General features: G+C 35.6%; 15 protein-coding genes and 1 pseudogene across 22 annotated transcripts in view; 7 read left to right on the top strand and 9 right to left on the bottom strand.

Moving 5' to 3' along the window:
• Positions 1 to 130, top strand: part of LOC108988280 (mini zinc finger protein 2-like) — a 659-nt gene extending 529 nt beyond the window's left edge. Inside the window, exon 1 of the mRNA XM_018961501.2 lies at positions 1 to 130. This exon is cut by the window's left edge and continues 529 nt beyond it. The gene's annotated coding sequence lies outside the window, so the exon portion shown is untranslated.
• Positions 131 to 10,535: 10,405 nt separating this feature from the next.
• LOC108985975 (zinc-finger homeodomain protein 9-like) lies at positions 10,536 to 11,997 on the bottom strand. Its single transcript, XM_018958469.2, has one exon. It carries the CDS (start codon positions 11,723 to 11,725, stop codon positions 10,730 to 10,732), a length of 996 nt encoding a protein of 331 aa, XP_018814014.1. The 5' UTR covers positions 11,726 to 11,997; the 3' UTR covers positions 10,536 to 10,729.
• A 9,520-nt stretch (positions 11,998 to 21,517) lies between these two features.
• Positions 21,518 to 23,168, bottom strand: LOC118344046. Its single transcript, XM_035683798.1, has 2 exons — positions 23,065 to 23,168; positions 21,518 to 21,944 (listed from the first exon to the last, which is right to left on the bottom strand). The coding sequence occupies exons 1-2, from the start codon at positions 23,166 to 23,168 to the stop codon at positions 21,518 to 21,520; spliced, it is 531 nt and encodes a 176-aa protein (XP_035539691.1).
• Positions 23,169 to 29,861: 6,693 nt separating this feature from the next.
• LOC108985962 (gibberellin-regulated protein 6-like) lies at positions 29,862 to 31,480 on the top strand. Its single transcript, XM_018958448.2, has 4 exons — positions 29,862 to 30,040; positions 30,160 to 30,204; positions 30,297 to 30,330; positions 31,000 to 31,480. Exons 1-4 carry the CDS (start codon positions 29,972 to 29,974, stop codon positions 31,179 to 31,181), a joined length of 330 nt encoding a protein of 109 aa, XP_018813993.1. The 5' UTR covers positions 29,862 to 29,971; the 3' UTR covers positions 31,182 to 31,480.
• A 7,239-nt stretch (positions 31,481 to 38,719) lies between these two features.
• Positions 38,720 to 41,758, bottom strand: LOC108985963 (annotated as a pseudogene).
• Positions 41,759 to 42,896: 1,138 nt separating this feature from the next.
• LOC108985977 (structural maintenance of chromosomes protein 4) lies at positions 42,897 to 54,790 on the top strand. The gene is made up of 28 exons (XM_035694326.1): positions 42,897 to 43,148; positions 43,469 to 43,558; positions 43,775 to 43,876; positions 44,153 to 44,329; positions 44,416 to 44,546; positions 45,124 to 45,202; positions 45,312 to 45,469; positions 45,556 to 45,631; positions 45,871 to 45,999; positions 46,067 to 46,211; positions 47,272 to 47,402; positions 47,894 to 48,046; positions 48,134 to 48,323; positions 48,710 to 48,843; positions 49,426 to 49,584; positions 51,124 to 51,432; positions 51,522 to 51,698; positions 51,896 to 51,979; positions 52,055 to 52,264; positions 52,359 to 52,448; positions 52,536 to 52,657; positions 52,738 to 52,893; positions 52,981 to 53,088; positions 53,187 to 53,247; positions 53,735 to 53,869; positions 53,975 to 54,062; positions 54,161 to 54,233; positions 54,322 to 54,790. The coding sequence occupies exons 1-28, from the start codon at positions 42,999 to 43,001 to the stop codon at positions 54,440 to 54,442; spliced, it is 3,738 nt and encodes a 1,245-aa protein (XP_035550219.1). The 5' UTR covers positions 42,897 to 42,998; the 3' UTR covers positions 54,443 to 54,790.
• A 1,276-nt stretch (positions 54,791 to 56,066) lies between these two features.
• Positions 56,067 to 62,618, top strand: LOC108985961 (amino acid transporter AVT1I-like). 2 transcript variants are annotated; one of them, XM_018958447.2, is made up of 3 exons: positions 56,067 to 56,381; positions 60,980 to 61,587; positions 61,765 to 62,618. In XM_018958447.2, the coding sequence occupies exons 1-3, from the start codon at positions 56,216 to 56,218 to the stop codon at positions 62,329 to 62,331; spliced, it is 1,341 nt and encodes a 446-aa protein (XP_018813992.1). In that variant the 5' UTR covers positions 56,067 to 56,215; the 3' UTR covers positions 62,332 to 62,618. The 2 variants fall into 2 exon arrangements, with proteins under 2 accessions (XP_018813992.1, XP_018813991.2); XM_018958446.2 differs by lacking the exon at positions 56,067 to 56,381 and adding an exon at positions 60,076 to 60,504.
• Positions 62,619 to 63,423: 805 nt separating this feature from the next.
• On the bottom strand, positions 63,424 to 65,173 carry LOC108985968 (pentatricopeptide repeat-containing protein At2g36730). The gene has a single exon (XM_018958455.2). It carries the CDS (start codon positions 65,044 to 65,046, stop codon positions 63,502 to 63,504), a length of 1,545 nt encoding a protein of 514 aa, XP_018814000.1. The 5' UTR covers positions 65,047 to 65,173; the 3' UTR covers positions 63,424 to 63,501.
• Positions 65,174 to 65,617: 444 nt separating this feature from the next.
• LOC108985967 (ATP-dependent zinc metalloprotease FTSH 6, chloroplastic) lies at positions 65,618 to 68,540 on the top strand. The gene is made up of 5 exons (XM_018958454.2): positions 65,618 to 66,541; positions 66,651 to 67,191; positions 67,312 to 67,625; positions 67,720 to 67,960; positions 68,042 to 68,540. The coding sequence occupies exons 1-5, from the start codon at positions 65,949 to 65,951 to the stop codon at positions 68,372 to 68,374; spliced, it is 2,022 nt and encodes a 673-aa protein (XP_018813999.2). The 5' UTR covers positions 65,618 to 65,948; the 3' UTR covers positions 68,375 to 68,540.
• Positions 68,541 to 68,640: 100 nt separating this feature from the next.
• Positions 68,641 to 70,934, top strand: LOC108985972 (extracellular ribonuclease LE-like). Of its 7 annotated transcripts, none has more exons than XM_018958460.2 (7): positions 68,641 to 69,122; positions 69,230 to 69,417; positions 69,503 to 69,640; positions 69,746 to 69,805; positions 69,912 to 70,055; positions 70,224 to 70,416; positions 70,542 to 70,934. In XM_018958460.2, the coding sequence occupies exons 2-7, from the start codon at positions 69,307 to 69,309 to the stop codon at positions 70,778 to 70,780; spliced, it is 885 nt and encodes a 294-aa protein (XP_018814005.1). In that variant the 5' UTR covers positions 68,641 to 69,122; positions 69,230 to 69,306; the 3' UTR covers positions 70,781 to 70,934. The 7 variants fall into 7 exon arrangements, with proteins under 7 accessions (XP_018814005.1, XP_018814004.1, XP_018814003.1 ...); XM_018958459.2 differs by having other exon boundaries at positions 69,479 to 69,640; positions 69,752 to 69,805; XM_018958458.2 differs by having other exon boundaries at positions 69,479 to 69,640.
• Positions 70,935 to 77,429: 6,495 nt separating this feature from the next.
• LOC108985969 (F-box/kelch-repeat protein At3g06240-like) lies at positions 77,430 to 78,927 on the bottom strand. Its single transcript, XM_035684726.1, has one exon. It carries the CDS (start codon positions 78,736 to 78,738, stop codon positions 77,596 to 77,598), a length of 1,143 nt encoding a protein of 380 aa, XP_035540619.1. The 5' UTR covers positions 78,739 to 78,927; the 3' UTR covers positions 77,430 to 77,595.
• A 188-nt stretch (positions 78,928 to 79,115) lies between these two features.
• Positions 79,116 to 87,596, bottom strand: LOC108985965 (granule-bound starch synthase 2, chloroplastic/amyloplastic-like). The gene is made up of 8 exons (XM_018958452.2): positions 86,843 to 87,596; positions 85,701 to 86,229; positions 83,272 to 83,336; positions 82,994 to 83,071; positions 82,777 to 82,887; positions 82,631 to 82,675; positions 81,846 to 82,019; positions 79,116 to 80,391 (listed from the first exon to the last, which is right to left on the bottom strand). The coding sequence occupies exons 1-8, from the start codon at positions 87,224 to 87,226 to the stop codon at positions 79,435 to 79,437; spliced, it is 2,343 nt and encodes a 780-aa protein (XP_018813997.2). The 5' UTR covers positions 87,227 to 87,596; the 3' UTR covers positions 79,116 to 79,434.
• A 2,028-nt stretch (positions 87,597 to 89,624) lies between these two features.
• Positions 89,625 to 99,627, bottom strand: LOC108985971 (DCN1-like protein 3). The gene is made up of 9 exons (XM_018958457.2): positions 99,360 to 99,627; positions 98,057 to 98,189; positions 97,798 to 97,849; positions 97,542 to 97,617; positions 97,324 to 97,406; positions 97,050 to 97,146; positions 91,174 to 91,219; positions 90,179 to 90,267; positions 89,625 to 90,057 (listed from the first exon to the last, which is right to left on the bottom strand). The coding sequence occupies exons 1-9, from the start codon at positions 99,415 to 99,417 to the stop codon at positions 89,729 to 89,731; spliced, it is 963 nt and encodes a 320-aa protein (XP_018814002.1). The 5' UTR covers positions 99,418 to 99,627; the 3' UTR covers positions 89,625 to 89,728.
• A 665-nt stretch (positions 99,628 to 100,292) lies between these two features.
• On the bottom strand, positions 100,293 to 102,893 carry LOC108985966 (pentatricopeptide repeat-containing protein At5g50390, chloroplastic). The gene has a single exon (XM_018958453.2). It carries the CDS (start codon positions 102,672 to 102,674, stop codon positions 100,554 to 100,556), a length of 2,121 nt encoding a protein of 706 aa, XP_018813998.2. The 5' UTR covers positions 102,675 to 102,893; the 3' UTR covers positions 100,293 to 100,553.
• Positions 102,894 to 106,245: 3,352 nt separating this feature from the next.
• LOC108985973 (uncharacterized protein At5g19025-like) lies at positions 106,246 to 107,509 on the bottom strand. The gene has a single exon (XM_018958467.2). It carries the CDS (start codon positions 107,096 to 107,098, stop codon positions 106,424 to 106,426), a length of 675 nt encoding a protein of 224 aa, XP_018814012.1. The 5' UTR covers positions 107,099 to 107,509; the 3' UTR covers positions 106,246 to 106,423.
• Positions 107,510 to 117,083: 9,574 nt separating this feature from the next.
• On the top strand, positions 117,084 to 120,483 carry LOC108985974 (cyclic dof factor 2-like). Its single transcript, XM_018958468.2, has 2 exons — positions 117,084 to 117,450; positions 118,796 to 120,483. Exons 1-2 carry the CDS (start codon positions 117,235 to 117,237, stop codon positions 120,092 to 120,094), a joined length of 1,515 nt encoding a protein of 504 aa, XP_018814013.1. The 5' UTR covers positions 117,084 to 117,234; the 3' UTR covers positions 120,095 to 120,483.
• Positions 120,484 to 128,630: the final 8,147 nt, after the last annotated feature.

Genomic DNA, 128,630 nt, shown 5'->3' with positions numbered 1-128,630 from the left:
TGAGATATATAATAAATATATGAATGGATTATCATGATGTATATACTGAATTGCAGCGTATTTCATTTGTGGATTTGGATTGAGTATCGTTTTTTTATCAAGTTTTTATAACTTGTGTAGAAAACGTACTCTCTATTTTCATAATATTGTATTGAGTAAAAGAATGAAACAATTATATTTTGTTTATTAAACTTATAACGATCGAGCCATTCTCCCTCATTTTCATTTTTGCACATGTATAGCAGATCTGGGAATTCATCAAAACAGGTATATTATCTCAGTCTGATAAAGGAGAAATTTCTGCTTTGGTATGTTATATAGTTATATATAATATGCCTGGAGTAGCTAGGACGAAGTGTGATCTATCCATGGCCAGGGAGCTGCGGATGTAGATCGATGAAAATGTAAAACTATTATCATGAAATCGTTATATATATAATTAGTACTTGTATATTCTGAGCATATGATTGTAAGTGCAAACATAAAAACTCCATAAAAGTATAGTACTATATTCATGAAGAGCGCGCGCCATATTCCAGTTGACAAATTGGGAAGGGAAAGAACATCGATCCAGTACACTGTACTACTACTCCATCTTCCAAAAGTTCTGTAAATGCACAGCATGTGCCAGATTGTTAGCCTAATTCTTTGGGATCCATCTAAACCAAACACCCTCATTAAATCATCCTCAATCTTCCATACGAATCCCTGGAAAGAAAATCATCAACCTGCAACGTCTTTATGCCATACGTTATATGATGGGATAAAACTTATATATGCATGTTTATCCCTTGATGGAGTGTATAGTTTTTCATATAACTTTCCCAGAAAAAGGGTTTCAATTATCTTCACTTCTATGATACCATCTAGCTAGGGATACAGATCAATCACTTGATGAAAGTACTCGTCCTGCGCCATGTCGAGTACACGGATCGGTACCCTATTCAAGCAAATTTTTCACAACGTACAGTACTTAAAATTGAGAGTTTCAATTTTTCCTGATGAATTAATTATCAATAGTTACTTGCATATATATATATATATATATATTCATTGTTTCTTTCTCTATATAAGTTAATTTATAGCTCTGTTAATTTGGACGTAGTCAGTATTGGTAATACTTGAACCTACATATATATAATATACGTCTTGATCTCTTATTTTTGTTTTTTTCCTTCTTTTTTCCAGATCAGGAAGCCTCTGATCATAATATATAAATGTAATCGATTGGAATAGAGTATCATTTAATGAATTACACTCACGGATTCTTTTTTTGATTAACAGCTAGAATTTCATTCAAACCCAAAGCAAATTACATGGTAACTTGATCAAACCAAAGAGCATGATCAACAAAATCAGGGACATTCCTCCACCACATTTGAACATGCATCAAAAGCATTCCATGCATATCTAGCTAATGTGTGTGCAACTCCATTACCCATTCGGTTAACATGCTCAATGCTGGCTTCCTGGAAATAATTCATTAAGCTCTTTACCTCCATAACTAAATTCCCATTAGCTGATCGAGAAAGCTGTATCATGGACAGCTTGTAATTCCTGTACCATAAGCAAACAATCAGACTTAATGATCATCAGTTTAGGAATACCAAGAGGAATGCAAAGCTGCAACCCTCTTAGCGCTAAGAGCACTGCAAGTAACTCGACTGTTGCAGGTTTTTGAAATAGTTGTTGCCATTACCACCTAATTTCCATAGCTATCTTTTAAAATCAGCCTAATTCCAGTCTTCCTCATATCCGAGAAAACAGCTCCATCAACATAATTAAGCTTCAAATAACCCCTTAATGGAGGCTGCCATCCACAAATCTTCCTCACCAGATCAGCAGTAATTGATAAGCTTAAATCTGAAGAAGACTTACATAAAGACATTGCCAAGTCAGCAGTAATGGAGGCTGCCATCTACACTCACTGATTCTGATTAGTAAGTTCTGCACTATTAATGATGCATCTTTAACGTCTAGGGCAAAAATGCATGGAATATATATTTTTATATATACAATTGCAGCTAGCATATTAATTACATTCAAAGTAAAAGCATGCAGCAGTCTGATTACAGTATTAAAGGCCCCCACAAATCTAATCATGGATCTGGTTGTTATAATGGAGAGTTTCTTTAATTAGCAACTTCAAAGGTAATTAAAAAAGCTTAGTATCACACTAGGTGATATTTATGGTCACCTGTTTTTGGAAAGGCACTGCGAATGATCAGTCAAGAACTATCTCGAGAGATCAGAGAGACAGAATAATAATTAATCCCCACAAGATCATGATCATCAAACTAAGAATTTAATTAGTACTCACTAGCATGCTTTACGTACGTAGAACATGATCTGATCGATGCTTTCATTTGCGAGGATATATACCAATTAAATTCGTCAGTACTGTTATATATATAATGCACTGTTTTCAACGCCCTAAAAGTCGGTGATCGATATTTATTCGTTATATATATGAGACGTACAATCAACTCCATGTACCGATTTAGGATAACAGAAGCACATGAATATGCATGGTTGATATACCAAAATTGATCTAATAAGAAAATTAATCACATTGCTTAGTACCAGAAAAAGGTTGAAAATTAAGGAGTTTGCATGTTCTAATAAGGTACGTACGTGGATCCCCACCGATATATCATTTAGCTAGCTAGATTGCATAACTGATCAAGGCGCGCGCGCGGAGGATGATCATGAAGCCATTGATGAAAATTTGTAGATCATGAATATGACAATTTTATTAATGAGTTGAGAGTTTTTTTAATAAAAAACTTTCTGCAAAAATATATAATATTGGTTTTTTTTTTTACATATTTATTTTAAATTAATTGGAGTATCTACGCATCCAATCTAATATTGTAATAACTCTAATACACTACAAAATATATAAGAATTTATTGATCAAGTTAAAAAAATGCGATTCGCATTTTTATTATGTGGTTGGGAAAACTTGGCCTACATTAATGCATGGTAATTGGGAAATCTTCCATTTTACTTGCATCATAAAAGTGTATAAATTAAATCAAGTCATGACTAGGATTTATACAATTAATTGTAGGATTGATTTATACAATTAATTGTACATCGAAACCGGCCGATATGTGTTTGTGCCAGCATTTTTTTTTTTTTTTTTTTCTGCACAAAATATTCATAAGTAACTTATAACTAGCTAGCTAGTAGCACTCAATTAAGCTACAAATATCTAAATTTCTGGTCTTCAAAGAAAGAAAACATGGAAGCTGCAAAACTGATGTTATAAGTTTGATCTGTTCTATTTTTTGTCTGAACAACCAACAGATCGATGATCGATGATGATGCGATCGAGTCTCCGCTGCATGGTCGACATGCGGTTAGATAGAGTCTAGTTTGCATGTGAACAGGTGTACGTAGTAAGCAGAAGTGGCCGACCGAGTTAGGCCTTTGAGCATGGAGCTGAGAAATGAACGAACCTCCGGGCCGTATACGTACGCTGTCCCGAATTGGGTAGATGTCATTTCTGAAAGTTTCAGCAAAATTCAGATCAATGCCTGGAATAATCCTAGGGTATGAATTATGCTTTTATATATTCATATATATATATATATATATAGCAAATTAAAACTTTAAAATTCCCCTTAATTTTTTTATGCAGCTGGAATTCGATCCACCAAAAAACTATGATATTACATGACCAAAAGACCGATGGATGCCCTAGTTGGCTGTCGATTTCCACTCATCACATGATAGGCCATGGTTGTCATGCATGTTGTCAGGAAAGATAAGCTTTTCTTATGCTTGGTCTTTAGGCATTATAGCCATCATTGATTTCAACCGTTTATTTACACCAAGTGCCTTTAATTAGTGGTATCTTAAGTGGGCTTTAAATTCAAACTTTAATGTGGGTACCCAAAAACAGAAAACCGATGCTTCTTGATCATCTTTTTTCATAAGCTGGAAATCAATGCTTTTATTTTGCCCCTTTTAACCTGGCCACTACTGATCAGAAGCATTAATTGTCGGGAATTAAGATTCTCTCAACTCGATCGTTATCTGAATTTAATTACAACCTCAATTAATGTGATAGATCATCATGTTAACCCACGAAATAGGTTTTACAATATTTATTAATATCATGTGAATTATTCTAGCAATATTAAATGCTCAATAAAATTAAATTTGTAGGACATATTTTATATATTTATCTACTTGTTACTTAAAACTCTAAATTTGAATAAAAATTTGAGAGCATTTTGATCTAAATATCGGAGTTACATCAGTACTAAGAATATTGTTGGGTAAGTGACAGAGTCTTTGTAGGTTAAATCCAGAGATAAGAGAGGATTGCAGGGTCGTCTCATGAAAGAAGCGGAGATTATTTTCTATATGCAATCCAATGGCCCAAATGAGCTGAAACGAGGAGGGCGAGAGGCGACATCGAGACTACTGCTGATATCTTCATGATGGCAATGTTTAAAAAAAAAGAACTGGCTGGCTGGCTTTTACCTCCACTCTTTATTCTTCTTTCTGTTTGTTTCTTCTGATGAGCAGAACCAGCCCAACTCTTTGGGTTAAGTTTTTCTGAGGGACTGCACAAGTGGACCATTTTCCCCCATGAGTGGGCCGGTTTCATTTTAAGTGATTTCTTGCTCTGGATAATAAGTTGTTTATTCTAAATGATTCAAAGGACTACTCATAAATGGGCTCTTTCCATAGTCCATGCATAGAGAGCCCTACCTGGGACTCCTTGAAGGGTTACCCTCAATAGTTCCCAAAGTAGGCAGCTGTTTGAACGGATCAAACGAAAGCCTTCATTATTCCTAATTTGGGGTAGACAAATTAATCACAAAAAGGCTCTTTCCTCTTTGTCTTAATATGCAAATCCATGGATTGATTGGACAAGACCCAGCAAAGCAAGTGAAGTACTTGATCAGCTTTCAGTTCAGGCTTCCATCAATTTTCACTCGTGATTTCTTTTTCTCTCTTCAAACCACTACCTACGTACTACGAAAGAATGCAACTGTGGTGGTAATAATGATGGCGCTCGATCGCACCAGTTCCATAGTTTTGTTTAATGTTCTGGTTAGCCATTACTTAGCAGCTAGCTAGCTAGCTCGCAAGTTGGGCTTAATCTCAGAAGAAAATACAAGTAAAAGAATTAATAAACTCGAACCAAGGAATTTCTTCGACGACGTAGATTGCTGTCTATATAGGCATAGGATCTGAAAATGGTTGGACCACCAGAGCACCAAGTCATGCATTAAATCTTTATTCCTCAAATAATTGCGTACGTGGTCCTTCCTTTGCTTGTATTATGTGTTTTTTTCGTTATGCTTTGCATGCTTCTTTTATTTTGCTTACTCAAGTGTTCAACCTGACCTAGTGGTACTAATATTGTTAAAAGTCATTGCTAACTCAATTCTTCATCGTGGTTATAATATCATGTGAAAATTGCTACTTGTCTGAAAAGTTTAAACTGATAGAAAGAGTTAGATTTTATTATTTATATTTTTTAACAGTCATTAACATCAAATTAATTAAAAATACTTTAAATGACAAACAATCACTCGTTTGCCATTTAAATCTTGATCAGTGAATGTGAGGTTCTTACACTAATATTGGTAAAGCTAAATAAAAAATAAAAAAAGACAAGGGCCAGTTGAGAATTGGGATAGGGAATTGAAATCGATCTTGAAAGAGAGAGGTAGGCCTTTTTCTTAGTTGTTGAACCTTTTTCGAAAGTGGCTTTGTGTGTTAATTTGCCCAACTTTTGGATTACGTCCAAAGACACAGTAGTCCACTGCTGGTCCATATATATATAGTCGGTGTATGGACAAAAGCCCCGTGTATAAAAAGGACACAAAAGACCCGACCAATTGGCGAAGGATGCCTCTCTCTCTCAGAATCCAATCTACAATTGACTAGCAATACCGTTTGCATCCCCCAATTTATCCCTGCTCCTATGAAAGTTGACACTAACTTTACACTCATGTAACGTGCAATTATATTGTTTATATATTCATGAGTTTAACTCATCTCATAAAATTAATTTTAAAAAAAAATTATTTATTTTTTATAAACATGCTTAAGATCTTGTATACAGGTACTATGGAATAATTCTTCAACAGCCTCCCTCATATGCAGCCCATTATTTTTTTCTGATCCTTATCACGAGGTAAGTAGTATGGATCTCCATTCGTCATGTGGCAGGTTCTGATATCATGAAAGTTATTCATAGGCGTAACTCATGTCATAAAATCAGTTCTACAATAGATGATTGTTTATTCCTTATAAACATGTGGAAGACCTTGTCCCCAGATAATGTGGGATTATTCCTCAACACCTACCTCACGTGCAGGCCAATATTTATTTTTTATCCTTGTCAAGTGATAAGTAGTGTGAACCCACATTCATCCTATGGCAGGCTCTAATACAATAAAAGTTATTTCTGGGCCTAATTCATCTCATAAAATCACAGGATAAGTAGTATGGACTCTCATTCATCCTATGGTAGGCTCTGATACCATGAAAGTTATTAATGGGCCTAACTCATCTTATAAAACCGGTTCTACAATAGATGATTATTCATTCTTTATAAACATGTCAAAGACCTTGTCCATAGGTAATGCGAGATTATTCCTTAACACCCTCCCTCACGTGCAGGTTAGTATTTTTTTTTTTGTCATTGTCACGGGGTAAGTAGTGTGGGCCTCCATTTATCATGTAGCGGGCTCTGATACCATGAAAGTTATTCATTGGCCCAATTCATCTCATAAAACTGGCTCTATAATATAGGATTAATGATAATTCCTTATAAACATGGTTAAGACCTTATTCACAAGCAATGTGAGATTATTACTCAACAAATCATTTACGAAAACTTTCATGGTATCAGAGTCTGCCACGAGACGAATGTGGACCCACACTACTTATCTTGTGACAGACCTTATTCACAGACAATAAGAGATTATTTCTCAACAAGTCATTTACGAGAACTTTCATGGTATCAGAGTCTGTTACAAGACGAATGAAGCCCACACTACTTATCCCGTGACAAGAACCAAGAAATACTGGCCTGCATGTGAGAAAGGGTGTTGAGGAATAATCACACATTGCCTGTGGACAAGGTTTTGGACATGTTTATAAGGAATGAACAATCATTTCTTATAGAACCGGTTTTATGAAATGAGTTAGGCTCATGAATTTCTTCATCTATTACTCCATGATCTTGAAATCCAAACATGATTTTTATTAGAAAATATTTTTGAATAGTAGTAAAATAATTTGTAAATATTAGTGAAATAATTGAAGTTGAGATGTTTTATTAGAATTTAGAAAATGTGAGAAAAGGTTGACTAAAAATATTATAAATCTAAAATTGTTTGAATAAATTTTTTAAGGGAAAACACTAAACCCACCGAGACATTCTCCCCATAATTTCTACTAATTCTGACTTTTTATTTATTTTTACTTAATGGTTAAGGATTTTTTTAATAAAATTGTGAATTTGTTTTTAAATATTTAAAGAGATTAAAAAATATATAAAAATAATAATAATTACAATCGTAAGTGCACAAGCACCATACAATTATTTTAAAAAAATGAATATAATATACGGGACTCACATGAAAAAAAAAATTAATTTTTTAATTGTTGGAAAGTTTGAAAAAGTTATAATGAATAAATGAAAAAATTTAAAATTTAAAATTGAAAAGTATTTTGTATTTGAATGATGTTTAAAAATAAAATATTTAAAAATATCTAAGAATACCTAATATCAATTATATTAGCCTAGCCTCCTCCAATATTCACAAAAATATATTTAAACTGGGGTACAAGATTCATGATTTTTTTCCGTTGTAAGTGAAGGCTATGAATCAATTGGAATTTGTCTTCTTCTCAAAAAAAAAAAAAAAAAAATACAAAAATACAAAAATATATGAGACAACTAGCCATGTAATAGTCTAGAGTCTAGAATTTTGGTCGGGGCCGCACTTGGGGAAAGTAGAGTGGGAGACATCGCACGATGGCTAGCGTCCTTAGGAAGTACATGTGTATCTTGCTTTGCATATTCAGGCCCCCACCACATTGGCCATTTGCCATGGAAATTAAAAAGCACATGCACATTGTAAAATTAAATTATAAACTAGACATTGATAATGCAAACCGTGTGAGTAATGGACTCGGGTGCTTAAATATTTGGCTTAATAATTAATTAATTAATTTGTTGCTGCAATTAAGCACTATATAATATGTTAAAATTATTTCATCCACACACCATACAATATGCCAATGGATTTTAATTTTGGGTATTTGCAATCGAATTAGTGGGTTGCATGAAAGCATAATCACGTACGAGTGTTTAGTAGCCCAGTGATGAGTTTCTGATACTACATCCACATGAATTTGGTTGTTTTCTTTCATACCAAGTTACAATGATCGTCTTTACAATTTAATTTATTCATAAAAGCAGCTTCCACCCTTCAGGTTCTGTTGATTTGGATAAACGAGCACGGGATAAACGTGTACTGAAAGATCAGGATAGAGACAGCATGAAACAAAAAAGACTTGGTTTTGGAAAAATAAAAAAAAGTGAGAAAAAATTGTAAAAAAAAAAATTTATAAAATTAAAATATTGCTAGAATATTATTTTTATTTAAAAATTTTAAAAAGTTAAATTATTTTTTATTTTTTACTTAAAAGTTTAGGAAAATTGTAATGATTAGTTTGAAAATATTTGTATTTAAATTATGTTTAAAAATGAGATGAGATGACAATTTTAAGATGAAATCTATTTTTAGACAAGCCTAAAACTACATCTCCCATTTGGAAAAAAAAAAAATTATAGAGTTATCATTGTATATATGGTAGAACTATATATATAATAATTATTTTGGTAGATTTCAAAAAAAAAAAAAGAACGAGATATTGGTCGCACCAAATAAATTGGTAAGCCACTGTCAATAAGAGTTAAAACAAAGACAAATCAACGATCAAAGCTAAATGGGTGGCATAGTAAAATTAATCTGGGAAATAATTAGGGTGATGGCAACCATAAACTAATTGGTTTTAAGTTCAAATATCAAATCGTGCCATATTTGGGTCGCAGTCATGCAATAGTGAACTTAGGCGTAGGGACAACCCAGCTGGCTTTGCCAGATTTCAACAAAAACAGCACGAATTAAGCATATATATATATATATATATAAACTCCATGCATTAATTCCATCAAAACTTAACTCTCTTATTAAGCAATTTCTCATAATAATTATTTCAACTAGTACTGGTGCATTGAATCTGTATATATATTAAGCATGTAAGCAAAGAGATCAAATCAAGAACAAAAAAAAAAAAAATCTAATAGTTTATATATGCATGGATGCATGCATTTATATATGTTTTCATCATTTATTAATATTTAATATTATTAATGCGTGTGTTCTTTGTAAACCATGTACTTCAAAAATTTCGGCAGCGTCTCACCTCACTGAATAGGAGGAAAATTGAATGAGGCACGACCCATCTATGAAGAAGTCGATCACGAGACACCCCCAGCTCCCTACCCAAACAAGATCACCTGACTTCATCAATGACCCAAGACAAAACAACCCAAGAAGTGGTTGACAAGACATGAATCCATATTTAAGTTATATACTAATAGCAATTATATATAATCTTTGTTTCCCTTAAAAGGGAAGGGAACATTGTTAAAAAAAAATTAGAAATACTTTGCTTAATTTATCCTCTATATCATGAATATATCAGGTTTGGTAATTAATCCGGGTTTTCCCTAAGTAGAAAGCTCTAACAAGCCTCAAGTACGGATCCCATTGTCTAAATTAAAGAGCAAAAGGCGCTAATGCACATGGCAGTAGTGGAACAATGCTTTTCTAAGCTCGAGAGAATAAATAAAGCAATAAAAGATCAGATTAGCCTTATCACAAGTACGTACTAAAATTCTATTGTAATATCCACACGACCATTTGCTACGGATCGAATTATAAGATGTATCATATGATCGATCTGTTATTTATTTATTCTGATCTCTGAATAAATTAATTAAACAGTAAAGAATTACATAAAGCTAAAGGTCCGGATGATAGATCAGTACTAGATAATAATATAATCGATCGGGCGCCCATGTCAGTTGATCATGTTGCAACACTTTCTGCTTCTTTCTCTCAGACACAAGATAAAGAAAAAATCTCCCACTGACCATCGATCCACCTCTGATGAGACAATAGATTCAGAAGCTTTAACTATAATCTTGCTGTCCGGGAAACAGTCGAAAAAGCTGCATAAACTTCTTCTCATTCTAACTTATAATAGAGAAGAATAAAGCTGAAATTAACATTAATCTAAGTTAATGATCCCCACAAACCCTTCAACATGACCATGCACACTCCCAAGTCCCAATATATATTATATAGGCACCAAAAGATCAAGGATATGATCATGCGAAATAAAAAAGCGTAAATTAATGAGGTTTGAAAAAGAATTAATAAATATAGTCGCTAAAGTACTTGAAACAGCAAAAAGAAAGCTAAAATAAACCAAATCGAATTTCCTTTTGGATCAATCTAGCTCTTCCATGATATCCTCAACAAGGTCATGATCATCATCTCATTAAGATCATTAACTGAAAAAACAATTTAAAACTGAGCAAGAACCAACTACAAGTAATTAATATTCTAGTCTTACTGATCTATCTAACACCTCCTTATTATTTCATTAAAGATCAAGAAGATGAGGAAGACCCATTAGCACCATGAGCCCCGCTGTCACTCTGGTAGTGATTCGGGTTCTCGCCGAGGTTGTTGGTTTCGTTGTTGTTGTTGTCGTCCTCGTTTCCGTTTCCGTTTCCGTTGTCGTTGCCGTTGTTGTGGGTTTGCTCAAGAATGTTGTTGGTGTTCGGCCTATTCCCAGTATCATCCGCATCCGCATCTCTCCTCCCAAAGGTGTTCTTATTGTTATGCATCCACACCTTTAGAACACCCCTTTCCACCCCAATTTCATTGCAGAACTCTTGCACCAATTCCTGGTCTCTCTTTTGCATCTTCCATCCAACTCTCTCCGCAAACAGGTGCATCTTTTCTTTCTGTTCCTGGCTGAACTTGGTCCTGAACCGCTTTCTTGCATTTGGGCTCGGCGAGACCATAGGGTTAGTAGGCCCAGCTGCACTTTCCGGTTGAACTGAAAGGCCACCAGACAGAGCCAAAAGCATGTGGGGCGCGGAGGGGTAGTAGGACGAGGAGATCGGCGGTGGGGAGGCTGAATTGGGGCTTCGATTTGAGACAGGCGGTGGTGGAGGAGGGTGATGGCGGTGGTGGGGCTGGTACTCGATGACATGGGTGGTGGCGGAGGTGGGGATAGGGTCCTCGGGCTCGCGACGGTGGAAATTGCGGTGGCAGCCACAGGCAGCGCATTTGAGTGATGTTGGGTCAACGGGAGTGGCAGAAGGGGAGGGCATGAACTCGCCGCAACCGTCTAAAGCGTGTCCTCCTAAGGATGCTGCATGGTTTTTGAGGCATTCTTTGTAGGTGACAACCAGCTGTGGAGTGGTGAGGTGATGGTGGTGGTGGTGAGGATTGTGGCGTTTGAGTACTCCGTTGGAGAAAGATAAGGGCTTGGAGGAGGGTTGGATCCGAGTTGGTGTCTCACTGTCAGCTTCTGGGGATTTGGTAGCACTAATGGTGTTGGTATTGGTGGTGGTGATGGTGGGGGTTATGTCCATCGCTCTAACATCTAGGGTCCCCGAAAGAAATATAAAAATGAATAAAAGAAAAGATCAGCTTTTTAAAAGAGTTGTTAGGGTTAGGTTTTTGTGCAGATTAGAAATATCCGTCCATGGAAGGTGTAGGAGGGTGGAGAAAAATGGAAGAAATAGGTGGAATACAGCAGAGCGAGACAGACGGTATTAATTTTTAGAGTGATGAAGGAGAAGGAGAAGGAGAAGGGGAGGAGGAGAAGAGATGATGACGATGATGGTGGGAAGTGATGCTGTCGATAATAAAAATCTGAGTTTTGTGGATGTCCTTCTTAACCACTTGTTTTTTTAACCCTGGTTCTAAATCCATGGTTAAGTTCCTGACCCCACCTTGGGGTTAGATGTTGTGTGTAATAAATATACCTGAGCTAGTGAACCTTCCCTACAGTTTCTACAGTCCAAATTTCTCATCCTGATCTGAGCTTTTGACCGGGTTTGCTCTCAATAATGGTCCGAGTTATCGGTCCTTGTTAATTATTGTGGGGGGAGTAAAACCCAGCAAAGAGAGAGAGAGAGACTGCCACTCTGAGAGTCTCAGACATTGACTGTAACCCCATCTTAATTTTGTCAATTTTGCTTTTAAGGTATGGACCCCTTCAAAACTGTAAAATCCCTTTTTATTAGTTTTATAATTTTCTCTTTACCCTTTTCCCGACTGCCCAAATTCACCCTCTTTTATGAAAGGATTTACCCTTTCAGTAGCACTGATTTAAGAGTGTGGAGGTCGCCCTAAAAACCTGCTACTAGCTAATGGCAAAGCCGTATTTTCCTGAATGTGTCTGTTGGTTGTGTTACGACTTACGACTACTTGGTCTCAGGAAGGATGGTAAAGATCGTTGTCGGTATGTGAGAGAATTCCCGGACGTAGAACGGAGTTGTCGGAGAACACCGTCTTTTGATAGGCAAAACGACATCGCTTCGAGTATTTTGCACGGTTGCCAAACTTTGTCCGGACAAAAAACACGTCCCGAAACCGTACTGTGAACCTGGTTCGTACTTTTCTCCAATTACCAAACTGCACCTCGAATATCGAACTATTAACAACCCAATCCCGCCCGCAATTTGGAGCTTTCGAGTGCACGAAACCATCGATTTCTAGAGGTTGCTAACTATTAATCATGATTAGGACGTAATTAAAATGAGAGTAAAGATGACACGTGTAAAGACATGTTGCACCTGGCGACACGCGCGTCGCACTCTTTTCATTTCTTTGCTGCCAGGTGTGTTGATTGACCCCTGCCCACAAAATTAAAGTCAAATTACTATTTTCGAGTCAGCCTTGCCTTGGAGACCGATTAAGCGGAAAGAGAAACAATAAGCTGCGGGAAGACCACTTTCTTAGAGTGCACTGACTTTTGCGTTAAATATTTTACTAAAGAAAAATCAAGCGGTGATTAACATGGGGGAGTGGAACATAATAAGATAAGATTAAGGAAAAGAGAGCGTGTTGGATGACGTAAGCGGACCAATGATAGATCAGCTAAGGTTTAATCGTCGAACGGCGTGCAAAGGTTGGTTGCATTGAAACTCACAACCCGTGAATTTATTAGGAATGAATAGGGTGTGAGAGTTCGCTAGCTGTACGATATGGTCTGTATTTCAGAGTTTTCAAATTTGATCGAATAATATAATTGAAAACCATTTAATCAATCGAACGTATTCTAAAAGTATTAGTATTGGATTCATCATTTTTATTTTTAAAATTTGATAGAAAGTACATATTTTTCATAAATTCAAAACTTCTCTATCCATAACCCCACATTAGATTAACTATTAGATTCATCAAAATAATAATATAATATTATTTCGTTAATAATAATATTTTTAATTTATTTTTTTCATATTTGACAATTACACTAACTATATGTTAATTAATAATTTAATTTAATATTTAAATTATTATTTCCTAACTTAAATATATTGTGGCTCAAAATTGGAAAACAATAATTTAAATAAATAAAATAATGGTTATAGAGTGTGAATAGTGAGTTTTCAAATTTGAAGATGAAGATGAATGTACTGTAACTAAAAGCTTGACATTTGAACATATGGTGAATCCAATGCCAAGATTTTAAAACCAAAATCATCAAATTTTAAAGATTTGACTCATTTGATGAGTCCAATGCTAGTGCTCTAAAGCAAGTTTGATGGTTTCATGTAAATGAAACGTGACTGCCAAAACACAAAAAGCAATCGAAATGAGAACCCAAAAGCGTGTGTTTTTTAACACGAAATGTTTGATATATGTTGGCAGTGCATCGCATGCCTATAAGCAATAATAAAGTGTTTCTTTTTCTTTTTATATAATATAATTGGTAATCCGTCGGAAAAAGTAGCAAGGGGAGATGTTTCTTTAGTGGGTGGAGGCGATATATAATGTTTGCAAGGAGTGGAGACCATTACTCATTTGCGTCCCCAAACACAACAAATTAGAAGTTGAGTCCCTTTTACATGAGCAGACCGTGCCTTTTATAAGGACGCAACCCCTCAAACAGTCACGCCAACAATATTACATATAGTTAAAATCTATAATTTGATTGGCATAACTCTCAATTTGTAAAAGAGAAGTCTGAAGTTTGAAATTCATCTCACATATGATCGATGACTGTTAATATAATCTGCACTCTCTTGTCATTTTATTTTTTTTGAGTATTAACAGTCGTTATATCTTACTGTAGCACTAAAAGAGGAGACAACCACATCCATTATGCAGCTAGCTAGGCGTTTTAGCATGGATCGAGTTGATTCTAGTTTGGGGTATAAAATCACGAGGCCATACCCCAATGCTGATCATTATCGGCAAATATTCGTCGCTAGCTCATGCAAATTGTTTTCTCCCATGGAATTACCACCCAACAGAAATATTTGTTTGTTGTGCCATCTTTTTTATACTCACTATATTACTCAAGACAATAATATATTTTGAAGAATGTTGGACTTCAAAACGACACGACCCAATAAATCAGTCCAAGGTTGAAAGTACAAGGTGGTGATCTAAATGTCCTTCATCAATGCAACTCTCTCTCTCTCTCTCTCTCTATATATATATATAACCCCAAACGAAAAAAATGCTAGCTGCTACGTTAATTTGAAAGCTCATGCGATCTAGCTACCAAGATAATTTAAAACTTGCAATAGAGCTCAATCATTTAAAAAATAGGTAAACCCTTTAAATGATAGTGGAACATGAGCAATTTGATCTTACCAAAAAAACATCATACAGCAAGACCAGAAGCGCGAGCTATCCCCACCGTCCAATAATGGTACGTTCTAGCTAGATACAATATTCATTCAAATATATAAATGTGATGCCGATGTTATATCGGCTTTCATATTGGATATCCGTTTTTCTCATCATTTCTAGTTCTATTATTTAAGAACAATGCAATACTTGCGCCAACGCAAAGTCTAATATATATGGGAAAATATACTATGCCGCCCTAGCTAGTTTGACCACTCTAGTTGACTGCCGGTCATATATATATATATATATATATATCTATTTTTTTTTATTTAATGATTAAAGAAGTAATTTTAAATATATTGATGTATTTTTTTATTTTATAAAAATATAAAAAAAAAAAAAAAACAACTTGGACGACATGTCTAACGATAAACGTTGGATAGCATAGTAATTTTATCCTTTATGTATATAGACGTATAGGAATGTCGCGTCACTTCCGTAATTCATTTCAAATTGACATGTTTGTCAATCTATTTAAATCTACGATAGTGAATTGAAATGAAATTATAAGTTAAGATAAAAGTTAAAATTAATTTAATAAATTATTTATTTTTAATAAAATTATTATTTTATAATTTAATAAAATTATAATAATGAAATGAATTAAAATAATTTTATAACATATGGAGCCTAATCTTCTCTGGACGCTAATGGAGTGCGTACTACTTTGATCTACGTGAAGGTGTTTAATGTTCTAATAAATTGTCACGTTGATACCCCCTGAAAGCTGGCCCCACTTCGTAATTTTACGAGAATCAACGTCCCTCCTAAATCTGGGACTAATTTTCAAAGTCCATCCACGGAACTTCTTTTGTTTTCTTTCGGTAAAAAATATATGAATGATTCTATATATATATATATATATATTTAATTGTAAAATATATAAATATCATGTAATTATTTAAAAAAATTAATTTTATTATGTGAATTTTATATATATATTTTTATTTTTATTAAAATAATTATGCGACGGTTACATAATTCATAATTATAAATATATTTTCTTAAAATATATATACGGTTTTGTTCGTTGAATTAATTTCGTAATTTTTTTTATTAATATCTCCCATCATTTGAAAATCGATGAACTCGTCCTCCTTTTAATAAATTATTAACATCGGTGTCCATTTTAAATCATGTACTGTCATTGATCTATATATACGTGAATCATGCCTAGCCTGTGTCGAATTTGCTCGTACGTTTTTCTTAATATTAATGTACGAGTAGCTAGTACAAAAGAAGCGAGTCGTGACTAAATTAAAGTGCTTCAACTAATTTAATTAGTCTTCTCACTTATGTATTCTAAATCTAAATTCTTTTTCCAGGTAGAGCGCCCGTATAAATATACTAGAACGTACACTAGCTAGCTAGGCAACAGCTTGCTGGCTCAACTATTAATTAATGGATTAATGATAAACATATAGATATATCGATCAGATTACTAGAAGTTGATCACGGGCATGTAATCAGTGCCAATTATTTTGCACATGATAAAGATAGCTAGCTAGGTCACCAATATTTATATATATATATATATATATATATTATAATAATGTTCCACGCATAGTAAAGTTATACAGTATATAGTAACGACCAACCTAGCTCGATCTTGACCATACTCGATCTACATATATATAATATACTGATCATTGTATATATATATGAATCGATTATATATATATATATATAACCATGCATGCCCATTAATCCAACGAACAAAATGCTAAGAGTTCCTTATTTTGGGGGGGTCAAAGATTTATAATTAAGTTGCACAGAAAATACCTAACGTATAGATCTTCACCTAACTTTCAACAGCTCACGATAGCAATACCATAACGAACTCTTATAATGGCCCAAAATCAGCAAGAAGATGGCCATATTAATATTGGTGTAATATATACATATATTTATATTTAGATTAGAAACACTCCCCCACATGCGTGCACGAATTACTGTGACATTAGGGCATAATTCTTGGTCTCCCCCAAATGAAATAATGTGAGGGATGGTCAAGGCAACAACCGGCACTGCTTTTTGTACAATAAATAATAATGGCGAGATTTATCTTCGAGGCGGTATGACCTACGTACGTACACGTCTAATTGATCAGGAGGACGAGGACGAGGACGAGGATGAGGACGACTCATAGCTAGGCCACAGAGGTGGATGGATGGGTTTTGAAGGTCGGTCGTCTTTGTTGCTCGATGAATATCAGTGCATGCTAATTTAATCCTGTGCAGCAGTACTAGTGGCTGGTCCACAGCTAGAGACAGGCTCTTTGAGTGGCGTTTGATTATTAGCTAGCTAGCTTCCTTAATAATCCATTGGTCAATCATCCATCCTGGACGTACATGCAGTCTTCTTCTACATATATGTTTAATTCCCCTGCGAAAAAATTAAATATTGTTCATTATCTGCATGCCTTTCTCAGATTAATTAGGTAAGATGTAGGTTGAATTCAATTTAATTGATGAATTAGTGCATATGCTTTATAAGTTTCTAATCTTCTGCAATTTTAACAAGTATCCAACTATTTAAAATACTTCACTTTCTAATCAAGTACTGTGCAGCCTCCAATCTTCACGAGCTTCTTTACATATTGCTCTGTAGGATTAATGCACTTTCCAGACATGGGGAATTTCATGGATCGATGCTTGAACTTTGGAAACAACATGATGGGCACAGCCTTCTTAATTAGATAGGTCCTGTGAAGTCATGGTATCATTTAAAGCATGAATTCAAACTTCAAAAAGTACTCTATGGATATGAGTAGAGCCTAGATCAGGGGCCAATTTTTGCATGCATCAATACCGCAAGAAACAGGTTAAGACCCACTACAAAGAATTTCAAACATAAATTAGGACAGGATATATCGTTGTACTTAGACAACTATAGCCAGCCTGAAAAGAGAAATCAAGCAAACTTGTTGGGCATGTTTGAGAACCATCACCGTGCTGCTTGTGCTTGCTTGCAATACTGGAACTTATTCTGGGTTCGAGTTTAATAATATTTGCATAGAATCATATTATAAGATATATGACATTAAGGAAGTTTCCAATGGGTAGTGAGTGTTATTAATGTTGACGTTCAGTGTAGGGCCTCCATGTATCCTACTAAGCCAGTCTGGGCCCCTATAATATTTCTTTGATTCTCTCTTTTATTTACCTTTTTAGCATTGGCCCATTTTAGGGTAAAAATTTGAAATTTGAAATGTTACCGAGCCCATAATACCACATGACTCCGGATGTATAGCTCAACTTGTAATGCTTCTCTAGGCCCGATGACTTGTAAACAGCACGGCTTAATCAGTAAGCAGTTTCATGACGTCAAGGCCTTAGGAATGATACATGTATAACTCAACTTGTAATGATAAATATTGACGTGACATGTTTTCAATCATTGAGTTTGGAAAATTATGAAAATTTATAAATTCCCTAAACACGTTAAAGATTATATATAAGGGATGTAAATCTTGGAGAAGATTCTAGATTATAAATATATATATATATATATATAAATATCAGGTGGTACTAGACCTAGAACTAATAGTCGAATTAGATCTAAACATATTCATTATGAAACCAACCAAGACAAAACTCAACACTTACTAAACCTATCTTTACTCATGGGTTTGATGCATTTCGTAATACTTACTTTTGGTCCAACCTTGTACCCTCTTCTGCCCGACTCTCAGCAAAAACAAAACATCAAACCATGCATACAGACAGTAAGACGAGAGATATATACAACATTTATAGAAGCAACCACTACCCTAATTATGTCGTCAGAAGAGTATACCTAACAGGTCCTGCAAATTAAGACAGGCTACTTTAAATATGCTGAAGCAAAAGCAAGCAAGCAAGCAAGCTAGGTAGCATGGTGTGGTAATGAGTCAATGAGGGTGTAGAGGGAGAAGAGTTATCATAGATATCTATCTAAAAACTGGTGGCGGACCTACTTGCTCCTCCTGCATACTGCACCCACCAATTAGTGTGTTTACCCCAAAACCAAAGTCAATTCAATTTTTGGTGCCAGAAAATGAGATGTCATTAGCACACAGCTGGCCTTTTTGGCACCCTTTGCTTTCTGTCAGGGGAGTGCACAGCTTGTTTGCATTACCCACATCACTATATCTGATTGCTTTGCTGTACCCTAACCACCCATATCATTCTTACTCTTATTATTATGCCCTTTCCCCTTGCCAAATTATAACATTTCCAAGTTTCATAATCGGGATTGAATTTCATGGACGTTTAATGATTAAGAAACTAGAAAGATTTTGTACATCAGCTGGATCACAGCCGTATTGATGTGACACTCGCACGCATATAATGTTTATTGATTTTATCTCCATGAGTCAAGATCAGTCAAGACGAGTGATAATTTGCAATCCATGGCTTAACCTCAACTTTTTCAAGATTTACTATTTTTTTGCCTCATCGCATGCATTGCGTATATAATTTTAGAGATTTGAACCGATAAATGTCGGAACCGTGAACGTACAAAAACTTGCCACGAGGCCCACTCGTCCACAAAATCCAGCAAAAACCCAAACCAATCACAAAGAGAGAGAGCGAGACACATGCCTAATTCGAGAGAAGCCCAAATCACTACCACCACTTGTGCCAGACAGACAACTTCCGTCCAATACCCATATAAGTTCTTGAACTTTATAAGTAGTAGCCCAAACACAAGAAACCCAAAGCCCAGTAACGAGCATGGTTTTTTTTTTTTTTTTGGGGGGAGGGGGGGTTTGGTGTACTGTTTCTCTAAATCTCTGCCTGTCCTATAATAAGAATATTAATTTTGATACTGTGTATAGTTGGAAAGAGATGGAACCGAGGTTATGGAAACGAACCCATGATGGACCCAAGATAATGCTACCAACTGGAGTGTATTATTATGTCTATTGACAATGATGAAAAGATGATAATGTGTCCGACTTTATGTACATAGTTTCCTTTGAATAGAATCAATAGACGTCCCTTCCAACTCAAAAGCGCACGAGATAGGATAAATGCGGCAAGGAGATGCTGATTTTCTGGGCTCCCTGCAGGATTAATGTGATCTTCTTTTTCAAGCATAAAAATATAATAATAATAATAATAATTTGGAACAAGTGGGTCTATGTAATATATTCTGATCAGTGACGGTGATCTATTTTTTGCATGCCATGAGTCTAGACCACTGAAATAAATCTGGCTCCCCATGTGGAAGGTAGAACAAACCCACATGCAAGAACATGATCATTGTATGATGAATTAGGGTTGTCTACTTTGGTCCTTTTTCCCGTGCTTGAATCGTGCCATGCACGACCCCTTTTTTCTGCCTTTATCTTTTGTTCACTTGACACACTTATATATATATATACGTTCAAAAAGCAAATTAATTATGATTTTGATGCAACTTGTATTCTTTTTTGAGGCAAGTACATTAATTCATGGAAGTAGTAGTTATGATTGGTGGATATATATATATATATATGCGATCAATTAACAAGGTAATTTTTACTCCAAATTACTTTCTTTAAGACCCATATATGCACATAGAATACCAGCAATGTTTTTGCTGATTCCATGCAGCATGTGAACTGGTTAATGGCTCGCACATGTTTCACAGGAGTACTACTGATCTCTCTTTCTTCCTCTCTCATCCATGGAAAACTGCATTCTCTTTGCATATGCTAGCTATTAGGCGTACTGCAATGCTACTTGGGTTTTCTCTTTTTTAATGACTGAGAGTAAGAGAAGTTAGAAAATGAGACATACTGTTGAATCATGTTGTTGAGGCATTCAATATTGGAGGTAGCCATCCTTCCCCCACCAGATCTATCATTTAATTTATTATAAATATCTAACAATATTATATCTTTTTTTTTTTTTTTTTTGCATAGATTGAACAGGACGATGTTACGCAATATTGTTGCATACGTTCGGGATTATCTTATGTGTTGTTGCATATAAAATATATTTTTTTTTCGTGCGATTTTGCATCGATTTACGTTGGCCTGTGTACATTTCGTTCAGGGTTTTCTTTCTTTTCTTTTTTCTTTTTTTTTTTTTTCTTTTTCCAAAGATGACGGCATTTTCAAACTTTATTAAGAAAACTTTTATTTACGCCAGAAGAATACCGAAACAAACAAAGCAACCAACTTACAAAATAAACACCAAACCCAACAAGAAAAATTATATGCGTGCATAGAATTCCTCGACCCAACAAATAAAGCATAAACCTCCACTAAAAAGTACCAACGAATATAAGGCATATGATCCAGCTTCTCCAAATGCAACATACCCTTCAATTCTATAGGAAGCAAATTATAATCATTAAAAAACCTACTCAACCCCTCCCTCCTCTCCACGCCTAGCCAGATAATCGGCCACCATATTTCCTTTCCTAAATTGATGAAAAATAGAGAAAGCGATTCCTGTAGAAGCCTCAAGGAACTCATCCTAGAAATCCCACAAATACCATATTGTGCACCTTCGCGCTACAACCTAGTCCACAATAATTTTTTAATCACATTCAATCTCAACATGAAGAAATCCCAAGTTCTTGCACAATTGTACACCTACTGCCAAAGCCCTCAACTCAGCTTCATTGTTCGTCCCATGACCAAAAAAATTGGAAAAACCAACAATAAGTCGACCTGCCCCATCTCGGATGATGCCCTCTCCTTCGCAACTACTCGGATTTCCCCTACAGTTGCCATCCATGTTCAACTTCACCCTACCCTCCTTTGGTTTCTTCCAGTAAATGAGACGTGGTTTGCTTGCAAGAGCAGCTAGAATGCACACACCCAAAGCCTCTAATAAAGCGAGGTCCAAACGTGAAGCTACACCCTCCTTATTCATTTTGTCTAAAATGTTCCTGAGCCAGAACATCACCGCCAACCAAGCACCTTCCACAGATTCACGCTGACCCTCCATTCGAGCCTTACACCTGCGAGTCCACAACCTCTATGTGATCACACATAGCAGAATACCCATGAGCCTTCCTTTTCTGCGTTGATTTCTTAGCAACCTAGAACCAATTTGTGACTCTCGACCAACACAAATGATGCTAAGCCGTAGGTAGCCCCACCGCAGTCTCTGCTCGACCCCAAAGTTGTACCACAAACTCACCTAAGCTCAAGACATGATCCAAAGTTTCATTGCATCCCAAAGAACAGCAGTCACATTTTGAAGCTAACTGAATTCCCATCGTCTGAATGTTACCATCCATGGGCAAGCAATTGTACCTAGCCTTCCAAGCACAAACAAACATCTTCTTTGACAGTAAACCATGCCAAATCTAGTCCATGCCCTGGGCTAGAGGAGCTTTAACTCTAATAAACTCTCATGCACTTGCTGAAGAAAATTTCCCATCCTCATTCGGCATCCACACAAGCACGTATTTTCCAATTCTTCCCACAAAAATACTATGTTGAATCTCCTCAACCTTATCTTCACTCTCCAATTGCACCAACTGGTCTCTATCCCAATTATTATCAACCCATAACTCTCTAATAGTCAATTTAGGATTAATAACAGTTTGAGCATATTGACTCAACTAACCACAAGAGAGCCAACGATCATACCAAAAGGATCCACTACCCTCCTTTACTTTTAGCCTAACATTGTCCAGAACCTCAGGCAAAACTCGCATAACAGACTACTTCAAGAATCAGGTCCCTGCAGCATTGTTAGTAGCCAAAGCAACATGTCCCTTCTTCAAATATTTAGCTCGAAAAAACTTAGTCCATAAATTGTCGATGGACAAAACTTGAACCTCCAATGAGTTCCTCAAACTCAATCCACCTTCCCTAGTCGGTTTACACAAATGAGCCCAAGATCTCCATTTGCTCTCTTGTTTGCCATTAGAGCCTCCCCGAAAGAATGAGAACATGATAGAATTAATCCTTTGATAGATGACTTTAGGAATGTTTAACATTGCAAGTAAATGGATAGCCATGCTGAAAAGCACACATCTAAGAAGAATAATCCAACCACCATTCAAAAGCAAATTCAACTTCCACCAAGCCATTTTATTTCTGATTTTTGTCATAAAAGGTTCCAAATACCTAGCCGTTAGCTGGCCCACAACAATGGGCTCCCCAAGATAAGTCATCGGAAAACTCCCCTCCACAAAACCGGACATCCTCTTCAAGCTAATTCTCTTACCCATGTTGATATGTTTAGAAAAGAAAAGTGCAAATTTTCTTTGCTTATCAATTGGCTCGACCACCTCTCATAAACACTCAAAACCTGAATAAGACGTCTCAAGGAGCTCCTCTCCCCATTAATGAACACCAGAAGATCATCCACATAAAGAAAATGAGAGACTAAAGGGGCTCTCGTAGGATGAGATAAATGCTTAATCCTCCCTTCATCAAAACTATTTCTCAGTAGCCGAGACATCATTTCCTCAATAATGATAAACAAATAAGGGGACAATGGATCCCGCTGCCAAAACCCTCGGTTTGATTTGAAAAAACCTTTATAAGAACCATTCTTCATAATCGAAAACCATTAAGAACCCACACAATTTTCCGCCAAGGACCGAAACTGACTAGAGAATCCAAAACATTCTAGAACCTTAAAAATGAACTCTTAGTCTACTCTATCATATGTATTGGATATGGCAATCTTCACCACAAGGTTGCCACCATTTGTTTTTTTATTCAAAGAGTAAACAATTTCCTGAGCCAACGTAATTTTTCAAATATACTACGCCTAGGAATGAAAGCTTCTTGTTCCTATGAAATCATCAAAGGAAGAAACCGTGTCAACCTCTGGACTAAAATCTTAGAGAAAATTTTATAAGCCACCTAGCATAAGCTTATAGAACGAAACTTATCAAAACTCTTTGGCTCTTGCACCTTCGAAATAAGAACAGTATAAGAAGACATATAAAAATGAGGAAGAGGATTTCTTGAGAAAAAAATCCTTTACCGCTTCAACCAACTCATCATTCACCACCTCCCAACAACTAGTATAAAAGCTCGAACCAAAACCATCCAACCCGAGACTACTATGCGTTGGAATAAACAACAAAGCCTCATTGACCTCCAATTCCAATGGCACCTCACAAAGAAAAGAATTGTCATCATCCATAATAACCTTATTAATTAGCAAGTAAAGGTCGGCCTCCTCAAGACTTCTCTCCTCCTATAGGAATTCTTGAAAATAATCAACTGCACCTGGATGCACCTGTTCCCGTGAGCTTAAAACAATTCCATCCAAAAGAGACAAAGAAGAAATAAAAGTATTCTTCCTTATTTGAGTAACAATAGCATTGAATTTTAGTCACCATTATCAAGCCAAGCCTTCTTAGCTTTTTGAGACAGACGCATTTCCTCCCTACCTTCCCAAGTTTCCAACTCAATCTTGGTAAACAAATAATCGGCTTCCAATGTATCCAAAAAACCACACTGTTGCTGCCTCTCTAGATCTTCCAACTTAACCTTAAGCACTTTAATATGAAGATCCACTCTGCCAAAAACTGTTTTGTTCCAATTCTGCAGGGCCAGCTTCAATTTCTCTAGTTTTGCCGCTAACTTCAACAAGCCATGGTCACAGATAGGTTCGCGCCAAATTGCTTCAACAATCCATGCCCTAAAAGAATCATGAGAGCACCACATATTTTGAAATCTAAAAGGGGAAGGTCCATACTGAGGCAACTCTTTGTGACATCTGAGAACCATCGGGCAATGATCTGAAGACTTCCTTGGTAAGTATTTGTGTTTGCGGGAAAATAATAGAAAACCAAGAGTTAATCACATCTCTATCCAACCGTGCCCAGCTACGAGATGACCCCGAATGGCCATTGCACCAAGACACTCAACCCCCAAAGTAAGGGAGTTCCAAAAGACCACCACTATCCAAGCACACATTGAATTCCTCCATCGCCGAGAGAGCTCTCGGATTGCCACCAATCCTTTCACCGTCCCCCTGATAATATTAAAATTTCCCATAACAAGCCACTGACAATTCTTTACGTTAATATCCTCCAAAGAGCTCCACAACACCCGACGCTCCATTTGACTGCACTTCCCATACACGAAAGTGACCATGATCTTTGACTCCAAAGATGAGAACCAAGCTATGATCATTTGAGCCGACATACCCACAACCTCAAAACCAACATTCTCCCTCCAAAAAAGTCAAGTTTACTCCCCATAGCCTCGTTAGAACGAAAAGATGGAAGATTTAAAAAACTAGCTAATCTCGGCATACCATCTTCAAGAGCAAATGGTTCCGATATCACAACCAAAGTTGCATTTTTCCTTCTAACCAAACCTCTCAACGTTTTCCTAGAACGACCCAACCCACGCACATTCCACACTAGAATGGTGTCCGTCATAAATTAAGTTTAGAAGGGCGGGAAGACACCCATTGTGATTGTTGAGACCTCTGCATCAACTTTTCTTTCACCTAGTTTGTGCCTTGAACCTCTGAATCCAAATCATACAATTTATTGAGAGCAAACGGTTTTTTAGGCCCATCATTCTCTTGTTTAGAAAAATACTCAACATATTTTCCAAGAGACATCACAACCAACTTCAAGGCTACCACACACTCCATTTTCAACGTTGGATTCACCACCTCCAAATGATCATGCAAATCACCACCCTGCAAACTCTCCCCTACCAAGACGAACTTGGTCTCCCTTTGAACACAAAGACTCCCTTGATCCTTATCCTGACTTTTGTCGATCTCAAAAGGAGAAACCGAATTCAACCCTGTAGAGCAAGACAGGCTTTCACTCCAGCGTTTCTAAATTTCCATGCATCAGAGTCACCCTGTGCATGCTCTCAATATCCTCTAGGCTTTGAACCTCTTTACCACTCGATTCCCCTTTCTCAACTACATCCTCCCTATAAGGCTAAACAGTAACCCCAACCAGCAAGCTGTCATCCTCCCATTCCTTCCCAGAGTTATTTGCATTAGAGTCATGCACAACCTTAATTTCCGGTGGTGCAATCCTCCCCCAAGTTCTATCAATATCTTTTTCTTTCGATTCCAAACTCTTCTCCTTCCTGACTTTTTTTAACACCATGCACCTTTTGTTTCGCACCACACGTCACCAACCTTGCCCCTGCCCTACAAACAACTTTTGTGTGACCCTTTCGAAAACACTTCTTGCAATAATATATGTGTTTCTCATATCTGGCCTCTTGCCATATCGTCACATTATTTGAGATAATAATTGGAAAGCCTTGTACCGACTTTTCCTTCAAATCGATCTCAACTGCAAATACAGGCACCCGAAGCCCTCATGCGATTCAAGGTAGCATTATTGGTGCCTAGAAAACGACCAAAACGTGTTGCTAAAATTTGCAAGCAATCCGTACGGTACATGTGAAGCGGTAACCCAGGGAGGAAAATCCATTTAGGAGCCAGAGAAGATTCCTTTCTCACATCAAAATCATTAGTCCATCAAAAAATTCTAAACACACATCCATCTATCAACCTTCCTTCACGAGCCCATCCTTGCACAAAATTCCTTTTCGTCTTCATATGAACAAGAACGTAATGATCATCCATGAAACTGATCGTCGAAATTTCTAGCAACCCACATGTTTTAATCACACCAAGCTGAATAACATCCATAGAAGGCCGCGAGAGAGTAAACTTCAGCACCAATGCAAAACGAAAGTCCCCCGCCACCTTAGACAATTCATTCTCAGTGAAGACAGAACCTTGTTCCCCATTGATCTCAACTGGATATCTCATCTGCAATTTGAAAGATGGTGCAACCACACGAGACACTGCTTGGATGTAAGTCTTCTTAGAGCATTGGTATTGGATTCATAATAAATCTAGCCAAATGTAAAATATGATGAATTTGATCAAAATATAGCTGCATTGGATTAGTCAAAGAGATAAGTAGAAAGCTTTGACCTATAGTAGATAGATATGTTTCTTCAAATTTGAAGGGTTACTGTTCACCCATCAAATCTATTTTTTATTCACTTTTAATTTCCAATCGTCTTTTTTATTTATGTTTAATCTCCAACCGTCTTATAATAATTATGTAAGAATCAAATTAAATTATTAATTAACATATGATTAGTATAATTATAAAATATGAAAAAAATAAAAATATTATTATTACAAAAATAAAATTATATTATTATTTTAATAAATTCAATAACTAATCTAATATAAAATTATGGATAATGAAGTTTTAGATATTGGAAAAAACTTCCCACATGCATGCCCCTTTTTCTCCAAATAATAGACTCCAATTATAACATACCACATAGATCTCACACCTAAACTATTGTGTAATATAGTTCAGAGGATGTGGGGGAAGAAGAAAGAGAATGGGGGGATTTCTGTAATTTGGTATTTTGCCTTTGTTATGGTGCGGCCAGATTTAGATTTAGATGATGTGTTTAGTTGAAAGTGTCATTTTTTTTTATGGGTCTCCGATAAACTCCTTCTATAGGATATATCTGTCCAAAAAAGATCTGTTATATATATAAAATATATACTTTTCACTAAAATTTAAAAATAAATTTAATGAGTTGAATACTAGCGTTCTTAGAGCATTAGAATTGAATTAATCATCCTATTTTTTAAATTTTAATTAATATGTAATTTTTCATCTTTAACTAATCATTAAAAACTTAAAGTTTATATTAGATTAGTCATCACATTCTTTATAATAATGAAATATTATTATTTTTTATTATTTATATTTTTTAATTAATTTTTATTTTATTTTCATAATTTTCAATAACTTCTAAAAAATTATATTCATTTTTATTTTTACAATCTAACAATCTATAATATAGTAATCTCATATGTATATAGATGATAAAATCTTATATGAATAAAAATCTCATATCTATAATATAATAATAAAAAAATATTTTTTAACTTATTATAGTTCTTTTTATATTTAAAAAGAATAATAAATTTATTATAATTTATAATTTGAATGAAAATAATTTAATTAATTTAATATAAAATAAATATAGATGATATTTATTAAATTTAAACATAAAAATATATTTAACTAATCAATACGAGTGATCTCACCTGTTTCATCCTGATCCGCCGTCCCCACTGGTGGGCCAAGCACAAAAGAGGCAACCGTTGCCGCCAAAGGCGAACCCTAGGTCCTCAAAAATCCAAAAAAGCTATTAAAAAAAAAACTGCTAAAATTACGGAGCTGAAAAAGAAGAGTGGCTTCTGACTTTAATGTACAGGGTTAACTATTTGTACTTATTAGTTTATTATGAATTATAATATTTTTAAGTTTCTCACATTGCTGCTGCTGGTTGGCTGGCTTGTCCTTCAACCTATATGGAAAAGGGTAGTGATAGGCTTACTACCTATCTAATATCCATCTATTATTTATAGTGTTTTTATTTTTTTATTATTTTATTTTAAATATTTTTTTAACATCCTTAATCATTAAGAAAAAATTAAAAAAATATATAAATTTACTAATTATCACTTCCTTAACTATTAAGTAAAATAAAAAATTATAAAAAAAATCAAATATAAAAAAAATAGTAAATGAGTAGTAAGAGGATAGTAACCCTATCATTTTCCTATGAATATAATTTCATTTGTAAACTGGTGATCCTCTTTTCCTAAAATTGCGTTCTAATTATTGATATGCTTACAATCGATTGTCTACACGACGACTTGCTCCCTTGCGCTTGAACTCGATCAATGTTACAGGCCCACCACATAGCTACGTTTCAGTACATAGCAATTGAAAACCTTGCAAGGTATATATATTTGACAGGCATATGTCATTTTTCCCCATTCTTTTTATTTCTGAAAAGTAGAAGAACTAGAATATAAAAAAAAGATAAAATAAAGATAAAGAAAAAGAAAACGACAGCCACATTATCCTCGTAAAAGTATATATTCACAACAAAACCATATAATAACCACGCATTTTGAGATCAGAGAGATGATGTTAGAAAAAAAAAATGATATTGGAATGTGTAATATTTTTTTAATTTATATTAAATTTTTATAAAAAAATGTAATTAATTTTTTAATAACAAACTAATACTCATTTACTACCGGTCAGTGAGGGCACATTTGTCAAACTGGTGCAGCTTTGGGTAACGCGCTATGGTCAGAGATAGGAGCACAATAGCACATGCAATAGGACAAAGAGTTTTCAGCTTTTACAGTTAAATAATTAAATTAATTGATTATATACTGCCCTTCCCTTCCCTGCCGTGCCCTCTCTCATATATTATCTTTCTTTTGACTTCTCTCTCCTTGGGACCCTTATCCACAACTACTTCAACTACCTTTTACCGTTCTTGCTTGGATGCACCGACGCCCTCCCTTGTCCATGAAATGTCGGAGCCTATCTCATTCAATTACTTTTCTTTTTTGAGGTGATCACAAGCAAAATAGTGCAAACAAAAAAATTCTACTTATTATTTTTGTAACTCACATGATTTCCTTATTTTTTTAATTAAATATATAGTGTATGATAATGAATTGAAAAATTCGAATAGTTTAGGAATAATGAGTAATATAACTCATAAAACTAACAACATAAAACAGTAAAGCCCCACTTATTTTATAAGGAAAAAAAATTAAAATTAAAATTAAAAATTAAATGCGATGTCTGATGACTAGAATTCAAAACAGTAATGTCGGTGGCCGAATACACCCAATTTCATTTGTGATGCGATTTTGCAATTTCACTGGGAGCAAGAGGCAAATCACATTAATGGTATCTTGCACCGGATTTGAATGGTATAGCTACCCTGATAAATGTAATCTCACAGGTGTCATTTCCTGTAAGAGAAGACCCACAGTATACTCCATACAAACGAGCGCACCTAACAATGACTTGAATAATGTTCTATTTATACTCCCATCGCCACTCCACTATACCACTTACAACCCAACCCCTCGCCTCCTTCTCCTTGGTCCTGTTGTACTCTCTGCTTTTTTGAGGTGGGTAGGTCTACCGAGAGGGGTTAGTCTCTAACAATGGCCATGGCTAAGTTTGTTGCTGTTTTGATCTTGGCCCTCATTACGATCTCCTTTCTTCAAACAATGGTGGGTTTTTTCTTTCGGAACTTTTAATTCTGAAGTGAAGCCCAAATTGAAAAGGAAGAAAAACATTTACTGATGCGGAGCTTTGTTGACATTTTCTTTTTCTCTTGTTTTGTTTACAGGCCATGGCATCTCATGGGCATGGTGGTCATCACTATAACAACGGAGTGAGCTCTCTCTCTCACTCTCACTCTCTGACATTACCACATTGTTTCTTTTTCTTTTTGTATTTGGGTCTAACTTGTTTTGTAATTTCCAGGGCAAGTATGGACCAGGCAGTCTCAAGAGCTACCGTAAGTGGTTAAATCTTCCCCTCTCAACTCGATTTCTTTCTTCACCTACAAACTATTCCGGAAAATAAGAGTGGAAAATTAATAGCGGCATCAGCCACAAATCCCTTTTTTTTTTTTGGTACATAACTTCTCAGATCTTGGCCCAATCAAATAGACTAGCACAACTTGCCAACTCAATTTACCTTATGAAATGCTATTTCTGCACCAATTATTGTTGGTTTCACAGCACCCTGACTCACATTGACGAGATCTATTTTGCAAATGGCTTGGTGGGTTAATCACATTGAGGATATCCAGAATGAGAGTGGGGTGGTATGGAAGCACTCATCACTTTGGGAGCCTCTTGTTCTGTCACACATTTGGGCCATTTTTAGTTTGGGGAAGAAATGATCTAGAAAGAACAGAGCATGAAAAGAAATCCATTGTTTGGGTTGGAGGGAAATTGGGTTCAGAGGAGGGACACTCATTCTGCATTGGAATTCACCACTTCCTTCCCCGTTTTATGAGTAGTAGTAAATGCATCGGGACCTACATTTGTGTTTCTTTGGTCAAACTTGTTTTGAATGGGGCTTAAACTCGTTTCACGCTCTCTCTTTCACTTTTGCATTTTAAGGGTCTTCAAGTGATGGAAATGATTTTGTTTGTTATGCTTTCTGTTTTGATGACTAGAATGCCCGTCGCAATGCTCGAGGAGGTGCGGAAGGACCCAATACCACAAGCCCTGCATGTTCTTCTGTCAGAAGTGCTGCGCAAAGTGTCTTTGCGTGCCCCCGGGTTATTATGGGAATAAAGCAGTGTGCCCTTGCTACAACAACTGGAAGACCAAGGAAGGAGGTCCCAAGTGCCCTTGAACCGAGACCGACCGACCTTGGCTCAACTTCCCTCTTTTGTGATTTGTCCCTTTTCAATATATCCTGTTCCCGGCATTACTGCTAACTATTACTTATTATCTGCATTTCTTTTCTTTTGAGATGGTGAGTTGTTTTGTTTGGTCTAAAGACTTTGAAAAACTGGTCTATCGGACAGTCACTCCTTGGGGGTTTTCACCTAAATGTGAGCGGCTAATCTATATAATGATATTATCTTTATTATTATGTGAAATCTTTGGTTTCGCTAGTTTCATTAATATATATAATATATTTGCTCTGCATTTTCGTATGCGAACCATTTAATTTATTAGTCCTTTCTTATTTTGTAAATGTGAACCATTTAAAGCTTCTTGACGTATAATTATTATTACAAAAGAGCATTTTTTTTTTATCAAAAGCATTCAGAGACTATATTACTGTTAACTAACCTGCTGATCCAAAATGATAGTGGGCTTGGGTTTTGTTTTTGGTGCGACTCGGCATTGTATAAAAGTTAGTCGGGAATACATCGGTCTAACCAGGGCCGATCCATATATTCAATGGGCCCTTTGGGTAAGCTTATGGGATATCGTCAAATCAATTTAAAACCAACTTCAGTTCTGTGCTTATCATATCTTATATTTGGGCTGGGAAAAGAGTCACGTGATCGACTGAATTATCGAAAGCGCAAAGAAATTTCAGTATTTGATTCCTTCACAAAGAGTGAAACAAATTAGACAGGGGGGTGGCAAACCGAGATTTGAACTGAAAATACGTCAATCGTAGATGGTTGTTATACATGTAATGTTAAATGGTATTGGATTTTATAATCCAATGAATTATCTATATAGATAGCTGTTAATTATCTTGCATCCTTGAATGAATTACAAATTGAAGTTGCTCTTCGTAAACGATGCAGTTTGAGATGGTAATTTGTTTACGCGAGTGGTATTCGTATTGTGTCAAATCATAGATATTCAATTATATAAGTTAACTTAAACTCGACGATAAATGAGTTAGACATTCAAACCCTAACATAGGGGTGGGCAGCGGGGCGGGGTCCCCTCATAGAGAGGGCATAGCGGGGCGGGGGGCGGGTCATCCCGCCCCACCCCCGCCTCCCGCTCCACATTAAAAAAAAAAAAATTATTTATATATATTAAATAAATATATTGTATATAGATATACACAATTTATAAAAGACTTAAAATTATATTCAAGTCATTGGATTGCTTTGGCCTCCTAGGCTAATCTTTATATAGGAGGCCAAGGCAATACAATAGTCATCCTTAAGCAATGTGGGACTTAGTAGTAAGTCCCACATTGCTTAAGGATGACTATTGTTTTGTCTTGGCCTCCTATATAAAGGTTGGTCTAGGAGGCCAAATCAATCCAAAATCTAACTCTAATGAGTTTAAATTTTTTTTATATTTATAAATTTTAATTTCTTATTTAAATTATATTATAATTTGGGTCTAAAAAAATATTTTTAGATCAAATTTTTTTTTTTAAATATAATATGTGTCTGGTCCCCCGCCCCGGTGCTGGGGGGCGGGGGAAAAACCCCCAACACCCGCATGGTGCGGGGCGGGGGGCGGGGAGGGGGTGCCCCCGCCCCGCACCATGCGGGTAGCACCCCTACCCTAACATGATCTGTTTAAATAATGAATCGTATTGTATCATCCGTTTTGATATATTTAATAATTAATTATAAATTGATCAACACGACACAACTCATTTTAACTCATTTCATATAAATGAATTGAATTAACTCGCATAAACCATATAACATGATTACATAATTTCATATAAAATTTAAAATTTATATTTATTATTAGCCACTATACCTACAAAAAAAATAATAAGACTACTTAGTAATAAAAAATATTAATATTTTTCATATGTTAACATATAAGAAAATCAATATTACAAACTTAACAATAACAAATATGAGCATGGGTCCAATATTACAAACTCGACAATAACAATATATGAGGATAGGCCCAGAATTACGGTCTCAACATAATCAGATAAACAAATTAAAAATAACAATATTACAATCCAACAATAATAAAATTGTAATTTAAAAAAAAAATTTAAATGGAGTATTGTGAGCTGATTTTAGGTTAAACAGTTGACCCGTTTATTAATCATGTCTTGACAGGTCAATCCGTTTTGATACGAACTCATTTATATCAAACTCAAACATGCTAATTTCATGTTGAGTTTATGTTGAGTTCACGAGCCGTAGACTCGTGTCATGTATGGTCATCCCTATATGCCGTATAATTGATACCCTGTGTTTGTATATAAGTGTCAAGTTGAATATGACATTTTTTATCAGTGAAAAACTGAACTTATACTCATTTTAATTATCATCTTTTTATCATTTTTTAATGGCATAAAATACTTAAAAGATAAGTAAATATGAATAATTAATAAAATAATGATGAATTACATCGATCATTAATTAAACGATGAATATTGTTTATCTTTATTATTAAAATATAGTCTAATTTGGAATTTGGGATTATAAAAAGTTGACGTGAAACGTTATCCTCAGATATGATATGTCCACAAAATATGTATTGAGCAGTACTACACATCCCGAAAAAATATCTCAAAGAATTGTTTCGAAAATCATATTTTACTTTTTTATTTTTCTTTTCATATATTTTATATATTTTTTTAATCATCATAAATATTTAAAAAAAATAAAATAATTTATAATATTATTAAAAAAATATTTTTTTAATTATTAAAAAAAATTCATTCGAGACACTTCTTAAATTTTAAATTCTAAGTATTTGTATGAATGAGCCATTCTCTTCCAAATAGTAATAACAACAATAATGAAAAGCATTTTGATAGGGCCACCGCTATGACCCAAAGTGACTACAAACATCGAGAAAGTTAACATCAACTTTATAAAAAATCAGGCTTTTGCTTTTACTAAAGTCATATGATCGATTTTCCAAAAGTTGATGTTTTGATAGAATCCCCTGTATATATGACTTATGAGGCTTATCTTAAGAGTGTTTTAGATTTAAAAATGAGTTGAAATGATTTGTAAATAATAAAATAAAAATTAAATTATTTATTATATTTTATATAAAAATTTTAAAAAGTTAAATTATTTATATTTTGAGTAAAAATTTAAAAAAATTATAATGATAAAATGAGATAAATTGAGGTGGATTGAGATAGATTATGAATACAAACGAGGACTTAAACTACAGCGATATAAACGCAACTAAACTTTGCACATCTTCAAACTATTAAACTAAACTTTGTGTTTCTTAAAATGATTTATTTTTGTTGGCCGAATACTTGAGAAAACAAATTCCGACTAAATTGATAATTGAAATGGTTAGGACATGATTAGACATTTTAGACTAAAAAAAAACTATCAATTTTAATCAAAATTGAGAATACAGTATTCGTTGATCTAAAAGTAGATACTAAAGTTGGATCTATATCAATTTTGCCTTTTCCAACAATGTTAACGTGGCAAATGAACTTTAGTCTGTTCGTGTGACCAGACCAGCAAATGAAAGCTACGTATGAAACGAATATCTTTTAGCTGGATATGTTCTTTTTCCATTTTTTTATGTTTGTTTTTATTTGTGGAAATCATTTAAATGATCAGTTTTGATTCAATTGCCTATCACTCCCAATTGTAAATATAGAATTTAATTTAGAGTTATACTATTCAATTGTTTCCGCTTAAGAGCATTGGCAATGATCTAGCCATTGCCAAAAAAACTTGAGCGTGGACCTACCATCAACAACCTAAGGGCGGGGACATCGACTTACCACTTGAAAATGAAGTTTCCGACCCTGCTTGATGAGTGGAAAAAATTCAAAGAAAACAGGTCCTAGCACGACAGTGTTACATGCAAGAATTGAAGCCCAGTGGTGGCGGAGTGCATATGGTCCACACCCCCGGCTGATGACCACGGACTCCTGCCCCCGCCTGAGCACACCCCAACAGATGGAGAGATACGAGATGAGCAGGTGCTTAGGAAGGTGGAGCCGAATGAATCTTTGGAGTTGATCTCTATGAACTCGAGCCGTATGGAAGCCACCGCCAAGATTGGTAGCGAGATGACACTCAAAATGAAGAGCGTCATGCAACAGCTCCTCACATAACACTTTGATGTCTTCACCTGAAGTCACAAGGACATGTCCATAATCGATCTAGAGATCATACAACACCACCTGAGTGTGGACCCAAAAGCTAAGGGAGTATGGTAGAAGCGCTCAAACTTTAGCACATAAAAGAATGTCACCATTGCTGCAGAAGTCGATCAGTTACTTATGGCGGGCTTCATACGGGAGGCCCATTAGATTGATTGTCCAATGTGTTGTTAGTGAAGAAGCAAAATGGCAAGTGAAGAATGTGCGTTGACTTCACCGATTTAAATGATGTTTGCCCGAAAGAAAGCTTCTCACTACCTCAGATCGACCTGATCGTCGACTCCACAACGGGTCATTGCATGTTCAACTTTATGAATGTCTACTTCAGGTACAACCAAATTTGCATGAACCCGGATGATGAGGAGAAGACTTCATTCATCACCGATTGGAGATACTCGGCCCACAAGCAAAACCCACCCACGAAACAACCTATGCCTAGGAAAACGGATGGTAGGGGCAGATGAGACTCATCGCCTTGACACTACCCTGATAACATCCTACACTTGGGAACCTGCATAGGCAGGTGGATGGAAAATATGAAGAACCCTTGATCTCCTGACAACATGCACGAAAGAGCTTAACAGGGAACGCCCGCAAGATAAAGTGAGTCAGGGAGTCACGTCGCATTAATGGAGCCACTATCCAAACTCCACGCTGCATTAATGACGCTATCCCAAAAGCCACTCCGCATTAAAATATTCTAACTAAACGAACAGTTGAAGGGACATGAGTTCCTCAAAGTTAGGTATGAGATGTCCCCACCCGAAAATCTAGTACCGACCCTAAGTACGAAGAAGTATCTTTGATTATTCTAAACTCACACAAAAACTATTAAGGAGATATACTGACTTTAGCATTGGAGACTCACCGGCCTCCACCAAGACCTCTCAATCTCCTTGTTTTCATAAGTGTGCAGGTGAAAGACTCAAGATCCGAGTTGTTGGAACCCGGCCTAAAGGTGTACAAAATATGACGTTAACAATAATATTATGTATTTTAATAATAATCTTTTTTAATAATATTTTTATATATTTTGCAAATACACTCTATATATTAATTAATAATTTAATTTTTACTTAAAATTATTGTTTCAAAACTATTTTTTATATCATCTTAATTATCCAACATAATATAACCTTGTTTACAAAATATATTTCCTGAAAAATCTGAACATAATATAATTTTGTTGATTATTTATGAATAAAATATGAGTTTGATGGGTGAATAGTGACTCTCAAATTTTGAAAATTCCTTTAGAGTTACTGTAGCTCAAAGTTTAAACTAAATAATTTTAGCTAGTTCAATGCTGGTCATTTATATAAAACTTAACTATATTTTAGATTTCTCTTGTATTTGACTAGTCCAATGCTAATACTCTAATAATAACTACCATACTATTTTTGTAATAAGTATGGATCATTTGATTCATTTTTCTATTATTAAGTTAATACTTCTTCAGAGTCATTTTAGATTTTTATAATATAATGGTAGCCGTATGGGTAAATAATTGACATGTTCATGAATATTTTGGCATAATTGTCAATACTTTTATGACTTGTAGTGGAGGAAAGATAGATATACAAAATATGCCTCATAATATTTATTAAGTGTTTAATTACATATTATTTTATGTATCTCTAAGAATTTAGGCATTAGAATTTAGACAAAAATCCGAACGAATAAAAATCAAAATAATTAAAATGCTTCATTTTTTTCCTAGGCAAATTTTGAGGATGACATTTTAGCCCAATCTAGGAAGATCCTAACCCCCAGCTAAAGGTTCCATGAGATCAAGATAGTTAGCAGTGTTCACCTGAACCGAACTGGTCCAAATGTTGACATTCCAACCCGAACTTGTTCACTTCTACAAGATGCTTCCGTTCTGCACTTCTGAAACCGTTTTTTCAAAGGAAATGGAATCCGAATGGAATCGGGTATTTTGACCATTTTTTTTTAATACTACCGTGGGTGGATTCGAATTTTGTTTCTTTTGCCCAGTAATTGAAGTTTGGTATGTATGGCTTCACCTTCGTCCTTCGCTTTCAGGATCTTCTTCCTCACCAACGTAACAAAGAATGTGAATTGCTGGGAAAATGGTAGAACCAAAGAACCTATGGTTGTGGCTCATGGTTTTTGTTTTCAATGCTTCTCTGGCCACCGCCATTAATTCTCGAGCGAGGGAAAACAAGAGCTAACAAGGAATTGAAAATCAGTTGTACCCAAAAAAATAAAAGTAATCAGAAATTTAGGGTCGGGTTGACTAGCTAAATGTACAGTCTTAAAGATAGTTGTGAATTGACTCGTCAGTGGATTGTAAGTAAATAAGACTACTCAACAAACTGCTTGGAATTGGTTTAGTTAAACTCGAGTTTGACTTGGTTCTTTTATTAAATAAGCTGTTATGAATACAAAATTATGATTGATTATTAAACGATACTATTTATATAAAACTCGACTATATTCTTATAACCTTAAATAATTCCATATATTTTCTATATTATTATCTATATATTTATAATGAAATTATTTTAGTATTTAAAAATTAGAGCAAATCATGTTCCTAATACTAAACATGTGATTTGAATCTTTATAAATTATTAGATGAAGGGGCGCCCACGTGGGGCTGACCCCTCCTGCAGTTGCTTGTAACACATGGCTTGTTACTGCCGTTTCATAATACAATTGAAGGCTGGCCTTTAAGGCTAGCCGTGCAGAGGAGGACTATATATAGTCCTCCTCAATTGTGTTTTTAGCATCATCTGAAATACAGAAAAGGCTATATCTTTTTGTTCTCTCTTGATAAAATACTTAGGCTGTGGATTTGTTAAGTGTTACTCTAGTTCCATACTACGTAGTACATTTTCGCCACTAAGAGGAAATGCTTAGAGTTTATCAATCTGAAAAAACTTGTGAAACAATTCTCTAAGTTGAGCTTGAGGTACTTTTCCGCTTTGTATTCTAACAAAAATATAATCACTTATCTACGTATATAAAAACTTTAGAAAGGTATTGGCAAAATAAAGTAATGTGTGATCAAACTTGAACTTGCTAGAATATTTAATGAGTTGTTCCTAAACATAAAATCAAACTCAATAAAACGTTTTAACTTAACTCATGTTTAAATAAAAATTAAACATGACCTATTAATATTTATTTGAATTTGACTCATTTGTGGCCCTACAGTCACAACTCACGAGACATTGGCAATTAGGAAGATTATGTTTGGATGTTGAGATAATTTTAAATAATTTATAAATAATAGTAATAAAATAATTAATTATATGAAAATAATAGGAAAATAGTCTTAGATGATACAGTGATACTTTACTTATCAACAACAACCTTAGTTACAAAAGCTTGGACAATCGTGACAATCCAACGGGCAAATTGCCCTTAAGGCTTAAACATTAACTACTTTTTATGAGCAAACTATTTTTTATTCATGACCTAATAATTACATGAACTCACACTCACATAGTAGCAGACTAGCAGTCCGTAAACTCAGTGAGTAGTACTATCTTCGATCTCTATGGGGCCATCCCTCGTGCCTTCTTCGCTGCTTTGAATAGTGCCAGAGTCCCGTGTCAGGCGAGTCAATTCACTAATTGTAGTCGTGGTTAACCCACTATTACTTCCCATTTCCGACGTGTGCTCATTATATACAACATAGTGATATGATAACAAGTTCGGATAGGTTAACCCATCGGCTGAATTGAGTTTGTCTATAGCGGCATCTTCATTCTCTTGTAGCTCCAATGCAAATCGGAGCTTTTCCATGACATCATCCATGGTGGGCCGTTGAATCCCCTGCTCACGCACACAACCTTCCGCAACCTCGACGTACACCTTGAAACTCTTTGGAGCTATCTTCCCCTTCAGATATGGATCGATGATCTGACCAATGCTCCCTCTCTCTATGCATTTTGTCACCCAATTAGCCAAATTCCATTGCTCCTCTTCCAATTTTTTATCCAATGCTTTTCGAGCACATAATACTTCCCAAAGCACCACCCCAAACGAATACACATCTGATTTTTCTGACAATTTCTGACGCCTTGCATAGTCCGGATCCAAATAGCCCCACGTACCTTTTACCATGGTACTAACCTCAGTGTTATCAACACTCATTTTGGACAAGCCAAAATCTGAAACCTTGGCCACCCAATCCTGGTCCAGTAGGATGTTGGTCGTCTTCACATCACGGTGGATAATTGGATGGTTTGCGCCTGTATGTAGGTAGTGCAAACCACGTGCCGCTCCTATGCAAATCTTCAACCTCTCTTTCCATGGGAGGTGATTGCTTTTGAGGTCGTAGAGGTGGTGGCGGAGGGTCCCGTTGGCCATGTAGTCATAGACGAGGATCATCTCGCCCTCTTCTTCACAGTATCCGATGAGGGAGACAAGGTGTACATGGCGAAGTCTGGAGAGCATTTCGATCTCTGTCCTGAACTCCCAGACGCCTTGTCGTGACTCTCGATTCAAGCGCTTGATGGCGACGGTCACGGTACCTTTGTCGATTAGACCCTTATATACATTGCCAAAGCCTCCGACTCCGACAATTAATTCTTCATGGAAGTTGCGGGTGGCTATTTTTATTTCGCCCAGTGAGAAGTGGCGGCAAAAATCATCGGAGGCTTACGAGGCTTTTGTCCCTGTTGACTTTCTTTTGCTAGGGTCGGGCCAGCACCTGCAGTACTTCGATAGTGGATAGCTGTATGAACCATAACTGTTGGTCTTCCTCGTTTTTGAGAGAACCATAAACCACATCAGAGTGAGCAGTATCAAGAAGCCCCCACAACTTCCAGTCACAATGATAATTGTGTTCTTTAACTTGGACTCATGGCGCGTACCTGTCGACAAGGGTTTGGCAAGGGTTGTTCTTATGTTGCTCAATTTTAACCCTTCCACACCATTTAAGATGACATCGTTGATTGAATTGGTAGCTTTTCCAAGGTGTAGAGCAATGAACATGGTACTTTTGGCCTCAAATCCCTTATTTTCAATCTTTACTACATAGTCTTGAAACACCGGCGTAGCCCTACCTTTGCTCCACATAATTACGTCAGCTGCTACCTCAGCTGTCTGATTATCTATATAGATAGTGAATGACCTTTCTCCGGGCTTCGTTATTAGGGACTCTAATTCACAGAAATGGAGCCTCACCAGATAATTGAATCCCGACGCAATAGGTAATCCCCAGGTCAAGTTAGAAAGCAAGTTTATGGCTTTGTTTGGACCCATTGATATCGCACTTCAATAGAGGTCATCAGGTGCAGTGTAATTTGGTATTGCTGAGTAATTGAGTTTCAAGAATGGTTCACGACTGATTACGGCTTCACCCAACCGATAATACACGTCAATATTGGACCATTCTCGAAACATGCCAGTGTCAGACGATGGTGGTATGGAGTTGCCACCTACATTCAATCTATAAACTGTCTCGAGTGGCATGTCGGTTGAAATGTATGCTCGTTCTCCGGTTTGGCCGATGTAAGGGATGCCAATTCCATATTCTTCTTGTCTAGAGTAGTAGAGGTAGTATGGCATGGAGACAATCTCAATTCCATTAATGAAAGCATAGAACTGCTCCTTAGCTGTACTTGGACATGGGATGAACGTTAAATTCAATTGTTTTTCATTTTCAAGTACCATGACGCAAAACTCTTTGCTAAGAGTCTTATGTTGGATAGTATCAAATGCATTAACAGTATCAGAAGCACGAAAGTCGGCAAATAAGGTGTATGAACCTGCTTTGATGGTGAAACAGTCATTATGCCCATCCAAACTCGAGTAGTCACGCGGGTAGAAGTACAACCGAACGAATTTTGGGCCTGGCGTGACTGGTAACACGTACGTGAATTGGAGATACGATTGACGGGCAGTCATGTAGGGGACAGAATCGACCGCGGGGTCATTTGATTTTGATTTATAGTTCGTAGAATTTTTACCATTTTCTTCTACGGGACTGAATTTGGAACCCACATCTCCAATCCACATTCGCCCATCCATATTCGTTGAGTTGCCAGAAGTGCCACAGTCTATGGCAATATTGTCAACGGCAATGTAACGAGGTGTAGGATTAGCGATCGAGATATGGCAAAGATTGAAGACTAAGAAGAAGACGCAGAAGGTAGGTGGGAGCACAGAGAGGACGTTCCTCATGGGTGCAAGAGATCACCGATTGTAACAACTAACAGGTTAATTGAGAGAGAGATCAGTGAGCTGGAAGCTGATCAGTACGTTTTTGTCCTGGGTTTAACGCAATGAATGACAAACCGGCAGGAATTTGAGCTGTGGGTTATGCGGATGGTTGTGAGCGCAGGCACAAGTGTGTGAAGAATTGAGAAGTCGGTTGTGGATACGTTGAAAAATAATGTATTTCCAAGAAAAATCCTAAGCTTAGTGGTAGACCGTCTCTGCAAACTCGCTTTTCCTATATTTATCATTTTCCTTTTTTTATTTTTATTTTTCTAAAAGAACAATATAAGCTTTAAAGTTTTACTATCTTCCTTTAATTCCTATAATTTAGCTTTCACAGCGGCCAATTATTCGGTCCAGTCCAATCCAGGGGACCACAATTTCCATAGGACCATAACATTCAAATTTTCAATCCAGGGATGGCAATCTGGACTGCCTGATTCATGCGCTGGATAAGTTTACATATAAATTTATAATATTTTTCCATAAAAAAAAAAAAAAACTTCCTAAAATCTCTTATCATTGTATATCAAATTTTTAAATTTGAGCATTATTCAATTTCTCAAAAATTAGCCTTTTTAAAAATAAATACTTGTTTGTAAGAATTCCTGAAAAAAAAGAGAAAGAAAATAGTATTTCAAATCTCGACAGACATGCCTGTTACTCAGTTTCTTTTCTTTAAAGTTTCTAATTTTAATTCAGTTTAATTTAATTTTAAGTTAAGTTTAACATTTAAATATTTAATTTTTAAATTATTAAATTCATTCAAATTTAAAATCTCTTTATAGATAAAATTTATAATTTTTTTAATCTCCTATAATTACATTTAAATTTATATAAATAAAGGGTCTGGATATTTTACAGGTTTGCAGTACAAGTTGCTTTTCTTTAAAAAGAAAAAAAAAAAAAAATCTGAAACCACCATGTACCTAATCAATATTGAAGATGGAGCCCCACGTGACCTCAAGGTCCAAAGTTACTTTTAAATAAGTTCGTACAATTTTATGAGAAGAATCTTATCTTTGAACGAACAACCACTGAAAAGACTAGTAATGGTAAACTTCATAAAACAAACTCTATCATTTGAATTTACTATTAGAACTTAACTCAACTGGTAAGTAGCCTAAATATATCGGCCCGGCTGGTTCGATTGCTGAAAGTTTCAAACCACTGAATGGGCTTGGGCTTATCCAGCAGTAAGGCCGTCTTGAATATCGGCGCCTGAAACTGGGCCCACTACTGCTTTGAAAATCCACAATACTTTCAACTTCCCGCCAAACCACCATCCCCCATATTTTTCCAATATACATCTAATTTTTTTTTTTTTTTTGGGATTAATTTGTAGCGTCTGAATTCCATTTCTCGTGGAACAGGAAACCAAAACTTGAGGAGGCAGAGCCAGCAGTAAGCTGACTCGGAAAAATGGGGATGGAAGCGCACGACGAGTTGATGACCGACGGATCGGACTCTGCCGAGAGAAGATCCCGAGCCCCGAGGCTGTTCATCAAAGAGATGGTCATGAGGAACTTTAAATCATACGCCGGCGAACAACGCGTGGGCCCTTTCCACAAGGTGAGTGTCCGTCTTACCTCTTCTTCTTCTTCTTCTGTTCTGAGGAAGTCTGATTTAAGTAGCATATTTTAGAATATTAGGGTTCAGTTTGGATGTTGAGAAAACAGTTGGGAATTTGAGGAAAGTTCGATATTGATATAATGCATTTTTTGATCTAGCTCCTATAAGTGGAGAGGAGTTATAGTAAATTCAACTGGTAAAATAATCGCGCATGAATCTGTTGTTTAATATACGTATGCGTGGTGACCCAGAGAAAAATGCACACTCTCTCGCTCTCTCTATAGGATTTCTAATTTTCGTTTCTTTGTTTGTGGAACCAGAGCTTTTCAGCAGTGGTTGGACCGAATGGAAGTGGTAAAAGCAACGTGATAGATGCAATGTTGTTTGTGTTCGGGAAGCGAGCTAAGCAGGTTTAATGGATTTACTTTCTTCACCTTCTTAATTTATGTATGAATAGTTTATAATTACTCGGGATAATTATTTGCTATTTATATAATGAGAAATTATGCGTCCTTTTGTTGCGTATGCAACGAAATACTTCTAGAGCTACGATAATACTTCATTCCAGTATTATTTTGTGGTTGGGTTTGCACTTTGTGTCAACATTTATTGGCTTAAATGCGCAGATGCGACTTAACAAAGTTTCAGAGCTCATTCACAATTCAACTAATCACCAAAATTTGGAGAATGCTGGTGTTTCTGTACATTTCCAGGAAATCGTTGATCTGGTACCTGAATTCAACTTTTTTTACATGGGTTATGTTGATATAAGTAATCTTTTTTTTTTTTTTTTTCCTTTTGTTTCGTTGCTGGAAAAAAAGGTAAGAAGAAAGGAAGTAAATTTGACTTAAACCATTTGGTTTTCTGTGTCTTGCGTGTGATCTTTGTTTTCTGTAGTTATTATAATAAATCCTTTTTTTTTTTTTTAATATTTTGGTACACAGATAATCAAGTGGAGAATTTTAGAGATTTCAGTTCCATAAACCTATTTTCAATTATTACAGGATGATGGATCATATGAAGCTGTTTCAGGGAGTGATTTTGTGATTAGCCGGGTTGCCTTTCGTGATAACTCCTCTAAGTATTATATCAATGACCGTCCAAGTAATTTTACTGAAGTTACCAAGAAACTGAAAGGGAAAGGAGTTGACCTTGACAACAACCGTTTTTTGATTCTCCAGGTTTGGTAGTTCTTATGCAGTGTGTTAAGTTTGAATAAGAAGCTCGTTTCTATGTGCTCTGGAATTTTCTTGTTGGGTGTTGCCAGGGTGAAGTTGAGCAGATTTCACTTATGAAGCCAAAATCTCAAGGACCTCATGATGAGGGTTTTCTTGAATATCTTGAGGACATAATTGGGACTAACAAGTATGTTGAAAAAATTGACGAATCATACAAGCAGTGAGTACATTGTCTACTTCTCAACTCAGTTGAACTTTTGCTTTCTTATTCCTGCTCTATACATTGGCTTCCTATTTTCCTAAATGTGATAACAAATTACTTGTATTAGTGCTAACTACAAGTACAAACTCTTGTTATTTATTTAAAAATTGTAAGTTACTTGAAAAAAAAGCCTTGAAATTGAAAGCCAGTAACGGAAGTACCATTTGCAACTGTATGGCTTATAGGGTACCCTTTCTGTTGGTCTCTAAAACATATTAATTCAAAGAGCCAACTCTGTGATCTCATGATACCCAGCGTTCTTCATGAGTTTGAGGTGTATCCTCTCAGATGGTGCTGTACTGCTGTCCTTATCAAACTGGATTTATTGTTTTTTCTTATTTATTTATTATGTTGAGATAAATTTTCCTTTCCCATCACTTACCAAATATTTCCTATCCTATACAGCTTTTATACATTCTGAGCAGTGTCAAATATGTCTCACCTTTTCTGCTTCATTTTGGTTCAAATGAGTTTAACATTCCTGGTTGTACTTTGTATATTTCTGATACTTGTTAATGCTCCATTGGTCTCATAGGCTAGAATCACTAGATGAGAGCAGGTCTGGGGTGGTGCAAATGGTTAAGTTGGCAGAGAAAGAAAGAGATGGCTTAGAGGTAAGTAGACAGTATTGAACATCAATCATCTTATGTTTGACTCATCAATTAAATTTTTGTTTACCAATAAAAAAATTTGATTAATCTGTTCTCATATTTTATGTGACAGGACGTGAAGAATGAAGCAGAAGCATACATGCTGAAAGAGTTGTCACTTTTGAAATGGCAAGAGAAAGCCACTAAATTGGCCCATGAAGATACTGATATAAATATGGTTGAATTACAAGAAAATGTTTCCAGTTTAGAAGAAAATCTGAAGACTGAAAGGTATATGCTTCTACATCTAGGGATTTTACTATATTTGGTTGAAACAAAAAAATGGACCTGATGAAAACTTTGACATCTCAAATTAGGGAGAAGATACGAGAAAGTAACAAAATGTTGAAGGAGCTTGAAACTGTGCACAACAAGTACATGAAGAGACAAGAGGTCAGCAGAGTATTTATATATATATATATATTTTATTTTCATAAACTAATGCCTTGCAGAACCTATTCAAATTATCGTTATATGATTGCCTTAATGTGAGGAAAATATAGTAGTATATATTTTCAGGTAATGTGCCTGCCGCTCTTTGAAATGACATGTCTACATTGAGTGTAATCGCATGAATTCAATTTGTTTTTACTTGAATAACTTCAAATGTAGCTTATGTTTTGAATTATTAGGAACTTGATAATCAACTCAGAAGTTGTAAGGAAGAGTTTAAGGAGTTTGAACGCCAGGATGTCAAATATCGGGAAGATTTGAAGCACATGAAGCAAAAGATCAAGAAACTTGAGGATAAACTGGAAAAGGTGAGGAAAAAATTGTTTAGGTGAACTGAGCACACACATGTTGTTACCTTTTGACTTCCCATTTCAGGATTCATCAAAGGCTGTTGACTTAGAAAAGGAGTGTGAAGACTCGACAAATCTGATCCCTATATTTGAGGAAAATATTCCAAAACTGCAAAAGCTCTTGCTGGATGAGGAGAAAGTCTTAGAGGAAATTAAAGAGAATTCTAAAGGTAATTTTCTCTTTTTCAATCATGTAAGATTCATTACACTTTTTGCAATTTATTGGAATTTTCACACAGGTTTTTCAAGTCAAAGTTTTTTTCCCTCTCTAAATGCCATCCCTTATAGGTCAAATAAAACTTTGGCTATTTGATTATTAACTATGAGTTCATCTGTCAAATTGTCTACATTAAAAAGCAAGACGAAATTACATAACATTTAGTTATGATATTTCGAGTTTGCATGGTGACATATATGATTCATATGGCTTAAATTACTATGCAAGGTACACCTGTTTTTTAAAATTTCTTTATTGATACTCTACTTGCATTTGGAAATTAGATTTGCTTTACAATTTTATAGGGATCTCAGTATCATTTTTAGGTGGTAGTAGGAATTGGATTTTTGGATTTATCTTTTTCTCATGCCTCACTGTATGAAATGGTTTTTCCCTCGAAATCATCGACACTTTTCAAGTTAGTGTTAGTTTGTATTGGCTTTTTTCTCCTAAAATTAGTTGATGATCTGTGCTAAATTCGTCCTGGGTGTACACAATTATTAGGCCTTTGGTTTTGTTTAATGCATAGCTTCTTTAAGAAATGAAGAACCTCAAAGCAAAATATTCCTCCTCCCTTAATGTTTTCTTCTGGGGGAGAGGGGGGGTGGGGGTAAGTAGCTTTTGAGCCCCAATTGCTCACTGTTCTGATTCTGCTAATACATTTCTTGTACATAATAATGCCTCCCTTCAGTTCCCCATCCATTCTTCTTAAGATTTATGTAGGAAGTGATCCTACTTTGACAACTATCTATTCTAACAACACAATTTGACAATCAAAAGAAGAAAGAAAAACCATTTTCTCAAACAGCATATACAGGAACTATTTCCATTTCCTCCCCAACGAGATAGGAGCATAGAACCAGGTAAAGAACCAAGAAATTTCTTGTGTAATTCCTTTTTTCTTTTATTTCAGTATACTAGGTATTTGGGGAATGGGGTGCTATTTGTTGAAGAGTTAATCCCCTTTTCGTGTTATATGGAATGTTACTTACCTGTCATTGGTTGGTAAGCAGTTGAAACCGAGAGATATCGTGCTAAGCTCGCAAAAGTTCGTGCTGAATTAGATCCTTGGGAAAAGCAACTGATTGAACATAAAGGAAAACTTGAAGTTGCATGTACAGAAAGCAAGCTGTTGAGTGATAAGGTGAAGTTGGTGCTTTGATATTGTCTTGCCAATTAGCTTTCACATAAGCACTAGCTATTTCCAAGTGTCCCTTATTTTCCTTTTCTCAAAATAGTGGAAAAAATTGCACTAAGCATCTTCATTTTTGTGATATTTGAAAGATGAGTTTCTTTGAATGTCTTAAGTTTAACGTGATGGTTATTATGGCTTGACTCCTAGAAGACTTGCATCGTTTTCAATTGACTGTTGGAGGCCATCCGGTCTATAAACATAGATATATCAAACAAAAATCCAGAGTTCTGCCAAGGGCCTACCATAGATTATCTTTTATTTTTGGAAGCAAAGTTCCTTGTCTTCTTTAGTTTATCTGTTATTATGAGCAAGTTGTTGCAAATAACAAACTGTGGACTCCCCCCAGTCCCCCCAAAACAAAAAAGGACCACTGATGTTTGATATTTGTACTGTTGAGATTGTCATTTAGTTGGCTGAAAAGCGATGGTTGAATGTTTCAGCATGAAGCTGGTCGTTTAGCATTTGAAGATGCTCAAAAGCAGATGGACAATATAGTGGGGAAAAAAGAAGCAAAAACTGCAAGCATTGCAAATATTCAATCAGATATAGGAAAGAACCAGCTTGAGGCATTGGAAGCTCGTAAACTGGAACAAGTTTGTGTTTTCATGATGACCGTGTAAATTCAAGTTCTCTTGTTTTACATGTAGGGGAAATTATGAGAGCACTTGAACCTCTTGCAGGAATGCATCAAAGAACAAGATGCACTGATTCCTATTGAACAAACTGCAAGACAGAAGGTTGCAGAACTAAAGTCTATCCTTGACTCTGAGAAGAGTCAGGGATCAGTTCTGAAAGCAATCCTGCAGGCTAAGGAGTCCAATCAAATTGGGGGAATATATGGTCGAATGGGTGATCTTGGTGCTATTGATGGTATGTCTTTTGCTTGTGATTAAATATATTATCTCTATTTCTTCTTTCCATCTTTTCTAGCTTCAGTCAATAACCTTCTTAAGTCTTTGAACTTGAGTGAAAATTGCAATCAATCAATACCTAGTGAAAATTATTTTTGGGTTTGCGTTACCTAACATTTCTTTTTCTACATGTACAAACAAGTATGATTTGCATTTGTTGTTTTGTGAACGCTTTATTTGGTCTTATTACTTCACAGCCCTTTTCTTTACAATTCTTGGTGTAGAATGTTTAATGCATCACAAGCTCAACATTTTCTTCAGCCAATATTGCAGTGATGTCATACTCCATATGTATTTATCAGTTTATTTCCCGGTGTTCACTTCCTTGTGATTGTTTAATTGCAGCAAAATATGATGTTGCCATATCAACAGCATGTTCAGGACTTGACTATATTGTAGTGGAAACAACCAGTGCTGCACAAGCTTGTGTTGAGCTACTTCGGAGGGAGAATCTTGGCATTGCAACTTTCATGATATTGGTATCACTTAAATATTATATGATTTGCAAGAACTTATACTGCCCAAACACCTACTTTAATGTTTCAAGTACTCGATATGCCTTGTTTACTGTGAGGTTGAGTTCTAGACTGGTTCAGTTGGGTCCTTGAAAACTTCAAAAATTGTCAGACTGTGATGATAGAAATCTTTGAATCTTTTGGACTGAAACGCAGATGAATCTGTATGCATTAGTTTGATATCTCCAGTTTTTATACCACTTTAGTTTGAAATTATTGTAACAATAGAAAATATGGGGACGTCAAAGCTAATACTTACCTATTGTTGCAAGAGTTTATTCTTAACATTCTGGAGATGTGTAGCTAAAAGTTCACAGCGGTCAAAGTGGTTTTGAAATTTTAACAATAAAACCTTCTAGGAATTTAAAGCCGATCAATTTATTAAAGGATGGTTCAGGTTTGGTGGCCACTTGGTTGTTAATTGTAGGCAGTATATTCTTTTATCTTTTCCTTCATATACAATATACCCATATATTTGAATAATACCATTTGAAGACTCATAAAACTACGACTATTTATTTAATTTTTTAAAACTTCATCTTCCAGGAGAAGCAAGTTGCTCTTTCACCCAAGTTGAAGGAGAAAATAAGCACTCCGGAGGGAGTTCCACGCCTTTTCGATTTAATTAAAGTTCAGGATGAAAGAATGAAGCTTGCCTTCTTTGCGGCATTGGGAAACACTGTCATAGCTAAGGATCTTGACCAGGTAGTTCTCATTTTCATTTAAATCTGAGGATTATTCTCCTGATTTTTAACTGTAAAAGAATACATTGTTATACGTGCACAACTTCTATCCAAAAGCTTCTTGGTGTTTCAATGTTTTAGCATTTGTGGTGATTTGGTGGCTTGCTCAAATCTTGGTTTATCTGTTTTAGTTGCCATGAAGTGGCTACAGTTGTCAGCTTGTAACATTTCACTATCTTTTTGCCAGTGTATGGTATGAATAAAATACATTGCACAATCTGCCGTGAAGTTGCTACAGTTGTGGGGTTTAATTATTACAGATTGGTGTTGTATGTGTCGAAATAGTGGTGAATCAGTGGACCATCTACTCTTACATTGTGAGTTTGCAAGAGAAGTTTGGAATTATTTCTTTTGTAGAATGGGTATTGCATGGGTAATGCCGGGAAGAGTGGTGGAACTACTAGCAAGTTGGAGAGGGATTACTGGGACACCACAGATAGCAGCAATGTGGAAGATGGCTCCTTTATGTATTCTTTGGTGCATTTGGTGTGAAAGAAATGATAGACTTTTTGAGGATCATGAACGTTCCTCAGAAGAATTTAGGATTTTTATGTGGAAGACTCTTTTTATGTGGGCCATTGCTTTAGACTTGCATGGTCTCAGCTTCCATGATTTTCTTGTAACTGTTTTAGTTCCTAACTAGGTGTATTCACATGTATACCTCCAGTGTACCGGGGATATGCCTACTATTTGATAAATAAAATACCTTATTACTTATCAAAAAAAAAAGTTGTGGCTTGCTCAAATTTTAGTCTGTTTGGATTAGTTTCCATGAAGTAGCTACAGTTGTCAGCTTGTAACTTTCAATATCTTTTTGCCAGTGTATTGGTATAGAATATTTTGCACAATCTACCTGTGGTAGATTTACAGGTAGATTCAATAACTGGAATCCAATATAAAACAGCAGAGATTTCTGGCTGTTTTAGTGCTGATATACTCTTAAATGAAATATGATACCAAAAATGCAAACGTACTCTGAGAGATGAGGAATGAATTTTTAGGGCAGTAAAGCATCTAGGGCATCTAGGGAGGTTTGGATTGTTAATTTAGATGACTTGAAATAAGATGAAATTTGAAAGTTGAATAAAATATTGTTAGAATATTATTTTTGTTTTGGGATTTGAAAAAGTTGAATTGCTTACTGTATTTGGAAATTTGGGAAAATTGTAATGATTAGATGAGATGAGATGAGGAGCTTTTTTGTATCCAAACCTCCCCTTTTGTCATATCTTCAGGAACTTAAATCTAATTATGAAAAAAATACCTTCAGGAACTTAAATCTGTTTGAAGCATTAGGGGTTAACATAAATTCCTCATTTTGGGGGGTTGTTCCTATATCAGAGAGTATAATAGCCAATTTTAGACACTGAGTGGACCCTAGGATTTTGTATGGTAGATTGGAGAATTCCCATTATGGTTCAATTCATTTCAGCATTTATTTAGACAGCTTTACCAATGAAAAAGGCATTTATTTAGATAGCTTCTGTTTTCCAATTTTCAGGCAACACGTATTGCATACAATGGAAACAAAGAATTTCGACGCGTGGTAACACTTGATGGTGCACTTTTTGAAAAATCTGGTACAATGAGTGGTGGGGGAAGTAAGCCTCGTGGTGGTAAAATGGGGACATCTATTCGAGCTGCAAGTGTGTCGGGAGAAGCTGTTGCAAATGCTGAGAAGGAACTGTCTACAATGGTTGAAAAGTTAAATAGCATCCGGAAAAGAATTGCCGAGGCTGTGCGATGTTACCAGACATCAGAAAAAGAAGTTGCATTCTTGGAGATGGAATTAGCTAAAACCCAGAAAGAGGTATTGCTCAGACAGGGACTTTGCAAGGGACCTTTTAATAGATATATTTGGGGGAATATGATGCATTTTGAAGTTTTGTTTGTCAACAGATTGACAGTTTGAATTCACAACATCGTTATCTTGAAAAACAACTTTGTTCCCTGGAGGCTGCATCACAACCTGGGAAGGATGAGCTTGATAGGTTGAAGGAGCTCAAGGAATTAATTTCTAATGAAGAAAAGGAGATCGATAAACTCATCAAAGGGTCTAAAGAGCTGAAGGAGAAGGCCCGTAATGAACTTTATTTTGTTTTGTTGTTCTTCAGCATAATTATTACTAAAATTTAGGCCGGTTGCATTCCCTGTTCGTGGTTGATGTTCTGGCTTCCCTGCTATGTTGCCTTTTTGCTTATTATTTATTTGTGAAGGACATTACATTATGATATCTCAGTTGGTTGACTTGTGCTTAATTTTCTCGGCTATAGGCTTTGGAGCTTCAGAATTCTATCGAAAATGCTGGTGGTGAAAGGTTGAAAGCACAGAAGTTAAAGGTCAATAGGATTCAAGCTGTAAGTATGTGAAACACTATGAAACATCCGTTACTACAATTGAGTGAGTGCTAATTGATGCTACCAAACTGTTAGGATATTGACAAAAATAGCACAGAGATCAACCGCCACAGAGTTCAGATAGAAACTGGTCAAAAATTGATGAAAAAATTAACAAAAGGTATTGAGGACTCAAAGAAGGAGAAAGAGAGACTTGTTGAGGAGAAGGAGAAATTGAGAAGTGTCTTCAAAGAAATAGAGCAGAAAGCATTCACTGTTCAAGAGAATTATAAAAAAACACAGGAGGTTTTTTATTTTCATTTTTTATTTTTATTAGAAATTATTGTAAAACAAAATTTTCTCTTACTGTTAAGTGACTTTTTATTGTCCTCTGGTACAGCTGATTGATCAACATAAAGATGCGTTAGATAAAGCAAAATGTGATTACGACAAAGTGAAAAAGACCGTCGATGAATTACGTGCATCTGAGGTACTGTGCTAATTCATGCATCTTTATGTTTCCTCTTGTTTGTGTCATGTTCTGTAACATTTGTATGATTACTCCGTGATGGCACAGGTTGATGCCGACTACAAGTTACAAGACTTGAAGAAAGCATACAAGGAGTTGGAATTGAAGGGGAAGAGTTACATGAAAAGGCTTGATGATTTGCGAACTACCCTTGCAAAGCATCTGGAACAGTAGGTCTTTTCTGGATAACTTTTTGGAAATGGGGTTTCTATGATTTTGAAGGATGCTTAACATCAGACACTTGTTGCAGAATTCGGAAAGATTTAGTGGACCCTGAAAAGCTTCAGGTGACTTTGACAGATGTAAGTCTCAGTGAGGCTTGTGACCTAAAGAGTGCCCTTGAAATGGTAGCATTGCTGGAAGCCCAACTGAAGGAGATGAATCCAAATCTTGATTCAATCTCAGAGTATGACTTTTCTGTTATTCTTTATATCCATTTTAAAGTTGAGTTTACCTCTTCAGCACAACACTGATAACATCATATAACTGTTAGATTTCGGAGAAAGGTTTCGTTATATAATGACCGAGTTGAGGAACTAAACAAGGTCACTCAACAGCGTGATAACATAAAGAAGCAGTATGATGAATGGAGGAAGAAGAGGCATGCTTATTCTTCTTTACTTTGATTTCTGATTTGTGGTCTTAAAAATCCACTTCAGTTTTTTGGTTTTTTACTGAACAGAATTCAGTATCCTACAGATTGGATGAGTTCATGGCAGGATTCAATGCAATATCTTTGAAGCTAAAGGAGATGTATCAGGTTTGTGAATGGATCCCTCTTGCACAAATTTTAATTGGATTATAAGCTCTGCTATCTTATTTTTTGAACACATCTTGAATGCGCGTTAAACAGTTTGAAGTGGAAGTGTTATGGCTGGAGCCATTTTTATTCTGGTGCTGGATATTTTCACTTTTGATTACCATTCTTTTCTTTTGATAAAGATCTAACAAAGTAGAGTTTTTGTTGGTGGGATGGACTCTTTACGAATTGATTAGGAGGGGTGAGATATTATCTCTACAGTTATCTCTAGGTTTGGGTTCAGCATAATTTGTCCAAGCCATATCAACACAATTCCTATTTAAAAAATCTTACATCTTTGATGCAGCTCCTCCGTTTGCAATCAGTTGGGGCGTTTCATTTTGATGCTACTTGTGTCATCCTTATTTTGTTTTTTGTTTTTTTTGTTTTCTTGTGCTGTATGCATCTGGTAATTAGTGATAGTACCATGGTTTTCATAAACTTGCAGATGATCACACTTGGAGGCGATGCAGAACTTGAGCTAGTGGACTCTTTGGATCCTTTCTCTGAAGGTGTTGTTTTCAGTGTTAGACCACCAAAGAAGAGCTGGAAGAATATCGCAAATTTATCGGGTGGTGAAAAGGTTATATTGCAATATCATTTCACTTTTTCCCTTTTTTCGGTCTCTGATTTCCTTGGACAAGAATTCCTGAAAGTAATATAGTTTTGTTATTTTTACGTCTTTCAGACACTCAGCTCACTGGCCCTTGTTTTTGCACTTCATCACTACAAGCCAACTCCGCTTTATGTGATGGATGAAATTGATGCTGCTCTGGGTAATTTTCCTGTATCATCTTTCATATATTTTTTTTTAATCAACATCTTTCCTTTTACCCGTATGTTCTCCATTCGCTCAAGTTCCTTCCATGTGCAGACTTCAAAAATGTTTCTATTGTTGGGCATTATGTGAAGGACAGGACAAAGGATGCTCAGTTTATAATCATAAGGTAGGTTCGATAGCCTCTGGCGTTTATTGCTAGTTACTCACATAGTTTCTAACAGTGTACATTGTGTTATCTTTTATGGTATCTGCAGCCTGAGAAACAACATGTTTGAATTGGCCGATCGACTCGTAGGTATCTACAAGACTGATAATTGCACCAAGAGCATTACAATTAACCCAGGGAGTTTTGTAGTATGTGAAAAAGCTGCCTGACGATGAGTTTGGTTTTACTGGCATTCCTTGATTAGCGGTCCCCATGTCAGGATCTCATCTATTTATTCGATTCTATTCTAACCAGCTTACAGATATCAACTGCATATTTAATTTTTGATATGTATTATGTATAGCAGCTTTTCCTTTTAGGCACAATTAGTGTATGAAGCTGACACGAATCGACGCTAAATAACAAAGTCCTGAACATTGTCCAAACAAAAATAGGTTTGCTGCCAGTAGTGCGCCTATAACATCTTTGGTGGTGCCCTTCCCTTCTAAAGCTTGAGATCGAGAGACATGAATATGTAAGTTGCTGGAGTTCCATAAATCTCAAGGCCGTTTTACTTCTCAGTTCTTCATTTGATTAAATCTCAAGGATTTTTTTTCTTCTGCAAAAAATAAAAGAACCTTCGATCCATGCCCATTATCTAATTAATTGCGCAATGGAATTGTGCTATAACTCTCAAAACTGTTTTTTAGCACTAGCCAAAACTCAAAACACTAGAAAATATCTAGCAAAACTGGCCGTCCTCTGTTCCTGGGCTTGTTATCGTTAGTTCCCTGTCAACATTGTCGAATACTGTCCTGACAAAGCACCTCACTCTTTGGCATCTTTTCCTAAAGTAACAATGTATATACACTTTGTCCTCTTGTACATAACTCAGATTCCTATCCATCGCTATCAACTCAACACACGAACTTATCGAAATTGTACTAAAACTCTGTATTTGGGACATCCATCAATTTATCTTTTTCTAAGATGATGAATTTGGGGGCATATTAGTTATTAGAAAATCTATTTACACGTCCGTATTTTTACTTTTGTATATTATTAACATGGCACTATAAGAAAAATTTTAAAAATAAAATCTCTCTTAAATTAAATCTTAATTACCTGGATGATGATGGCTGGAGGATATACATTAATAAAAACTGTTGCATACCCGTGACTCCTGGGTCGGAAGTGGACTCTCGATCGATGTTGGCAAAATTTTTTAAACGAGAGCTTCAGTCACATGATGTTAGCAATCTTAAAATAAGACCAGTTTGTGTATATGTGTGTTTATATGCATAAAATAATCAATAAGCTGTCGTTTTGCTCATGATTGTTTTCTTGGAATGATATTGGTAAGATTCTCACAGCAGACTAGATAGATCAGACCTGACTCGGAATGATGGTACACACGTCTCTTAACTTTCTAAACCTTTTCTTCTTTATTTCATAATTAAGTATAAGAAGTTCAATACTTTCAGACTCTCTAGCATGCAATAATACATCATCATTATAAAATCTTGTGTGAAATTTGTCTATCTAATAATAGTATAAATCATTTATTTGTATTAATATTGAGAATTCTAAGTATAAACCAAAACGGCAGTCAGTACGGACTCTGAAGAGTCGGGAGAGCCTTGAGATCTAAAAGAAATAGGTTGAGAGTATTACTTGAGAGATATTTCACAAGAAAATTGAGTTGTCCATGGAAATTTCATTTTTATTTGAAACGAAATAACCAAACTTAATCGCATAAATATTGCCACATTAATTATTTACCAAAGTACGTACTTGAATGGAGCCCAGAACGTATATCGGGTTGAGATCAGACACCTCCAAAAAAAATTTAGTATTTAGAGATACTCACGTGATAAAACTCCGCATGAAAATAAATAAAGACTATATATCTCTTCACTCCATAGGATTCTCTCTTATTTAATTAAGTATCGTCTCTCATTAGCCATCTGGCCTATAGTTTTGGATCTCTATCTCTCTCTACAATGGAGGCCGAACCCCATTACGGTGTCTCCGTCACCGAACCTCTCATGCATGGTGAGTCGAAGCGCCCTGAGGCAAAGGATGTAGAGGCAGATAACGGCGATCGTAACACTGTCAGCGCCGCGTCCTTTTTCATGACCAGTTTCCATGGACTCAATGCACTCTCAGGTTCTTCTCTTCTCCTTGTTTCTCATGTACTTACTTCTGCGGATTTTATTTCATATATGGAAACTCGTTGATCATCCACTTATCACTCATATATACGTACACAGGTTTTTGTAGCCTCATATGTTTGACTTACTATATTTAGTAACGTCTTTGTTTCCAAAATCTTAATGATCTATTCCTCATGCTGGGTTATTTATGATCAGTACTGTACGTAGCTCTATATTCAAGCGTTTGAATTTGCAGGCCGACAAATAAATCTTGAAATTTCTGGAGTTTAATTTGAGTTTACTATCCCTAAAGAACTAGCAAGCAACATGAATTGTGGGTCCAAAATAAGGTTTATTTTTTATTTTTTATAGGCATAGAAATATATTTCGGAATGAACGAGATTAAAATGAAAAGAACTCATGATTTGAATTCGATCTTGTGGAACCAAAGAGAGTTTGAGAAACTTCTTGCTGTTGTAGTGATCCATAATCTTGATCATAGAATTATTAGAAAAGGGTCCCAGCTTTCATGTTATCGCCGGTTTTTGGTAGAATTTGAGGCCCTATAAAGAGCTTAAAGCATGGTGCTCAATTCCCAAAACGCCAGTTCAAATAAATACAAATTTTTCGTCATTCATTGAATAGTTTAATAAGCAGTGCGCCTTTATAAATAATTTGTCGTCTTCTTCTTCAAGCCGTCCAATGCACGTTAATGCACATCATGAGTTTCATACCTAACCCAATTAAATAAAATTATGAGGTTAATAGTTATTGGGTTGAGTTGGATGGAATATTATTAAAATATTAATTTTTAATATTATTATTATTTTAAAAATTATAAAATTAAATTATTTATTATATTTTATATAAAAATTTAAAAAAATTATAATAATAAATTGAGAGGAGAGGACATTAGTATAAATGTATATACGTTATCTCCTAGAAAAGTACATCAGCAACGAGGAATTTGGAAACTGCAAAATTAACGTTGTGATGATATCTACTAGCTAGCTAGTGAGCGATTGCCAGCTAGCTTTAATAAGTGAAATATTTGAGCGGACAAAGAGCTCTACAATCACTTGGAAATCTGGATGAAGGCCAAACGCATTGCATGGAAACCAAAAATAAAAATAAAAATAAAAATAAATGGAAAAAATACACAAAGACCTCCCAAACATTGGCGGATTATAAATTTTGGTTATCGCCTTTTAAACTATCAAAACATTGCAATATATCCGGTCCCTCTTCTTCCCTTAAAAAGAGAAAATTACCCGCTTAAGATTCTAAAAGTTACAAATTAAGACTATTAAATAAAAAATAATTCTATAAGAAAATATGTTTATTTTAAAATTTTTTATTTTCAAAAATATTTAAAAATATATCATTAGATAATAAAAAAATAAAATATTACCAAAAAATAAACTTTTTACGTTTTCATTATTAGGTAATTATGTCAGATTTTTAATGGAGGGGTACGTACATTAATGCAATTTCTTGCTAGTTTGAGAAGATATATAATTGTCAAAATTGATAGTTTGATGGGTGATTGCAAAGTGGATATTGCATGCATGGTAGTATATATTACGTACAAGGGGTTTTTGTAATTATCCTCAAAATAAATATATGAAGAGAAAATAGGTACCAACAGTGTGGTCCAACGTCGACCCATGCATGCATTCATAGCCTAGAGATCATTGTTAGATTGGCCAAGAAGAGAAGTGGTGGTTTGATATATTGACATTTTAGCAAGAGGTCTATCGAGAGACACCTGCGCGCAGCAACTATATATACAATTAGTTTCGTCGAATTAGCTAGCTAGCGGGCACTCATGATCAGTTTGTTTGGATTATAAAGATCATTGTTGTTAGAATTTTCATGACTACTTCCAATTAATTCTTGGTTAGAGGATCCTAACTAAAGGGAAGAAGTTGCAAGTGGCAAATCTAGGTACCACTCGAAGCAGTGGCGCGTAAATTAAGGTCCAAGCACAAGCAAAAGATCGAGTGGTAAATGGCTGGGTTTATGCAGTAAAAAAAGGAGGGGGTTGGAAGAGAGGGATGACGGGAGAGGATATAATTAAGTAATTGCTTGTGCATGGGTGTTTTTACGATCATGCAGTCGAAAGAGTCGTACAGCTACAATAATGAAGAATATAGAATTTATTTTCTTAAGTTGGACGATATTTCCAACTGGGTTACATGGTTTTCATGCAGAACAAGTGTGATGCACAGTACTAGCAACAAACGAATATTGCTAGGACTGCACGGCTGATCCATACTCTGCGATTAGATGAAAAATTAAAATAACTGCTGAAAACGTGGTCGATAATGATAGTTTGGAGGCTTTGGTCCCTGCTACTTAATATAATAATTAATATTGTTGGTCCAATGTGTGGTGCCTGTAGCCTGCTACCACTGATCATGACTTGTCCTGATCTCTCGAACCTTCGATCAATTGTCTTCAAGTTAATTAGAGAAGACAATATTCCCTTTGCACCACGTACATCTTGGTTCATCTCAGGATCATACGACTGCTCAATCCTCATACTTCACTGAGTTGCAAAAAATTCAAAAATATTACTAACAAACAAGAAAAATAAAATAAGACAAAATAAAAGATGCAATACTACTATATATGACGGCGAGCACAACAGTACTAATCAGCTCATGATCTATATATATATATATATATATATAATTTGGCTCGATGATCCCAAATTCTTTGGACTAATTTCAATTTATGAATGTTATATATTTTTTCTGTTGTGAGATTAACGTGCTTGGTGTATTTATAGAACATGAATGCACTCACCGTCCTCCGTTTTCAACGTGAAATTCATGTGAATTTGCGGAAACTTTAGGACGTATGGTCCTAGTCTCCTAGAATAAATCGTGTATGGAAATGCTGTAAAGTGACTTATGAAAAAACGTTTGGCTACCATTGATCATGTGCAAATCATGGTTTTATACGTTTCACGTCTCACTATCCGGCCCAAACGACACTATCATCAGCGTCATCGGTACTTGGAACCTTATCTTTCTATTCATTATAATGAGCGTTTCTCCTCGGATGGAGGAAAAAGGTTTATGCCACTACTTATACGTGTTTGTTATTATAAAGTTTCCTTGAGTGTTTAAATATAAATTAAATGATGGAATTTATGTAATTTTTTTAGCTTCGATATATTTTCCTTTTTTTTTTTAATTGTTCCCAATCATAAAGCTATAGTACTGATCTTCTTACCGGCTAAGTTCAAAGGTTGGTTTCATTCTACTATTTAAAACTGTTTGGGGAAGTTGATCGGCGGGGGATCAGAAGGGATCGGAGAGGTCAATTATGAGCCTCTCGCGCGCCCATTTAATTTGACTAGTCCATCCACATGTGCATATAAACTAAGTATCATGCAGCTAGCTAGCTAGCTAGCGGACAAACTTAATTTTAAGCATAGGAACTAGATGTCAAATTTGCAAGGTTTTTCTTACTAGCTAGACATGATGTCTTTTTGGGAGAGGAAGGAACAAGGAAAGTCGCCTTATTTCTCCATTGTAGTACAAAACTTGATAGATGACGCATATAACATGTGTACAATTTAGATGTGCATATGAATTGTATTAATGCATGTAGGACAAACTGATTAGAAGCATAGGAAGATGTGCACTTTGCAAGGTTTTCCGTCCTAGATTTATGTCTTTTTGGGTGAGGTAGAAGGAAGGGAAATGTCCTCATTTCTCACGGTGCAGTACGGCTGTACTGGACTTTGATGGATGACACCCATCGCTTGTGTTCAAGAGTGCTAGTGTTGTCACGTGTTCTAAAGACTAGGCTGGCGTATTAATACCCCCCTCCATCTTGGCAAATGTCATTAGGAAAGTGTCTTGAGGATTCTCGGTTATTTTGTCGACATTTACCACCTCTCCTCTCTCTCTCTCTCTCTCTCTCTCGCCATCTCCTTCTTTCTTCTCCAATGAAGGCCACGCTCTCAGACAATTCACCCTTAAGCGTGCCTCTCATTCTTGATGAGAAGCAAAATGGGCTGGCTCATAAACTAGAGGAAGTGGAGTCGAACTGTCATCTCTCCAGTACAACTAACATCTCATTCTTCAAAACATGTTTTAATGGGCTCAATGCTTTGTCAGGTTCTAAATTTAACATGTGTTTCTTATACAAATACAGTTTTATTATTCACTAAAGCCATTAGAGCCCGTCCTGCATGCATGCCTTCGTTACTTTACTACTGTAATTGTTCTTAGGTTTGAAGTATTACTTGATATTTACAGCAATCTCTCATGATCTCGTTTTGGGATTTTGGTCATGTATCTCCAACATTTTCCTCGAAGCCTTTGATTGGAAACTGTCAACTGCGTTCTGATAGAAAACTTTAACAACTAGCATCTTCAAATTTCAATCGTTCATTTTTTTGTTTACTCCATCCAGCTTTGCTCTGGGAAACAAACATGAGATTCATGGGAGTTCACAAAAACGTTTCCTAATCACGTAGTTCTTGATCAGTGCTAATTCAAGCAAGAAATGACGTTTCGTTGCTATTACCTCAATTGAAGAGGAGTTTTATTACTATGCCTAATTCTAGCTCTCTCTAAATATGATTTTCAGGAGTTGGGATACTATCAGTTCCATATGCACTAGCATCGGGAGGATGGTTAAGCTTGATACTTATATTTGTTATAGCCATTGCAGCCTTTTACTCAGGCTTGTTGATACAAAGATGTATGGATATGGATCCTGATATCAGAAGTTATCCTGATATTGGCAATCGCGCATTTGGGAACAAGGGAAGACTACTGGTATCGGTTGTCATGTACATAGAGCTCTATCTTGTTGCGACAGGATTCCTGATTCTAGAAGGGGATAACTTATATAACTTGTTCCCCAACTCGGGATTCGAAATGGCAGGGATAACGATCGGAGGAAAACAAATGTTTGTAATCATTGTGGCCGTCGTAATTTTGCCTTCGGTTTGGTTGGATAACCTGAGCCTTCTTTCCTATATCTCTGCCAGTGGGGTTTTAGCTTCGGTTATCATCCTCTGCTCTATCTGGTGGACTGGTGTGTTTGATGGAATTGGATTTCATGAAAAGGGGACACCTCTTAATTGGAATGGGATACCCACAGCTGTTAGCTTGTATGCTTTCTGTTATTGTGCGCATCCAGTCTTCCCTACACTCTACACTTCTATGAGAAACAAACGTCAGTTTACCAATGTAAGTTAAAACAAGTTGTTTGTTTTATAAACGTACTTTAATTCTGAAGTACATCGTGTTATTTGGACAAGATGAAGTTTTAGTAGCTTTCATTTTGAAATGGGGAAATATGTGAAGCAAGGTACTTTATCTGTTTAGGCTACTCACGTCCGCTTTTGCTGTTTTTTTCTAATGCAGGTCTTGTTCCTTTGCTTTACCTTATGCACTGTCAGCTATGCGTCAATGGCAGTTTTAGGTTACTCAATGTTTGGCTCAAATGTTCAATCACAGATAACTCTAAGCCTCCCAACTGACAAACTTAGCTCTAGGGTGGCAATATACACCACCTTGGTCAATCCCGTAGCCAAATATGCATTGATGGTGACACCTATTGTGAATGCTACCAAAAGTTGGTTTCCATGTCAATACAACAAAAGGATGTATGGCCTCTTAATTAGTACCTCCCTTGTGATCAGCACTGTCATTGTGGCTCTGGTTGTCCCCTTCTTTGCGAATCTCATGTCACTGGTTGGAGCATTTTTAAGTGTCATGGGTTCGATTATACTACCATGCTTATGCTACTTGAAGATCTCGGGCACTTATCACCGATTAGGACTTGAAATGGTGGTTTTATGGGGTATGATACTAATGGGTGTTGCAGTTGGAATAGTTGGTACCTATTCGTCTCTTGTAGAAATAATAGGGCATCTGAGAGCTGATGGTTTGTCTTCGTTGATGGTAAGTAGGGCATGGTCGCCTTACTAAAAGCTGCAGAGCTGTTTCATGTTTTAGCCTTTTAGACAAACTCTGATCTGTACAACTTATACAGAGCAGGAATTAAAGAGTGTAATATCCTGAAGTTATGGAGCTTCTTTATTTCTCCTAGGCGAAAGAACTCTTTTTCTATAGTGTGGAAACTTGCTTCCTTTACAGGTGAGCTATTTGTTCACACTCTGATAATATCAGCAGCATGTTTGTAGCCAATGCAACTGTTAAAGAAGTGTTGCCATTATGTTTATATATATGAGCACTTTGGAAGATGTTAGTGGCCATTCTCTTTGGCAGCCACTTCTGCCCATTTTTTATTTTTTTTTATAAATAAAAAATATATTTTTTTAAAATTTTGTTCAAATTTTGATTCTTTTTAAATGAGGACTCTTTTCATTAAAAAAAAAAAAGAAGCAAAATTCCTAAAAAAAAAAGATTTTTTATAAAGTCAATGAGAAACGGTTGTCAAAAGGAATGCCCCAAGTAAAAGTTCACTTGATACATGTAGTACTAGGTGGCTCGAAATTTTGATACATTAAGGTCACGTGGAAAAGGGTCTGATGCCTTTAGACTAACAAGTAACTGGCAAGGAATGCGATAAGGGGTTATCAAATGAACCTTGTGGTCTCCGAAAGCTATCAATTGCACAATCTCTCTGGTGCTTTTTCTTTTTGAGGTAATGAAGTATCCAATCGGGCATCAGTTTATGCTTTCAGCCCTGTTCGGTTCAAATTAATTAATACTACTTAAAGCATGTCAGAGGAGACTTTTTATGCACATGCATGACAAAATCCCACAAAATTTGACAGAAAGAATGAAAGACTTGCAACACGACCCCACCCTATTGTCAAAGACAAATTCTTAAATTGAATCATCTTTATGAGAGAAAGCTACAACAAATCCATCAATATACGTTACAACTTATTCAATATGTCCGCTCTATAGATCATCAGGTAATAGCTCATACGAAGACGGCTTCTTTAACTGAAAACAGGGCAACTTTTTCTTTTGGGGTAAAGTGAAATAAAACAAGTTCTCTTGGAGCAGTTAAAACAAAACTACAGGGAGCAAAATTAACAGGCAAATCAATTTCATGAAAAGTCAGAGTTGTGCAGTTCCATTTCTCATGTTCTGCAATTTAAAAAGCATCATGAAAGGCAATTCCATCTACAAGTAAACCATCTTCATGTGCAAGCTCATTGCATCAAGTAACTGGTAAAGACCCTCACAATCAGGTCGAGAATCATAGCCAGAAAAGAACCTGTGGATTGACCCACCTAAACTCACACAACTCTCCCCGGCCATTTTCTTCAAACCTCCAGCTTTCATAATCCTCCTCACATTTGCCGCTTTCTCCCACATCCCAACTTCAGAATACATATTTGCAACCATCACAAAATTCCCACCCCTCCTTGGCTCCAATTCAAGCAATTTCTTTCTTACCTTATCCCCCACCCTACCGTTGTCATTAACATCATGGATACTGCACGCACCAAGCAACGTCCTCCATATAATAGGGTCAGGCACAATAGGCATGTTCATTATAAAAGAATAAGCCTCCTCGATATGGCCTGCACGGCCAAGGATATCCACCATAGCACCATAGTGTATCATACGGGGTTTAATCCCATGCACATGCTCCATCTCGTGAAAGTACCGGTACCCATCATCCACTAGTTTTGCGTGGCTACAAGCGCAGAGGACCCCAAGAAAGGTTACGTAATTTGGAGGTATCGATGATTTCTTCTTCATTTTCAGGAATAAATCAAGGGCGTCCATGGCAAATCCATGTTGGGCTAGCCCTAGAATCATTGCACTCCACGTCCAAACATTTCTCTTGTCCATCCTATCAAACACCAACCTCGCATGCTCTACATCTCCAGACTTTGCATACATGTCAACAAGGGAAGTACCCAGATGGCAATTCAAAACCATCCCTCTGACAATCGCCAGGGAATGAAACCATCGCCCTAAGCTCAGGTTTCCAAGTTCAGCACATGCAGAAAGCATTACCACCACTATGGTCTCATCGGGCTCGAACCCACTATCTCTCATCCTTGCAAAATACTGGATCCCATCATCCAATCGTGAGTTCTCAACATAAGCAGTTATTACCGAATTCCAAGAAACAACAGTCCTCACGTGCATTTCGTCGAACACTCGACGCGCATAGAATATTCTCTTACAAGACCCATACGCATTTATCAAAGTGTTCTGAACATACACATCAGAGTTCAAACCGCACTTCACAACATCCGCATGCACCTGTCTTCCCACTTTAAGAGCCGATACAAGGGCGCACGCCTTGAGAAGGAACGGAAAGGTAAGTTTATTGGGCCTAATTCCTCGCCTTCGCATTCCATGGAATACCCGTATTGCTTCTCCCGGAGAATCGCTCGAAGCGTATCCCCTGATGAGAATGTTCCACGGCAAAGGCGACGAGTCGTCCGAGTGATAGAGAAGCGACCGCGCATAGCTCAAGCTCCCTGTGGGAGATAAAGCACAGATTCGGACAAGTTCGCTTGCGAGAAAGGAGTCTCTATGGAGGCCAGTCACTTGCATTTGAGCGTGGACTTGAGAGAGGTGCTTTGTGGAGGAGCAGAGCTTGAGGAGAACGAGGCATTGATGCTTTTTGGAGAAGAAATTCGAATCACAGTTAGGAAAATTGCGCGGGAAGACGGGAATGGCGGTTGGGATTGAAAGCCGAACCATGCATTGGGCTTCGGTGTTGGGAACGGAGGCGTGTTACTAGAAAGTAGAAAGCGGCGTCGTCGAAATATAGAGCCTTCTATTTGAAAAATGGAAAGAGAGAGAGGGAAAAGAAAATATTTTTTACTTGGAAATAATTTATATTAGTGTCGAAATGACAGTGACCTCTGATTAACATAATTTCAGCTTTTAAAATAGAGATTTGAAGATCGAAACTCCATCCTCTAAATATATAAATATATATATATATAGCTTATTTGGAGGTTGGAATTCTTCTGCTGTAAATGGATCAGATTGCTAGTAGCTCTTTCTGGAAAGCTCAATTGCCTTCTAACGTTGGAGAGAACCCGATTCTGATCGCATCCTAAATGACCTATGAAATGAAATTATTTTTTTGTTTTTTGGTTTTTTTTTAATTAAAAGAAGGCTATCAAGGGCCTCAACTGAATTATCTACCACATGATCTAAACTATTACGTGGCATGAAACCGGGATATGCCTTTAGAGTTCATGAGCATAAACAATCCATTGTACCACCTATATTTTCCCAAGTGTATGGTTGAGGGGCACAGATAAATACATCTCGTTTTGGCCCTTTTTTCCATCTGCGTAGAAATTTCAAGAATTCCATTTCTTTCTTACTCTGTTTCAGCTGCAAAATCACCTAACAGCACCATTCTAGATCCTTCATGAATCAAATGGAAAATCAGACGACAAGTGCCACTCAAAAACAGGCCAAATGGAAGCGCTGGAAACCTCTCTTTATCTCCTTTATTTATACACCTCTTTGACATTCCCCCCCGAAACTAAAATCAAACAACCATTTGCTTAAACCAGAGAAAAAAGAAAGAAGACAGTCTTAAACTTGTGTACTGCCCAATACAGCACCTATTTTGATCATAGAAAATGTCACCAGCTCTATCTTTATCTCTTTCACACCCCCCAATCTGCAAATCTCGGGACCATTCAAAGGATAACCACCTTCCCAAAAGTACTTGTAGAGAAAACCCATGTTACAAAACACCTTCAGACATTAAGCTCACCAAGAGAAAGCTATTAAATTCCTTTGCTTTGGGGCTTATAGGGGCAGGCATCTCCATTTCTCAGCCCGCAAGAGCTGAGCCGGGGAGCCCTGTTGAATCCACTTCAAGTAGAATGTCATATTCGAGATTTTTGCAGTATCTGGATGAAGGTGCTGTAAGGAAGGTCGATCTGTTTGAGAATGGCGCTGTTGCGATCGCCGAGATTTTCAACCCAGCACTAGACAAAATCCAGAGGGTCAAAATTCAGTTACCCGGATTGCCACCAGAATTGCTGAGGAAAATGAAAGAGAAGAATGTAGACTTTGCAGCTCAACCAATGGAAGTAACTTGGTGGCCAGCAGTACTCGATTTGTTGGGGAATTTGGCTTTTCCATTGATATTGATTGGCTCTTTACTTCTTAGATCATCATCAACAAACACTCCAGGTGGCCCTAACTTGCCATTTGGACTCGGAAGGTACAGTACTGAAAAAGCTTTTATCTACTCTGTAAGCTAGATTTCATCGAAACGAGAAATTTACGTAGCATGTAATGACTGTACAACCTTACCATATGTCCGTCAACAGGAGCAAAGCCAAATTTCAAATGGAACCCAACACCGGAGTGACATTCGAAGATGTTGCTGGCGTTGACGAAGCAAAGCAAGATTTCCAAGAGATTGTCGAGTTCTTAAAAACCCCAGAAAAGTTTGCAGCAGTTGGAGCCAGGATTCCCAAAGGAGTTCTTTTGGTTGGGCCACCTGGTACTGGAAAGACGTTGCTGGCCAGGGCGATTGCTGGAGAAGCAGGGGTTCCTTTCTTTTCTCTATCTGGGTCAGAGTTCATTGAGATGTTTGTTGGTGTAGGGGCTTCAAGAGTGAGGGACTTATTCAACAAAGCGAAGGCCAATTCGCCATGCTTAGTGTTCATTGATGAGATAGATGCTGTAGGGAGGCAGAGAGGAACAGGTATTGGCGGAGGAAACGATGAGAGGGAACAAACACTGAATCAGTTGCTTACCGAAATGGATGGCTTCAGTGGGAATAGTGGAGTGATTGTTATTGCTGCTACCAACCGACCGGAAATTATTGATTCGGCTTTGCTTAGGCCGGGGAGGTTCGACAGACAGGTACGATATGGTTTCTTCGTCATGCTTTGTACATTAGCCTTTAGGTAACATTATGAAAGAGATATTCGTTTAAGACCTTAATTGGAAATTCATGGTGATGTTGTGTTACTGCTTATATAGGTCACTGTTGGATTACCGGATGTGAGAGGGAGGGAAGAAATATTAAAGGTGCATAGCAACAACAAGAAAATTGATAAGGATGTCTCTCTCAGCGTTGTTGCCCTAAGAACCCCAGGGTTCAGCGGAGCAGACCTTGCAAACCTCATGAACGAAGCTGCCATTCTAGCCGGTAGGAGAGGCAAGGAGAAAATTACAATGAAAGAGATTGACGACTCCATTGATCGGATTGTCGCAGGAATGGAGGGAACCAAAATGACAGATGGGAAGAGCAAAATTCTTGTGGCTTATCATGAAATAGGGCACGCTGTGTGCGCGTAAGTACCTCAAATCCTTTTCTTTTTTGTTCTTGTTTCTGTTTCTTTGAAAGCCTCGCGGCCACTAATGTGATACATTTTTTGCAAACTACAGGACGTTGACTCCAGGCCATGACCCAGTGCAGAAAGTGACTCTGATCCCAAGGGGTCAAGCCCGTGGTCTAACTTGGTTCATGCCTGGTGAAGATCCTGCACTCATCTCTAAGCAACAACTATTTGCTAGAATAGTTGGAGGTCTTGGAGGTCGCGCGGCTGAGGAAGTGATTTTTGGAGAATCGGAAATTACTACAGGTGCAGCTGGAGACTTGCAACAAATTACTCAGATAGCAAGACAGGTATGTGTTCCCCAAAAAAGAAATTGTTTTAAGGTATGTAACTAATCAAACAACTATAAATTATTCTCTCTCTCCAAACAGATGGTAACTACGTTTGGCATGTCCGAGATTGGGCCATGGGCATTGACCGATCCGGCAGTGCAAAGCAGCGATGTGGTACTAAGGATGCTAGCTAGAAACGCCATGTCGGAAAAGCTTGCAGAGGACATAGATTCCTCTATACGAAAAATAATAGAAAATGCATACAAGATTGCAAAGAATCACATTAGAAATAACCGTGAGGCTATTGATAAACTAGTGGACGTGCTGTTGGAGAAGGAAACTCTCACGGGAGATGAATTCAGGGCAATCCTGTCTGAATTTACTGATATCTCTTCAATTGAGACTGATGTCCGGGTGATGATAGAAGTCTAGGGAAGCTCAGTATAAATGTACGGTAATCGAGACTTTTAAAGTCTCAACCATTCTCATGTCAAGGAGGGATGCAAAGCTAGATAGATCTATAGATACAAGAACAATGAACTTACTTGCATGTAATCTGCCAAATGCATCCATGTTCCCAACCATTGGTTCTCCCTTACTTTTGGTTTTTATAGATTTTAGTTTCTATCAAACAAAGTCACTGTACAAGATCGAAATCTTAAAATACTATCAGACCGCAAGACAAGGAGGCAAAAATCTGTCATTATACACTCTTGAAAGTTGAAACGCCCTTAGCCCCATCTCAAGAAAATAAGCTATCAAGTTAATTTCTCTATTCACATGTTTAAATCGAACAGATAAGTCCCTCATTGCAGCCTCTATATTTCCCATCTCTCTCTGAAATCCCAATGCATCATACCATCTTCTGTTAACCAACTAAACAATAAGCATAATCAGATTCTACCTCAACACTAGAGCATATCTCAAACCATAATAGAAATGCATACATGCCCTTTGCAAGTGTTTTCTAGGATTGGGACTATTTGCCCCACTCTATTTGTTGCAGTGCATATTTCAGTTAAGCAACCATGTAATTTCGTAAAAAATAAATCCCAAATTAAGAAACCCTAAGAAGCAATTTAATGAAATTTAAAGCAAGCATCCTAACCACTGCACTGGTCATCAGCACCATTCTCTAAAGAATAGACTGAAAGGGCCCAAGGGGCCAAACGATAAATATGTACGTGACTACTTCTGGCTGGAACGGATGCTTTTGTATTAAATTAGACTTTAATGGGTAGTCAGTGAAGGACAATTGTTATTTACTAAAGCAAATAAACTTTTCAGGGAGAAGATTTATAAGGTGTCTGTGAAGAAGACCGTATGGTCATGTCCATTCATTTTCTGTGCCGAGCAAAGCAATAATGCCGCTGCTCCTGTCTCCCTATCATTCAAGTTTCTCAGTCGTCAGCAACTCTACCCCGAGACTTTTGAGTTGGATTCTTTGGACTAGTTGGTTGCACATTGCTTGGTTGGTTAGTTTTTCAGCAGATTTTTCAATTTTGTTGCTTTATTTGCTTATAAATGCAAATGCAGCATTTCAGATCCTCACAAAAACAGGCGCGTTTGCTTGAGAGAGAGAGAGAGAGAGAGATGAAAGGAACATATGGGATGCTAATCGTCATTTTCATGTTCCAAATTCATCAAGCAGCAGTTTGTGGTACTCAATTACATAATGTCTCTAAATTTGTTCAAAAGGTGCTTGACTAATACAGAAGCTCGTTCTTATCTACATTTGGTCTCTTAATTCTTCTAAACCCCTGCCTTTTTCATCACTCTATTAATATAGAAATATTTTTTAAGTGGCAGGTTCCAGTAGCCTCAGCAGGAAGAAAATATGATTTCATTTACCTCGTCCAACAGGTTTGTACAAAGAAAATAACTTTATTTCTTACATATATCGTATCAGTACACTTCTGTTTTCATCTATCTTAAGGGTTGCATAGTTCACTTGTCTCTCTTTGATCAGTGGCAGATTTCTTTGTGTAACATAAAGTCTTGCCTAAAACCAGCAAGGCCAGCATTTAGCATCCATGGGTTATGGCCATCTACTTATTCAACGAAAACACCTTCCAACTGCACTGCTACTGTTAGCAAGTTTGCACCGCAAAAGGTACTTCACCATTTCTTAGTATTTCATGCAAATAGCAGATACTATTGTAAGGCCTCAATTAAACGGGATACCTGATATAATTCAGACCCCAAAGATATTAGAATGATAATGTGTTCTATATGTTTTCGGTAAAATCCATATGTTCTTTCTTTATATCTCTTGGGACAGATTTCAGACCTCAAAGATAGATTGGACATGGAATGGCCATCGCTCCTGCAGGAGAGTAATTATGAGCTCTGGAAAGAAGAGTGGGAAAGCCATGGAAGTTGCTCTCAAGCCATGCTCCCTCAGCATGCATTTTTTGAGACAGCACTCAGACTTAAGGAGAAATATAAACTCCAGGAAATGCTAGCAGAGAAAGGTTTGTTTTGTCATCACTACTTAAGCTTTCCATTCGTTTGTAGTATTCAACTTATGCTGCCAATATATGAATTCAACAACTTTCTTACTAACCATAAGTTAATGTAAATAAAATTATTGACACAGATATTTATCCATTTGGTAACCTCTACCGCCTAGATGGAATTATCGATGCCATTGCTACTGCTACGGGGCACAAACCTCAAATACAGTGCAGCTTGTACAAGCAAGTACCTCTGCTTTCAAACGTTTTCCTGTGCTTTGACTACAATGCAACTAATATAATCGACTGCCCCGTGAAGAAGAGATGCCGATATGATGAAATAATGATCCCTTACTACATGTTTGGTTCGCGAAGAAACTAAGTGAGAGTAAGGAAATGCTAGAGGAATTACTTTTCTTCCTTTTTCCCTCTGTTTGTCGTATATATGCTTAATTTCCACCAAAAAGAAAATTCCATTTATGACATGCAATCAGGACGCCGAAGAAATCATATCATGTCTAGTTGGGGCACATTTATGTCAATCGTGGCTTCTCTACAATTTCTTTCTTTTCTATTTCTGGCTAGATCTCGGATGAAAACTTCAAAATAAAACAGACGCATATTGTTTGTAAAATACACAATAATATAATAAAAATTATAATTAATTAAAATTAAAATAAAGTTAGTTTAGACTGAGATACGAAAATATCGTTCTCTTGAAGAAAACTCAAGCACTCTGCAGTGTACAAAATTTTAAATTAACCGGTACAACAAAAATCTTCTTGATTTGACTCTTTCAAAACTATAATAGCTCAACTGATTGTATAGTCTAAATCAATTCTGCACAAGTAGTTGAACTTAAAACTTTACTAAAAGAATACATTTTTTTATATAAAAATATTCTAAAAATTAAATATATATTTATTAAACTTGTTTTTCTTATCTCATTTTTTTTTTAAAGTATATACTCTTCTAGTATTAACTGCAAGACTGCACAAAAATATACATATAGTTCATAGACGTAACCCGAAAAAAAAAAAGAATAAAATGAAGTAAAGGAGCCAACGTTTACAACCCATTAATGCCATGTTAAAACACAAAGAAACGTAAACTTTATTACAAGCCGTTAAAACCAACTTCCAGAAAACCATTAAAGCAATAAAATTGCCTCAAACCCAAAACGGTACGATCACTTAAAGACAAACTCTCTCCAACGGAAATGCTATTAACTACCATCAAATTGTGAGAGAATGAAACGTAAAAAACAACTGTGAGAAATAAATGTTATTAAAAAATACTAACATTTCCTTGCTATTTTTTAATAAAAATAAATAAATAAGAAAAATATTTTTAGATAAATAAGGATTATTATGCATAATAAAAGTGTGTTCTGCATTGAACCATCACTTGGTAAAATAACAACATTTACTTCAGAGTCAATAGTGGTCTCAGACTTGAACTATGATTGTTTAAAGAAAATAAAGAATTATTGCTTACACATACTAATCCAGGTGTTGACATGAACTTTATTAGCCAGCACATTATGACTTTGTGCTCATCCCAGTTTCATGAGTGTATTTGAGAATAAACCCAAATCTCATAGAGAACGGCCCTACTCTCACACTCACATAGGTGAAATCTGTCGATGGTGCTCCTATGATTTTTACACTCTACTCATAAGAATTACATAATTTCATTAAGAATTTCTCTAAAAACTCATCCTCCATAATATTACAGGATAAATACACTCACATCATAAGAATGAGAAATAAAAATAAATAGTATATTTCTTACGACCATCATATGATTCGTTGTTTTCATTAAACCCAGTTCTCAGGATCACTGATCTCCATGTTGGATATCTTCATATATGACTCATGAATTTATGAGTTTTAATCTTATTTATTTTGATATATTTCAGATCATTTTTATTGTCAAAGCTTTATTTAGTGAATCCATATTAATAACACCATCAATAAAAAAAAAATCTCATAGTATTATATTTTTCTTTTAAAGGATCTAAATTTATCGTTATAATAACGATTTTGTACTCTACCAATTATAATAGTACTATCACATTGAATTAATATGGATTTTTTCACAAAAGAATAAATCTCTCAATCATACGGCAGCCAACCAAATGTTAAAGCAATGAGCAATAAAATCTTAAAACGGCTTAAAGCAATAATAAAAAGCTTTCGGTTGTGGCACTAAGTCCAAAATTAATACCATATACGTTTAAAAGGAAGCTAACCGGCAACAAATAATAGAGGCAGCCGACGTAAATATAAAATCACTTGGAAAAATTTCCGCGCAACTTAAATGCACTGAACAAACATGAACGTACATTTAATATCAAAAAGTTAAAAATATTCGACTTTACTCCCATAAGCTCGGAGAAAAAAAAAAAAACTTGAAAGAAAACGTTAGGGGCTAAATCTTTTGAAAAAAAAAATATTATCTTCTAAAAACTTAACTCCCACTAATTTTGGATTTAAAAAAAAAAAAAATCTTTTCATAAAAAAAAAATACACTTTACTCAAAAATCACTTTATTCCAATATGTTAAAAAATGGACGGCTATTTTTCATTCCATATCTAAGAAAGGAATAAGCATGTATGCCAAAACATTTAAAGAATAATGCACATAAAAAGAAACATTATATATTTTATTCTTAATATTCAATTTAAACATCACATCACAAACATAGCCCTTATCCATAAAAACTTCATTTTTTGTAATTACATATTGATCAAATTCTATAGATGTCTCCTTTTATTTATGGCGCATCAACTTTTAAAATTTCCTTCGTGATAGATTTTTCATCTATCAGTTGATATTGAAAGAAACGACTTGCTGTATATTTCTTATCTTCTTTGCAGAGATGTAAGTAGTGTTATAATAATCATAAAATTAATCCACAAGATAATTTAAAAGATAATATCGACAGTTATACTCATCTTTGATATATTCTTCGTGAGCTTTCACTTATACTTCAATCATGTTTTTGGTAGTGATCTTGTCAGGATTTTTTGTTGTGAGAACATAAGAGACGTTGTTAGATAGAAAAAAACATTACACTTCCATATATTGAAATAAGCTCCTTTGAAACGGAATGGATTGTTGAAATCTCCAATACTTTTCGTGAATTTTTCAGTTGTAGGCTCCATGTCTGAATCTCCTTAAAATTATTGGTGAAATACACAATAATATAATAAAAATTAAAATTAATTAAAATTAAAACGAAACCAGTCTGAATTGAGGTATGAAAATATCATTTTTTTAAGAGATTCAAGACATCTGCAGTGTACAAAGTCTCAAATTAACCGGTGTAATAAACATTTTTTTTTTACTTTACTCTTTTATGATACAACAACTCAACTGATCGTCGTATAACCCAAACCAACTATGTACAAGTGGTTAAGCCCAAAGTTTCATCAAAAGAATACATTTCTTTTATCTGAAAATACTCTAAAAAATATATGCTCACTAAATTTATTTTTCTTATCTCGCTTTCTCTAAAGTATATACTCTTCTAGTACTAACCGCAAGACTACACAAATATATACATATAGTTCATAGACGTAGCCGAAAAAAAAAAAAAAGAAAAAAAAAAAAGAAAGGAATGAAATGAAATAAATGAGCCAACGTTTACAACTCCTTAATGCCATGTTCAAATACAAAGAAACGAAAACTTTATTACAAGCCCATTAAACAACGTCTAAAAAATCATTAAAGCAATAAAATTGCTTGAAACCCAAACCGGTACGATCACTTGAAAGACACAAACTCTCTCCAACGGAAATGTTATTAACTACCAACAAATTATGAGAGAATGAAATCTAAAAAACAACGGTAAGAAATAAATATTATTAAAAAATACTAACGCATGAAGTTAATTTTATAATATTTATTGAGACTTTCTAAAAAAATTTGCACAAAAATCAATCAATATTATAAAAATTATTTCATGTGTTAGATCACTTCTCGATATAATAGTTTTTTTTAATTATTAAATTCATTTTAATTCATAATTATAATTTTTTTAAATTTTTTTAAACGTAATTTAAGATTATATTTAGATATTGAATTGAATTGAATTGATATGATAAAATATTATTAAAATATTATTTTTTAATATTATTATTATTTTAAAATTTTAAAAAATTAAATTATTTTTTATTTTTATGTTAAAATTTAAAAAAATTATAACGAAATAAATAAAAAAGAATTGAGTATCCAAACGTACCCAATTTGGATAAGATCGGAGTGAGTTACATCCCATCTTGAATCCGATGCTTGTCTACTCGTGGCAATTAACTATCTGACAGAACTGCAACAATGTTTATTGCTAAATCCAGTCTTGGAAAAAAGGACAAGCATCGGATCCAATGCTTGTTCTTTTTTTTTTTTTTTTCCTTTCTCTTTATTTTTTGTCAATGAAAATATCCGAACTCACTCATGGATTATTCCCACCCCAAAATCTTGAGACGGTTCAAACAATTAAACACATCATAGTTCATTCATAGGCGATGGACCATCAAAAGTCCCATGTATTTTGAAACCACTCGGAAACTAAAATGCAGACAGGAATACTGCTTTATCTGACAAAAATATTATCTCGGTTTAATTAGAACCCCTCAAAGAGGACATATAAAAGAGTGAAATTCTTTATTCTTTGTATTAAATGTATAAAGAATTATTGTTCTCTCTCTCTTCTTTTTTTTTTTCTGTCTCAATTTTTGGCAAAATGATCAAAATATTTAATTGGGTAAAGAAAAATCATTTCATTGCAAGATAGCCATCTATAACAATGGCGAATGCTCCCTATGGAGAGATTAGAGAGCAGTACTACCGCGATGATTCACGTGCTGATCTTGGCACTTAGCAGTACTGAACTCTCTCATGCTTCTTCTTCCTCGTAAGTCATATGTGTTTAATATCCACACAACCTCGAACAACTGTAATGCCCTACTTGCTTACAATATTTAATCTAAGATTAGCGAGTTCGATGCGATACCACAAAGTCAAATATTATTAATGTCTATGGTACGAGAGGACAATAGTAATGTCTATGATGATATATATATATATATATATGTTCGGTTGCCTACATAAAATATGATGTTTATTTTCTATCCTAGTAATTGTTCTTTCAATATTCTATTCAGTGGCAAATTAAGCCACGTCAAGTTATATGAGAGAGAAATTGATCACCCAAAAAAAAAAAAAAAAGATAAAAAAAACATCGAGCGTTGTCCTGTCTGTAACCGATTTTGACATCTAAAAGGGACTGTATACCCTTTGTTACCGTTATTTCGTTTAGCATGGTAGTTTCAAAGGTTCCTTCTATAAACGTGGATGGTAACTGGTTGGGATCGATACATGCAGTATAAACGGATAATATTTTTACCAAGATATGGAATTCCCAGTTGGGTTTTCTCCCGAATTGAAGTGCAGCCAGAAAACCGCGGGAAGGTTTGAGCTATTAGAGGTTCGCATCTGTCTTCGCCATCAAGGGGAGGCTGTTAATTTCCCACTAAACAAGTCCCACCGTCTGCGTTTACAATTCATAGTGGCAGACAGCTCGTGGCTTCAAATGGAAATTAGGCCTCGATACCTTGACTTTATAATGGTTTCCTTGACTTTGTTCGTCTATCCTACCAGGGTTTAATAATGGTTATCTAACTTATCTTTCAATTGATGAAGATTTCCTACCTCAAACCACTTTTTCAAGTCGAAAAGAGAGACGCAATACGTAAATCCCACTATATTAAATGCTGTGATGGACAATATAGACCTCAATATTAAATATAGTAGGATCCACATGCTATATCTCTCTTCCAAAATTGTAAGAAGTTTTTCGGTGAGAAATTGTAGAAAATCTTGATCCATCTTCAACACCACCAACTAAAGACTGCTCAAATGAAAAAATCAACTCTGTTTTAACATCCATCCGATCATTCATTTGAACTCTTTAGGACCTGAACACGAGGGATCTGGACAAGTGCTCTTTCTGAATAATTTCATACTGAACCTGGCACTGATGAATCGACCAAAAAGGAATGATGTTAGTATAACATGGACCAACGAATTAATCAAAGTCCGGATGCAAAATGGGGGGCATTAACCAAAAACTCATAAATTGAAGAAAATACTAGTAGCGTTAGTCATTGTGGTTGATTCTGTGTATAGTGACTCCATTTTCCTAATCACTATAACCTGGTTAGGAGGTGAGAAAACCCCTGCAATAGCTCTTAGAACAACAATTTCACAGGAAGCTGAAGACTTGGAATTGTGGTGGATGAGACAATCATTTGCATTACCAGTAAGGATAGATGTATGGCCCCGACTAGTCGGACCAGTAGTGGTCTTGAGTTGCATTGGATGATAGTCACACTAACCCTACCTCTAATTTGCAATGTCATTGATTAAAAGGCAAGGAAGTAATAAACCAAATTCTGACTATATCAATCAAAGTCAACCACTTATGCAGTACAAAGAAATGCAGAGTGCTCCTACCTGCTGTCTTCTTGTACCAAGTGCAGTCCCCCTATTTTCTCTTACTAAATCTATACTTAATGGTGTATCACCAAATCATCACCTGTTGACATTCGTAAAACCTGACCATAATTTCTTTAGCATATGAACAACATAAGCAACCACCATCATCGTCTTTTTTGTAGACATGAAGATCCGGGACAATGGAAATCCATGTATCACCAAAATATAAGGTTCCATTGACATTTTATAGTAACCATATAGACAAGATCCTATTACCATGATATAAGCTTGACATATTATTCTTCATTCTTATAAAAAACAACATTAGGAGAATTACTCACAAACATTTCCATAAAAAGTAAGCAGAGCTACAGATGTTATTTGCTTATGTGTCAATACACTCGATATACAGCCTCCATAAGTAATATTTGCTAAATTTTCAAAACACATTGTAGACAGCTTACATTATTAACAAATAGTCCGGAAAAGTGAGCAACACAACAAAATATAACGGCAACCCACCCCTCCGAGAAAATTTTGGTTTCACAGAAATTCCAGAAACTTTGAATCCAAAAGTAACATGCCAAATGTGGATTTTGTAGGTTACCACATATGAAATGAATCCAAAATGTGCCCGCACCAAAATGCTCTGGACTCCTGTTGAGTTGCCCCGAGAAAGAATCCACAACTATATTATGAATAATCTTCATGCTCAAGCACACTCCCTGATCCATTTAACATAACTAGGGTCTCTGTGTAGCTAACAACCTGAAAGGAATCACCATATATCGGAAGCTCTCTTTGTTCTTGTGTTCTTGGGTCGTATAACACCAACCATCCATTTTTATTTCTTAGAAGAACAAAACCATCGTCCCGAAGTTCTATCAGACTGCTAAAATGTGGACGGGGTCCGATTGTGAACATCAATGTCCAAGTCTTTTCCTCACCAGACTCATTCATCACGCATATATCATAAAATCTCCTCGCCAAATCATTGTATACTAAAATCAAAGCTACAGAATCATTAATAACAGCAATAGCCTCAGAAGAAGGTCTTTTGGTTAAGGGAGGCAACGCTATCTCTTGGAACACCTCATTGCTCATATCAAATGAAAGCATCAACCGGTGGCCCGAGCCGCCACGCTCACAAGCCCACCAATAATGAACCCCATTTAAGTAGGAAGGAAAACGAGGAGAATTGATACGATAATTTGGGTTAACGGATGTGTTGATCACTCTCCAAGAATCAGTACTAAGGTTATAAACCTCGACTTGGCATCGCAGAAAATTGAAGTTCAGAATCCTAATTACCTTCAAATCGCCAGTCTTGGGATCAAGTCCGAAGCCGAAACAGAAAGAAAAGGTAGTGGGCATTTCTGCCGGGCGTTGGATTATGGGTAGCGCCTTTGATTCCCTCGTCGCAGGGTTCCATAACACTAGCCCATCTCTGGGTCCACGATCTTCGTCGTCGTCGTCGTTAAGCTCAGCGGGAACACCAAAGAGACACAGAATCCCATTGCAGGGACCGAAGACCACGAGTTCCCGAACATCCCGAGGGAAGAACTGTAACAAATCCACGTACCTGGAGACCGCTAAGGTTTTGTTAGAGTGGAGGGAGACCCAGGGGGTTCGGGTAATCTCGTGTTCGCGGTTAAGAAGGAACCCACGGTGGCGTTTCTCAGAAGTGGCCCAAAAGAGGTGTTTGGCGATGAAATTAGGGTTTCTGATAAGAAAGTACCAAGCTTTATTTACGCACTTGAATCGCATCAGCGATTCCACGGGCAGCCTCGAAAGGATTTCCATTACCACATCTTCTGGGAGATCCCTTATCAACATCTGCTCTGTTCTTCTTTCTCAGTCCCCGCTTACAATCGCTCTCGCTCAACCAAAATTATTTGATTCTTGAATGTGGAATTTTTCCATTTGTATATGGTCATTCCTTCATTCATATTCGTCCATCGCTACGCTAGTCGGTAACGGGTTGTAGCCAGTAATGTCAACTATTGTCTAGACATGCTTTCAATGTTTTTACTTTTTTCCCCATGGACAGGATAGCTAACCATTTTAAAACAGCATATGTTCTTATCGATAAAAATAAAAAATAAAAAAACAGTAGATTTTTTTTAGGAGCCCTGATCCACTACAATGCTACACGCTTTTTAGATTTATTACTGTTAAATTTATTTATTTTTCATGAAATACATACAGAAAGCTTGGAGCTAAAATGTCAGCCTTTGCATTCAGCCATTATTATTCATCCTATGTTTTGACAACTATTGAATCTCACTTCCGCTACTTTACACATTGATTGTACCCAAAGAACAAACTAGAAGGTCAAGTGGCCCATAAAAACCAAGCAATGGAATGCTTTGACCTCCATGACTAGTCTAAAAATTGGTAAACAAAGAAAATCTTCCACCAATATTTACCCCCAAACAAGTTTCACCCTTTCTTTTCCCAACATAACTCTGGCATTGCGAGCCCAAATGTATGAGCCCAGTTCCATTGAGCTTGCAAGAAGTTTAAATTGTCTCACCATTGGTACTTGGCAGCAATAAGTACCTCCTCGTAATTCTGGGCAGCATTGTCCCAACTCAGGTCTTGCATCATTCCTCGTTTCTGGAGTCCTTCCCAACTCTGCTTGTATTCTCGGTATGTCAGTAAGCAGTTCCATAATGCGTGTATTAGCTTATTTGCATCAGCACTATCAAATGTCCACCCAAGCCCTGACTCGTTGAATGGATCGAATGGCTGCACAGTATCTCTCAGTCCACCCACAGCATGCACAACTGGAACCGTCCCATAGCTCATAGCATACAATTGGTTCAGTCCACAAGGCTCAAATCTTGATGGCATGAGCAAAATGTCTGCACCCGCAGTTATTCGGTGTGCTGTCTTAACAGAAAAACCAACCCAGCCCCTGATTTTGTCATGGTGTTGGTTCTCAAACTGCTTGAGCAACTGCTCCAGGTCGGGTCTGCCAGTGCCCAGCATGATTAATTGCACGTCCTGACCCGCCATCCATGGGATTGCCTCCGCTATTAGATCAACACCTTTTTGGTGATCCAGTCTCCCAATGAAACCAATCACAGGGACATCCTCTCGAATGGGTAGACCAAGCTCCTTCTGTAAGGCTTCCTTGCACTGACGCTTGCCAGTTTTAAGTGTTTCAATGGAGTAGTTTGTGTAACCATCTGATGCCAGGTAAACATCAAATTGTGGGTTCCAGTCTTTCATATCAATTCCATTCACAATACCCCTAAATTTCCAGTCATTTTCATTTATGATCCCATGCAAACCCCAACCGCCTTCAGAAGTTTTAAGCTCCCAGGAATATCCATGACTAACAGTAACAATACGATCTGCTGTTTTTAAACCAGCCGCAAAGATATTGAAGTGCACACCTCCTACAGGATCATACTGTTTAAATATTTCCAAGTAGTGTTCTGGCAGATCGACATAGGTGAAATCATCAAGAGGCCCCCGACCCTGGGTAAAATAAAATAAATAGTCCAACAAATTGGTGAAAGTTCCAAGTTACCATCCATTAAAAAGTGATATGGGTACAAGAAAATATGTTTGAAGCATATAATACAATTGTGCTTTAGATTTCACTAAGCATAATGGCCATGCATAAGTAATAATATTATCGCGCTCAACATGAGAACCAGAACAATTGAGTCATCTTTCCATCTCAATAAGTTTGGCTCCATTGACAGTTATAGCCAACACTGGGAAATCAACTGATGCTTTTACATAGTGGAAGATGCAACAACAGAATGACTCAACTTACATGGGACGACCAATCATAATTTTTCACTAAATTTCATGAGATATCTCTTTTCCAAAAGAATTCTGAATAGCCCCAACAAGATTAGTCAAGCAGTCAGTTGTTCGACTGCCTATGTTTCAAGGGTTTCATGAACAAAATGTGAAAGCACCTCTTGGTTTATTTACAAAACAATCTAGGTATCTATTTTTTGAGCATACCATGAAAATTTTAAATATATCATCAATAATGGCATGATCTTCGTTTGCTCAATATCGGAAGATATTAAATAACCAAAAAACTTACAGTTAGTCACATGTAAACATGTGCAGATAAGAACATTTATCAACTTTTTATGGTAGTGAATGATACACTTATGATTCATTGTGTGCTCCAAACAACACTGTACTTTCATCAATCTAGTGCTTCCAATAACCAAATGTTGAAATATAACATAGAAGCATTACTAAAGGGATGCTTGGGGAATGAGATGAGAGATGAGATAAAAAAATCTGTGAATAATAATGAAATAGTTTGTGAATAGTAGTGAAATGATTTGAGTTAAGATGTTTTATTGAGTTTTGAGAAATGAGAGAAAAAAAATTAAATAAAAATATTATAAAGTTAAAATATTGTTAGAATATAATATTTTAATATTATTTTTATTTTGTGGATTTGAAAATGTTGAATTGTTTTTTGTGTTTTGTTTGGAAGTTTGGGAAAGTTGTAATAATTAGGTAATGATTATATGAAAAAGTTGAAGATTTGAAATTGAAATGTGTTTGTGTTTGGGAATAAAATGAGATGAGATGAAACCATCTCTATTCCCGAACAACCCCTAACTATTTGGAAACATGTATGTGCAAATCCCTTGATGAAAGAATTGTCTCTACATCCACAACCAAAGATAAGTAGAAAGACACCAATTGTCTTGCCTGACTAAATCCTTGTTTGTTTTATTCTCTTTTTTTTTCTTAAACTTGCGACTCTAGGTAAAAGTTGAATTGTAGGCACTCAGATTCTTTAATGGGAAACAGCCACAAAATACAAATAATACAGCATAAATGTAAGCCTTACAAAATCCAACCGTTCAATCTAAATAATAAACAAGTTTTTAATATGGAGCTTGTATATTACATTATTTAAACGAATTGGTATTAAACAGAGAACAAACCTGGTGAGCTATATTATGAATAACAAGGATGGACCGTGTATATTTCATTAAACCGTGGTCTCGATAGTATGCCTTCAGATACACAGGCAACAATGCTGTATGCCAATCATTCGCAATGAAAACCAAATTTCCATCTCCATAGCAGATACCACCACATGGAACATGCCAAGGAACCTGATGATCATCAAACCTCCAATTTTATACAAGTAGATGACTTTCTATCAGCAATTGCAGCTCAAAAAACAGCTATTAGGACAAAGAAATAACGCCACTCTTGTTTGTGAGCGATGTGATGCCATTCACTTTTGGCAATACACACCAGTTCTCAATATTTTTCTTTTAGTCAGAACTTTATAAACAACATTCTACATTCTTTTGTTTATGGGTAAGCCTACAGGGCAGCAGCAGCTGTTTCTAGCAGTTGTTGCAAACACATGCAAATATTGATGATTACCACCACATTAATCACACGGGGTTTGCTGTAGAAAAACTTCAAATATGGTAGACCCATTGCCAAACTTATCTTTTATAATCAAAATAAACTGATCTGTTCTTTTTGCTTCAAATGGGATTTTCATTGGTAAGTTATTCCCCATGGGTTTTGAGATACTTAATTTTATGATCTCTGGAACTTGAATGCATCTCTATTAAGTGCATAAAATGGATTGTATGAAGTGACATAGCTAAGCTATAAATTCTAAGAAAAGGATTCGCTAGAATTCATGCAACTTAAACGGGCATTAAACAACATCATCTATCATTCTTAAGGACTTGTTTAATATTACCTCAACAGCAACCTTGCAAAACAATACCATGCGTTTCAAAATATCCTACAACACGAGAACCGATGACAAGTAGGATTCAATGTTTATCAATGATAATAGAAGGATTGTACTTCACATAATAAAAATTATAGGAGATGGTACCATACCATTCGATTTCCTCCATATATGTTATTCCCCATGTGCCGAAACACAGGACTCTCAATGAAAACAAAGTCCACACCGTCAATATAGGCTTGGAAGTAACGTACTTCCACATCCTGCAAGCCCAAAAGCATCATACAATTTCACCATGACAAAAACTGTTTTGAGTCACACAGTCCACTGGGAAATAAATTACAGCTAAACAACACAGCTGTTGCATACCTGCCTATCCACCCTATAAATCTTCCGAATTCCTGCATCTTGGGGTTCAGCATAATTCCCATACAGAGGTGCTACTACCTAAGTGAGAAAGAAATGAATGAATGTATTCATTCATTTTTAATCATCATGACAAACTCATAGGTTTTGATGGTGTTAATACATTGAAGAAATTTGTGACAACGAAGTTCTGAACATTTATTGTAACTCATCATACTCGGTAAACCATCGTACAAAACTCCCATTTTCAGTTAATCATACAAAAGGAATAACAAATTTACCATAACCCGATGTCCACGCCGAGCCAAAGCCTTTGGCAAAGCACCAGCGACATCTCCCAGCCCACCTATTAGAACTCATTGGTCAGCCTTTGGGTCACGTGCAAAAGAATACCAACAGACAAACAGAACAGACATTCACAAACGCAAGAAGTTTTGTTGTTGAAGCCCTACACTTCCTCCCCCACAACCCCCTCCTCCCCCAAAAAATAAAACAAAGAAATAACAAAACAAAACAAAAGTAGGTAAAGGATCATTACAAGGGTCATGAGTGAGGAAAAACAAAAGCATAACAAAACAAACAAAAGTAGGTAAAGGACCATTACAAGGCTCATGAGTGAGGAACAATCTATTCAGGCCATTAGGACACGTAAAATGGATGAATCCCAGCATGTAAGACACCTATCTGTAGTTGAACCTATTAATATCTGACCCCTAGATCAACTGCTCAAAGAACCTGGGTGAACAGGAAGATAGATAAACTGACAGGTCAACCATTAAAACCATGAAATGATTAGTGCACAGTATGAATAATAATTAAATAACCTGTGTTCATTTAAATCATGACAGTGAGACTGAATATGACTTCTCTCACCCCCATACCCATTGTTAAAAAATCATGATCTCGCTTTTGAGCCCCATGAGTTGTTTAGTTCATCACAATTGTGAGGTAATACTATAACAACTCAGGACAAGTGTCAGCCACATCCGTTATGACCCCAAAATACTAACAAATTCGAAACTTCACTAAAATAGTTACAAAGCCCAATTTCACCTAGTAAGTAGCCAATATGGGAGCTAATACCCATTACTACCTTTATAACCTACTCACTCTATGAGAGTTATTCATATTCCTAATGTGGGATTGGGGTATTGCAAACTTTCGCCATTAAGTTCTTGATATCCTCATTAGGGACATGTCACGTAGTGCTCCAATCTCACAGGCTTGGCCTTACTAAGTGGCTCTAACACCATATTTAACAACTTATGAGTGGTTTGGATTCAGAGATGAGTTGAGATAGTTTGTGAATAGTAGAATAAAAGTTGAATTGTTTATTATATTTTATATGGAAATTTGAAAAAATTGTTTTAGGATTTGAAAAAGTTGAATTGTTTATTATATTTTGTGCGAAAATTTGAGAAAATTGTAATAATGAGATGAGATAAATTGAGATGAGTTGAGGTGGGTTTTGAATTCAAATGAGGCCTTAGGAAAAGTGCTAGCCACATTTGCGCCATAATCCCAAAAAGACTAGACGATATCAAGCTTCCCTTGAATTACTTATAAACTCAGTTTAACCTAATAAGTAACCAATATGGAACTTAGCACCCATGATCTCCTTCAATAACATATTCATATTCCCAATGTGCGACTGTGTTACAAATGCGGCTAACTTATACTGAACTCATACAAATGTAAACTTCACTACTTAGAGCATTCTCATTGGCTTGGCCAAAGTCTAATGATAGCTAAACTTTAGCCAATATATGCCAAAAAACCACCACATTGGATTGGGCATCTTTATAAAATTTTAGACTTATGCTACAGTGATTCTTCAAATATAGCTAACTACAATTGCTTCATCAAACATTAAAATATTAGTTTCTCACTCCAAGCAAACAAATTAAATTAATTAGAATATAATTAACATTTAACATTTAGAATATAATTATTATTAACATTTAATAAAACTTTTTTTAATATTAATTTAATTAGAATACAATTATTATTAACATTTAATAATACTTTTTTAAATATTAATTTAACTAGAATATAATTATTATTAACATTTAATTGGTAGAATTATAAAATATGATAAAAATCAATTGAATTAATTAATTATTAAAATAATAATATTTTATTATTATATAGAAAGTGAATGGCTAATCCAATGTGGGGATTGAATTTAAATAGAATAGGCAAATGCAAAAAAGTGTGATATTGGCTAAATTTTGAAGATACATTTGACCAAACCAATGAGAATGCTCTTAAAAGGGCTCACTAACTTTTATCAGGTTAGCCCTTAGTTTGCCCAATAGATTCTCCAGTAAACATCACTACTTAAAATGGCCAATCAGTCAAGCAACCCATAAACCTATCCCATCAACATGCTGGTCTCGACTTGACAATGCTTGCACGCTTCTAACCCTATGTCTATTTTCTTAAAACAAGAAACATTATTATGATATATAATTTCAGGAAACTTCCATAATACAAAACATCCATTTTGTCTGTCACTGACCAGTAATATTTAGATATGAATTTAGAATTGTGCAAAAAGGGGTTCTGACACAGATATCGAGCGACATTTTTTAGTTCTCTCTTTGATTTTGGATAACCATTTCAAGAGATTTACTGTAAGGTTAACCTAAAATATTTATGGAACTCCTTCACAATAAACAATATGGCTAGATCAGTTCATAACTAATACCTGTTTTAGACCATGGAGCACATTCTGCAGCTACCAAAACAACGTTCATTATGTTGGCCCCAGCCAAAGGAGGAGGTTTGATGTCTTCGATCACAGGGTCACTTGCCTCACCATCCACCTCTGTCAAACTTGTTTTAGTAGAAATTTCCTGATTGCCATCTCCTTCACTGGAACTTTCATAGGAGCTTGAAAGGAAAGAAGGCAGACTATCTGTATTAGCTTCTTCTAATTGTTTAGTGGAGTCTGGATCAGATGAAGCTTTTTTAAGAAGTGCCACTTTTTCAGATTCCTTCTTAACTTCATCAAAATCACCACCACTATTCGAAGGTAGATTTTCTGGCACCTCATCTACAGTCAAAAAGGCATAGCTGCTGGAAGGAATACTGCTCGTACGTTCATCAATAGTATTGTCACTATCTGAAAGAAGATCCAGATTTTCAGAAGCATTGCCCCTTCCCGAAACCTCATCATCCTCTTGATTTATAAAATCATTTTTTACGGACGAAACCAGTTTCCTTCTTTCAGCGATCTGCAGCACACTCAAGAAAAGAAAAAGGTGGATAAGCTCATAATTTTATGAGATACAAAAAATTGAATAAACTGGATGAGGAAATTATACTTCTTTAAAATATAAGATGTTGCAATAGATTAGACGAGACATGAGAGGCAAGGGAAAAAACATAGTGAGGAGGTAGAGGAAGCGCCAATAGTAAGAAAATAAATAAAGTCAGCTGAGATAATGTAGACATATCTGGCATGTAGTTAATGGTTACAGCTGCTACGCTTGTCAGAATGTTTTCACTTAAACAAGCATGGTAGACGATGCGTATGAATTTCCAGACATGCACACCCAAAAAAAAAAAATTGAAAACAAAAAACAAAATCACACATGTTTTTCTATAGTATCCATTCTATGAATGTACGAGCATGATATTCCCATTACTAAACAGACTAAAAAACTAGCTTAGGTTTTTCTATCCAGGTTTTGAATTTATATCTTACATAAATATACTAATTCAATACCTTTTAGCCCAACAACTTGAGCGGCTATATACAAATCAACTCCAAAACCTAGCGAGACTAGACCTCAGAATATTAATCATATGCAAGATAGATAATTACCGTATATATACAGTGTATACCTGTTGAAGTAGTTCTTTTTGCACAGCAAGGACCTTCTGGCTCTTTTCGATGGTGGCCTGAAGCGCATCCTCCACTTCATTGCCGCCATCCTCACCTTCCACAAAGCCCTTGGACTTAGCCTTCAGAGGCGTAATTCTCCGTTGCTGTCCTCTGCAGAATCCACCTATCGGTCTATCACAGCTTAAAGATAATACAGCACAATCTTCTCCCGCAGCTTTCCAATATCCAAATGATAAACTGGTATTCCCAGCAGAATCGAGCGGCTCTCTTGGGCGGTATGAGAAGAACGGGAACCTGGGTCGGCGAGTCTTTGAACTGTTAAGAAGCACAGAGCTCTCTGACTTTGTCTCAAAGATAAAAGGAAGAAACACCATAGATGCCATTGTTTCTGTTCGACGTTTCGCCTCTGAGAATTAGAAATAGTTCACGAACTTCACAACAAGCCAAAGATATTAGTAGAAAGTGATGGAGACCCAGTAGACGAAACTGAGAAAAGCAGAAATCCAATTGCTGGTTTTGGGATTGGAGGAGATCGAAGAGGAAAATGATCGAATTTATGGGGAGAGAGGTGAGAAAACTGAGTTTTGGGACTGAGCGGGGAGGAGAGACAGAGTTAATCGGAAGTAGAAAAAACTTGACCGAAGGTCGTTGAAATGGGTCCCGCCGAATGGGGGGGAAATAATGGAGGTGTATGTTTTTGAGGTCCAGGTAAGCAGAGAATGCGGGAGAACGTTCTACCGCATGAGCAGTGGTACAGTAACAACTCCTCTACCATTCATTTAAAGCTTACCAATAAATTAATATTTTTATATAATTTAAATACATCAAATCAAATCAAATCAAAATTAAAATTAAAATTTTTATTAAAATAGTAAAGTAGTTGTTGATTTATCATTTCTCCTACCACATATCCTTTCTGGACCGGGTAGAGTGGCTTTGTGGACCGTCACTCTTGGAGACTTGCGGAGGTTGGTTAGGTTTTTTTTTTTTTTTTTTTTTTTTTTAAGGTAAGAATAATTCTTTTTTATTTTTATTATTTATTGTCTTACACTACACATTTTATAAAAAAAAATTATTATATATAAAATATAAAAATAAATAGTAATTGATGTATAATAAAATTTATAAGATAAATATTTATTTTGTAAACTACCAAATATTAGGTTTTTTTTAGCACACCAAAATAGTTGGTTATGATTGCCGATTTGGCATTAAAAAAAAAAAATTAAAACTATGGTTTGTAGCATTATTTGGATAAAACGTGTAATTATATGAGATGCACGAAAAGTTATCAACTCTGACGATTATCAGCATGTTTGTGACATTTGAAATTAATTTGGCGGCACTGTGGCATTAGTCACGCGTCCAGGTTCTCATAATCACACGTATCAATTACTTGGGGTCCCATGCTATGGTCAGCTTTTCACGGTGATAACTTAAGATAATCTTCTCTCTGTTCATCTCCAAATAACGCAGTACCAAAGCAGTATTTGGCACATACCCCAATAGTTAGTGTGTGTATGTGTCCCCACACCATGATAAGGATCCATGAGCACACCATCCCGCTTGACTGGTGCATAAAACATGAACATTTCGGATTCAGCAAGTAGTCCAGCCTTGCTCAGAAGCCCAACAATAAAAGGTATGGTGCTCAGTTTAGGTAAGGAGCCGAATGGACACAAGCAGACAGAACGAACTCCAATAAAAAGATACGTAGTTAGGACTCGTTCCTGCAGTCAGCATGTCATGAAACACAAATAAAATTTGGAGCTTCTTTACTTGCATTCCAGGTCATGGAATCCCGAAAAATCATATCTGAGGACACTTTTTTATTAGTACCTTTGATGTTGCCACTCTTGGAATACATAATGACCAAAGCATACTCAACAATTGTATGGTCCTTGAAACCTGACTTCTCTTTCCTTGCATGCAATGGATCTCCAAATCTCAGCAAAACATAACAAGAAGGAAGCTACTGCAATAGCAAAAAAGTATTCATTCAAAGCAAATTGTCAACCCATACCAATTTTTTAAATAGCCCAAGGACTTCCAAAGCCAAGCCATAGTGTGAGCACCCATCATCAGAGTGCTCCACAAAACTATATTCCTTTCACTCGTTCGATCAAACGGTTTTCGGGAAATAGATTATTTCATCACGTTCTGCGTAGAAATTGATGAGTGAATTGATCCGAAATATGAAGTCAATTCAGAGGCGTGACCGCTTGTGATCAGCTGGTCGGCATGGACTACTTTTCCCATCTTAGCTGATGTTTTCAAGAGCTTAATAGGATCAAAAGGAGGAGGGTCTGCGACTTGGGTTGGAATGGTAATGCATGGCACGTACAGGAGAAGCAGGCGAGGGTGAGGTGTGGTAATTTGGATGAAGAGATGAGATAGTTTTAGATGAAAGTTAAATAAAATATTATTTTATAATTTGAAAAAATTAAATTGTTTATTATATTTTATGTGAATATTTAAAAAATTTGTAATAATGAGATGAAACAAACCGACACACTTTCAACATAGGGACATAAGACTGTTTTCGTGACGTTAATTCCAAAGTAAACTTTGCTTGGTATTCATATTTTTGATTATATATTCTAGAACAACTTTATTACATTTTGTACAAAAACCATATTTTGCCGGTTTTAACCAAATTAAAGAATCGAACCATAAATAATAAATTAATCAGGTTTCATTTGTGCTTAGATATTCTATTTTTGAAACACAAACGTCACCCTTTATTGATTTCGAAATCACAAAAAGAAGAGAAATGAATACTTACCAGCAAACAATATTATATGATTATATCCCAATTCCATATATAAAACCGAACGTAACATCTCGCAAGGAAATATTTCTACATTGCAACACAGGTAGAAGTTCTATGTGAAGGAAACCCGCCTTTCCCGATCAAACTGCAAATAGGCACTGGTTGAGAAAAGCCCTGCGAAGCCCTCAGACAAACAACCTTCAACCGCACATGGAGACTTACTGTTGTGTCTAACAATTTCCATGCAATCATCACTAGCATTCCCTGGTGGATTATCCACCACCCAGTGGGCTGGTTTATGAGCAGTCAGCCTGATTCTCTTGAAACTTAAAACAGTATCCATGTCTGTTGACTGAGGGTAGAGGGTAGTTAGGGACTCCATTTCATCTTGTTGAAGGTCCTCGGGTACCTTCCTCTTCAAACCAGGAAAATCTCTCAATCCTGTGACAAAACCGAGTTATTGGAATTTGGACCACAACTCATAATTCATTCCCATACAAGCCTCAAATTTACTCCCCCGTGAAATGGAACTCAATTGGCACTTTCGCAATAATTGACATACCAGGAAGAGGATCATCAACCATGGAAGACTGGGATTCTAAATCACCGCAGTTACAGAAGAGGTTAGTGTTATCATTGGTTCCTGAAACTCTGCAAGACAAAAGACGGTCATTGATTCTCTAGGATTCCAAATTAACAGAAGCTGAAATAATGGCATTAGTAAAAAAAATTCCAATTCGAAAAGTTTCTCTCCTTTTCCGTTGCATTATAATGTCCTGGCAACTGGCAAAGTTCTTATTAAAAAAAAAAAGGTAGAACTGCAAAATAAGAGCCCTATCTAGTAAAATGGTCCACCACCAGGACCTCCAAACCTTGCAGCTCTTAGCTACATCACCAACACAAATCAAACAAAATTATATGCATCTTCAACAAAATCCAGGGGAAGCTTTTCTTCCCTTTTGGGAGCAAGCTCCCAAAATATAACTACAGAATTAAAAATGCATTTTTACTGCAAGGTTACACATGCCTCTCATGGCTTTTGAACCTATAACCTCACCTCCAACCCATTCTTGTGGGAGAATGAGCTGCCACAATACCTCATTTGCACCCCAAGTCAAGTAATTGCTCAGGATATGTGTTGTTCCAGGTTTTTTTTCCCATAATCTACGGGTAGATCAATTCTTTCCCATCAATACCTGGCCTCCTTGGACTCTCTTGATTTTCCATCTTGATCTCAATGCATATGAAGACACCAGGACAGATATTTAAAACTTTGTGCTATCACTTTACTAAGGCACTCCCAAGAATGGGGAAAGGTCAAAGGAGAGTGCTTAAGTTTGCAGACAAACAATGTCTCAGCCAGGATTGCTACCTCTAATGGTTGGACAAAGGCTTTTATGGTTTGGGTTTCAGAATTGAGATAAATTCATGTTCATAAAGGAGCATAAGGAAAGTTAATGAGGTGACATTTCGAAGATGAACTACAGACAAAAGTTTTAAGAACATTTATTATTTGGCACATTCACATCCAGAGAGAGAATTTGTCATTTGGCAAACCTGTACATATGCTCAACGAATTCATCTATTAGAACAGGCCAAGCACCTGAAAAACAAAAAAAAAGCATTACTTTGATTACCAAGACAATCTTTTTTCCCCTTCTATATAGACGGAACCAAGTCCCTCTACCAAGCCAATAAAACAAAACACTAAATTAAAAATCAGAAGGAAGTTCAAGGACAACAAGTGGGACACTAATATTTGCTATGCTCACCTCTCATACACAGTCAAAACCATTAACTTTTCACAACTGTTAAAACTAAGGGAAAGCATGACACATATCCCATGCAGTTCAACACTTTCAGGTTTTAAGACTTTAGTTTCAAAATGTGAGCATTACCCCAGTTTTAAATTTTGACTATAAATTACTCAAAAAAAAGAACCTCTGATTGTTTAAAAGATATTACCTCTGTACACTCCTATGATTGGAAAAAAGAAAGTGACTGGGTAGCCACTGCTCATGGTGGGTGGTAGCAGAGGGTGACAGTGGATCCCCCCCAGTCGACCCAACCAAGCTGGGGGAAAGAAAATCCCCCCCTTCCGGATCTTCCCCCACCCCCAGTGGCCCACCCAAAGAAGTTGAGATCTAAATTCTGAAATTTTTTTAAACAAGAGATTGAGGACCAATGCCAAGAAATATAGTAAGTATTTCGACAACGCAACTTCATCATGAGAAACAACAGAACCGACGGCATGCCCCACCCCAGCTCCTATCTAGGCCAGAGCAAGAGGAAAGGGAAAGAAGGAACAGTTTAAGATATAGAATACATAGTTTCATTCGGCCGTGGCCTCTTCCTTGGCTTTACCGTATAATAGATTATTATAGATTACTTTTTAACCCAAATATGCTTCTTCTTTTTTTTTTTTTTATCAAATCCAATCCTATGCAACCAAAGTTAGTCTTATTCTAGAGCCATTATATGCTCAAAGTCAGATGCAGGAAGCTTCGAATTTCAGACTCAATATTAAAATTGATCCTAGCCATAAATGACAAGCAAGTTTGAAAATTTATGCCTACAAAAATCTACGATGACTCTTGACTGCTTGGATCGCATATATCCAAAGAACCAAAAACAAGTTCAAGAGATCATATGAAAATGGTGGGGTTGAAAAGTTAAAGATCAATGATACTCTTGAATGATTTTTTTTTATTTTTTATAAGTACCTCTTGAATAAAATAATCACACAAGAAAATGCAGAATTCCTCTTTTTAGCAGACTTGAGTGATCTGAGTTCAAGAAGCTTGTATATATTTGCTTCCACCAATAGGTTCTTTTCCAACAGGTGAAAAACTTTTTTTTTTTTTTTTTGATTGGTAACTGGTGAAAATTTTTATATACACATATACAAACAAATATCAGATTATAACTCCCTTTTTTGTGCTTCACTAACTAAGGGCCCATTTGGATACTTAAAATATCTCAGTGTATTTGTGAATAGTAGTGAAATGGTTTGAGTTAAGATGTTTTATTAGGTTTTGGGAAATGTGAGAGAAAAAGTTGAATAAAAATATTATAAAGTAAAAAAGTCGTCTGAATATAATTTTTTGATATAATTTTGTTTTAAAATTTGCAAAAGTGGTATTGTTTTTTGTATTTTGTTTGGGAGTTTGGAAAAGTTGTAATGATTAGATGAAAAAACTGAATATTTAAAATTGAAAGTATTTTGTGTTTGAATGATGTTTGGGAATGATATATTTTTTTTTGATAAGTAAAATAAGTATATATTCATCCAAAAAGTGTCAATTACAAAGAAAAGTTCTGCTGCTCCCATCCTAACTAGGTGGGAACATTAGAAACTAGAAACTCATGAAACTCCATGCCATTAAAGTCCACAGCATGAGCCCAAGTACAAAGGGTCCTAAAAAATAACATTTTTAGCTCTGCTATTGATCTCTCTTTATCTTCAAAAATCCTCTCATTGCGCTCCTGCCATAAGCACCACAAAATACAGTTTGGGATCATCTTCCAAACCGCTTTAATCTGTCTCATTCCTCGAATTGAAGTCCAACAGGCCAAAGCATCCATCACAGTTTCTGGCATCACCCATGCTAGATCTATTCTGTTAAACACCGCATCCCAAATAGTCCTGGCTACCTCGCAATGTAAAAGTAAATGATCCACCGATTCACCCCCTCTTTTACACATACAACACCAATCTGCTATGATTATGTTTCGTCTTCTCAGATTATCCGTAGTAAGAATCTTCCCCAAAGCCGCTGTCCACACAAAGAAAGAAGCTTTGAGAGGAGCCTTATTGCACCAGAGCTTTCTCCAAGGAAATTGACTGTCAGGCACTTGTGTGAGTACCTTGTAAAAGGAGCTAACAGTGAAGACTCCTTTCCTTGTTGGACACCACCACAAATCATCTGTATGCTGGGTATTTGGGCGACAAGAGTATAAAAGGCTATAAAAGTCTATAAAACTCCCCATCTCCCAATCCTGTGCTGCCCTGAAGAAATTGATATTCCAAAGGATGTTTCTACCTTCAACTTCCATTACCTCCGCCACCATGGCATCTTTAGCATTTGCAATCTCAAAAAGTGTAGGAAAACTGTCTTGTAGAGTACAATTGGTACACCAAACATCCTTCCAAAATCTGATCTTTGAACCTGTACCCAATTGCAATCTTGTATGTTGATGAAAAACCACCCATCCTCTTCTAATGTGTTTCCATAATCCCATTCCAGCGGCCCCTCGCACCTCTCTAGTACACCAACCCCCCTCGAGACCACCATATTTGTTCTCAATCACAATCTTCCATAAGGCATCCGGTTCCTTGTTATACCGCCACAACCATTTGCCAAGTAGTGCCCGATTAAACATCCTCAGATTTCTAATACCCAATCCTCCATTGGAGATTGGACGACATACAATTTCCCACTTGACTAAATGGAATTTGAACTCTTCACCTAAGCCCCCCCACAAAAAATCTCTTTGTATCTTCTCAAGACGTCCCGCTACGCTGGCCGGTATAGGGAATAAGGATAAGAAATAAGTTGGTAGATTGAAAAGCGTACTTTTAATAAGCGTGATCCTGCCCCCTTTTGACAAATACATTCTCTTCCAACCTGCTAATCTTCTCTCTACTTTTTCAATCACAGTATCCCAAATAGAAAGCGCCCTCGGGGCTATACCCAGAGGTAATCCCAAATAGTTCATAGGGAGAGACCCTATCTTACAACCCATTATACCAGCTATTACCCTTAAATTCTGAACTTCTCCAATAGGCACCAACTCAGATTTGTCATAATTCACTTTTAAACCAGACACTGCTTCAAAACAAAGCAACAATGCCCTCACAGCCCTCAACTGTTCTGTCTCGGCATCACACATAATAAGCGTATCATCTGCAAACAGTAAATGAGAGATGGTGGTGGTACCCCTACTCGGCGATCCAATCTGAAAACCACTCATATTACCATTAGTCACTAAGGCTGAGATCATCCTGCTTAGTGCCTCCATAACAATAACAAAGAGTAAAGGAGATAATGGATCCCCTTGTCTCAAGCCACGCGAACTCGGGAAGAAACCCTCTGGACTGCCGTTGATTAACACAGAGAATCTTGCCGTAGAGATATACCATCTGATCCATGACCTCCATTTGTTTCCAAATCCGCACCTACCCAGTAGATATAGAAGGAAATCCCAATTCACATGATCATATGCCTTCTCCATATCTAACTTGCACATAAGCCCTGGGCTACCAGTCTTCACACGACTGTCCAGACATTCATTAGCAATTAGAGCCGCATCAAGTATTTGTCTACCCTTTACAAAGGCATTTTGGGGCTTAGTGACGATCTGTCCCAAGACCCCACTCAGACGATTAGCAAGTACTTTAGCAATGATCTTGTACGTACCATTCACTAAACTGATAGGCCGAAAATCGGAGATCTCAGAAGCCCCTACCTTTTTAGGGATTAAAGCAAGGAAAGTGGTGTTGAGGCTTTTCTCAAATTTGCCAATCGAGAAAAGCTCCTGAAACACCTTCATAAGATCTCCCTTTATCACCTCCCAACATTCTTGGTAAAAACCCATGGAGAAACCATCAGGACCGGGTGCCTTATCTTTAGCCATTTTCTTTATTACATCATAGACCTCTACCTCTTCGAATGCCCTTTCCATCCTTTCAGCTTCCTCCAACTCTATATTACCAAAAACCAATCCATTCAAAGTCGGCCTCCACCCCACCTGTTCAGTTAGAAGCACCTCAAAGAAATTTACCACATGGTCTTTTATTGCTTCTTCTTCTCTACACTCGACCCCCTCAATTTTCAGCATCTCAATGTTATTATTTCTTCTATGAGAATTTGCAATTTTATGGAAGAACTTTGTGTTCCGATCCCCTTCCTTTAACCAAAGGGCTCTCGATTTCTGGCGCCACGACATCTCTTCTTGTAGAATTATCCTCTCAAGATCTACAGCCAAACTTGATTTATGAATTTGTTCCTCCTCAGTAAGTGGTCTCCCTTCTTGAAGTCTTTCTAACTCCTGTATTTCCTCCCACTTTGAATTTTTATTGTCTTCTACATTGCCAAAAGTATGTTGGTTCCACACCTTTAGATCTCTTTTTAACTCTTTCAATTTGCCTGCAAAAATGTAGCTAGGTGTACCTTCAAGATGATACGAACTCCACCATTGTTTGACCCTATCCACAAAACCTTCAGACTTCAACCACATATTCTCAAACTTAAAATACCTTTTACCACTACGAATGCCTCCACAATCAAGCAAAATTGGCCAATGATCTGATGCTAGGCGTGCCAAACGAGTTTGCCAGATATCAGGAAAATGACTTTCAAACTCAGGTGAAATTAAGAAACGGTCCAATCGGGACCAAGACTGATTATTTGACCAAGTTGCTCCACCCCCAACAAGTGGAAGGTCAATCAAATTCAAGTCAAAAATACACTCCGAGAACTCCAAACTTGCTGGTCTCAATCTTCTACTTCCAGAACATTCACTTTGAAAACGAACCACATTGAAATCCCCTCCAATGCACCAAGGGAGCTCCCACCAACTATACACCCCTACAAGCTCATCCCACAACATGCTTCTGTCTGAATCTAGATTAGGCCCATATACCCCGCAAATGCCCACGAAAAACCATCTGAAACACATTTGAATGCACACGCTATCAAAAAACTCCCTATATATTCCTCCACTTTCTCCACCACTCTCTTGTCCCACATCACCACCATTCCTCCCGATGCCCCTGAAGAGGCCAAATAAACCCAATCTACATATATGTTGCTCCATAAACTCCTCACAATCTTCCTGTTGATCATTTTCAGTTTTGTCTCCTGTAAGCACACAATATCCGCTTTCCACTCACGAATTAAATGTCTAATCCGAAGACGTTTCTCTACCACATTGAGGCCCCGAACATTCCAAGAAACAATCTTAGGCTTCATTGAGAAATATTCAGCCCCTTCCCTTTTGCCCTATTCCTACTCGAACCACCTTCCGAATTCATCGACCACATCAACCTTTTCAATTCTCGGCTTTTCTTCGATTCCCCCTTCTTATTTTGGCGGTGACCAGCTTCCATAGCAGTTAACAAAGCTATGAACTGCTCCTCAAACCCATCACAATCTATCCCTACCACATTTCGAATTTCTTTTGCTTTGTGTATCACCCAATCTGAAAATACTTGAGAACATTTGTGTTGCCAAATGGAGCCTAAAGCAGCATCTACTACAAAGGTAGAGCATGAATCGATATTTCAAGCTTCAAAAGCAGGAAATGGAACTAGCAACACAATCAGGATTAATATAGACAACATTTTCAACATATAAGCGACGGAAGTTAGATAGACATTGCCATGACTGTTTCTTGAGATAAAACCAAAGATTTGGTGAATATTAGTATACCTTCAGGATCATACCCTTCCAGATTTTCATGTACACACCGGCTGAAAGATAAAACTTGCTGCCAAGTATCCTCGGAGATGTTATGTCGTTGATTTTTCTAGATGAAATTCAAGAGATTAGTTTTGAAAGAAATGCACAATAGTAGTAACTGTTCAAAAATAAATTTACATAACAGCCACTACATTTGATTTTATAATGCTGAGGAATTTTTTCTACATCAAATTATACAAGAATAAAAAAACATGGCAAGCATCAAATGCTACACTTTGATTACCTCAACAAAGTCACACCATTGATTAAGCAGTCGAAATCTTCCAGCTAATACTAGCCTCCAAGCAGTAACTGCCTTGCTTACAGCTGTAAACCATTCGCCAAAAAAAGAGAGGCAAAAAGACAAGTACCCCCATCACGATACTTTTTTTTTTTATAAGTATCACAATACTTAATTTAAAAAAACTCATCACAACAAATAAGACAGTCAAAAAATCTTACCGATGTTCTTTTGACCATTTTCACGACAGATGAAGAAAACAAAGTCATAAAAGCGGGCAAATTCAGAAAAATCTACCTGCATATAAAAGATGTCAAGGTAGAATTACAATGTGCAAATCATGAAACTAAAAGACACACCCAACATATCATCAACATTAAATAAATAGGAAAAAACAAAGACAGAAAGCACTTCATCTAAGATGCCAATGCTTTTTTTAAAATATAGTTCAAGAACTTCAAAGAAATGAAATCTCACCACCAAGCCTAGCTGCGAAATGAGCTTGAAAATTTCATCAAAAATTGAACTCCTGTCAAAGTAAACGCAACAGAAAAAGTCTCAATGCAATACTACTATGTTCATACTAGCATCAAGCATGCATTCTATTGAAGTTTCCAGATCCTCTTCCTATTTTCCTTGCTTATAGTTCATGAGTTTGGAAACATAAAGGCAAATAGCTTTTTTCCCTCTTTTCATATTTACCAAAAACTGTTTCAATACAGTTTAAGATTTATACCTTGTATCAACCCTTGACTCCACCGATTTTAAGAGCTGTGTCAGTTCATCCCTTGAAGTTTTAGACGGTTGCGATTCATCATCTTGTTTGTAGCTCTCTTGCCCATTAACATATGCACACCCCAATCTAATATCTGTAATAAAAAAGTTGATAAATCATATAGATGATAAGAATGATTATTTTCGACTAATAATTTACAAGGTGAGTTTTAAATTCCATTAAATTGATATCACACACAATTTGGAAAATAGGACGACAATGGGGGGAAAATATCTGATGTGTCAAAAAACATAATACATGACAACATGAGTGTTCTGGTAGAACTTCTGAAAAACAAACAATCAATCTCTGAACCCGATATCAAATGAAATGAAGCAATTTCTCCCCTTTCAATGAAGCAAAAAAGACCCAGCTAAATAAGGAGTTTAATGTAGGGTTTTCTCCCATTAACGGATCATGGATTAGTATGGAGATTTCCATTCCCTTTCATTCTCATATTTCACAGCGCAGAATTTAGGAATGAAGAATCAAAATCAATATCAAAGATTGATTGATTGCTGTCAAAAGAAGGGTTATGCAAAGAGAGGGATTTGAATTCTCAGCAAACAAAATCCTATTTCTCTCTTTCTTCTTTCTCATACAGTTAAAACCCGTCTAAACCTCAAGTAACAAATAGTTTGATACTAAAAATTAAAAGGCACCTTCTCCATTGGAAAACACAAGATATTGAAAAGATTCGTATCCAATGTATTCACGGAATAAAGATTAACAACTCGACAAGAATTTAAACATTAGACAATCACATATTTGACGAGAAAAGACAATAAAATCTATAAATTTCTCAATACATGAATCGCATTGTGTGGGTCTTCACATGATGATTCCTCAAACATACCAATTACCAAAACTTCTTATCAATCTCAGCAAAACTGAGATTTACCACTTCTGGAGCCTCAGAGTAACAAAATATACAATTAGTTAGAGAAATAGAGAAAACTATAGGATAAAGGATATATTTCCCTTTCCCAACATTTCTCAGCGGCGAGAACCAGCTTAACTATCAACCTCAGCTTAAACAAAAGCATGTGACTCTAATTGAAGATGATCGAAACCCAGAAACCCATTTCCCACACAGAGCATCACCATCAACCCAGCTAAAGAGAAGAAGTAAAAACGAAACAAAAACGGAATCTTTTAGCACCATGTGTTCAGGAAAGTTGGAAACGTTGTTGTTGAAAGCAATTCGATAATCATCTGAAAATTGAAACCCATAGTGAAAGAATTGAAGAAGGTGAGGAATCACCACAGTAACGTTGGTAAATCTCGAAGATGTCGAATCGGTTCGACCTCGAGGAATCCATGGGCCACGTGGTTCGAACTCCAGCGAGCTAGCGTTGTCGGTGGTCTGGCAAGTCGAAACCCTATATGGGACTGGAGAAGAAAAGCATAGGTGGAGAGTCTCTCCCTCTCGCTCTCTCTCTCTCTCTCCCTCCCTCTCTAAGTGCAATCATACGCAGACAATCGGATTTTCGGGCATATATGTAGTTGCATTTTCACGGGAACCATTTTTAATGACCTCAACCGGTTTACTCTTCATGTTTATAAATTATATGTACAATAATTTTACTATTTATCAGTGTGTCCGTAATCCGTATGCCTAACTTTACTCAAAACAATATTCAAAATTCCCAATACCATATCGTTAATTTAAATCTATTTATTTACGAAAAACAAAACTATATTTCTTAAAGATAACATAACGTTTTCAAATTAATGTCACAGAATCTTCTTACAAAATATTCCAATGTAAATTTATTTCTATTTTTCTTTAATTTTAAAGAAAAAATTGTGTTGTTTACGGGTCCCGGAGCTAACCGGACGTGGTGGGTTGAGGGTGCCGGTAGATGGGGGGCAGGAGACTCATTTTGTAGTTGTATCTAACTCATGCGATCTGTGGCTTCTAGCCATCGCCATCGCACATAATTCTGGCTGGGCCATTGCATGCTACACATCCACGGCCATGCGACCTAACTTAAAATCCAATCGAAGCTTCCCATGTAGGAGCTACGAAGTTTATCGATGCTTTTTGGAGATCCTAAGAAGCTCACCGGTTCTTAAATTGGCCAACTGAAGCGCTACAAGGCATGACCCAAGTTCGGGCCCCTCTTCGCTGCAGTGCAGTTTCTAGGTGCTCACTTTTGGCAGCACAGTTCATGATAAATCAAGCATCATACCTACCTATAAAAGAAAGATTTATTGATGGAACATTTTCCCTGCCAGGTGTAGCAGTTTCTTCCTGATAATGAATTGAAAGATTGAGCCCAAACCAGAAAGTCTCTTTCTTGGAAAACAGAATTTCGGTTTCTATTTGTAATTCGTACCTCTTAAGATTACACTTCTATAGTATGGTTACTTTATTGTATCTAAGGGCAGGAAAAAAGATGACATCCAATATATGAGAAAGACAGTTTTTAGGTCCTACAAAACAATTCTGTGATCACCAATAACCCCCACAAGAACAGCTCCCATCTCTGAAATGGTGGAATCTGCTGGCATCCCTCACAACAATTTCACGTCCAGTAACCATGGCTATTAACTTAATCGCATTATGGCAATCACCACAAATCCGATGGCTCTGCACAACTTGAAGCGGTGTCCAATCTGTAGTGTTGATCAGCCCAAAAGCTATCGCCAGCTGCTCACTGTGGTATAACGAAACCCGCTCTTCCTGGTCAACATCAGGAAGCAAATGTTTTCTCCCAGGAACGTAACCATGCTTTGAAATCTCTATCATTAAGTGGTCCACTTTCTGGTAAATCTCTTTTGAGTGGCGATTGGTTTTATCTCCGGAAATGAAAACATGGGGCTGCTTTTTAACTTCAATCCAAGTGCATGCTGGAAGCATTCTCAAACCCTTTCTTCTTAAGGTCTGAACAACAGCAGCAGCTTCCTTCAACTTGCCAGAGCTGCTGTATATATTTAAAAGCACCATATAATTACTAAGCTTTTCAGGCTCCATTCCATAAAGCTTCTCGGCTGCAAATTTTCCAAGCTCTAAATTCTCATGGACTCGACAAGCAGTCAGCAAGGCAGCCCACATGTTCGGTGTAGGCTTAAATGGAGCATTTCTTATCAGTGCAGAGGCTTCATCCAAAAGCCCCTCTCGACCTAGCAATTCAATCATGCATGCATAATGCATTGCCCGAGGCTTAATCTTGTGATCCCTACTCATTGATTGAAAAATTTCCCAACCACGTTCTGATAGACCTGAATAACTGCAAGCAGATAAAACAGCAAGAAAGGTGACATGGTTGGGTATCATTCCCTCCTGCAGCATCCGTTCAAACACCTCAATGGCCTCTTCTCCACGGCCATGATTACCATAGCCAGCAATCAGGGCATTCCAAGATATAACATTCTTTTGGGGCATATTGTCAAAAACATGGCGGGCGTCTTCTATTCTTCCCCATTTGCTATAGAAATCAACAAGTGCTGTGTTCGCTACAATATCTAACCCAAAACCATGACGAACTAAACTTGCATGAGCTTGCTTAGCATGCTCCCGTGAAGCTAACCTCGTACATATTCTTATAATTATTGAAAATGTAAAATGGTCCATTTCAACCCCAAAATCACGCATCTCATAATAAATACCAAGAGCTTCATCGCTATAACCGTGAAGTGCATAACCTGCTATAATGGAATTCCATCCTACTGTCGTCTTCTCCGGCATCTCATCAAAAACATATTGAGCATCTTCAATGCTCCCACATTTACTATACATGTCAATTAGAGCGCAAGACACGAAAATATCCTCACTGACACCCATCTTCAAAGCACACGAATGGAACTGTCTCCCTGCAAATATGCGACCCAAGCCAGAAGATGCCCGAATCATCATAGCAAATGTTCGTGACCCAACATCCGAAAACTCCTCCCACATGATAAAAAACAGCTGGAATGCCTCGACATAATCTCCAGAGTCCACGAGCCCCCCAATTATCGTATTAAAAGACACTAAGTTCCTCTCCGGCATTTCAGTAAACAGTCTACGCGCATCAATCATCATCCCGCATTTCACATGCATAAGCATCACCCTGTTCCTCATATACAAGTCCAATTCAAACCCATTACTAATCATAAAATTAAACACCCTCTTGACCCCTCTAATTGACTTCAAACCAATGCATGCGCTCACCAAGGAGTCATACGTGCTAAAACCCAATTCAAAATCACCCTGAGACTCCAAGATCTCGAAAAATTCAAGCGCCTCCCTGTACCTTTTATTCAAAACCAACTTCTCTATCTGACTACAAAGGCCAGAACTAGGTTTTCTCACCCGGGTTTCTTCCAAAACCGTTTCTTTCTCCTCACGAACGTCGGTTCTGGAAGGTTTCGGCTTCAGCCGTGTGTGAAGCCCTCGTTCCAGTGAAGAACACCTAATCCTATCAAATGGGCTCCTCCTTTTCCTCCTATAGAACGAGAAACGATACCCAGAAAAAAACGACTTATTCGTGCAAAGCTTATTCTTACGATCAGAAAAGGCGAAAGGAAAACTACAAGTACTTTGGATCTGATCCAGGGCTAGGCTTTGGTAGCGTAGGAGTGGGATCTCCATGCTCAAATAACAGAAGCAAATCAGTGAATGAAGGTCGTAACAGAAGCTGAGAAAAAAGAGTACTTCGAGAAAGTGTTAATCGATCCTGTTTTCTCTTCATATTGAAATGTGGGATTTGGACAAAGTGGTCTCCGGGAGGATCAGCATCGAGGACTCCGCCCGAGTAGGTAGGAGTTAGTTCCGAGAATCACCATGCGACTTGAAATAAAAGGAAAAAGAGCAAGAAAATAATTGGCCGGGGGTTCACTTAAAACGTTGCGTTTTCTTTTCTTTTATTTTTCAAGTTGACTTCAGAAAATATATTCGTCTGGGTAAAACTGCGTCGTATTGTGTTTATCACAAAAGCATAGCAACTCTTGCAGTTTTCTTTGATTGCAGGTTGTAATCAATTTACAGAGTGGGAAAATGCTATATACTAATGGATCCTATTTCTTCAAAGAATGGTTACTCACACGTTAATAAACATTTTAAACAACAAGTTCTTCTCAAAGGAAGCCTTTTTCAATTATTAATGTAATAATAACGAAGCCTTTTTCAAGTCCATATTTTTCTTGGCTGCAGCACCAAGTTTTCATCAATGTTTTCTAGCCAATTGTATTTTGAGGGTTATCTTTTTTTTTTTTTTTTTTTTTTGAACTTATATTTTGAGGGTTATCTTGAATGAAGAGAATAGACAATATGATTCCATGAAGAAAAATGCTTTAGAGCTGCCGTACACACGAGAACATCTATGTAGTAATCCTTCAAAATGATGGAAGAATTTTCTATCCTGATATACGTCTATATACCTGGAAACTTCATGCAATACACCAAAAGGCTGTCCGCAGGGGAACATAGAATATGTTTTCAGCCAGCACGCCACATTTCCCACCTCACCTTCATGATTACCACTGCAGGGGAACCAAATAAAAGCTTCTCCAACCAGTATCATGGTCATGGTTGAAGACATATCAGGTCTAATTTGATATTACCATGCAGTAACTATGGCACAAACCTTGCCATCATTTTTGGGATGGAAGAATGGGCTTCACTTGTGATGTAAATTGGTTATTATTGGTCCTATCATGAGATGGATCTATTTGCATACATTACACCTGTCACATGAAAACAACATAAATTTCCTGCTAGTCTTAGATGAGTTGGAATTTCCATTATAATGCAAGAACTACCAGCAGACATGGTTCAAAAGCTTGTTCTCGTCCCAATTTTCCATCATACATAAATCACAAGGCTCCCATGAGTAGTTGGATGCCGGTCTTTCAGTTTAACTGGTAAAATTTAATCTGCAATTGAGGGTTTGCTAACATGGAATGGGTTATGAGTACATGCATGCAAGGGTTTTCTTTAGAGAATGACGGTAAAGGGGGGGAAAGATGAAAATTACAGAGTTGGGAAACATAATAATATCTCCAACGCCTGATTGCATGAAAAGGAATGGAGACAAGGTAGGGCTTTGGACAAACAAACAATTGTTTTAGCAACCACGGAGACAGAAAGTGACTCGATGGTGCTTTCATTATTGATACAAAATAGCTTAAGCTTAGATTTATCAAAAAAGCTTAAGCTTAGGTATGCTAATAATGATGTGTTTGTGTATGTGTGTGTGTGTGTGTGTGTGTGTGTGTGTGTGTGTGTCATTGTGTACACATATGCATGAAAATCTGCAGAACATATGATGTCCTTTAAGGTACTCCAATTGCTAAATCCAATGAATGAAGAAGCATATAACGGGTGTTGACAAATTTTGAGAAACATGTGTAAGACAAACATGTCTCTAAGCCTCAATTGCACTGAAAGGAATGGACACAAATATCTCAATGCACCATAAAAAAACTGCATACCACTCATGAGTGTTTCTTCATCATTATTATCAAGACAAAGCTTACATTTGTCACTAATGGTAAATATATGCATGTCAACAACATATCTGGCAAATCTAAAGGGAGAACAAGTACCACTGTTGATACCACGGTTAAAAAATATTCTTCAATCAATGCCAAATAATGTCGGGCTTCAAAAATAACAGATTAGAGGATTCTTCAGCATCCTCTTAGCAGCAAAGCATATCCAGACTCCAAAGAGGACACACTAGAAGTTGAGGCCAATATCACCAGAGCAACATGGCCATTTGAATTCAATTGTGACATATCCTAAAATCAGATGATGACGCAACCTTCCAACCTAGTCTTTGCTTTGCCGCAGCTTCAAGGGACAATCTTATTACTAAAGCAGAACAATAATATTTCAAGGCACAAAGGAATGATCCTATCAATACGACTGCCAAAGATGATAGCAGGCCTAGCAACACTGGTAGGACAAAGAATATGAACTTTTAAGGAATATAAGAAATTGCCATACTATCCATACCACAAGATAGTGTGTTGGCAAACAAGGAAACGTTGATTCACAACAGGCCTAGCAACCCTATTCATTGTATTGCACAAGTAGAGACTAGGTTGTAAAATATTTCTTCTCCTCATAGTGATAAGAGGTCACCCTCAACCTTCACTGCAAACACAGGGAATAAAAACTTCCATCTTACAAAAGAAAAGAAGCAACATGATTGTCAAAAATGTTTTTACATTGAAATAATGACACCATAAGATTTTCAAAAATAGCCCTCTCAGGACACTGAGAAGAATCAAGATGTATGAACAACCACATTATAGTGGGCATATATCGAGATCAACTTTAAGGTTCCTTTGACAGCAAAGGGATAAATCAAAGAGTTTAGTGCCTTACATCATAAAAAACTTAATGAAGATGATTAATAGGCAACCTAGAAAGAGGCAGTACACTGAAATAAGTACATTTCATCATTGAAGAACTCTTGATTCTTGAATGAGCAAGGGCTTTAAAATATTGTTTTCATCAAAGCCCAATAAAGTCTCAGAATATTCTTCTATTATCATGCACAGACTGCAATTCTATCATGTTTTGACAATTGATGATTGATTTTCCATGGCTCATCAGTTAATGGGATGTGCACAAATTATCAACCTTTTATTGAATAACCAAAGGAATTTAGATCATCAGTTAAGCTTTTCAAAAGTATATATTAATTGGAAGCCAAGCATGGAGTGATTAAATAGAAAGTCTTTATTAACTATGCAGTCTGGTGCAAACATGGCTAGAAGGAATGGATCATACCACACGCTGTTTCCAACCAATGTCAGTGATCCTTTTGTGGATCTCATCTAGATGTGTCCCCTCGCAAATCAATCAACAAATGCAACAGCCTTCTATTCAAATCTGCATAACATCAACATAACATTCGCTTTGTACTCATATGATATCTAGTACCACGAAGTTATAAATTTAGCTTTGGAAAGTTTCAACGACGAGAACATGCTTTCGGCGGGAACTGCCAGGAAATTATTAACTATATTAAAATACACAAAAGCTTGTCTCATCCCAGCTTAAGATTTCTAACTTTAAGAACAAGTCTAAACTCTAACCTCCAAAAAATATCGATAAACTGTAACCATAAAGAAAAAATTGAAAACTCACAACCTTTCAAACGGAAAGTTAAAGCATCAAACAATTTTAATATATACTAAAAAAAATCGGATAAATTAAAGGATTCTTATATTCCCGCTCTATATAATTCTTACAACTTATTACCATAAGCTTATTTAAAGACGACATAGTTCTGAAAAAGATCAACAAGAGAAGGCCCTTCTCTCTGCGTTATGGTTATTCCTGTATCTTGATTATCCTGTATTGAATTAGAACAATCAACATCAATCCTACTTTTTGCTCTTCCGATGCTTCTTCGGCCCCGGAACTTCCAATCTACCAACAGAACATCCACACCTCCCACGAAAAACAAGGACTGCTCTTCCATTAGGCGGCGCCATCTTCTTGAGCTCCGCCTCCAATTCCCGGTGGTGATCGCGTGGCAATTCAAACAGACCCTTCTTTAGTCCTCCATCTTTAACCAAATTAGTCGAGTTCTTCACGCACTCCTCTGTCTCCAACTGAATATCGAACTCCGCCGCCTTCCTCAGCCCTTTGCAATTCGGATTCCCACATTTCCGGCAAGTACATATCACAACCATCCAGGCAGCCAATGCAGCACAGCAAACGCTGAGTCCTATAGAACCATATATCATCGGAGCATCAGCAACTTCCTCCCTAACCACACGAACAATCGCTCCAACAATTCCAATAAGCTCAACGACCATAAACCTAATATAAGGGAACAGCAAAAATCCACAAGCACCAATAACGACAATAAGGATTACTATATCGACTGCCGCCGATCGAGATCGAGCACAAACCGGGATTTTCGAGCAATTAGGCAAATAGGGTGCCTTTCGGTTCCTTGATACATGATTGTTAAGCCTTGATTTAGTGTCAGCCATTGCAGTGGGTTGGTCAACGGAGTTGTAGACCGAGATTGAGTTATGGAAATAGACCATTTCAAACGGAACCCGAAAATTGTGATTCCAATCTCTGATTGAAACAAACCCAACAATCAAATCGGGAGAAAAAAAAAAGATCGAACCCAAAACCCCGACCTACCCAGCTCGTGCAAATACCGAAAATACAAGGAATTCGAATCCGCCTGCAGATCGGGATTTGTCGGTGTCTATATTTTCACAAAAACTCGCATGAAATATAAAGCGATGGAATTCGAGGCTGGATTGAATCCTAATAAGATGTAGAATTCTCTAAAGATGGTTGTGAATCTTGGAGTGTGTGGAAGGGGTAAGGCCGGCCTGAGATGTTTGCCACCAGAGCGGACAAGGAAGAGTCGTGAGTGCTCTATCACAATCTGTAGTTCTCTTTGTGAGAGAGGAGAGAGAGAGAGATGATGTAAATCGTTGGTTGGTTCAAAAGGACGGGACGTTTACACGCTAATAGAACACGTTGGGTGGACTTACGTGGCTATTGCCATTCGTTTCTGAAGATGGGCTTAATTTTTATCCAACATCACTCCATCAATTATGTGCGGATTATTTTAGTGGGTCACTTTTGTACTATACTACTCCATGGGCTTAACCCACCCTTTCTTTTCTTTTTGAATTCATCAATATTCCAAGTTTCTTTTACAAGTTTTGGTTTTACAAAGGAAATTATAAAAAATAATTATAAAATGGTGCGGGTTAATGTATAGCGTTTCCGTCTGTTTCGTACGTTTTTTAATCAAGTTTTAACAATTTGGTTTTTGAATCTTTTACCTACATATTTAAGAAAATATAGAGCCTTAGTGGAGATTGGAGAGTCTCCAATATTAAAGTCAGTATATCTTCTTTGTAATTTGTGCATAAGTTTTTTTTCTCAGAAATCCCAGAGAATTCTTCGTATTTGGTAGTCAGCTTTTATACTAAGTTTTTGGGTAGAGAAAGCTCGTACTTGACTTCGAGAAACCCATGTTCCTTCAACTATTCGCTTAGACAAAATCTTTTAATGCGGCGTAGTTTCTAGGGCAGCGTCATTAATGCGGCATTGAGTTAGGAGATTGACGTTATTAATGTGTTGTGGCTCCCTGACTTACTTTACCCTATTACATTTCTTGATAAGCTCAATCATGATTGTTGTCAATAGATCAATGGTTCTACATATTTCTCACCCACCTACCTACGCAAGTTCCTGAGGATAGGGTATCATAGATGAGGTGTCAGGGTGGTGAGTCACATCTGCCTCTACCTTCTGTTTTCCTCACATGTGGGTTGATTTGTGGGCAAGTTTTGCTCAAAGGCCAAGTACTATACATAGGCCCACTGACTCCTTTTATAGGAGGGTCGTTGGGCATGGTTGGGTTTGATCAGGCTCTCTAATTTACTTCTGCAATGATCCCTCGTAGACTTGCTATACAGGCTGATGAGAGGGAAAACTCCTTACATATAGGTTAGTATTACTTTATCATAAAAATAGTATTTTATCATTATGCTTCCCCCTTTGGTTAAGACTAACAACTTAGAAAAAAAAAGTTATTGAAAATTTGTCAAGGAAAAAAGGGTGAAACAGATTGGAAAACCCAATGCATTGAAAATTGAAAATTTTAATTTAGTCTTCGATATAGATTTATTTATTTTTAGATGTAGTGAGTGATATAATTAGTACTTTTATAATGGGCGGGTAAATTAAAATTGAATATAATTACTTGACTAGGCCAAGTTAGACTTTTATGTCCCCGACGAGTGTATATATATACACATAAATAAAGAGAAATGATTCGTTAAGTTTAAAATAAATAAGTCACACACAGTCTCTTTATAAAAAATTGACCCCTAATAAAAAAATGTAAAAAAAATTTATTTTTGTGGGACTCACATTTTTATAAAATATATACGCAAAACTTGTTTATTTTGAACTTATACATAACATTATTCATATATAGGATTGAGTTCGGTCTGGTCCAGTCCCGGGAGCTTTTGTGGACTGGATCAAACCTAATCGGTCCAAGGTTTTTCTACCCTAGGTCAGATTGAATAGCCTAAGGACTGGTCCGGTCGGTCCAACCTCTTTTTTTAAAAAATAGATTAATAAAAAAAATTTTATTTAAAATATTAAATTAAAATTAAGTGACTTATTAAATGAAAATTACATAATAAATTGTGCAATTATTAATATATACTAGTATTATATATTATAGTTATACATTAAAGAATATAATAATACATTGATCTAAATATATATAGTTATAGACTTAGTACCAAATACTATAACTAATAACTATACTAGTAGTATTACTAATATACTATATGTTAGTGATAAATTGGTAATACACTACTAATACTATATTAAATAATACTCTACGTAGTTATAGTGATTTAATACTAACATATTAAGTTAACTATACTAATACTATTATAAATTTATACATATGCTATAATTTATACTATAACTCTTATAATATGTTAATATATACTGGTACTATATATTATAGTTATACATTAAAGAATATAATACTTATGTAATATTGTGATATATTAATAATTAATTATATACAATTATTTATATAAATAATAAAATATATTTATATTTTTTTTAATTTTCATTCGGTCCAGTCCGGTTCAGTCCGGGATGAAATACCCTTGGACTGGAGACCGGACCAAATTCATTCGATCCTATATAATTTGGACCAGACCAGCCAAATCTCACCCTTACTCATATATGAAATGTTAGACTAATTAATCAAGCGAATAAGAATATTTGTAATAGTAGTTCCATGTTCTATTTCGCATATGTTCCATGTCCTAGCAATAAATCATGGAGGATATAAGTGTGTGTAAATATATAGAAAAATTATAAACATAAGTCTCACACTCTTGCACACCACTTAAAAATATATGATTTTACTCTTTTATACTCATATTTTATATTGAAATATGAAATATGAGGGTTGTGAATGGACAAAATATCATAGTCCATAATTGAGCCCAGCCCACCAGGCCATCACTAGGAAGGAGAAGACAAATAAGAAAGAGACAATGAGGGACATGAGAGCATGCAAATGTCAGAGAGGTCAGAGAGAAAGTAGGACGATAATGGAAACTGACACACACAAAGGAATCAAGTCTCATCACTGCAGACTTGCACACGCTACAAAGAGATGTATAAAAAAGACTTCTACCATATGACCAAAGGGATTGATCTCTCTTTGTGGATCAAATCATATTCTTTTTCAGCAACCTTTTGAAGAAAACAACATCTCCAACAAGAAAAATTCAAACTTTCTTTATACAATGAGATATGAAGGATCATAAGACTGTAAACAAATATATTATAGTAAAAACTCTCATTCTTAAACTTTCGTAGACGTAGGCTTGGTGTCAAACCACGTAAATTTTGATGTATATCTCTCTTTATTTTTTCTGCACTTATTTTCTATTCACCGCCATGGACATACGCATTACCACCGTACAGCCATACCGGAATACTGCCAGGGGCTCCAAACAACACCAATCAAGACTCAGTCAACTCAATGGGCCGGGAATGACTATTTCTCTCCCTTCGGCCTATCGTATGATTTTTATAACATCAACAAGGGTAAAAAAGTAAAATCACATATTTTTAAATAGTGTGCAGAGTGTGAAACTTCTGTGCAACACGATTCATATATGTGCGTGTGACACACGAAATAGGCATTAAATAACTTCAAGATATACATTCTTCACCGATTGGAAGAATATTCGTGAGAAAAATAACGAGCATTACTATCTAAATATCATGAAGGACACTAGAAATTCGCATTTGTATGCTTGAAAATGTATAAAGCTTTTTTATATTGCGTGCCAAAGGAGCAACCGTACGTATGATCATAAATATAAATATATAGTTACGTGGAAGGAAAGCCAAATTAAGGTGGCTAAGTTAGAAAAATAAAAGTTATCAACTTCGAATAAAAGACTCATTCTATGTATATCTTCTCGACTAAGTTGTGTGCTATTTGAATTTCTACCCTTCTAATTTATCCAATACTTTTTGATAGAGTAGGAACTTACGTTTGTAGCTAGCTAGCTAGTTAGTTACTATATTTTGAAAAAGGGAAAATGATACTATGTTCTATGATTTTATTCCTTTATTTTAACTGTTTATATATATATTTATTTATTAAATAGTTAAGAAAGTGACTATTAATATATTGTTGTATTTTTTTATTTTTTAAAAATATTTTTAAACATATTTAAAAAATGTGAAAAAATAATTAAAAAAAAAAGTTGCATTTGGCCAGGGGGCACGCCCAACTGCTGGGCGGCATGGTAACAATCCCCTTTTAAGAAAATATATAGAGAAACGTATGATCTTAAAAAAAATCAAAAAATTACGTTACAAACTGTATAGATCAGATCGTAAAACATAAGAAGAGTGTTATATCACAAAAAGATTTCATAAAAAAATACAAATTGACACGTATGATTTGATATGGTACGTTAGATCTATTTTACATAATTTTATAATCTAAAATTTTAATGTATTATATCAATTCATGTTAATTTATAAAAATTTGCAATTAAAATATTTATATTTGAACACCAAATTGCATGATTGTATTTTGTGATTGGTTTTGCGTACTGCGTGTTTGGCCTATAGTACATTTTTTAAGTAAAATAACAATATTGTCAAAATTAAATATATATTTATCTAGAGACGTTCATGAATTCATCTCAGTGCACCGCGTCAATATTGCATACATTGTCGCACTATGTACAGTGTACACAGATCCGTGTAATGCCCGGTAATAACGTTTTTCATGGCGGTAATGCTATGTGTAGCAGAAGTAAGAAACAAGAAGAAGGTGATAGACTTTGACTTGAAAAACTAATAAAGTCAACAAAGTTTGCGCGTTTTGGCATGGGAATTCATCTCAAAACGTCATCCTCCATAACCATGAAGAAAAAGTAGCACTACTTGGAAACAAAAAAACCCTAGTGCAGGATGGCCAGGCCATGCCAGAACTATTTTCTTGAGGTTCCAAATCCCAAAAATCCATACCTAAAAATGTCATGTCACCATACAACTTATAAAAAGTCAACCACTGATCATCACATTTTCAAAGATTTCATTAATGTCACGATATTGTTTGGCCCATTCTCTTGTATTTTCTTGGTTTTTCTCTCATATTTAATTTCCTTCGTACGTCAGTCTTCCTCAACAAATGAATTACAAGTTCCTGGTATTTACCGTCAAAAATGGGAGCTTTTGATCATGGGCGCAATTACCGCGTGTTGTCTTGGTGGAGATCGAAAGGAGATCAGTCATGATCATGGCCATGCAGGGATCAGGAAAGTGGGTGAACACTATCGATCCCTTTTAAAAGAGTAATTATAACATGATCACGTCATTCCCGTGTGTCTTTATCCGATTCATCTTTTAAGTGGTCTAACTAAATTAAAATATCATCATGCACCTAATTAACATCATGTAGTTCATCGGACTTTCTGCTTAGCTAAATATAATATTAATATATATCATTCTTATATTTTCTCTGTTTATTTATTTTCTTTTTTAAGTAATATTTATTAATTAATAAAACATATAATACAAAACAGGAATTGGTCGGAAACCGACAAACTTTCAAGACGCGCATTAATTATTACAAGAAAAATAGATATTTATGACCATTCGTTTACAATAAAAATAACTATTTACTATAAAAATAAATTTATTTTAACTAAAAATAATTATTTCGATAGAAATAACTGATTGTAAATAAGTAATTTTTTTTATAGTAAATATAATATTGCATGTCACAATATGAAAACATAATTTTTCCTTGCGTATTACAATATAAATGGCTAGCTGTTCTCGATCGCGTCCAAATTGGATCAGAACCGTACGCGTCCATACAATCGAATTTATAAGCTGTAACGAGGGTAGGCATGGCAGCATTATATGTTGATTAAGGAAGGGAAGGACGTCTTAGCCAGCTTTCAAATAATTATATAAATTTATTAATATAAGCCATTCAAAATAAAAAATAAAAAATATATGAACAGTCAAAATAAGAGAGTAAAATTATGAAACTAATTAAGATTATACTTTTATAAATAATCAGGTAAAGTATCACGTCATCTCGATTCTTGTTTGAATAATTCTACATATAATTGTGAAGTACGTAAATATCGCATAATTGCTTTGAAAAATAATGAAATTTATTATTAAAAAATTAATTTTTTTCATATAAGTCTCATGTTTTATTCACTTTTTTTAAAATAATTACGCGACGATTGTACAATTCATAATTACAAATATATTTTCTCTTCTTGTTTTATATAATAACTAACGCGGAATTTCATCCTAAATACTTACGAGGTTTAGTTGATAAATCGAGAGAGTGAAAATTAATAAATGGAGAGAGTGAGAATTAATAAATGGAGACACCAGCCCATATATATGTTTTTATTGGGCCCATGAATAATGTGCTGGGAACAAGGATAGAAAGGCTTCTCAGGCAGATACATGATTGATAGGTTTGGGCTCTCAACCCAGCCCATGATGATCTACCATTTTTTTATAAGCTGAGCGTGGGCTTGGAGAGAGAGAGTGAATTCCCTAACAGCCTCCTAGTGGTATTCACTGCATTGTGATTTTTTTTTAAGAGTCTCTCTCATGTGCGGTGTTGGTTCGATTAGAGAGAGGAAGGCAAGTTTTGACTGTTAGCCTTTTTATGTGGAAAACTCATGGCCATGGCCCATTGGCATTGTCCATTACAAATTCAAAATCAGCGTGACTTTCTTACGTGTCATCAAAGAACCCTAGGATTAAGAAAGAAATTTGTTTGATGATGTCATGTGTACTGTAATTCTCAAATAATAAAAATTAAAAAAAATATAGAATGTAAAATGTGAGGAAATTATGAAGATTTTTTCTTGTTTCTTTCTTTTTTCTTTTTTGACTTTCGAGCTGCATTTATCGAGCCAACGAGCTATACGAGAAAGATAGTTTGTAAATGTTATTTTATTTTATTTTTTAAAATTTTTTATATAAAATATAATAAATAATTTAATTTTTTTAAATCTTAAAATAATATTTTATTCATTTTAACTTTTATTTAAAATCATATACAAAACCGCACGTACATTTATACAAAAAAATCTATACAACATTTTACTATTCACACAATTTCTACACACTATATTTTTTTTAATTTTTATTATTATTTTTCTTTTATCAAATATTTAATATATGAATAATAAATAGAAAAATTAAATTAATTTAAAAAGAATAAACTCAAAAAAAAAAGATTTTAAAAATATTAAAAAACTTTAAAATTTTAAAAAAATATCATATGTTGAGAATAGAAAGTTGTGTAATATTGCTCACATTTATATTGTAATTGCTTCAGGCAGGACAGCCTTGTACACGTGTCCCTTCCAGGGAATACCTCTATCTAACGGGTGGAAAAAGAGGTTCTTTTTTGGGGTGCCGGAGAAAAGTCACTACGGAAGATGCTTCACACGTGGACACGAGTGATAAGATCATAGGAGGTGCATGGAATGGATGGAGTTGATGCGACTTGCGAGAGCTCAGGTCTACTTTTTTCACTTTACGTTTTGATAGTTTTGACTAATGGCACGTGGTAAGTAAAAAAAGATGTTGACGTGGACTTATACCATTCGGGGCTTCGGATTACCACGCTCTGGAAGTAGCCGTCACAATTCGACAAGAAAAAATCTAATCACCAATTTTGTTTTTATCACTCTCGTCATCTTATCATATAAGAAAAATTCTATTCCTAAACTTCATACACCACACACTATCTTTTTTATGATTTTTTTAATTTTATTATCTTATTAAATATGTGGTATATGAATTATGAGTAAAATAATTCAATTATTTTAAGAATAATAAGATCAAAAAAAACTTTAACAAAATTTTAAAAAAATAAAAAAATTTTGATGTGTGGTGTATGGGCTTATGAATAGCAATGCTCATCATATAATATTAAATGATAAATTTTTAAATAAAATATAATAAATAATTTTTAATTATTTAATATCACATCATAAAAAAACATTTTTTAATGCAACTTCCGGCTAGATTGTATTCCTAATTATGTCTCATTTAGAACGGAAATGATTATGTAAGGAGGTCCTTGTTTCTTAGGTTATGCTTGTTTGAGAGTAAAATGATGGTATGAAAATTTTATGAATAATAATAAAATAATTTATGAATAGTAATAAGATAATTTAAATTGAATATTTGTAAAATTTTAAAAAATAATAGAAAAAAAGTTAAATAAAAAATATTATAAAATTAAAATATTGTAATAATATAGTTTTATAATATTATTTTTATTTTAAGATTTGAAAAAATTTGAATTATTTTTTATGTTTTACTTGAAAGTTTGATAAAATTGTAATAATTACTTTGAAAATTTTGTAATGAATAGTTTGAAAATCTTGTATTTAAATTATATTTGGAAATAAGTTAAGATGATGATTTTGTGTCTCATTGAAGCTTCCAAACCTGCCAATGTTTGTTTGAAAAAAATTTCAATTTCAAAATTATCATTTCATCACATCTCATTTCTAAACATCACTCGAATATAAATACTTTCAAACTATTCATTACAAATTTTCCAAAATTTTAAATAAAAAATAAAAAACAATTCAACTTTTTCAAATTTATAAACAAAAATAATGTTAAAAAACTATATTATAGTAATATAACATTTTTTGTTTAACTTTTTTCTATCTCTTTTTCCAAAATTCCATAAGGTTAAACTATCTCACTACTATTTATAAACTATTTTACTATTATTCACAAAATTCTTATCTCTTCGCACTCCCTAAGCATGACATTAGTCCTGTCATTACTAACGAACTTATACATTATATTTTAATTGAGTTTTTCGTTTAGGTGATAATTTAAGATATGAAAATGATTTAACCTTGTTTATTTAATTAGATAAAATGGAATAAAAATTGAATAAAATATTAATAGAATATAATTTTTTTTATATTATTTTTGTTTCAATATTTGAAAATTTTGAATTATTTATTATATTTTGTGTGAAAATTTAAGAAAATTACAATAATTATATGAGATGGGATGGTTTGTAAAAATAAATGAGATACAGTTTTAGAGTATGCAAATTTTGCTTATTCTCTTTTTAAAAAATAGATAAGTATAAAATTCACATGAAACAAATCTATATTTTAATAGTGAATCTCATACTTTTTTAAAAGAGTATACGATACTTACACGGCTTTAAATTATATGTATCATTACTCTTTAAGATATATGTCAAATCAATTGAAATTTATGAATAAAATTATATTAATTCATTAAACACACAACTAATTTGGAAGCCGGATAAAATTGAAAAATATAATTTATTAATCGCAAAAAACAAAAAAGAAATAAAAACAGTTATTGATACTCCATGGACCCATTGAATTGGATGGGAAGCGTTCAATTTTGGTATGAGTTTTTCTTTTTGGGAAAGTAGAACTTTATTGCGGGGAAAAGGACACGAAAAAGGCAGGCAGTAGGCCAACTTCTATTGTCATCCACATGTATACATGGCCTCCCTCCTCTTAAACAAAGAGATAAAAGAAAACCAAAATAATTAAATAAATAAAAAAACAGGAATTTTATCTGTTATCTTACATTTTGCATCAATCTATCATTTACAATATTATTTTATAAAATAAATTTAAAATTTGACATATTAAGTCTGAATAAAAACAACAAGACTTCAGCAAAAAAATAATATTAAAAAAAAAATTAACGAAGAAGAATCGTTTAGGAGAAGAGAAAAATACAATGATGCTGACTAGGATTAGAAAACCCAAATGTGCTTACTTTTGGCAAATCGTAGAAAAAAGGGAGAGAGATGTTTTAAAGGCCACAAAACAAACTTGTGGCCGAGAATTCTCCAATTGACTGCTGATGTGGCACCCCACCTGCCCAAACGGGATCAATTGAAAACGTATAATCGAAGAGACTACGACGACGACGAAGACGCCACACTCACTCACTCGCACAAACGTGCCATCTCTCTCTCTCTCTCTCTTCTGTTCTGTTTTTTTTTTTTTTGGTTAGGAGAAGAAAATAAAAAACCGGAAACGAAGAAAGCTGAAATCGGAGAGAAAAAAAAATGTTGGAAGCAAGAGACCCGGCGATTAAGCTCTTCGGGAAGACGATCACCGTACCGGAGATTACGGCCAACGGGTCGGTTGACTCTACAGGAGCTCCAGCTCCGTATTCAGGTCCTGTGGTTGAAGATAATATCGATCAGGACCAAGCTTGTTCGACCGACTCTTCGCTCGAAAACAATTCAGACGGAGATGGAGAAGAGCGAGAGGCTAAGAAGGTAAGGGATTCTGGGAGCGACCCATTGTTTTGTTGGTTTTGACTTGGTTTGAACATGGTGGTGGCCTAGTTTTGTTTCTTAATGATGATTTGATGAAGATTAATAATGATGATTAGTGGGTTTTTCGAGTGTGATTCGGTGGGTTTAGATTTTCTTCATCAGCTGTTGAATGGGGTTGAGTTTTAATTTTTTGCTTCACTATTCAAAGGTGAGATTTTGGTCGGTTTTTGTTTAGGAATTAGTATATTATGATGAGTTTGCTTGAGGTTGTATAGGTTAATTTTGATTGGTTCGGGGATTGCCTGTCTAATTTCTGTATAGATTAACATTAACTCAAGAAGTGGTTACGGCTGTACTAGTTTCGATCTTTGGTCGATTTGATAAAATTCTTCATCTCAGTTGCTGGTTTTCTGGATATTGGCTTCTTACTAGATTTCGTGTATGCTTTGTTTCTTTTATCGGAGACGTATATTTTTAACCAGATTTTGGCAATTGATGGGTTAGATTATTTTGGTTTCTTTTAGCAATCTGATGTCAAAGGCTATACAATTTTTCATTGTCATCGTTTTCTATGGTTAACATTTGGACCTGAAAATGCCGTCTCCTATTGATATCCTTATGTTTTGTAAGGACTTTCCCAATTCTAAGATCGAGTAGAATCTTCAATTTTATCGTTAAAGTCTGGAACTGTTTCTTCTTTTTTTCTTTTGGTCTTTTATCAGGTGAAATGATTTTTTTGGCTGTTGCATGACACTTTTACCATTGCCTTATCAGTCCTAGTTCATTTACTCCTTAGGTGGCTTTGAGCACATGGTGCTACAGTTGTCTACTCCTTGCACAGAGAGTGTAAAAGGAAGTTAGTACAATTTTCCTGCTTATTCTTCCTTCCTGGCTTTAACTAATTATCGTTAATCGTCCATTTGGTCATGTAGAGGTCATGACACAGACATGAGTTTGAATCTATACGAAATTCTTCCAAACCTCGCCTGTCCCAACAGACTGGTCATCATGTCTTTTTGTAGGTACCTTGAAAGTTTTACGAACACTTGAATCTTAACATCCTAGACATCCACAACAAAGATAGTTAAGCCTTTGTTGGGTAACTGAGATCGGTTTGAAGTGCTTAAATAGGTTAATTATATATTACTTTTGCTGGCTGCTTCTTTTTTTTTGCAACTATGAAACTTTGGTTCCAAATGACAATTCAAAAGATTTGTGAGATATGCTCTTCTGTGTTATTTACTTACTTCCTGAAAATGGTTCTCACTGTAATTGTTGTGTTGATATTTTTCATCCATTTGTCTTTAAATATTTCTTCTCTCATTGGAAAATCTGATTAATTCAGGACACGTTGGGAGAAAAGCCAACTGAGAATAACCAGGAAGACCCAGGCCCACCTGTGTCTTCAGAAGCATTAACAAATCCAGATGCGACCTCAGGAATAAGTGAGAATTCTAAAACACCCTCTGTTGAGAAGGAGAGTGCTACATTAAAAAATTCAAAGCCCGAAGAAGAACATAGCGAGTCTAATAATTCACAAGAAAAACCCCTGAAGAAGCCCGACAAGATACTTCCATGCCCCCGCTGCACTAGCATGGACACCAAGTTCTGTTACTTCAATAATTACAATGTCAACCAACCTCGGCACTTCTGCAAGAACTGCCAGAGATACTGGACAGCTGGTGGGACAATGAGGAATGTGCCTGTGGGTGCTGGTCGTCGCAAGAACAAGAATTCTGCTTCTCACTACCGCCATATAACTGTCTCTGAAGCTCTCCAGAATGCTGGAACTGATCTTACAAATGGAGTCCACCATCCATCACTGAAATCGAATGGCACTGTCCTCACATTTGGATCAGACTCACCCCTTTGTGAATCAATGGCTTCTGTACTGAACCTTGCTGATAAAACAATGAGGAACTGCACACAAAATGGGTTTCAGATACCAGAAGAGCTAAGGATTCCAGTTTCTTATGGGGGTGGAGAAAATGGAGACGATTGTTCAAATGGAGCTTCAGTTGTAACTTCAAATTCAAAGGATGATCCTGGAAAAACTGGATCACAAGAGCAAGTAATGAGCAATTGTCAGGGGTTCCCACCTCAAATTCCTTGCTTTCCTGGGGCCCCTTGGCCTTATCCATGGAATTCAGCTCAGTGGAACTCCCCCATGCCACCACCTGCTTTCTGCCCTCCGGGCTTTCCTATGCCATTTTACCCTGCCGGAGCTTATTGGGGATGTGCTGTGCCAGGCACTTGGAGCATCCCATGGCTTCCTCAGCCAACATCTCCAACCCCAGGCTCTGGTCCTAACTCTCCAACCTTGGGGAAACATTCACGAGATGAGAATGTTCTCACACCAAGCAACTCTGGGGATGAGGAACCACTAAAAGAAAAGAATGCCGAGAGATGCCTTTGGATTCCAAAGACATTGAGGATTGATGACCCAGGAGAAGCTGCAAGAAGCTCTATATGGGCAACACTGGGACTTAAGAATGACAAGGCTGACTCAATTAGTGGGGGAGGACTCTTTAAGGCATTCCGATCAAAGACTGATGAAAAGAATAACATAGCTGAGACCTCACCAGTCTTACAAGCGAATCCGGCAGCATTGTCTAGGTCACTCAACTTCCATGAGAGCTCGTAAACATGTAGCTTATGATTTCAGAAACGGTTCATGGTGGTGCAGACAGATTGGCAGTCTTCAACTGGTCCATTCAAAGTTCCTTAAACTGCGAATACCATGGGATTATTTTGAGTTCACTGGCCTCATTTCTAAGAATCTAAAGCCAGTCCAAATTAGGAAGAGCAGAGGAGGATTGTCTGCCATATCCCCTTAATGAGAAAATAGCCACTTTAATTTAGTCGTAGGAACTGATTTCATGTGTTAGTGTGAACAGGTGCCTTTTGTTTTGAGTAAGATGTTTTATTTTTGCTGAGTTCATGTACATATTTCTATATGCAATAGTGAGCGCTAGAACAAAGTGTGTACCAAAATCCCAGATGTTCTTAAATAAATTTGGGAGTTGAATTCTACGCGGGTGTTTTTACTACTGCCCAAGTCCATATTTTCTGTCTCCAGCCCTTTGTTGACAAATAATACATACTTTGTGGCGCATTATGGAACAATATTAGACGGAGTAATGCTACTCAATCTCCATACACAATATTTTTTAAAATTTTTTAATATTTAAAATTTTTTTTTTTTAGTTTATTCTTTTTCAAAAATATTAAAATTTAAAAAAATATGATGGGGAGAGATTGAGAAAGTTACGTAGCATTGCTCTTGTTTGGAAAAATGAAGAGTACATTAAAAAGTTTTTCATAGTCTATGTTTAGAGTATTTCTTAAAAACCGACCCAAATCAAGCCAAGAGAGTTACTTTCATTCTTCACGGCTCTACAGGAAACAACATGGAGGCTGCGATGGAAAAGTTCTTGTAGGCCCTCGACTTGAAAGATAGTCTTGGGTTCTTGTTACAAAAGGCCAACCACCTCTCCTTTTCTTTACCCAAGAATCCAAGAATGTAGCACCAAAAGATGGAAAGCTAGCTTTTCCTTTCTTCACTTGTTGCCTTCTTTTTCTCCTTTTCCTTCTGTAATCCTTCAATAAGTTCGTGCCTCCGTTCAATGGTAGAAAGACCACATAATGTGCCAAAAAGCAAAATTATCAATCCAAAAATGCGGTGAGTCATCGAGGTTGCATTTAGATGTTGAGTTGAGTTGAACTCTTTATAAATAATAGTGAATTGAGATGATTAAGTAAATTTTATAAAATCTATCTAAGATAAGTTTAATGTGTTTAGATGTATTTATGAAAAGTTAAAAAATATTACGGATCCCGCGTGTAAGTAAATATTGAATTAAAAAAAGTTATAGATACCACGTGTAAAAATGTTTCGATTTGAGATAAGTTTAATAATTTGAGAGTTGAGTGTTTAGATATTAGACTCAGTTTAAAATTAGACTGAACTGAGTTAACTTCAATTGAGTCTATCAACCAAACGAGACCTTAAAGGTTTGACATTGCTGTATACTAAGATTGCGATTTTTAATAAAATTACTGCACTTGGTCGATCCATCCAAATAAAAAGATATGTGTTCCTGCTATTAAAAGATATTGGTAAACTTTTTTCGAGTAATAATATAGTTCATACAAACTCGTGCAAATATTTTAAAAGAGTAAGATCTACGGTAAAAAAAAAAAAAGTAATTAGATCCCTTTTTTTTCAAAAAACCTCTACTACGAGAGTTTGCACAAAATAATTTTCTTATATTTTTCTATCTTGGTAAGCAAAGGTTGGCAACCATGCAAGCTGGAGTGAAATGAGCTGTTTACTGGGACCATTGCACGTGATGCCATTAAGCCTCATGGCGTCTTTTCCTGCCCGTCCTTTTCTTGATGCTTCTGTCTTTTTGGCCATTGCCTGGAGAGAAAACAGAAATCTGTTCTTGTTCGTTTTCCTTTTCTTTTTTTGTCCTAATTTTACTATATGCGGCTGAATTTGATTTATGTAATTGGTTTATTCAATGATGATGGTTAAAGTCAGAAAACTGAAGAGTTATAGCCTCTGGATTGGTAGCAGCATATAATTTTAGAGCATTGCTACACAACCTCCACTACACTCCACACTCCACACTTTTTAAAATTTTTTAAATTTTTTAAATTTTTTTAAAAATTTTTTTTGAGTTTATTCTTTTTAAATTATTTCAAAATTTTTAATTCATTATTTATATAATAAATATTTAATAAAAGAAAAAAATAATAAAAATTAAAAATAATGTAGAGTGTGGAGTGTTAGGAGGTTGTGAAGAGTTTTTGATAATTTTAAAGAGATTAACTGCTCATCATCTCCATACATTACATATTATATTTTTTTAAATTTTTAAATTTTTTAATATTTTTAAAAATCTTTTTTTGAGTTTATTCTTTTTAAACTAATTTAATTTTTCTATTCATTATTTATATATTAAATATTTGATAAAAAAAATTAAAATTAAAAAAAATATGATGTGTGGAAATTGTGTGAATAGTAAGAGGTTGTGTAGATTTTTTTTAATTTTAAAGAAATTAACTGCTCATCATCTCTACATATTACACACCACACTTATTTCTATTTTCTTAATTTTTTTAATTTTTTTTTGGTTTTATTCTCTCAAAAATAATTACTTTTTTCTACTCATCATCCATACACTATATATTTGATAAGAGAAAAAAAAAATTATATATGATGTGAGAATGATGAGTAGAATTTTTCAATCTTAAATAATGTGACTCTCCTTTTATCTTATAGCTGCTAATTTGCTTTAATAATTTATTTTTTTATCAGCAACTAGAACTAATTTTATTGCAATTTGAAAGCAGAATGAACCATAGCTACTTGCTTAGAGATTATGGGTTGCATTCTGACCCTTACTATGCTACACGACTTAAACTAGACACTTTCCACTGAAAGAAAGATTCAAAACCCAAACCCAGCTAGTCCTCACAGATAATATTCTAAATATATATATTAGCAGTGAGTGACGTGTAATGCACATTTTTCTAGTGACTAATATTCACAAAATATAAAAATAATATATTTTTTTAAATAAAATTAATTAGTCAATAATTTAATGTACAAGAATAGAAAAATAAAATTTAACAAGCATCATAATGATAACAAAATGTTACAGTAATATGAGTAATATGAAAATTAAAAGATTTTAGATATTCTAGCAATAGTTTTCTTAACAAAATATATGAATTGTAGAATTTAACCACACTACTCAATAACTCAGGAAGGACTAAAAAAATCATTTTATCTAAATGATTTTAGTTAATTAATAATATTATGAGATTTAAATTATATTAAAAATTATAATTATTTATATGATTTAATTCTCTTAAAAATATTTAACAAAATTTTATTTTTTATTTAATGATAAAATATTAGTATTTTATAAATTAAAATTGAATTTATATTCTAATTATCTAACTAAATGTGGGCTGTGGATATCCAACTTTGTGGGCTTTCTTTGGTAGTCTCGGATTATTGATCCAGCCCACTCACGAAAGTCTCCGAAAACAATTCAAATTAGAGCTACGTCATGCCATCACCCATACGGCAACCGCTTTTATACTTTAACGTAAACAGCAATAATTGTTTATTACTGTTCACTTTATAGTGGTTTTTAAGATATAAGGGGATATAATATATATCTGAAATTTGCTCTCTATCGTGTCTCACAAAATTGGTTTTATAATAAGATAAAATTTTGGGATTTTAGCTCAACTTGGGTACCTCAGCATTAGCAGTGAATTAGCTAAAATTTGATCAAAATTTAATTAAAAAATTCATTTTTATAAATTTAGCTAACTAATTTTCAATAACACTAAATAACATATTCTTCAAATCTATCACTATTTTATTAAAATATTAATTTTAACATTTTCATTTATTTTAATTTTAATATTTATTCGTTATTAAGAAAGTATACATTAATTTTCTAACGTTTATATTATTCCTAACGAATATAATTTTCTAATAGTCATTTTTTTTACAACAGTCATATTTTTTTAACTAATATATTTTTTCAACGATCATATTTTTTCAACGATCATATATTCACAACAGATATATTTTTGTTACAGTATTTTTTTTCTTGTGCGGGAGGAATAGCAGGCGGGAAGAGGAATTTTTTATGGTCAAAATAATATTTGGCCAGCAACTTGAGCTGGCCAAATTTGGTCAATAAACAAACCTTAGGCTAAAAATACTGTAGGTTAATTGAGTCTATTGTAGTTAATTTTTGTGCAATTTAGCTAAAATTTGACCAAAATTTAGTTAAATTGATTCCACTGTTAGTATTCTAAGTTATGTTTGGATAGTAAGATGATCTCAAATATTCTGTGAATAATAATGAGAAATTAATAAAAAAATAATGATAAAATATTAAATAATAATGGATAATAATAAATAATAATAAAATATTATAATACTTTATTAGTTAAACTAGTGTTACGCTTCGTTTGATTACATAGTTTAAATGAGATGAGATGAAATATTTTATTAAAAGTTAAATAAAATATTATTAAAATATAATTTTATAATATGAATTTTATTTTAAGATTTAAAAAAATTAAATTATTTATTATATTTTATATAAAAATTTAAAAAAATTATAATAATAAAATAAGATTATTATACGTTGGGTCCTTGGCAAAGTAAAGCCAAACCATCGGTATTCGTGACTGCAAAGTCAACCTGAAAAAGTATACTTTGTAGAGAAAGTAGACATCTCAACTTGTCTTCCTTAAGTATTGGTCATGGCCTACTTTATGTCAAGTCTAAAATTTAGTTAGAATGTTAATTTTTAGTTATAGTATTAATTTTTGATTAAATGAGTCTATATTAGACTAGCTATCTTAAAGTTAAAATAATAATATAATATTATATATATTTTTTATTTTATTTTTTACAAATACAATTTATATATTTCCTAAATCTTCATGCTTTGTAAAAATAATGTATCTATTCTATCAATATTCGTAATTAGTAAAATAAATAATGTACATGCCATGCATATTTTACCATTCAAAGAGAGAGGGAAGTGAATAAATAATAAAATATTACTTTCCATTGTGAATAGTAGCTAGTCATGTTTGGAGAGGACTTGAAATTTACTATAGCTCAAGTCTTAAGTTTTGGACTTTTGACTAGTCTAATGTGAAAGCTTTTTCTTATATCTAGCTAAAGTTTAGATTTGTATTGACATTTGGCTAGTCCATTACTAATGCTCTTATGTTAGTTGGATAAGACCCAACTTATTGCTAATTTAGTTTAAGATAAGTATTATGAAATCTGTTCAACATGAACTCCATTTGGGACCTTTACTTGTGAGAAATAATTTTTATAAATTTTAAATAGATAAATTTATAAGAAAATCGATCTTATATTGAAAAAGTATAAAAAAAAAAATAACGAAACTCTCACTTCTTTGTAAAAGAGCTGCGCAAAGATTTCAAATTTGTAACTAAAACTATTCTTTCCTTATTTTCTTCCTCAAACACGTGGAAGTTTGGAAGAAAAATGAAAAGGGCAACAAGGAATCAAGTAAGAAGCTTGGCACTTGGAGATCAGAAAATCTTAGATCTTTTAATGGTGACATGTGATGTTTCCTTTTCAAGCACATGATGAACATCATTCTTTAGAGTTTAGACTTTCACGTGCGGTGAACTCTGACTAATCTGATTATATTTACCTACAATCCACATTAACTCACAACGATGTGGAGCTAAACAAATTAAATAGTTCATATAATAATTATATCAAATAACAAAACATTATGATATATTCCATTGCAGTAGATAAAGCTGGTCAGAACTATAGCCAGTGAACAGCCACGTAATAAAATTCTTTTCTTTATTTTAAAATTCTGTAATTTTAAGAGTAAGATTAAATACAGTTTTAAGATATGTAAATTTTATGTATTTATTTTTTTAAAAAAGTATGACTCATCTTAAAAACTTTTTAAAAAATATATATATATATATATACAAAAGTTATAAACTTTAAGACTATATAAATTATTTTACTTAAAATAAAGAGTACCATATTTTTATTGCTTTAAATGCAAAGGAGATGACAGTCTATATTGTGCAACCATTAGAATAGTTTTCAACTCTGGTGGTACAATGGCTAGAGTTTACTGTAACTGGCGGATTGCTTCGATCACAGAGTATGTGTTCTTTAGAGCAATAGACAATTTTAAAAAGGGATTAAACGACCTAAATAAAATGGCATATTATTAGAAAGTAGAAACAAACAAAAAGGGGTAGTGGGTGCAAGGGCTGATAAATTCACAAAAGCACTCAATTATTTTCTTTATGCTTTCTTCTTATCTGTACAGCGAAATTGTCTCAGTGTTATATGCGCAGTTAATGCCCCTTCATTGGATCTGAAGCTGAAGCGGTTCCCTATGAAAGCCCAAAAGCTGCTTTCTGCTAGCTTTCAAGTCTCATATCATCCGAGCTTGGATTCGGAAATCTGAGAGAGCTACTTTTTTTTTTTTTTTGGCTGTTTCTCATATCATCAGAATCCTGCCAGGGAATAATGAGTCGGTCCTGTTTTCTCAGCGTCCTTCTTGTTTCATCACTTCTGGTTCTGTGTTTCTCTCATGGTATTACCCTTGCTTTAATTTTTGCCTTTTCTTTTCCTAGGAATAAATTCTGTCTGATTTTATTCTTTTCTTAATTTGGTCTCCTTTTCCTTGCGCGTTTTCTTGACCATTAGAAGGATTCGGAAGAAAAGTGATGGAGACTGTTGAGCATGAAGATTCCACTTTTCGAGTAGAGGTCAGTATCGTTTTTTCTTTCCTTTATTTTTTTTTTTTAAATATGCGTCTTATGGTTGTTTCACTCCGTAATTCTTTTTTAATTGTGTTATGTCCATAGAGTAAATATTTGTTTGTTGTCCAGGAAAGTACTGTTGGAAAATCGAGGATGATGATAGAAGTGATGGATTATTCGGATCCCGGGCCAAACACTAATCCGAGAAGTGGGTACATTTTCAGCCCTCCTCCGTCAGTCTAATTGAGGTTATCAACCAAAGACTAAAGGGATTGTCATTTTCTTTTGTCTTTCTCAAGCCAAGCCAAGTTTATGCAGATGAGTAGGCAGCGTTGTTAAGAAGGTTGGAGTTGTTTATGCTACTAAGAGATGTTCTTTTTTTCAATTGTAATTAGTGAATAGGTTGCAGTTGGTTGAAGCTTTGGATTCTTCTTCTTCTTCTCCTTTGTCTTCAAGTGTGCAATAAAACAGTATGCTAATGCTTGTCCTTACTGTTGTATCCAAGCAAAGAGGTATAGAATAACACATTTGCTCTTCAATGAGATGATCGATTACAAGCTCTGTCTGTGTTACTTGCAAAGTTCAATTTTCGAGGCTGAAGTTGTGAATCATTGCTGTCCTACTGTTAATTTGTATGCTCATGAACTCGATTAATCTGTATGCCATAACATTCTCGGTTTCTCTCATGATTATAGAGGGGCTCATGTCCATTTCTTTGCCATGTCAATCCCTGATGCGATAAGCTCTGGTTTTAGTTCTTGTTTACTAGCATATTGTTGTGACCAATTTGTGTTTCATGGTAACCGATTAAGTCTAATTTGATGTCCTTTGGGTTGAATGTTGGTATATAAAAGTTCATGCTGAGCTTTAACAACTTCACTTGTACATTATTCTGTAGTATTTCTGGCTCACATTTTATTATATTACAAGATCAACAATTCAAGCTTCCCTCAGTTATATCAATGCCAACACCAAGGGTTGGCCCAAGTGGTGAAGGCCTTGGTCTTGAGGTATCACTCCCTTCAAGGTCCAAGGTTTAACACCTTATGGGTGCAAACAACCCTTTGGGGCCACACTCCTGGTGAAAAGCCAACGATTTAACCAGTTTCATGTAGGAAAACTTCCGAAGGTGCGGTGCATGGGACTGAGGTTTACTCTGTTGGAGAGGGTCCCCGACATAAAAAAAAAAAGTTATATCAATGCCCTCGAGGTGATTTACAATAGAAAATTATTTGACTTGGTGGAGTGCAATGTGTTGAGTTAAATAGACTTCTTAATTATGCTTTCACGTGCATGAAAGTGCACCTGCAGCATTATTAACATAAATCGGGTTCTGTTGCAAATATCATGCTCCCTTGGCGGTGGCTCATGCTGTATTTAAAATATTTGTGTTCCTTGAGAGCCGCCTTCCTCAATCCCTGTTGATAGATAATTCCAACTTTCTGCATAAGTACTAGAGGTGCATGCTCAACTAGCTAGTGGATGACAACATATCTTCTTCCAATTTGCAGTTTAAGTTTTTTAATATTTGGTCCTGTGATCTGGACTGACTAGGATCTTTTGAATCTCTATTTAATACAACCATGATCGTGGAATTACTCCAACATATGCAGTAAAGAGCAAACTAATGATCATAGACTCATCATGGTGATAATCTTGGAAGATGTTCTTTGAGACTTTAGGAGGGCAGTGGACGGAGTTTGTGTATTCTTCTTACTTGAAAATTCATACATTTGTGTATAATTGCTAAGCGGAGGGGGAAAAAGAAAGGAGAAAAACATTAACACGAGATGTTTCCTTTACCTGTTGCACTGTTCTAATAGGAGAAACTTTCTAGCTTATGTTGCTAGAGT

The sequence above is a fragment of the Juglans regia genome, chromosome 1 (assembly GCF_001411555.2).
Source record: "Juglans regia cultivar Chandler chromosome 1, Walnut 2.0, whole genome shotgun sequence".
NCBI lineage: Eukaryota > Viridiplantae > Streptophyta > Magnoliopsida > Fagales > Juglandaceae > Juglans > Juglans regia.
Note: the sequence above shows the minus strand (reverse complement) of the source record. Positions and strands in the feature narration are given on the sequence as shown.

Excerpts from the sequence above, each read along its gene's own strand:
- LOC108985968 (XM_018958455.2), bottom strand. The coding sequence starts at position 65,046 with ATGGTTCGGCTTTCAATCCCAACCGCCATTCCCGTCTTCCCGCGCAAT.
- LOC108985972 (XM_018958458.2), top strand. The coding sequence starts at position 69,307 with ATGCCGCTGCTCCTGTCTCCCTATCATTCAAGTTTCTCAGTCGTCAGC. Across the intron at positions 69,641-69,745 it reads TCTCTAAATTTGTTCAAAAG|TGGCAGGTTCCAGTAGCCTC; the intron begins GTGCTTGACTAA and ends ATATTTTTTAAG. Across the intron at positions 70,417-70,541 it reads GGAAATGCTAGCAGAGAAAG|ATATTTATCCATTTGGTAAC; the intron begins GTTTGTTTTGTC and ends TTATTGACACAG.
- LOC108985975 (XM_018958469.2), bottom strand. The coding sequence starts at position 11,725 with ATGGACATAACCCCCACCATCACCACCACCAATACCAACACCATTAGT.
- LOC108985967 (XM_018958454.2), top strand. The coding sequence starts at position 65,949 with ATGTCACCAGCTCTATCTTTATCTCTTTCACACCCCCCAATCTGCAAA. Across the intron at positions 66,542-66,650 it reads TTGCCATTTGGACTCGGAAG|GAGCAAAGCCAAATTTCAAA; the intron begins GTACAGTACTGA and ends GTCCGTCAACAG. Across the intron at positions 67,626-67,719 it reads ATAGGGCACGCTGTGTGCGC|GACGTTGACTCCAGGCCATG; the intron begins GTAAGTACCTCA and ends TGCAAACTACAG.
- LOC108985974 (XM_018958468.2), top strand. The coding sequence starts at position 117,235 with ATGTTGGAAGCAAGAGACCCGGCGATTAAGCTCTTCGGGAAGACGATC. Across the intron at positions 117,451-118,795 it reads AAGAGCGAGAGGCTAAGAAG|GACACGTTGGGAGAAAAGCC; the intron begins GTAAGGGATTCT and ends TGATTAATTCAG.
- LOC108985962 (XM_018958448.2), top strand. The coding sequence starts at position 29,972 with ATGGCCATGGCTAAGTTTGTTGCTGTTTTGATCTTGGCCCTCATTACG. Across the intron at positions 30,205-30,296 it reads GTCATCACTATAACAACGGA|GGCAAGTATGGACCAGGCAG; the intron begins GTGAGCTCTCTC and ends TGTAATTTCCAG. Across the intron at positions 30,331-30,999 it reads AGGCAGTCTCAAGAGCTACC|AATGCCCGTCGCAATGCTCG; the intron begins GTAAGTGGTTAA and ends TTTGATGACTAG.
- LOC108985971 (XM_018958457.2), bottom strand. The coding sequence starts at position 99,417 with ATGGATTCCTCGAGGTCGAACCGATTCGACATCTTCGAGATTTACCAA. Across the intron at positions 90,268-91,173 it reads TTCGTTGAGCATATGTACAG|AGTTTCAGGAACCAATGATA; the intron begins GTTTGCCAAATG and ends TTTGTCTTGCAG. Across the intron at positions 90,058-90,178 it reads GGTTGATGATCCTCTTCCTG|GATTGAGAGATTTTCCTGGT; the intron begins GTATGTCAATTA and ends GTTTTGTCACAG.
- LOC108985961 (XM_018958446.2), top strand. The coding sequence starts at position 60,225 with ATGTCATTAGGAAAGTGTCTTGAGGATTCTCGGTTATTTTGTCGACAT. Across the intron at positions 60,505-60,979 it reads TGGGCTCAATGCTTTGTCAG|GAGTTGGGATACTATCAGTT; the intron begins GTTCTAAATTTA and ends TATGATTTTCAG. Across the intron at positions 61,588-61,764 it reads ACAAACGTCAGTTTACCAAT|GTCTTGTTCCTTTGCTTTAC; the intron begins GTAAGTTAAAAC and ends TTTCTAATGCAG.
- LOC108985966 (XM_018958453.2), bottom strand. The coding sequence starts at position 102,674 with ATGGAGATCCCACTCCTACGCTACCAAAGCCTAGCCCTGGATCAGATC.
- LOC108985965 (XM_018958452.2), bottom strand. The coding sequence starts at position 87,226 with ATGGCATCTATGGTGTTTCTTCCTTTTATCTTTGAGACAAAGTCAGAG. Across the intron at positions 82,888-82,993 it reads TTTATAGGGTGGATAGGCAG|GATGTGGAAGTACGTTACTT; the intron begins GTATGCAACAGC and ends TTGGGCTTGCAG. Across the intron at positions 82,676-82,776 it reads TATATGGAGGAAATCGAATG|GATATTTTGAAACGCATGGT; the intron begins GTATGGTACCAT and ends CTCGTGTTGTAG.
- LOC118344046 (XM_035683798.1), bottom strand. The coding sequence starts at position 23,168 with ATGGGTAAGAGAATTAGCTTGAAGAGGATGTCCGGTTTTGTGGAGGGG. Across the intron at positions 21,945-23,064 it reads GTGGGCCAGCTAACGGCTAG|GTGTAAGGCTCGAATGGAGG; the intron begins GTATTTGGAACC and ends GTGGACTCGCAG.
- LOC108985977 (XM_035694326.1), top strand. The coding sequence starts at position 42,999 with ATGGGGATGGAAGCGCACGACGAGTTGATGACCGACGGATCGGACTCT. Across the intron at positions 45,203-45,311 it reads AAGAAAGAGATGGCTTAGAG|GACGTGAAGAATGAAGCAGA; the intron begins GTAAGTAGACAG and ends TTTATGTGACAG. Across the intron at positions 49,585-51,123 it reads TAGCTAAGGATCTTGACCAG|GCAACACGTATTGCATACAA; the intron begins GTAGTTCTCATT and ends TCCAATTTTCAG.
- LOC108985973 (XM_018958467.2), bottom strand. The coding sequence starts at position 107,098 with ATGGTCTATTTCCATAACTCAATCTCGGTCTACAACTCCGTTGACCAA.
- LOC108985969 (XM_035684726.1), bottom strand. The coding sequence starts at position 78,738 with ATGTTGATAAGGGATCTCCCAGAAGATGTGGTAATGGAAATCCTTTCG.